At 53.0% G+C, this 140464-nt stretch overlaps 3 protein-coding genes and 1 long non-coding RNA gene across 11 annotated transcripts; 1 reads left to right on the forward strand and 3 right to left on the reverse strand.

Moving 5' to 3' along the window:
• Positions 1–4025: 4025 nt before the first annotated feature.
• Positions 4026–27534, reverse strand: LIMK1 (LIM domain kinase 1). 4 transcript variants are annotated; one of them, XM_041750867.1, is made up of 16 exons: positions 27400–27534; positions 25694–25790; positions 18632–18770; positions 18254–18363; positions 16823–17029; positions 14668–14773; positions 14389–14555; positions 13192–13375; positions 12263–12349; positions 11810–11941; positions 10430–10489; positions 10102–10167; positions 8525–8681; positions 7003–7058; positions 6584–6741; positions 4026–6488 (listed from the first exon to the last, which is right to left on the reverse strand). In XM_041750867.1, the coding sequence occupies exons 1-16, from the start codon at positions 27452–27454 to the stop codon at positions 6326–6328; spliced, it is 1944 nt and encodes a 647-aa protein (XP_041606801.1). In that variant the 5' UTR covers positions 27455–27534; the 3' UTR covers positions 4026–6325. The 4 variants fall into 4 exon arrangements, with proteins under 4 accessions (XP_041606801.1, XP_041606803.1, XP_041606802.1 ...); XM_041750869.1 differs by lacking the exon at positions 27400–27534 and adding an exon at positions 22214–22463; XM_041750868.1 differs by lacking the exons at positions 25694–25790; positions 27400–27534 and adding exons at positions 21572–21863; positions 22214–22284.
• A 3947-nt stretch (positions 27535–31481) lies between these two features.
• LOC121488376 (60S ribosomal protein L39) lies at positions 31482–31713 on the reverse strand. The gene has a single exon (XM_041750900.1). The coding sequence runs from the start codon at positions 31676–31678 to the stop codon at positions 31523–31525; it is 156 nt and encodes a 51-aa protein (XP_041606834.1). The 5' UTR covers positions 31679–31713; the 3' UTR covers positions 31482–31522.
• Positions 31714–40801: 9088 nt separating this feature from the next.
• Positions 40802–72781, reverse strand: ELN (elastin). 5 transcript variants are annotated; one of them, XM_041749918.1, is made up of 37 exons: positions 72404–72781; positions 66471–66521; positions 65286–65315; positions 64725–64757; positions 62754–62783; positions 61440–61475; positions 60846–60938; positions 60519–60578; positions 60361–60435; positions 59574–59621; positions 58581–58652; positions 58236–58265; positions 57669–57740; positions 57002–57043; positions 56553–56612; positions 56210–56257; positions 54664–54756; positions 54527–54580; positions 53835–53945; positions 52560–52613; positions 51910–52032; positions 51627–51686; positions 51145–51231; positions 50198–50254; positions 48782–48901; positions 48639–48698; positions 48107–48238; positions 47429–47467; positions 45970–46023; positions 45824–45883; positions 45521–45598; positions 44922–44960; positions 44655–44708; positions 44222–44266; positions 43799–43828; positions 43201–43251; positions 40802–42027 (listed from the first exon to the last, which is right to left on the reverse strand). In XM_041749918.1, exons 1-37 carry the CDS (start codon positions 72483–72485, stop codon positions 41984–41986), a joined length of 2307 nt encoding a protein of 768 aa, XP_041605852.1. In that variant the 5' UTR covers positions 72486–72781; the 3' UTR covers positions 40802–41983. The 5 variants fall into 5 exon arrangements, with proteins under 5 accessions (XP_041605852.1, XP_041605853.1, XP_041605854.1 ...); XM_041749919.1 differs by having other exon boundaries at positions 54664–54753; positions 72404–72780; XM_041749920.1 differs by lacking the exon at positions 62754–62783.
• A 189-nt stretch (positions 72782–72970) lies between these two features.
• On the forward strand, positions 72971–76424 carry LOC121488139. The gene is made up of 4 exons (XR_005986987.1): positions 72971–73152; positions 73975–74097; positions 74430–74499; positions 75685–76424. It is a non-coding gene; the product is annotated as an uncharacterized LOC121488139 (long non-coding RNA).
• The last annotated feature ends 64040 nt before the right edge of the window (positions 76425–140464 follow it).

A 140464-nucleotide genomic window follows, 5' to 3' on the forward strand; every position in this document is an offset into this window, starting at 1 on the left:
ATATGATCTGATATTATGATGGGTTACATCAGCTGATTTTAAAAACTGTGATATAATTCACACACTTTAACATTTACCATTTTAAGTGTATCCCTCAATGGTTTTTAGTATGTTTGCAGGGTTGTGCAACCACCACTATCTAATTCTGGAACATTTTCTCTGTCCCCAAAATAAACAACATACCTATTAGCAATCACTCCCCATCCTCTCTTCCCCCATGAACCTACTTCCTATCTTCATGGATTTGCCTGTTCTGGACACTTCTTGTATACAGAATCATCAACATGTGACCTCTGTTGGGCTTCTTTTTCTTTGCATAGTGATTTTTAAAAAATATTTTATTAATGAGAGACAGAGAGAGAGAGAGAGGCAGAGACACAGGCAGAGGGAGAAGCAGGCTCCTTGCAGTGAGCCCGACGTGGGACTTGATCCCGGGTCCCCGGAATCATGCCCTGGACTGAAGGCGGTGCTAAACCACTGAGCCACCCGGGCTGCCCTGCATAGTGATTTCATCCTTGTAGTGTGCATTAGTACTTCATTCCTTAAGGCAGAGTAATATTCCATTGTATGGACATTCCAGATTTGTTTAAGCATTCATCCACTGATGGATAGTTGGGTTACTTCCACTTTTTGACTCCTATGAACATCCATGTGTGAGTTTCCATGTGTATGTATGTTTTCATTTCTCCTGTTCATATACCTGAGAGAAGAATTGCAGAATCAAATGGTAACTCTGTGTTTAACACTTTGAGGAACTGCCAATCTGTTTTGCATGGTAGCTGCATTATTTTATATTCCTATCAGCATGGTTTCCAATTTCTCCACATCCTCTCCAACACTCATTTTTCTTTCTTTTAAAGGATTATGGTCATCCTGGTGGGTGTGAAGTGGTGTCTGGCATTGGTTTTTCCATGGATTAATTAAAATACTGGACTATGATATTCCTGGCATAAAGTCTATGTGGTCATAGTATATTGTTTTTAGACATTCTTACATTCTTTTTTTTTTTAATTTTTATTTATTTATTTATGATAGTCACAGAGAGAGAGAGAGAGAGAGAGAGGCAGAGACACAGGCAGAGGGAGAAGCAGGCTCCATGCACCGGGAGCCCGACGTGGGATTCGATCCTGAGTCTCCAGGATCGCGCCCTGGGCCAAAGGCAGGCGCTAACCGCTGCGCTACCCAGGGATCCCCATTCTTACATTCTATTTGCTAATACTTTACCAAAGATTTTTGCTTTTATATTCTTGAATGACATTGGTGTGAAACTGTTCTCTTCTTATACTCTCTCTGATTTTGGTGTCAGGGTAATTTTGAGCTCATAAGATTAATTAAGGAGTGTTCTCTTCTATTTTCTGGGAAGAACTTGTGTAGAATTGGTGCCTTTCCTCCTTTAAATTTCCCAGTTTTTTCGTCTGGGTTTGAAATTTTTTTTCTGAGGGTTTTAATAAAATTTTTTTTTTAATTTTTTTTATTTATTTATGATAGTCACAGAGAGATAGAGAGAGGCAGAGACACAGGCAGAGGGAGAAGCAGGCTCCATGCACCGGGAGCCCAACGTGGGATTCGATCCCGGGTCTCCAGGATCGCGTCCTGGGCCAAAGGCAGGCGCCAAACCGCTGCGCCACCCAGGGATCCCTTCTGAGGGTTTTAAATTATAAATTTAGTTCATTTGGCAAACGATCAGTCACATTTTCTATTTCTTCTTTGGTGAGTTTTAGCTGTTTGTGTCTTTTAAGCCATCCATCCATTTCATCAACATTTAAAACTTCCATACATCATAGGACACTATCAAGACAGTGAGAAGACAACCACAGAATGGGAGAAAATATTTGCAAATCATGTGTCTGATAAGGGATTTGTGCCCAAAATATTTAAAGAACACTTACAACTCAATAATAAAAAGAGAGATAATCCAATTAAAAATAGGCAAAGGAGGGTTGCCTGGGTGGTTCGGTTAAGCATCTACCTTTGGCTCAGCTCATGAACCTGGGGTCCTGGGATTGAGCCCTGCGTTGAGCTCCCTGCTCTGTGGGGAGCCTGCTTCTCCCTCTCCCTCTGCCTGCTGCTCCCCCTGCTTGTGCTCTTTGTCAAATAAATAAAATCTTAAAAAAATAAAAATGGGCAAAGGACTTGAACAGACATTCCTCTAGAGAAGATACACTAACGGCCAGTAAGCACATGAAAAGGTGATCAACATCATTGGTCATTAAGGGAATGCGGTTCAGAACCACAAGGTACCACCTCACACTTCCAAGGATGGCTGTAATAAAAATGACAGACAATAATAAGTGTTAGCAAGGACAGAAGAAGTTGAAACCCTCACACATTGCTGGTAGGAATGTAAAATGGCACAGCTGATGTCGAGAACAACTTGGAAGTTCCCTCAAAATTCTGGAACATATAGCCAAGTAAAATGGAAACATATTTGCACAAAAACTCATGCACCAAGTTTCTTAGTGGCATTGTTCATAAGAACCAATAAATGGAAACAGATCACATGCCCAACTGATGAACAGATAAGTAGTGGTATATCTATACAATGGAACATTATTCTGTACAAGAAGGGATTAAGCACTGATACATGCTAGGACATGATGAACCCTGAAAATATACTGAAAGATCAGGCACAGAAGACCAGATATTGAATGACCAAAGCATATCTATCTTCAGAGACAGAACGCAGATTAGGGGTTGCCTAGGGCTGGGGGAGGGATGAACTATGTGTGTGGGGGTATTAGAGAATGACTTAATAGGCATAGGCTCTCCTTTTGGGCAATGAAAATGTTCTAAAATTAAACTGGTGATGGTCACACAGCTCTGAAGACATAGAAACTACTTTAGAAGTAGGTGACTTGCATGTGAATTGTGTCGCATTTTAAGTGTTAAAAAACCAATTAGGACATCAGAACCAAGTACGGGCTGCAGCAACTCTGGATATTTTCTTCTTTGCTTGTGTGTCCATCAGCTACCTACCCTCCCTTCCCTTATTTGATGTAAACGTTTTGATGATATTGGTGGTGAACTTCACTATTTTAGTTACGGAACAAGCAAGTGGAATCTGAGTGATGGGTATGATGACTCTAGCATGCTGCTGTCCCTCCCTTTTAGGAAGAGAAGGGTGTGTCTAGGCACAAAGGATCCTTGCTCCTAGTTGGGGGTAGCCTGAAGTTGTTAAGAGTACCATAATTATTATGGTAGAAAGATGTGTATGGGTGACAGGTAGCTAATGGGGTGGACTGTGCTAGTTACCCTGTCTCAGCCCTAAACCCACTCCCATTTTCTGTGATGCTGTTGTTGGACTGCTGAAAACTACATTTCCCAGGCTTTCCTGGCAGCCGGTTTCCCCGTTAAGGTTGGCCTGCTAATAGGGGCCACCTGGGGGAGACCTGGAAGTGCAAAAAGGGAAGGGACTTTCTTGTGCCCTCCTGCACAGTCAGCAGGGGCAGATTTTTGGCTCCAGCACTACCATTTCTGCACCCACCTTCTTAGAAATTCCAGCATCAACTGCTTAGGATCCAACCTCCTGCCAACACACATCAAAGATCCAAGCACTGCAGGGGCACCTGGGTGGCTCAGTCTGTTAAGCGTTAGGCTTGATTTTGGCTTAGGTCATGATCGCAGGATCGTGAAATCGAGCCCCGAGTCATGCTCTGCACTGGGTGTGAACATGCTTAAGATTCTCTCTCCTTCTGCCCCTCCTCTGCTTGTGTGCTCTCCAATCCCCCCCCCCCGAAAAAACACCTTTATTTCTTAAAAGTTCATTTATTTTTAAATATTTATATTTATTTTTGAGAGAGAAAGAGAGAGAGAACAAGCAGGGGAGTGGCAGAGAGAGAAGCAGACTCCCCACTGAGCAGGGAGCCCAACATGGGACTCGATCCCAGGAATTATGACCTGAGCTGAAGGCAGATGCCCAACCGACTGAGCCACTCACTCACCCTAAAACTTTATTTTTTAAAAAGATTATTTATTTGAGAGAGAGCACGAGTGGGGTGGGCGAGAGGGGGAAGCAGACTCTGCTAAGTAGGGAGCTTGACACATGGGCTCGATCCCAGACTCTGGGATCGTGACCTGAGCCAAAGGCAGATGCTTAACTGACTGAGCCACCCAGGAACCCCTCAAAAACAAACAACCCCACTTTAAAAATCCAAGCTTTGGTCTCATAGGGCTCCTCCCTCCAAGGTCCTAGCCAGCTTCCAAGATGACCTCGTGATCCCTTCTGGTACAGATATGCTTGGCCTTGGGTAGCCTGCTCTTACACTGAATCTAGGTTGGCCTGTGTGACCACTGGAATATGGTGGAAGTAATGCTGTGACTTCTGAGACCAGGTCATAAAAGGCTCGGGAGCTTCTGCTTGGCTCTTTTGGGATGCTCACTCTAGAGGATGCAGCAGGGATGCTCAAAGAGCCTGGTGGAGAGGCCCTGACAGGGACTGAGGCCTCTGGTCAGCAGCCAGCCATGTGAGGGAGACACATACAAAAGTCCTTGGAAATGGACTCTCCAGCTGGTCATATCCTCAAAGGATTGCAGCCCAGACAGTATGTGACCAAAACCTCAGGAGGGACCCTGGACCAAAGTCACCCACCCTACCTCAGGAGAGACACTGGACCAAAGTCACCCACCATACCTCAGGAGAGACCTGGACCAAAACCACTCACCCAAGCTGCTCCCAAATTGACAGACTTAAGCCATAAGCAACCACTATTTTTTCAAGCCACCAAATTTAAGGGGTGATTTGATATGCCAACACCAGATAGCTAAAGTCACCCTCACTTTCCCTAAATGCCCCTGCTGGGGGGCAGTAACTCCTTCCTGAAATTCCCCATCTCTGGGTTGTCCCAGTGTCACTTTTTACCCCTCTGCTGTCTTTCAGCTACTATGTCAACAACTCCCTTGCATTTAATGCCCTCTATTTGAAATAACCAGTGCGATTTGTTTTCCTGACTGGACCTTACGTTTTAGAAAGGAGAGGACATTATTATCACATGAGAGCAGTGCCTACCCTAGCACCTCCTCCTCCCCGCTCCCAAAGCTGCTCCCACCCGTATGGTCCCAACCTGCCCTCCACTCTCGTCTTCCCACCAGGCTTCTAGTCACAAAGGGCCACTCTCGTTCCGGGCTCCTTGCGCCCCAGACATATATGGCAACCAGGAACCTGGTTGGGGAGTATGAAATTTATTTTATTGTTCTGTGTCTAGGTTTTCTTCCTTAGACATCATGATTCCTGGATGGAGGCGGACATGTCCCACGCTCCCTGACCCGCAGTCCCACGGGCCTGTTTGGATTGTTTTCCAGGCTCAAAGTGCACTGAGGAGGCTTCACAGTTTTAATACTTCCTAGATGCTCAACTGAGGCAAAGTGACAAAATGGCCCCCCCACCCCCGCCCGCCAGAAAAATAAAGCCCCAAGCCCTCTGACAGCAGCTGCTGCAGCCGTATGAAAAAATAATACAAATTCTTCTCAAAAAATAGATTACACAGAAAGAACCCAGAGGACAGAGGGCCACGGGGAGGGGCGTCCTGGGGAGAAGCCCGGGAGGGGCACTGAGATGGACTTTGGGGATTGGGATGCTGGTGGACACCTGCCTCGTCCGCTCTGCCCAGCGTCCCTCTGTGGCTCCTCCCGGCTGATCCAGGGATCCGGCTCCCCTCTCCCCCAGCAGACCCTCCCTTCACCCTGAGGCCTGGTACCTGCTTCTCACTAAAGTGGCTTCGAGAAAGAAATGAAGAGACCCAAAGCAAGAGAGGCCTGCGGCTTAGCTACTGGGAACTCCCACCCTCCAGAGGCAGACCTCTCTGTTTGGGGGTTTGGGTAACTATCAATACCTGCTATTACAGAGATACCACCCCCCGGGGGGGGGTGACACACCCCAGAATGCAGCCTCTCCCTCATTTGGTGCCCTCCTACGAACCCAGCCCTGACCGGTCCAGTCTGAGGCTGTCTACTGGCCTGGCCTCAGAGAAGCCACAGACGGGGAGTGTGCGCAGGATGGCTGGGGGCAGCGGGGTGGAGGATGGGGCAGGACTCACACGGGCCCTCCAGCTCATGCAAGGAGAAGCGAGAGGGGGTGGCCCCACCAAGACAGGTAAGGCAGGGTGAGGTGACGGCGTGTGTGCAGCCAGGCCAGCTCTGGGGCCAGGGGCAGAGATGGGGCAGGGGCCACGGCCCACAGGCTAAGAAAAGGCAAGTCAGGGCCCGGTGCTGGGGAGGAGTCTGGGTGCCTGCCGCTCAGCTGGGGGCTCCACGCCCGGGCCACGACCTGTAGAGGAGTGTGGTACAGGGTGGGTCCTCCAGAGGTGGGCACGGGGGCAGCCGGGTGGGCTCAGTCGGGGACCTCAGGGTGAGCGGGCAGTCCGCTCTCGCCTCGCCGGTAGGTTTCCCAGAAGCTCCTGTCCAGTTCTTCCAGCTGCAGGCCCAGTGGCAGGTGGCTGGCCAAGTGCATGCGGAGGGTCTCCAGCCACTGCTCCAGCTTCATGAAGGAGGGCCTGGGGTGACAGGCGGATGGGATGGTGGGTTCTGCTCCGCTGGAGACTGGCCCCACCCCTAGGGCTGCTGCAGGCGGAGCGCCGACTGCACTTACCTCTTCTCGGGGTCCAGATCACAGCAGCGCACAGTTATGGGGAAAAAGCTCGGCGGGCAGTTTGGAGGGCAGTAACGGTCCAGGAAGCCCCGCACATTGAGGCCAAAGTCCATGGTGCGGGGCAGGTAGTCGGGGTCCGCATTCACCCGCCCAATGATCTGTCCAGCACAAGGCCCAGAAGTGACCCAGGGTGGCGGGGGCTGGGGGTGGGTCTCAGGGGCTGGGCGCTACCCAGGCAGGTTTAAGAGCAGGTCACACTTGGTCTGGTATCGCCTGAGCACCACACCCCCTCCTGGGGGTACAGGTTGCTGTGGGCAGTCCCATTCCAAGGAGCTCCCCTCTCCACCCCTCGGGGCTGGGGCCCCTGCAGACTTCCAGCCTGCAGCCTGATGCCAACTGCCACCCATCCCTGGACCTACCTCGCACAGGACGATTCCAAAGGAAAACACATCCACCTTCTCATCGTAGCTGCGGCCTGGATGAAGAGATCAGCTGTCAGCAGGTGAGGCTGGATCAGGAGGCAGAGGCCACCGACCTCCATGGGACCGAGGCTTAGGCTCTGCCCACCACCCCCACCAGGTCTGAGCAAACCTTTGAGAGGCAAGGATGAGAGCGCTGGTGGTTCCAGGCCCAGCTTGGCCACTGACCAGCTGTTTGACTCTAGGCAAGTCATGGACCACATGGTGGCCCTGGAAAGCATCCGTGTCAAACCCCTGGGATGTGTGACAATTACTTTATTGGAAAAAAGGTTTTTGCAGATATCATTAAGGATCTCGAGATGAGATAATCCTGGATTATCTAGACGGGCTCTAAGCACCACTGCAAGTGTCCTAAGAGAGAGTGAGGAGGAAGAGACACAGGACTGGCGGTGGCCCCATGCCTGGGAATGCCAGGACAGCCACTAGGAGCTAGAAGCAGCAAGGAGTGGGTTCTCCCCTACAATTCCTGGAAGAAGCATGGCTCTCCTGGACTTCAGACTTCTGGATTCCAGAACTATGAGAGAATACGTTTCTATGGTTTTAAAGCACCCGGTTTGTGGCAATCTGTTGACAGCAGCCCCATGGACTGACACAGACTCCCTGAGCCTCAGGCTCTTCAGCTGTGAAATGGGGAGACTACAGGACGTTAAACACGACCAGGACAGCAACTCTCACGTAGCAGATTCCAACTGTTTTACACGCTGTAGCTGATCCTCACAGCCTCCCTGAGAGGTAGGGAGTTAGCGCCATTTTGCAGGTTAAGTCATTGGGGTGAGAGGCGGGTGGCTATGTTAAAACTCGGGTTGGGGCTGGCGCCGAGATGCCCCTGGCTCCACCTGCCCTGACCCTGTGCGTGCTCAGCCCCTATCCAGGCAGGGGCCCTACAGTCCACGGTGTGGGCATCTGGGGGTCACCGTGTGATGGGCCTGATGAAAAAGAAATGGAGTGGGAGAGAGGATCCTGGGTGGGCCAGGCTGTCCACCACCTGCTCCCTGGGCCCCGTGAAGGCACTGCCTGGCATGAGACGTGACGGTGTGATTATGTTCAGGATCTGAACATGGGCAGAGGATGATACAACCACAGAGGTCCTAATGAGAGGGGGGCAGGCATGGAAGGAGACCTGATGATAGACACAGATGTCAGAGAGGGTGCCAGGGTCCTCGCCTTTGTTGGAGGAAGGGGCCTTGGGCCAAGGACTGTAGGCTACAAACGAAATGGGTTCTCCCTTTGAGCTTCCAGAAGGAACTTGGCCCAGCCAACACCTGACTTCAGGCCGGTGAGACAGACGCTGTACTCCCCACTCCTACTAGAACTAGATGGTAATTTGTTTTTTTAAGCCAAGTGGGTGGTGATATGTTACAGCCGATGGGAGACGGACGAGTCACAGGACCCAAGGAGGGTGCGGAGGGGAGGAGGTGGAAGCCAGGGATGGGGGCCCCTGCAGCCCTGCCGGCCCACTCACCATTGATCATCTCAGGCGCCATCCAGTATGGGTTGCCCACTACCGTGTATCGCTTCTTGCGATCTGACTTCTTGATGCTTCGAAGGCCTCCGGGCTGTGTCTTCTCTTCTACCATGAGCCGTGCCAGCCCAAAGTCAGCCACCACCACGTTCTTGTTCTGTGGAGACAAAAAAGCAGGGGCCACATTGAGACAGGCTCCTGGTGCCACCTGCCCACTCCACTCCTCATCAGATGCTCAACGGATGCCCTCTGTTGTGGGGTGGAAACCGGGATAGGCCACCCTCTCCTCACCCCCGGCACACCACCCTGGCTCAGCCCTGCAGTGACACCCATCGCCAGCAGGAGCAGCCTGACAGGCTCCTCGGAGGAGGGAGGCAGGGGATCCAGCCTCGCCCACCTCTCTGTGCTCACAGCTCACTGCTTTCTGAAGCCTACGTGCCCCCACAGCCTCCTGGAAGTTCCTATCAACCCTGCCAACTCTACAGTGACCAACTCATTGCTTCCTGAATGTCATACTGCCTGGCCTTTGCACGTGCTTTTCCTATCACCTCAAACACTTCTTGTACTGAATTCATTTGGCAAACGCCTGCCTGGAGAACTTCTTCATCCAGGACTGGATCTCAACCTGCCTGTAGTGTGATGAATAGTCTCCTCCTCCAAATTCACGTCCGAGAATCTCGAAGTGACTGTATTTGGAGACAGGATTTTGCAGATGCTACCAGTTAAGATGAAGTTATACGAGATCAGGGTGGGTCCTAAATCCAGTGCCTGATGTCTTTATAAGAGGATGCACAGACACACGGAGTGAAGACTCAGGCAGAGGCTGGAATCATGTGGCTGCTGGCCAAGGAACGCCAAGGAGCGCTGGCGCCTCCAGAAGCTGAGAGAGAAGCACGGGACAGATTCTCCCTCTGAGCCTCTAAGAGCCAACCTTATCAACACCTTGGTTTGGGACTTTCTGTTTCCTAAACCCTCCGAATACACTTCAGTTGTTCCAAGCCATCCAGCCCATGGTTCTTTGTGATGGCAGCCCCCAAGAAACTAGTGCACCCCCTCTCCAGCTGGGCACCGTCAGCCACCCCCTCCCTTCGCTGCCTCCTGCAGACAGCCTATGGTCCCCTCCATCCCCACCCTTCAAACCCTGGGCTCCCTGCCCACCCCCCCTTAGTTCTCCACTTCAGTGTACCCCCCTCCAGGGCCTTTCAGAAGCCGGCCTTGACCATGCCAGCCCATGTGCTCAGGCCCTCCTCCAGGCCCGCGGTTGTTGTTGCCTGTTGCCGTGTGGTGTAGGCCTGGCCACTCTGCCCTGGGCAGGTCTGGCAACACAGGGCACATGAGCCTAAGCCATTACGGATGACCCATCACTTTCTCCTTCATCCGTTCATCAGAGCCTCCTAACAACCTGGGGTGCTGACGGCTCAGAGGGCTGGAGCCACGATCAAAGCCTGCCTCCCGGCGCTGCTTCTGCTCGGGTCAGAGGAGGCCCGGAAGCGGCCAGCAAGATCCCTGTCCCAGAAAGGCCAGGGGTGCAGGGCGGGGCTCCCACGCTCTCTCCCTCTTGGTCCCAGGCTGCTCACCTCTCGGACCAGGCAGTTGTGTGAGTTCAGGTCCCGGTGGATAATGTTCATGGAGTGGAGGTAAGCCTGGGGGCAGGGAGCATGAGGTCAGGGGGCAGCTGTGCTGAGGCACCTCCCCACCCCACCCCAGGGCTTCCACCTCCCCTCCTGCCCCAAGCTGGTGAGTGAGGCGTACTCTTCCCACCCCCACCTGATCCCCTCTGCTCTTTACCAGAGCTTCCCCATGGCTTCTGTTTCTAACTTCTTTGTAAAGTTTTAGGTTAGTGGGACAGAATCTTTTTATAAGTGGGGTCAGATCGCCCAGCCCATGGTCCCGAAGTCCACTCACCATCCCTGAAGCGATATCCTTGGCAAAGCTCACCCTCTGAGTCCACGGGTACTGGCTGTCCTGGGGGAGTGGGGAGAGAAGGGCCAACGGAGGCCGCGATGGCAGAATGGTTGGGGGGAGAGAGACGCCAAGGGAGCAAGTGTCCCAGAGAATCCAATGACCCCCCCCCCCATTCTCTTTTGTACCTCCACCTGTCCGCAACTAAGGGGTGGGGGTGAAGAGCTCAAAGATATCATTTTCCGGGATGCCTGGGTGGCTCAGTCGTTGAGCGTCTGCCTTTGGCTCAGAGTCCCGGATCGGGCTCCCCGCAGGGAGCCTGCTTCTCCCTCTGCCTGTGTCTCTGCCTCTCTCTCTCTCTCTCTCTCATGAATAAATAAATAAAATCTTTTTAAAAAGGTATCATTTTCCACTATGTGATTTCAGACACAAAGTGGGGGATGCTGCTGTGCAACTCCCAATCCAGCTCTTTGGAGGAAAAAAACCTCTATCTTCAACACAATCCCAATCTTTCAGATTTTTAGAAAATCTGAACCTACTTTTGTGTATCTCTGTAGGCAGAGATAGACGGGCCCAATGAGATCACCTGTAGGGAGGGCACCAGCGAGTAGGGCTCTGGCCTCAACTCATCTGGGGAGACACCTGGTTCTCTCACCCCACCCACACAGAGACCTCCACTGGGCAGGTGGGGACAGCAGAGTGCTGCTACAGATCCAGAGCATGGTGAGGAAGCCCAGGTGGGTGTAGCCCGCCATTCCCAAACTGCACTCAACCATAGAATCCTTTCTGAGAAATTGCACCTGTTAGGAGCCTGCTGGGGCTGCAGCCTGGGGGTGGTGGTGAGGAATCTGGGGTGCACAAGGGGAACGCTGAGATGCGGCACCATCCGAGAGCACCAGAGTGCTACAAGCTCCTCCTCAAATACTTCCTCGGTTTGGATTTGCAATTTTTATCTGAACCCTTAAAGAGAGTTCAGAATTGTACAGAACATAGTAAATAGTAAGAAGGCCCACTTACTAATAAAAAGAGGTAATAAAGGTGCCTTTCCTGAGCTCTTGCGCCCTGTGGCAGGCAAGTCTGAGTCTGGCAGCTCTGGGCCAGGGCAGGGCCAGGCAGTAGGTCCCCAGGACGGCCACCCTGAAATAGTCTGTGTGTGTCTCCAACCTCTGGGAAGCGGGGACCCTCTCTGGACCTGAGCTTTAGCTGGGAGTTGATGGCTCCCTGTCGGGCTCAGAATCAGGGTTTGGAGAGCCTTGGAGACCAGAGGCAAACCCCACTGAGGGGCTGAGGAAGCCTGGAGGGCAGCTGCCTGTCCTGGGCCCCTGGTGCTAGAGGCGGGCATGGGAGGGGAGGGGAGAGGTGGGGGACTGGGTTGGCACTCACCATGCTCTTGATGATGTCCCGGAGAGTACCCCCCTTGATGTACTCTGTGATGAAGTTGAGCCTCTTGTCCTTGTAGAGCACTCCGATGAACTTGAGCACGTTAGGGTGCTCCAGGCATCTCATGACCTTTACCTGGTGGGGGTGCACACAAGCCAGGCCTGGGGCTGTGCCCAAGCCTCCTCGTCCCTGTGCCGCCCTGTGCCCTCCTCCTGGGGCACCAGGGGCCCAGCCACCTCACAGGTGGGAGTCCCTGCCCGTCAGACCACGGTGCCTGTCTGCTTGGGTTGTGCCCCCCACTCCAGCTCCCCCTCCCCCAGCCGGGGGACACCCTCCAGCGAGATACTTTCTCTCCCTCCAGCATGTGGCTGGAGCGACCCATCCTCCCAGAAGCCTGGCTACCCCCTCAGCAGAGAGGTCTGGTGAGGAGGCGGCGTGGCAGTTCTGCTCACTGACCTCCTTGAGGAACGTCCTCTGGGTCTCTTCATCAAACCGGATCAGTTCCTTCATCACCATCACTTCGCCTGTCTCCCGGTGTGTCACCTGTGTGGGGACACCGAGGCACGGAGACTCGGTACTGACAGAGTTGCTCTTTGCCCGCCTGGTAGGCGGCCCCAGCCCCACCCCAGAACTGCCGGGGGACAAGGAGGCACATGGCTTGTAGGTCTCCACAGGCCTTTCAGGTGATGTCCCCTGCCCCCATGGGGCAGGACTTATCAGCTCCCTCATACGTGAGGAGATGGGACCTCGGGAGGCTTCCTGACAGCACCCAAGGTCACCCAGCAGGAGGAGGGATGGCTGGGGCTCAGGTGACCACCTGACCCAGAGACCAGCCCTTTCCTCTGCTCTGCTGAGTGGTCTCCTGGAAACCCAAAGGCGGTTCCACCAGGGACTCCCCTGCCCTGGGAAGGGGACCAGGAACAGGGCCTGATGGGTGCCTTCTGTATAATACTGAGCCTTCCAGCCTGGACACAGCCAGGTAACATTAGAGCCAAGGAAGGGCTCAATGTTAGTGTAGGGAGTCTGTGAAGGGGGTACGCAGTGTAAGGGCCATGGAGGGTTGGCTTCAGGCTCAGGGCACGGCCCGGGGAAGGAGCCTTCTGGGCCATCCCGGGCTGCCTTCCCACCCACCTTCCAACCACATCCTCCACATAAAGTTCTGGGTCTCTCTCTAGTAGGTTCCCTCCCCCTAACCAGCTTAGGGAAGCCCAGGTGGAGGAGAGTAGGGGCCAGGGAGTCTGGAAGCCCAGTGCTCCTTCCACTGTGGGTTTGGGTTCCTGGAAGCAGGCAGGACTGATGGGTCTCCCCTAGACTGTCCCCTCCCCCGCACCCCCACCCCGCTCCCCCCCCCCCCCCCCCCCCCCCTGCCCAGGCCCATCCTGTACCTTGATGGCTTGGCCGAAGCAGCCTTTGCCCAACACCTCCCCATGGATGAGATCCGATGGCCGGAAGATGCGGTGCGGCCGGCAGACCACACGGAGGGATTCAGAGCGACCCAGGTCCTTGCGCTGGGAGGCTGGGGAGCTTAGTGAGCCAGCACCCGGAGACCTGTCAATGCTGTAGCTCCTCCTGGGGAGACACACACAGTGCTCAGTGTCACAGGTGGCAGGTGGGCACCAGGCTTCAGCTCGGACCCCTTCCTCCTGCCTGCCACGCTCCCATCCACAGTTCATGTACAAGCAGCACCCCTACCCCAGTCCAGGAGAGGGTGGCACAGGGCAGCTCTCCTGGGAAGCCATAAGCCCCATCCTGATGCCAATGACCGTAGCCCTGTCCTAGGCCTGTTATCCTGCGGGTGCCCTCTGTAGGACTGTCTATCCTTGGTCTTCTCTGCCTGGTGACCCTAGGTCAGAAGCTTTATCTCCCAGGACTTGGGTGCCAGGCCCCAGGGTGTGGTCCTGTCCAGGACGCCTGTAACCCTGCTATGTAGGTGGCTCCACAGGACAGCTCGAGCTCCAGACAAATACACAGGAGGGGGAAATATAGGCCTTTGGCACCACTGTTTTTTAGACTAAAAGTGGTTTCTCCAGAGGGTATCCCTGCAAAATTCTTCACCAGGAGTCCTGAGCAGGCCTGTGGTTAAGTGGAGTGAGGACCAGGCTGGCTCTGGGTCTCTTCCATGTGCTCCCCCCACTTCAGAGGGTCTGGGGCCCCTGGTACCTCCTTCTGGACCCCTGCCATGGCCTGCGAGCCATCTCTGGCCTTGAGCACCCTTGTGCACAGGGGACCAGAGTGCTCTCTGAAGCACATCTCTTTGCCACAACAGCCTTTAGGGGACCCGCCACTCCCCAAAGACATTCCATGCTCCCATGTCCTGAGCTACCTGCTGGCTGCTCCTTGGAGCCAGGGCGCTGGTCCATTCTAGAAGTGCCATATAAACCCCAGCGAGGGGAGCTCAGTCCCCTACTTTCTCCCGTCTCGTGACCCTTCCCCTTTCTTAGCCCTCTGCAACCTTCACTGGCCTGCTTCTTTGCAGGGCTGACTCCCCCACCAGACTGAGACCTCCTTGAGGGCAGCGAGCAGGTCCCAAAGCCCTGAAACCCAATGCCAGTGAAAGTAAATACGACAAGGGGCTGACTTACAGGACAGGCTTCTGCCGGGAAGAGGTGCCCACCTCCCCACTGGGAGTGGGGGTTGGGGAGCCCAGGGGGCTGAGCTCAGGCCCTGGCCCGTGACCCGGGGTGTCATGGGGGTCATGCTCAAGAGTTAGCTGGAGCAGGCGGCTGGTTTCCTGGATCAGCAGATCAATCTGGGGAGAGCAGGAGTGTGGACAGGTGAGTCCAAGGTGGTGGAGAGGGAGGGGGGGGGAGGAGGGGAAAAGCACCACCTCTAATCCCCGCTTGCCAGGCTGGGACCCATACCTCATCCAGGGGCACGTTCCGGATGGGTGTGCCATTGATTTCGAGGATCCGGTCTCCCACGTGGATGGAATTCTTCACATCTGGGCTCATGCAGCCTGGGTCCACTCTGTGGGGACAGAGTAGTGGTCAAACCCCTGCCTGCCTGTCCACTGGAGCCCTGACAGGAACCAAGGCCACGGGAATCAGATCAGGGTGAGGCAGCAAATAAATTCTATTTTGCATGATTGACAGACAACTGTATAGAGTCTGGAGTTCTGGATTGGTGAGGAGGAATTCTGTAATCGATTACTGATGTCTGCTGTGGGTGGCAAACCACAGGGAAAGAAGTACTTGCTACTCTACACAGGATGCTCAGGGGCTCCCCTTCAACAGAGTGCTGTGTCTGCCATGAAGATAGACAGCTTTCCAACTGTCTATGTTCCAGGCAGACAAACATCACAAGATGGGTCCTAAGAGGGTCTGGATCCACTGAATTCCTGGTTCCCAAACTTGCCCTGATAAGGCGAAGGCTTCCACTCCTCCAGAGTGAGCAGGATGGGGCTTGCTGCCCACTCCCAGCCACATGACGACACCCACAATCTAACTCATGGAGTGGCCAATTTGTCAAATTCACTTGCTTCTTTTAACATTTTGGTTACTGTGTTTTCATTTTGTCTTCATGAAAGCTTTTTAAGGAATGTTTACTTTGTCTTTGCCCTGAGATGGGGAAGGGGTGAGAGGTGGAAGAGAAAAGAGACTGGGGACTTTAAAAAAAAGGTTCATGAGGGGCTGCCTGGGGAGGCTCAGGTCATGATCCCAGGTCCTGAGGTCTGAGTCCTACATTGGGCTCCCTGCTCAGCGGGAAACCTGCTTTTCCCTCTCCCTCTGCCCCCATCCCTGGCTTGTGCTCTCTTGTGTCAAATAAATAAATATTAAAACAACAACAACAACAACAACAAACAAACCAGTAAATCTGGTCAGCAGTCTTTGGGCAGGCTGAGCTGCTTCTCCAAGGGGCACGGTCTATGCCGAAATTGCTGGGAAAGTAGATGCTGGCTGGTGAGAACCCTCATCCGGTGAGGGACGCAGGGAGAGGAGGTGCCGTTGGTTATTCTGTTTCTAAAAGTCGGCCTGGTTTTGAGACCAGCTGGTCTGGGAGTTCCCCATCTCTCTCACCAGTCTGTGTGCCTGCTGTGTATATGAGGCACCTGCTCCCTGGCTGATGCTCAAGTTGGGGGAGCAGAGGCAGGGTCAAGGCCAGACGCATCCTTCCCCAGCATCACTCCCCTCCTGACCAGAGGGCCCCACCACAGTGCTGGGACCTGACAGCCATGTGAGAAGTGTTCACTGGATCCACTGGAAGCTGGCACTTGACTCCCAGGCCCGCTCAGGAGGACATTTAAAACTACTTTACTCAAGGAGTGGATCAAGGCCTAAGAGAATTCTTAGAAGGCTCCAAGGTGCCCAACTCCCTCAGTGTATAGACAAAGACCCTAAAGCCCAGAAAGGACAAGGGGCTGCTCAGCATCACATAGCATGCTGGCGACAGGAGGTGGCTCCTTAATCTGCATTTCTTCTCACATTTAAAACCTTTTCTACATCCTTTAGAATCTTCATTAGCCATGACCTACTCATACTAAATGTTGGTTTTGTATGCCCTAACATGTTTTTATTTCTCTCCGTTTCTTGAAGGGTATTTTCATCAAGGATAGAATCCTAGGTTGATGGTGTTTTGCTCAGTGCATCAAATATATTATTCTGCTGCTTTCTAGCTTCCATGGTTTCTGTTGAGAAACCAGCTGCATGCCCCCCTGAAAGTAACTGATCTCTTTTCTATGGCCATTTTTTTTTTTTTTTGAGAGAGAGAGGAAAAAAGAGAGAGCGAGAGAGCGCCTAAGCATGCTCCAGGCAGACAAGTGGGAAAGTGGAAAGTGGCAGAGGGAGAGGGAGAAGCAGGCTCCCCGCTGAGCAGGCAGCCTGCCGTGGGGCTCCATCCCAGGACCCCGGGATCATGACCTGAGCTGAAGGCAGATGCTCAACCAGCTGGGTCACCCAGGTGTCCCAGAGCTGGGTTCTCTATCTGCGCCCAAAGGCTCACCCAGCCCTAGTGTCAGCCGCCCACCCAGAGCACCCATGGCCACAGCCACACAGGCTGCCACCTTGGCCAGCCACTCACCCCTGGACGCGGACGGTGTGGGAGTGCTCTGTGCTGCAGCCTGGCGGGCAGTGGGCGGGGTCAATGGAGACCGACAGGCCACGTTTGCCATGAGGTGAGGCGGGGATGGATACTAGGGTAACTGTGTGGGGCAGGCGGGAGCCGGGGGAGTCGGGCAGGACCTGCTCGATGGCGGGGGTCACCACAGTCTGGTAGTAGCAGTGCCCGCTGCAAGGGCCGCGGGTGGCAGGGACCCAAAGAGGGGGAAGAAAAGAGTGTCAGGGTAGTTGCCAGCATCACTACTCCCCCCATCTCCCGGCCCCAGGCTCCTCTCTCCCCGCCACTTCCCCTTACAGCACTCCCATCCCCCCAACTCCCACCCCCCCCCCCAGCACTCCCACCCCCCCAACTCCCCCCCCCTGCAAAACCCACCCCTTCCATGGCAGGAGGATCCCAGCTGCCTGATGGTCCTGGAGCAGCAACTGAGTGTGCCTGGCCCAGGCCTTGCCCCTCGCCAAAGCTCAGTCATTCTGGGCTTGTCCACTCCCATCATGCTATAAACTGGCCAGGACAAGGCCAGTGACTAAATCCAGTTCAGGAGGAAGTCATTAAAAGCCCATTTGGGACTGTGCCATGCCGCCTGGGAATCCAGCTTTATCAGCACTGTATAATAAAGAATTTGCCTGGTCTTTGTTCTGGGAAAGTAGCTCTAAATCCTTGGAATCCGAGTGTCCCTCAGACCATACCTGAGCTTGTGTGAACCGAGGACTCAGGATGGGGGCTGGCTGCGGGCAAGGCCAACTATGTGACTGGGGGGGGGTGCCTGTGACCCAGTCTGACCTTGGAGGCAGTGGGGGTGGGGCCAAGAGTGGCTAGAAAATAAGTTCAATCGTGCACCCAATGAATCAATCAATGATGCCTATATGATGAAACCCCAATAAAAACTCTGGTGATGCCAGGATGGCTGGGGGTGTCACATGCCCCGATTGTGTGGGGGAAAATGTGTGGAAGCTCTGCACCTGGGATCCTCCCAGACTTGACCACTCTCAGTGTCACTACAGTTGGCTGGCCCTCGTACGAAGGGATATGTAGGCTTTATAAAACCCCCATAATCCTAAGTATAGGGCTTTCCTGAGTTCTTGGAGTCGTTTAGTGAATTATCAAACTTGAGGTGTTGTGGGAACCCCCGAACTTGGGGTGGCTGTCCGACGTGAGGGCAGTCCTGTTGGGGACTTGGCCTAAGTTTGCAGGGTCTGTGCCAGAACCGCACCTCAGTGACATGGAAGAGCAGGCATCTGACGCATTCTCACTGTGACTCCTGGGTCATTTCTCAGTGACCACGTCACTGTCCTTCTATTAACAACTGCCCCACCCAGGAAGGGGAAGGACCCTGGTGTGGAAGGTCTGGAATGAGGTGGGACCCCAGGCTTGGAGGGGACCAGGGGTGCTCACCAGTACAGCTTGGAGTGCTCCACCAGCGTGTAGGTGTCTCCGTCACCGATGAAAGTTCCGCACGTGAGGCAGATGAAGCACTCGGGGTGGTATTTCAGCTCCCCAGCCACCTGGCAGGAGGGTGGCAGGGATGATCCTTCAGCCCCCACAGCTCCTCCCCATGGCCTTCTCTTAGAAAGGCAGCCCCAAACCAACTCTGGGGGCCTGGCTGGCCAGCTCTAGAAGGCTGGTTCTACGCATAGACAGACCAACAGGCTCAGAAGGCAGGGGGAGTCAGAGCCAGAAAAAAGGAACAGAAGAGAACCAGAGGAGGGAAACCCATGAGGACGCATGAGTGCCAGCAGCGGCTGTGGGGTGTGAGTGGGGTGGGGCGCTCACCATGACCAGCCCCTTGGTGATGTGCTCCGAGCACCCGTGGCAGGCCTCTCCATAGCGGGCCCAGTAGTCCCTCTTGCAGAAGAGCTGTCCATCCTTCTCGTAGTATTGGTGTGAGAGGGAGGCACTGCATTCACAACACCTGGGTGGGAAAGGCCCAGGGACTCAATCTGGCCCGGCCCCCTTCCCCACAGCTGGGGCGGGGGGGCTCTGGAAGAATCAGAAAAAGGTTTGCTCCCCCCACCCCACCCCTTGGGCAGAAGAAGCCTTTACTGGGGCCTAGGATTTAGCTGCAGTCTACAGGGGCCTCTGGAAGAATCAGAAAATGTTTGCCCCCCCCACCCCACCCCTTGGGCAGAAGGAGCCTTTGCTGGGGCCCAGGGTTTAGCAGGTGGAGTCAGGGCTGGCTTCCACCTCCCTCAGCCCCTCAGCTGGAAGCCTTTGTGCAGTGCACAGCCTGTACAACCACCCACCACAGTTCTGCACCCCGAGCACCAGATCATCTGGCCAATTCCATCAGTCCCAGGGTGAGAGATGCTCTTCATATCTTGTCATACAAGGAAGATGGGCAGAGAAGGGAAATGACCTATTCTTGCTCACAAGTCTGGTGTAGGGTGGAGATGGGAACCTGGGCACCCAGGACTCAGGTGGGGCTGGTGCCGATGGCAGTGATCCTGCAGAGCTATGAAGAGACCTACCAAATGCTGGTCCCTACTTAACCCACACAGGCCGCCCTGAGGCAGATGAACTCCGGAGGCTCCGATGTGCCCAAGGTCATGTGATGGGCATCACAGAGTACAGCAAAACTACTCCCTGTTCCACTATGATATACGGCAGGAATCTGGCTCAGCAGACATCAACCAGGATCAGTGAAGATGGATCTCCTTGTTTCCTAGACCTCATCCAGCCCTTGGGGGCCACAGCCCCAACAAGGGGGCTTGGTCAGCCTTGCTAACTCCAGCTCAATCAGGGCCCCAGTGCCTGCACGTTCCCTCAGAAGAGCCGTCACACCATACACAGAACACTCAGATGTGCAGTGATCAAGGCCAGGACCCCCTGCCCCATCAGGAGGGGCTACAATAGAGGCCTGGCTGGGGGGAAATGATGGACCCGCTCCCACAGGCCAGGAGCTAGACCTACATGCTTGGCTTCCTTCCACCCACGAGTGAGTTGGATGGGGACCAGGAGCTCAGCTAAGTCAGATGAGCAAATGCAGAAATGCATAATGGCCAGAGAGCTGGCAGGGCTTTGAAGAGCCTGACTGAGGGTCCTGGGTGCATAGGTTCATCTGAGCTACGGTTGTGAGCAGAGGATGTGCTCAGCTCTGCTGTTATTTGAGCACAAGGTCATGTGGGGACAGACCAGGGTACCAGGCTCAGAGCTCACGCCCAGTAGGGAAATGATCCAACAGAGAGGAGAGTAGGAAAGACTGAGGCCTGAGTAAGACTGCCTGGGACCCAGGCAGCCAGGGAACCCTCAACCTCTGCAGCCAGCACATGGTCTCACACTAACTGTACTCACTGATGCTCTTTAGGAACTGGGGATAGGGACACCTGGGTGGCTCAGCAGTTGAGCATCTGCCTTTGGCCCAGGGCATGATCCTGGAGTCCCAGGACGGAGTCCCACATCAGGCTCCCTGCATGCAGCCTGCTTCTCCCTTTGCCTGTGTCTCTGCCTTTGTGTCTCTCATGAATAAATAAAATCTTAAAAAAAAAAAAAAAAAAAGGAACTAGGGATGAAGGGGAAGGAAAGGATGGCAGCCAGGAGTGTTGGCGGGACACTGTCCCTTTAAGAGGATCCAGACAGTTCCCCATTGTCTGGGAGCCTGAGGGGAGGGGCCGCTGGGAGCTGGGGGGAGAAGGCACCGAATGCCAGGGTTCAGAAGCACGAGGTGGGGTGCATCGTGGAAGGGGGGGTCTGATAAGCTCCCCTGAGGAGAGGTGGGAGTGGGGGAGGGAGGGCCTCGGGGGACCGCGGTGGGACGCAGGAGCAGGCAGCGGAAGCAGCACTGGCCTGGAGCCATGACGTCATGCACAGCCCTTCCTCGCCCGCCCCCCACCCTACCCCGCCAGGGCGCCCTTAGGGGGCGTGCACCTCACCGCTCCTTGTGTGCGGCGGGCCAGGATGTGGGGGAGCCCTAAACGGACGCCCGGGAAGGTGCTCAGCAGAGGAGCCGGCTCCGCATAGAGGCGGCCGCGGTGCCGTGACCTTGCGGAGGCTCCTCCGCTGCCTGCGCGCCCCGGGCCACCAGTGAGTGATTCACTCTGCCCTTCCACCGAGTAGACAGACGCTCATCGGGTCACAGCGATGTCCCCGCAGAAGTCTCCCCCTGGCTCCTGGCTCCTGGGCTGCAGGAAGTGGCCCCGCCTGGCTCTGGGTGGGTGGGCTGGTGGGGGCTCCAGAGCAGCTGCCTTCCTCGGGGAGAGAATGCTCGGGGAGAGAATGCTCGACTCCAGCCTGCAAACTCCTATCCCTGACTCCAGCCTGCAAACTCCTATCCCTGCACTCCCGCACAAACATTCCTCACCGCAGCAGCCCTGGAGAACCCCGCGCTGACTCACCCCAGGGCTGGGTAAGCGTAGTCTGCTCCCTGGTCACCACTTCCTTGAAGCCTACTCAGTCACCTGGCGGGGGTGCTCCCACAGACCGTCTGCAACACGCCCGGCCCCGGCGCAGGCCCCGGCGCAGTCAGCACCGCCAGCCTTTTGTTGGCTGCACCAGTCTCTGCCACCAACCCTCAGGCTCTCTGAGGTCCCATGCCAGGCATCCGCAAATGCTAGACCCCAGGGAGAATGTAAGTGTTCCCGCTAAACCTGGAACAGGTCCCACCCCTAGCATCCCAGGATGGCCCCAGGGCACTCCCGCTGGGCCTGCCTCTCACACTGGGGATCTAGCCCAGGCCCACAGAGCAGCTTGGTTCTGGCACTCAGGGCTTCGGTGTACCTGTGTGTGTGGAAGGTACTCAGGAGCCCTGGCGCTGTCCATCCCTTCACCCCAAGCTCATATCCAGTCTCAGGCCAGGGGAGGAAGGTGAGGCAGGCAGGCCTGACTCTTAGCGGTGCCCCACGCATGCTGCTGCCCCCCAGCAGGAGCACCAGGCACTGAGGGTGCTGGGAGATGGCCCAGGGCCAGACCAAGGAACCGCTGGAGGACGGTCTTTGCCCCAATCTGGGCACCCGTCCTGTCCTGGAGAGCAGGCAACCACAGAGCCAGGCTCCGGCAGCAGAGGAGGATCCTGGGGAGGGCAGGGAGATGCTGCACTGGAGGGCAGTGACAAGCTCTGCCGGTCCGTGCTCCCAGGGATGCCCTGTGTGCTCCCAGGGATGCCCTCGCCCAGGGCCACATCCCTGGATACCAGGAGTGAAGAAAGAGCAACTGGAAGACCAGAGGGTCAAAAGTCTTAGCAGCAGTCAGCCTGCTGCTTCCCCCAATGGTGACCAAGGAGTTTCAGTTCTCCTGCCCAACAGTCCAGTCCCAGGTAGGTCTGCCTCCCATCCAGTATCCTCCAGCCCCCTGGGGAGCCCTCACACCAGGGGTCCTGCCTGAGATCTGGGACAGGTGGGGAGGGAAGGGCTCTGCACTCACTTGGCTCCTCTGAGGAAGCGGCTTCTCCTCAGGGCCAGCATCTTTTGCAGCATGGGGCAGCGCAGGAGTTCAATCAGCCAGACCAGCCAGTGGCTTCCCCATCCTGCTCCAGGCCCTCAGGATTGGAGGCTGCAGAGGGTGGGGCTAGCGTGGCCACAGAGCAGGGGAGAAGGCTGCAGCCATGGGTGAGGAGGACTTGGTGTAGGGCCACAACAGGAAGCAGTTGGGGGGCCTCCTCCCTGGGCGCACTCTGGGGCGGGCAGGAAAGCAGGAAGGTGGTGGCCTGCACTCTCCCCCAGCCCTCAGCCCTGCACACCTGAGAAAGCGCCCTCCAGGCCCCTGGGCCTCTGGGCCTCTGATTGGACAAAGGCACCAGAGGCTGGGGACTCTCTGGGGATAGAACAAGCTCCGAAGCAGCTGCTTCTTCGGGTGCCGCTCCCACAGGAACAGAGGTTGACTTCCAGGACAGTCTGTCGTCCTCGCCTGAGAGGTCCCCCAGAGGGGGCGGGTGGCTGCTTCCCAGGGCCCAGGCTCTGAGCCCTGTGCCAGCCCCACGCCCACCCCTCCTCGCCCGGGGCCAGCCCACCTGGCCTCTGGGGAGATGTCACCAGAGCTACAGTGGCCCTCGGGTTTGTGCGCTGTTGGCTTAAGGGAAGGAACCTCCCACACACAGCAGCTGGAACAGAGCAAAGCTTGGACCACTGGGCCTGGCTGGCCATGACCGGGGAGGATAGCTAGAACGGGGGAAGGATCCCTGCAGTGATGGTGACCCCCAGTGCTGGTGCCAGAGGCACGCCCTTGTGCTTTTACAAGGCTCTTACTGCAAGGACTTTGGGGCCCAGGGGCTGGTGCCAGCCCCGTGTCACATCACGGCACTTGAGAGGCTCCTAGGGACAAAGAAAGTAAAGAGTCCAGAGCCTGGTGGCCATGGGGGTTGGGCAGGCAGGGACTCCTCTGACTTGGGGGTAAGGGCACTGTTGGCCTTGCTCACATTTAGGGGCTCCTGGGAGAACCACACACCACTGGGTCAGGAGCACTTGTGGAAGCTAGAATGTGGATCCCTGGAAGCCCTCTCTCATTGAGGGAGCCTTCCCTGAACCCCCATCACACTCAGGATGGCGGCACATCCTCCTCCCTACTGCCCTGACCTGGGGCCCTCCTCCTCTCTGGGCTGTGGGCTGCGGGGCAGGGACCCCTCCAAAGCTAGGTTAGTACATCCTGCCTACCCCCTGCTTCCCTGCTGTGGCTTCTGTGGCTGCATTCCTGGCCCTCCCCCATGTCTCCCCAGATTTTACCTCCCTCTGCATCCTCAGCACAGGGGTCCCCAAAGTTCTTCCCAATTCCTCTCAGGGACCCATCCTGAATCCCGCCCACCATCTCAGCACACTGCCCCAGTGTCCCCAAGTGAGCTGCCTCTCCCACCTCCCCACGTCTGAGGGGTCTCAGACCACCTCACCAGCTCTGGGCCTGGGCACAGCCACCTGGGATGGCTCGCTGCACTGCAAGGCAACGTGGTTGGGCACAGCTCATCATCAACCCGATCCCCAACTCCAAGAGAGCCGAAGGACGACCATCCTCCCCAGCACCCAGGGCAAAAGCCCAGACGGCTGCAAGATGCTGCTCGGCTGCAGATGCTGCTCGAGCTATCCTGCACCCCTCACCTCTTCACCTCTGCGAGGACTTGGAGCAAGGCCAACACAGGCTCCAGCCCTAGCTCTAGCCTGTGCAAACGGCACAACTAGTGGTACCTCACAGGGTTATGGAGAGGACTTAATGAAATACAGTTGGCCCTTGAACAATGCAGGAGTTAGGGGCACCAACCTCCGCACAATCCCAAATCCACGTGTAACTTTCAGTTCCCCAAACTTAACTTCTCATGGCCTCCTGTTGACTGGAAACCTTCCCCGTAACGTGAACAGTCAACTAACACACAGTGTACATGATACTTCATACCCACTGTATTCTTATGGTAAACTAAGCTACAGAAAACGTTATTAAGAAAATCGTAAAGGAGAGAAAAGACGTTTACAGTATCGTGCTGTAGAAAACCTGCAGTAGACTGGTGCAGTTCAAACCTGTGTTATTCAGGGTCAAGGGTAATGTTCAGAGCGCCCAGTAAACAGTGGCTAATGCGACTACTAGCCAGTATTGTCCCCTCTTCTCCATTTGTAGTCACTGTCCTAGGTCAGGCCTTATGAGCTCAGATCCCTGACTACTGTGACAATCCCTTCCCTGCCAAGTCACCACCATCTGCCCACTGGGATGGTGTTTTTCAATAGCACTTCCACCCACGTTCCTCCCCTGCTTGCTGTGAACCCTCAGCTGACTCCCTGCTGCCCTTGGAAGGTCCTTATCTTGGCCTTAGCGCCTTTTCACAAATTAATCCCAACCTTGCCTCCTCTGTTTGCTCTTTTCCAACCAAATGAGCTACTCCCATTTCTGTCTCTGTGTGGATGGTTTTCTCTGCCTACCCAGAGCCCTCTTCCTCCCTGAAGGCCTTGGAAACTCCTGATTGGGAGCCCGGGGGACCCGGCGCCTGTCTCTCTTCTGTCCTCACCAACCAGGGTGGGCGCTGTGTGCTCACTTCACTTGCTGGCTATGTGACTCTGGTCAAGAGCATTAACCTCCTTGTCCCCATGAATGGCGACAACGCGATATCAAACCAGAGTCCTAGGAGGGTGCCTGGCCCTTACTAAATTGCAGAAAATGTTGGACATTGTTCCGAAAGACAAAAAAAAACCAACCTGTCAGAGATTCCCACTGCCTAAAGTAAACCCCTTTAGCTGTCAGTCAATGCCTTCCCACCTCAACTCTGCTGTTTGCTGACTGGCCCCGGCCTGGTCACCACCCCTTAGCACCTGCCAGGCCCACTGCCTGCAATTTCTTCCCACCACACTTTTCCATGTGGAAAAATCTCACGTCTCTGAGACCCCGGTTCTGGTTATTGCTAATTTGAAGGCTGTGCCCTGCACCTGCCTCTCAGGATGGTCCTGCTGGGTTGCTGGGCCACCTTTGGGTCCTATGTGCCTGACCACACCCCTGACCCCACTCTCTTATGCTTGGAGTTGGTTTCTGGAAGAAGGGGCTGGTCTGACTGGGCTGTGCATGTTCACAACCAGCCTGGGGCCTGGGCTGTATCCCCCTTCCTTCTCTGGAGCATGAGGACCCAGAAGGCAGAGGCACATGGCCTTCCAGTGCCTCCCCCTGCCTAGGAGCTGGTAAACTCAGTGATACTGGTGCAAATGCAGGTCTCTCCCTTCCTCTCCTTAGAGCTCTAGAATGACAAAACCAAAGGCCTTTGGGGACCTTCTTATCCAAATGCATCATTTTAGAGATGGGGAAACGGGGGCCAAGGACTTGCTGGAAGTCACAAGCAGAGATGGCAAAAGGAAGAGCCAGGTCTCCCAGACTGCTGACCCAGCCTCTTGTCTCTGGCAGGCCTTGCTTGGGGGCACCCCGACCCCGGCCAGCCTGCCCTACCTGAAGCAGTCTGCGTGCCAGTCAGCATTCAGGGCCTGGAGGTACTGGCCATCATAGATCCTCTGGCCGCAGCTCGCACACATGGGCAACTCACTTCCTGCAAGGAAGACAGGGAGTCAGGAATCATTCTTCGGAGGCGCCATCTGTTGCAGGCCCAGCCTGCCCTGCCTACCCCATGTAGACCTGTACATCCTCGTGCATATACAGGCAGCACCCAGGCACTGCGCCTAGCAAAAGAAGAAAGCACACAGGTCTGAGAGCCTTGCTGAGATCTTGCCTAAGGCACTAAGCCTCTGTGGGCCTTGGTTTCCCTGTCTGTAAACGGAAGAGGAGGATCAGAAGATGTCCACTCTCCAACAACAGCATTCTTCTGCTTCAACTCCTGTCTGGCAAGGTCAATAGGGAGAAAGAAAGTGGCAGAACTTAGAGATAAGGCAGCAGGTGACACTCTTGTCACAGCCCCTTTCTTCCCCTGCCTGTCCAGGAAGAGGAGCTTTGAAAGGGCAAGGACTGGACAGGGCTGGGCTGGTGTATCTAGGGCTGAAGACCCCAAAGGAGCAGAAAGGCAGGAAGCCCAGAGGTGCTGGCCTCATCTCAATCTTGGCTCTGCCTTGGCCTAGGAGGGCCTGGGGATGCAGAGCTGGGCACTTCCAGACACCTGCTCTGGGGATGCCTGGCACCTCCTCAAGCCAGCCACTAGGCATGCTTAGTCATTCTAGTATCTGGTATCCTCAGAGCTGGGTGGGCCCTGGAGGATCCCTCAAACCTGCTCCTTCCCATTGTATAGATGGGGAGACTGAGTCCTGGAGAGGGTAAGGCTTGCCTGGTCACACAGTTAGGCTCCCAGGTCACAGCCTGGCCCTTCACGAGGACGCAAGGACCTAAGGTAGGGGTGATAGTGAGATGGGCACTTGCCCCAAGCAGGCCTTCAGGGGCCTGGGGGAGGAGGGCTGGCAGGAGCCCTAGGAAAGAGCAGGCCTGGAGGGGCTGGCGGAAACCGGACCTGCACTGGACCAGGTGAGCCTCTGTGACGGCTGCCAGGGAACCTAGGGAAGGCCACCCCATGGAGGGAGTCCTGGGGGTCTTCATACCCTTAACTGTCCTGCAACCCAATCCTTAGGCTCCAGGAAGGGGAAAGGAGGGGAAGAGGAGACTAAGCTGAGAGTCGCCCTCCCAGCCAAGACTGATGGCAGGCACTAGGTTTGGTGCAGGGAGAGCGGGTAGGGGCCCCAGGATACTGCCGACGGTTCCCTGGAGGAGGCTTCTCTCTGCTCTGCCCATCAGGGCCTCCAACCATCAGTACCGAGGGGCAACCACCCAGCCCCCGATTGTAAAGTGGGTAAACTGAGGCCTGGCACGTAGCACCTGACTCAAGGTCACGGAGCTGGGCAGAGAGCTCGGAACCAGGGCTGCGGCTTCCCCAGCACCTCTTTCTTCCCGGCCGGCTTAGAGACAGGATAAGGGGGCCCCAGTGCGAGCCCCGGGTGGGCCGAGCACGCGGAGGGGGGCCGGGGCCGGCCGGGGCGGGCGGGGACGAAAGGGAGGAGGGGCCACGGCCCGGGAGGGGGAAACCGAGGGGGAGCGCGTCAGGGAGGGGCCTGCGGGCTCGGGAAGGGCGAGCTCATCCCCAAGGAGGCAGGGGCGCGGCCTCGCGGCAGACCCGGCCCCTCCCGTGCCCCCGCCCGCCCGGCCCGCGCCCCGCGCACCTTCTTCTCCCATACGTTCTTCCCTCCAGGTGCAACAAAGTAGCGTCAACCTCATGCACTCGGCGGGGGGCGGGGCCGGCGGGCTGGGGCTGGGGCTGGGGCTGGGGCTGGGGCTGGGGCTGGGGGCGGCCCGGGCCCCGCGAGCTCGCCCGCCGCCGCCGCCGCCGCCGCCGCCGCCGCCGCCGCTGGCCCGGGAGGCGGAGGGCGCGGGCCGGGCCGGGGTGCGCTCGGGGCTCGCGGCGCGGCCGCCGCCTCTCGGACACCTGGTCCGGCACCGGCTCCGAGCCGCGGCCGCCCAGGGAGCGAGCGGAGGGGCGGGCCGGGGCGGGGCCTGGAGCTGCGGCACGAGGGCGGGGCGGGGCGCGGGCGAGCGGCCCAGCTGCCCTGCGCGGCCCCGCCCCGCGCCCTCGGCGGCGCCCGCCCCGCCCTTTCATTCATCCTCGCGCGAGCGCCGGGTCCCTGCAGGGCGCCGCGACGCGGGGACCGTAAGCCGAGGGCGGCGGCCTCGCAGGGGAGGCGTGCTCCGAGGCGGCACCGAGGGAGATGCACAGGCCCGGAGAGGGGCGCCCCCGTGACCCAGCCCCGAGCTGGAGGAGGCGGTGCGGGCCCTAGGGGCCGAGGTGGGCGCCTGCCAGGCCCCCGCCCTCTCAGGCCTGCAGTGACGTCTCGTCTCGGGCCCTCACCGGCTAGGCAGGGAGCTGCAAGAGGAGGATCTGGAGAGGGGCGAATCTGCGCAGGGTCTGCCCTTTCGCGTGCCCGAGATCTGGAGCTGGCGCTGCCCTGAACAGGGTTTGGGCTGGGTGAGATGGCCGGAGCAAGCGGGCTGTCCCCAAAGCACAGGTCCCCAGCCTAGCACTGAAGAAGAGGACGACCCTGCCTAAAGGGGGAGAATCCCAGTATGCTGGACCTGGGGAGGGGGTGACCCTTCCTCCCTTTAGACACTCCCACTTGCTCCCAGGGCAGAAAGGTGGTGAGTGGAAAGCTTGAACCACGTGCCTAGGTACACCCGGTAAACAAGGGTGTCTGGGCACAGCTGCTGCCCAGACTTGGGCTCTACATAACATGTTTGTGTAGACTCCTCTAGCCAGGGCCCGCAGCCCATGGCCTGCAAGGCAAGGGCACTCACTCCTGGGTGCAAAAACAGTTACCTGGGGATGCGAGAAGATATTAGAATTTTAATTTTTGATAAGGAAGAAGCTGGGCTTTTAAAATGCGTAATATTTAGATCGGTGTTGGTGCCCTTCCTCTATCTGTTGGTCAGATGGCTTTGGGAGAGGGCCATAGTGCAGGGTGGAGGACAGCACCACAGAATGAACCTGGAAGGGCCGTGGTGATGTTGTCAAGTTTTAACAAAACAGAAGCTGGTACAATGGACTGAGGCTGCCAAAGATTCCTGAAAAGAAAGCAGAGGTTGAAGACAATGCTAATACAAGACTAACAAAAAAGATGGAGCTGGCACTTCTATCCTGATAGAACCAATGAGTGGCTCTTCAGATCCGATGCATTCAGTCGCATTGCTCATATAAGGTATTAAATTTTTTTAGCAAAAGAGGAATTTTTTACTTTTATTAATTTTTAATAAGATTTTATTTATTTATTTGACAGAGAGAGCACAAGTAAGGGGAGTGGCAGGCAGAGGCAGAGGGAGAGGGAGAAGCAGGCTCCCCTTATAGTAGGGAGCCTGAAGTGGGACTGGATCCCGGGACTTGTGACCTGAGCCGAAGGCAGACGCTTAACCACTGAGCCACCCAGGAATTTTGTACTTTTAAATAATATAACCTTTCAAATACTGTTTTTTTTTTCTTATCTTTTGAGGATTCTTAAACTCTGCTTTTGCATGGTTATGTGATGAACATATTTTATTTGTGTAGTCCCGTATGTCTATAATTTACAAGTGAATATGAGTACTTGTGTGTGGTGGGGAGCAAATTCAGAGCCTGACTTGGATGTGTTAAGTTTTGGGTGCCTGGGGGATCCCTGGGTGGCGCAGCGGTTTGGCGCCTGCCTTTGGCCCAGGGCGCGATCCTGGAGACCTGGGATCGAATCCCATATCAGGCTCCTGGTGCATGGAGCCTGCTTCTCCCTCCGCCTGTGTCTCTGCCTCTCTCTGTCTCTGTGACTATCATAAATAAGTAAAAATTAAAAAATTAAAAAAAAAATTTTTGGGTGCCTGTTTGCCATTCAAATGGCAAACGTATATATATATATAATATATATAATATATATGTATGTATATATATATACATATATGATGGTTGCTCAAAAATATTTTAATGATGGGGGTTCACGATAAAAATTTTCTAGATGAGGGGTCAAGAGCTCTGTTGCAAAGGCTCCTTTACCCCAGGTCAGTGATCGGGATTTATCCAAACTTGCTACACTGGTGCCTGGCTAAACACAAGCTGGTGACAAGCAAAAAGCTCCGTGGAGACACTGTCACAGTATGAGCCCAAGACTGTCATCCAGGGCAGGGGCTTGAGCCTGGGCTGTCCTAGCCTAGGGACAAAAAGAGCTGGTATCACGATCTCCCTGCGGTCAGGCACAGTCTGTCCCCTTCTTGCCCACTCTGGTTGACCATACCCAGACATGCGGGTCAGTGACTCCCCTGCCCTGTCTTTGACCCAGCTGTCACTGGCACCTCACACTCAGTGCATCTAGGCCGGAACTGTGTGCCTGGAGCTCTTCCTCCACAGGTGTTCATCTCTGTAACACCACCTTCATCTAGTAGTTCAGGCCAAAACTAGCAGGTGGCCTTGGCTTCTCTCAATCTCTCCCACTGCCCCTTGCAGATATCTGATCCATCGGCAAATCTATTGACTTTCTGTACAAAATATATCCGGAATTTTACCCCTCCTCCTCCCTGGTCTAGCTGGGTGCACAGTGTGATAGTCCCCAGCTCATGTCCAGCTCATGTCCACCTATTACCCCTTGGAGCCTCTGAACATATGGGTCAAAGTGTGGCCTTTTCTTGCCTTTTTTTTTTTTTTTAAAGATTTTTATTTATTAATGAGAGACGCAGAGAGAGACAGAGACACAGGCAGAGGGAGAAGCAGGTTCCATGTAGGGAACCTGACGTGGGACTTGATCCCAGGTCTCTAGGATCACACCCTGGGCTGAAGGCAGGCACCAAACTGCTGAGCCACCCGGGCTGCCCCTTTTCTTGCTTTTAAACCCAAAGCCCTTGGGGCACCTGGGTGGCTCAGTGGTCCTGGGATCCAGTCCCACATCAGGCTCCCCGCAGGGAGCCTACTTCTCCCTCTGCCTATGTCTCTGCCTCTCTCTGTGTGTCTCTCATGAATAAATAAATAAAATCTTTAAAAGAAAAATGAACCCAAAGCCCTTCCTTTCATCTTTACAGGACTTAGCCCCTGGCTACTTTGGTTTTATTCTCTCCTTGCTCACTTTTGGTAACCAGGTGTATCTCTTTGTTGTTCTGACTTCCCAAGCATATGCTCATCATCTCAGGGTCTTTAACTGGAGGTCAGATGTCCCTACCTATCCTGATAACTTAACATTCTTTCTCACTCTTTATCTTCTTTCCTGGCTTTCATTTCTTTTTAATTTTTAAAAATGTATTTTTAAAAGCTTATTTATTTATTTATTTTTAGTAATCTCCACACCCAACATGGAGTTTGAACTCATAACTCTTTTTTTTTTTTTTTAAGATTTTATTTGAGAGAAAGCACATGAGCAGGGGGAGGAGCAGAGAGAGGGAGACATGCTGACTCCCCATCAAGACCTGAGCCAAAGGCAGACGCTTAGCAGACAGAGCCACACAGGCGTCCCCTAGCCACACTTTAAATACTTCATTGTCAAGGGCCATTTCTATCACTGCAGAAAGTTCTATCAGACACTGCTATGTGAGATCTGACAGGAGGGGGAATTCAGTACTTAACAAATCAGGACACAACAGCAGCTCAGCTGAAAGGTCTCACATTTATTACTGAACCAACCTACTGGGATAGAGGCATAGTAACAGTGAAAATCATTCCCCTGATAAGACATGTCTATTGGCCGGGTAGGAAGGATGTTTCCATATTGATAGGATAGGAATATGTGATCTCCATGCGGCTTAAATATGTGTGCCAATTATGTTTGCTATTTCATGATGTGCGATGCTTCCTCATAGACCCAGCTTGGTTCTTCTCCAGTGTCTCCTCTTAGAGTTGTACCTGATTTTATTACCAGTTTTCATCCGAATCCACTGGGGAATAGGACGATTCTGCTTTTGTTTCTTGGCCAGGAATCGCTTGATTCTGAAAGTCTTGTGAGAAGACATGGCGATCACAGTCAGCCACACGCAACCAGGATGACGGCAGAAAGGAGAGAGCTGAACTCATAACTCTTCCAGCGAAACCAGCCAGGTGCCTCTTCCTGATACTCTGACATTAGAGAGAATCCTTTATTGACCGTTCCCTGGGGCTGCTGTAGCAAATTGCCAGAACCTCGGCTTAAGTGAACATGAGTATGTGTGTGGGGGAGCAGATTAAGAAACGACAGAGATTAATTTTCTCCTAGTTCAGACACCAGGAGTCTGAAATCAAATCAAAGGCTGCACTCCTTCAGGAGGCTCTGGAGGAGAATCTAGTGCCTTTCCTCTTCTACCTTCTTTTTTTTTTAAATTGCAGTAAATAGCACATAATATAAATTTACCATCTTAACCATTTTTTTTTTTCTTTTAAGGAAGCTCCACGATTAGCATGGAGCCCAATGCAGGGCCCAAACTCATGACCCTGAGATCAAGACCTGAGCTAGAATAAGAATAGGATGCTTAAGTGACTGAGCCACCCAGGTGCCCTCCCTTTGCCCATTGTTAAATCAGGTTATTTTGGTTTTTTTTTTGTTGGTGAGTTGTACAAGTTCTTTATATGTTTGGTATATTAGACCTTTATCTTATATAGAATTTGCATTCATTTTCTGTAGATTGCCTTTCACTCTGTTGATTGTGTACTTTGATGCATAAAAGTTTTAAGTTTGATGTAGTCCCATTTGTCTTTTTTTTTTAATTGCCTGTGCTTTTGGTATCATATGTAAGAAATTGCTGCCAAGTCCAACATCATGGAGGTTTTCCTTATATATCTTCTAGGGGAAACATAGAGGTTTCCTAGAAGAAACGCATAGTTTCTGGTCTTACATTTTAAGTTAATTATCATATATAGTGTAAGACACGATTTCTTTTTCACGTGGATATCCCAGTACCATTCTTTGAAGAGGTTGTCCTTTCTCCATTGAATGGTCTCCGCACCCTTGTCCATGATCATTTGACAAAATATGTAAAGGTTTATTTCAGGGCTATCTATTCTGTTCTACTGATCTATATGTTTATTTTTATGCCAGTACCACATTGTTTTGATTACTGTAGCTTTGTAACATATTTGAGATCAGGACATATTAGTCTTTCAACTTTGTTCTTTTTTTTTTTTTTTAAGAGTTTTATTTATGTATTCATGAGAGACACACACAGAAAGACAGAGACATAGGCAGAGGGAGAAGCAGGCTCCTCACAGGGAGCCCGATGTGGTACTTGATCCCAGGACTCCAGGATCACAACCTGAGCCAAAAGGTGGATGCTTAACCACTGAGCCACCTGGGCATGCCTTACTTTTAATTTTTAAAATTATTTTTTGTTTTTTCTGATTTTATTAGCAACTGATTGCTCTTTCTTTTTCATTCTCTCTTTTTTTTAAAGTAGGCTCCATGCCAACGCAGGGCTTAAACTCATGACCCTGAGATCAAGACCTGAGCTCAAGTAAGATACTTAATTGAGTGAGCCACCCAGGCTCCCCATGCAACTAATTTCTTTGTGTTAAGTTTGTATGCTACAACTTTGCTGAATTCATTTATCACTTTTTAAAAAAGATTTTAGTTATTTATTCATGAGAGATACAGAGAGAAACAGAGACATAGGCAGAGAGAGAAGCAGGCTCATTGCAGGGAGCTGGATGTGGGACTCGATCCCGAATCCCGAGATCACACCCTGAGCCAAAGGCAGATGCTCAACCATTGAGTCACCCAGGTGTTCCCATTTATTACTTCTAAAAAGTTGTGTGTGTGTATGTTTAATCTTTAGGGTTTTCTACATATAAGATCATGTAATCCGTGAACAGATAATTTTACCTTTTTTTTTTTTTTAGGATTTATCTATATTATATATATAGAGAGAGCACAAGCAGGAGGGGCAGAGGGGAGGGAGAGAAAATTTCAAGAAGACGCTGCTAGAGTGTGGAACCCAATTGGGGTTTGATCCCACAACCCTGAGATCATGACCTGAGCTGAAATCAAGAGTCAGACGCTTAACCAACTCTGCCACCATGAGCCCGTTTTACTTTTTATTTTTTTTAAAAAAGATTGTATTTATTCATGAGAGAGAGAGAGAGAGGGGCAGAGACATAGGCAGAGAGAGAAGCAGGCTCCATGCAGGGAGCCCGATGAGGGACTCCATCCCGGGACTCCAGGATCACGCCCTGGGCCAAAGGCAGGCACTCAGCCGCTGAACTGCCCAGGTCCCTGCTTTTTAAAATTTAGATGCCTTTTATTTCTTTTCCTTGCTTACTTGTTCTGGCTAGGACTTCCAATATTATGTTAAGTAAAAGTGGTGAGTGGACATTCATATTCCTGATTTTAGAGGGAAACCTTCCAGTCTTTCACCATTGAGTATGATGAGGGTTGTGGCCTTTGGTGTGTAGAATTAGCTTTCTTCTATTCCTAGTTTTTTTTTTTTTTTTTTTGAGTGGTTTTTTATCATGAAAGGGAATTGAATTTTCATGATGCTTTTCTTGCATCTATTGAAGTGATTATGTGACTTTTGTCCTTTATTTTGTTAATTTGGTATATTATATTGATTGATTTCATATGTCAAACCATCCTTGCATTCCAGGAATAAATTCTGCTTGGTCTTGGTGAATGATCCTTTTAATGTATTATTATATTCAGTTTGGTAGTATTTTGTTGAGGATTATTGTGTCATTATTCATTAGAGATATTAGTGTTTCCCCTGAAAAGTCAATCAGTAAATCAGTTAAAATTACCAGCTATTTTGAGACATAATTGACAAATAAAAATTGTATATATTTGAATCGTACAATGTGATGTTTTCATATACATATATAATGAAATGATCACTGCAGTCGAGCTAATTAGCATTTGCCTCACTGATAGGCTTACTTTGTGTGTATGTGTGTGGTAAGAACACTTTAAGGTCTACTCTCAGTGGGGTGCCTGGGTGGCTCAGTGGGTGAGTGTCTGCCTTTGGCTCAGGGCATGATCTTGGGATCCAGGGTTGAGTCCCACGTCGAGCTCCCTCCAGGGAGCCTGCTTCTCCCTCTGCCTGTATCTCTGCCTCTTTCTCTGTGTCTCTCATGAATAAATAGATAAAATCTTTAAAAAAAAGGTCTACTTTTAGCAAATTTTGAGTATACAATACAGGATTATTTATTATATGTACCGCGCTGTACATTACATCTTCAGAACTTGTTTATCTGGGTAACTGAAACTTTGTACCCTTTGGCCAACATTTCTTTGTTTTCCCCAAACCCCAGCCCCTGGCAACCACCACTCTACTCTTTGCTTCTATGAAGTTGACTTTTTAAAATTCCACATATAAATGATATCATGGAATATTTGTCTCTGTGTGTCTGGCTTATTTTATTTAGCATAATGTCCTCCAGATTCTCCCACATTGTAGCAAATGATAGGATTTCCTTGTTGGCACATAATTATTCATAGTAGTTAATTATGATCCTTTGCATTTCTATGGTAGTGGTAATGTCTCCTGTTTGATTTCTAATTTTATTTATCTGAGTCCTCTCTCTTGGTTTCTTAGCTAATCTAATTAAGGTTTGTCAATATTGTTTATCTTTTCAGAAAACCAACTTTTAGTTTTGTTGATCTTTCTTTTTTAAAAAAAATTATCTGAGAGAGAGAAAGTGGGGGGGAGTGGGGAACGAGCAGAGGAGAGGGACAAGCAGACTCCCTGTTGAGCTGGGAGCTCAACCCTAGTACCCCAAGATCATGACCTGGACTAAAAAAAGAGTCAGATGCTTAGCTGGCTGAGCCACCTAGGCAGTTTGTTGAACTAATTTTGTTCATGTATTATTTTCCTGATTTTGTTTAGTTGCTTATTGGTGTTCTCTTACAGCTCACTGAGCTTCTTTCTTTCTTTCTTTCTTTCTTTCTTTCTTTCTTTCTTTCTTTCTTTCTTCTTTTTTTTTTTTTCTGAGCTTCTTTAAGACAATTATTTTGCATTCTCTGTCAAGTAATTCATGGCTCTACATTTCTTTAGAGTTGGTTACAGGAGCTTTATTAGTTTCCTTTGGTGGTGTTGTGTTTACCTAATTCTTCATGATCTGTGTAGCCTTAACATGGGTGTCTCAGCACTGAAGGATCAGATGCCCCTTCCAGTCTTTACAGACTCATTTTAATAACAATAGACCTTTCCCTTCCAGTTCCCTGGATTTATGGGTCTGTCTCTGGGGTTGTGTTATAGTGGGGCAGCAGCTGGATCTCATTTGTTGGGCCCATGGTGGGGTCTGCAGTTGTCAGGGCATGGATGGGTGTGGCTTCTGTTGTGATATTGGGCTGGTCCTTGGGTGGGCAAGACTGCTTCCAGGCCATGGTACCGTGGAGCTGCAGCCAAGTCATGAAATTGTCCCTATAGTCAGGTCCAAGGCCAGCAGGCCTGTTACTGGGGGCTGGATGGGCATTACCCCTCCTGGATCCCTTGGTGGAGGGGCTCGTGCCAGGGTCATGGAGAAGCAGGGTGGTGCCAAGCTCATAGCTACTGCTCTGCAGCTGGGACCACAGCTGATAGGCCTGCCACTAGCTTGTGAATCTACCTTATAGAACTGGTCATTGTGTGGGGCACCTGGGTGGTTCAGTTGGTTGAGCATCCAACTCTTGGTTTTGGCTCAGGTCATGATCTCATGGGTCATGACATGGAGCCCTGCGTTGGGCTCTGCCCTCAGCGGGGAGTCTGCTTGAAGTTTCCCTCCCCCCCCCCACACCCTCTCTCTTTCTCTCTCTCTGTCTTAAGTACATAAGTCTTTTTAAAAAATGGGCATTCTGGGTCATGGGCTCCACTGAGGTTTCACCTCCTACCAGCTCCCACAAGGGCAGTTTGGTCTCTGAATGTGAATGGCTGCCAAATACACGTCTCTGTGGGGGTGTGGATGAGGCTGTGTTCTGCATCTTTGTGTGTGTGTGTGTGTGTGTATGTTCTGCATCTTGCTGATGTCCCTTCTTTGTAGTTTTCTCTTCTTGTGTTTTTGTCTGGTGTTTGTATCAGTGGCCTCTTAGAATAAACTTGGAAATATTCCCCCCTCCTCCATTTTTTTTTTTTGTGTGTGTGAGGGGTGTGTTGGGGGAGACTTTCTGGAGGATAGGTGTTAATTCTTTAAATGTTTGGTAGAATTGACCAGTGAAGCCATCTGGTCCTGGGAATTTTCTTTGTTGGGAGAATTTTTTTTTAAATTTTTTATATTTTTAAATTTTTATTTTCTTAAAGATTTTATTTATTTATTCATGAGAGACATACAGAGAGGCAGAGACACAGGCAGAGGGAGAGGCAGGCTCCCTGTAGGGAGCCCGATGTGGGACTCAATCCCAGGATCCCAGGATCATGCCCTGGGCCGAAGGCAGAGGCTCCACTACTGAGCCACCCCGCTGGCATCCCTGCTGGGAGAATTTTGATTATTGATTCAATCTCCTTGTTACTCATCTTCTCAGGTTTTCTCTTTCTTCGTGAGTGATTCAGTCTTGCTCAGTTGTGTGTTTCTAGGAATTTATCCATTTCTTCTGGGTTGTCCCAGTTTGTTAGCATAGTTTGTCCAGATTGTTATAAGGATACTTGTGATGGCATTTAGTGCCCACCAGGATAATCTCCCCATCTTCTGATCCTTAACTGAATCATATCTGCAAAGACTCTTTTCCCATATAAGAGCATTATATGGGAAGCATTAGGGGCTAAATTGTATCTCTGCAAAATTCATATGTGGAAGTCTTCAGTCTCCAATACCTCAGAATGTGACTGTGTTTGGAGATAGAGCCTTTAAAGAGGCAATTAAGTTAAAATGAGGTCATTAGAGTGGGTTCCGATCCAATCTAACTGGTGTCCTTATAAGAAGAGATTAGGAACAGATTGGCACTGAGTGAAGACAGCGTAAAGACAGAGGGGAAAGAAGAAGCCAAGGAACGGGGTCTCAGAAGTAACAAACCCTGCCAACACCTTGCTCTTGGACTTCTGGGCTCCAGAACTGTGAGAAAATAAATTCTGTTGTTTAAGCCCCCCTCTCTCCCCAGAATGTAGTACTTGGCTATGGCAGCCTGAGAAGCCTATAATGCAGCAATATTTACAAGTTTCTAGGGCTTGGGACCTGGATATCTTTGGGGCCATTATCAGCCTAACACATTCACTTACCATCTTTCTACCAGAGTGGCTAATGAATGAAAGCAGGGAGTTTATGTATTGTGTTCTTCAAGCAGTGTTTATCCTCAGGGAATGTATGTCCTGGTGTGGGGAGTCAGATAATGAGCAAAGAAGTGCAATATCCTATGTCACAGGGTGACGGGTGCTCTGGAGAAAGAGCAGGCAGGGACAGGTGAGGGAGGAGGGGACAGCTTGTAATTTTAGACAGGGACACTGAGAAGGTGACATTGGAGTCACTGAAGGAGACAAGGGAGCCAAGCCCGTTGATAGCAGAGGGAAGAATGCTCTGGGCAGGGAAGACAGCAAACCTTGAGGCCCGCGGTGGGGTGGCCTGCTCCCTGCAAGGAAAAGGCATTCAGTGCACGGCCTGGCAGAGGGCAGGTAGCAGGAGATGTGGTCAGAACAGCTGGTACGACTCAGGTAGGGGCTTCCAGGCCATCAAAAGGCCTCTCTGGGGCACCCGGATGGCTCAGTGGTTGAAAGTCTGCCTTTGGCTCAGGTCGTGATCCCAGGTTCTGGGATCAAGTCCCGCATCAGGCTCCTCGAAAGGAACCTGCTTCTCCCTCTGCCTGTGTCTCTGCCTCTCTCTGTGTGTCTCTCATGAATAAATAAATAAAATCTTTTAAAAAATTAAAAAGGGCCTCTCTGGCTTTGGCCCTGAGGTAGATGGGAGCCGTGGTGGGGTTTTGAGCAGGTGCATGACTTGACTTAGGTTTTATTTTTATTTATTTTTTAAAAAGATTGTATTTATTTATTTATGAGAGACAGATTGAGACAGAGATGTAGGCAGAGACAGAAGCAGGCTCCTCGCAGGGAGCCCAATGCAGGACTTGATCCCAGGCAGTCCTCCGAGATCACAAACTGAACCAAAGGCAGACACTCAACCACTGAGCCACTCAGGTGTCCCGCTTGACTTAGGTTTTATTTTTTATTTTTTTATTAAAGATTTTATTTATTTATTCATGAGAGACACAAAGGGAGAGGCAGAGACACAGGGAGAAGCAGGCTCCATGCAGGGAGCCTGACACGGGACTCGATCCCCGGACTCCAGGATCACACCCTGGGCTGAAGGTGGTGCTAAACCGCTGAGCCACCCAGGCTGCCCCTTGACTTAGGTTTTAAAAGGATTGTTTTGGCTACTGTGTGGTGAGGAGGCTAAAGGGGAGCCTGGGGGCTAATTGGGGAGCTCAGTGAAGAAGCTATGTTGGGTAATTGGGCAAGAGCTCCTCGCGGACCAAGGTACCCAGCCCTGGAGGTCGAGAGAAGCGGCTGGACTCTGGGTGTCTCCTGGAGGTAGTGCTGTGGGCTTTGCTGGGGAATCCTCACATGGTTCTGAAGCTACTGGCCTTACTCCCAGAGAGCCACCAGAGCTGCTGCCCACCGAGACAGGCAAGGCGGGAAGGGAGTGGGTTTTAGAAGGAGGGAGGACCATGCTACATGGGGATGTCCATGAGACTTCCAGGGGGAAGTGGTAAAGTTGGATGTGTTTGGGCTCAGTGGTTGAGCATCTGCCTTCGCTCAGGGTGTGATCCCAGGGTCCTGGGATTGAGTCCCACATCTGGCTCCCTGCAGGGAGTCTGCTTCTCCCTCTGCCTGTGTCTCTGCCTCTCTTTCCGTGTCTCTCATGAATAAATAAATAAAATCTTAAGAAAAAAAAGTTGAGTGTGTTGGTCCAGAGCTCCAGAGAGAGTTCTACCCTGAAGGTGTCCATTTGGGAGTCGCCGAGGCAGAGGTGGCATCTAAAGCCAAGAACTATGAGCAACCAGAACAGGGAGGCCCCAGGGCTGACTGCTGGCACTAGCAACTTTCAGAGGCAGGAGTGTGGAGAGGGGTCCAGTGAGGGATACTTTGGTTGAATGAATGAATGAGTCTCCTTTGTCACTACCCTTGGGCAAGCTGTGTCACCCCTCATGGACTGTCACAGGGGGGTCCCCTTGTGGGTCTCCATGAACCTGCCCCTCCCCCCTTTCTCCTTTTGATCCCCTACCTCTGGGTGCTCCATCTGTCCCGACCCTCCTCCCCGTTCTTCCTGGTACATTGCTTTTTGCCATCTATCTGGGATAGCCTCCCAGAGTGTCACCCCACCTGATTCTCTTTCCATCTCAGCTGCTCCTGGCACTGCGAGGGTTCTTGTGGGCAAACACACAGATACCCACACTCCTGGCAAACACCTCCCTCACCACCCTTCTGTCCTGGGGGGTATGCCCCCAGCCGTGGGGTCGGCTCTCAGGAGGACAGGTGCAGGCATGAGACCATGTGGGGCCCTGGAAGTGGAATTGGTGGTTTGGGGAGGGGATTCCAGAATCTGGCACCCAGGGCGGGGTCTAAAGGGGAGTTGTGGGCTCCAGGTGGGCGTGTGCCCAGGTCCCGTGGATTTCTGGCCCCACAGAGCAGGGAATGGTCCTGGGGATGGAGGTCTCTGGGGCTCCCAGTGCCACCTGTAGAATCTCATTTGTTATATTTTATCAAGAAGTGAAGCTGTGCTGTGTGGGTGAATGGTTCTTCCTCTGGGGGTGGGGGATGTTTCAGAGGGAAGCGCGCCTTCTGCTTTTCTTAGATGGGCCCATCTCTCCCCTCTCTGAATGGCTGTTCAACAAGGCCAAGGGTTTGGTCTGGACAGAGGGGTCATTTTGTTTCCTCCACCGCCTCAGCTCTACCCTCAGCATCTGGAGGCCACCCCCAGGCCTGGGAAAGGTGTGGCTGAGTGGGTGAGCCCCCTCCTCCAGGGAGATCCCCATGGGTGGTTGTGGGTAGGGGGCTGGTTAGCACCAGCTTCTTCCCCAATGAAAGCAGAAGGGCTTTCTTTGTTGAGGAGTGAACAAAACTTGAAGAAGGTTGATATACCCGGGAGCGAGCCGAACCAGGAGCGGCAGGTGATTTTGGTAAATAGCTGCCCCTAAATGTACCTTGAAGAGTACAAGTTCCTGTTTCTGCCCTGGGGCGGATGGGAGAGTACAAAGGAGGTCACGACACAGTTTCCTTCAAAAGGTTTTCATTTATTAGTCTTTTCTCAAGCCATTGATTCTCTGTTCATGTTCAAAAGAAAAAAAAAGTGTGTGTTTCATCCAGAGTTACACCAAAGTGATGAAGCTGAGTTTTCTACTGGGGAATATAGCTCCCCAGATCAGAAAAAAATTTTTTTCTTTTCAATTAATCACGAAAACAAAACCAAGAGAACATCCACAATCCAAAATAATCCCCAAATATCCAGGACAAAAAATAAAATATTTATTGATCTATCACAGCGAGACACAAAGAGATGGGCGGGGTAGGGGTGGGAGATGCTCTGAAGTTCAGTGGTTTGAGGGAGGGATGGGGGATACAGTACTGCATGGGGGGGACCCAGGTTGGGGAGGAGATTCCTGCCACCCCAGCTAGCATAGCTCCTCACACCCTGGGTGCTCAGGCCCCATCGTAGGGGTGTGTGGGGTGGGTTGGAGGCAGGGTACAGGCCGCCAGGACAGGGTAACCAGGTTAATGGTAGGGGGCACCCAGCCAGCTAGTGGTGCTGGGTGGTCAAATGGGGATAAGGAGGGATGGACGGATGGACAGATGGATGGATGAATTCCACAAGAGCAAGAGGGCTGTTCCCAATGGGGGTCTTCCAATCCGAAGGTGTCCCCAGAAGTGGGGAAGAGGGCTCAGAGATGGTATGACCGAATCCAGCTTGAGGCTTTTGGTGCTTAGGTACCAACTGGACCGCAGCCAGGGTTGGGGGGGTGGGTTCTGGTGGGCAGGGGGAGATGGGACTGCCCAGGGAGTGTCCGCACCATCTTCAGAGGAGCCCCAGGGAGGGGGTTCCTGAGGGGCTGCCCTTCCCTCCTCCCTCCCCCAGGAAGATGAGAGCACCAGCACGTAGCACCAAGTTCCCCTGGAGATGGAGAGTGTGTGGAGGGGGAGCTCCTGGGTGGGAAGGGGGTGGGGGCAGGTGGCTAAGCCCACCTACCCCCGGCCTCTGAAGTAGGGGGTTTCCTGGGGCCCACTTGGCCACCACTCTTGTTTCCTTGCTTTGTGGATTTCCAAGGCCACCCAGCCTGGCCTGTCCCTCCCGGGGTGGGGGCTGGGGGGGCGCATAGGGGTAGGGATCACAAGGGGTTTACATTCTCCACCAAGCAGTAGCACCAACGTTGATGAGGTCGTGAGTCAGGGGTCCTGGGAAGCTCACTTTCTCTTCCGGCCACAGGATTTCCCCAGGCAGGCCCCACCTGGCCAGGAGGAGGCACACATGACCGTCGGACCCCTCCGGGGTACTGCCCAAGCCCCTGTCCACATGGTCTCATACCCCCATCACCACAATGGAGAACAGAGGCTCCAAAGCCATGAGAGGCCTGGCCACAGCCTCCCACCAAACTCTGAGCCACTTGTCTTAACTCCTACTTGGCAGGTGGGAGGGAGCTAGGCCTGCAGGATGGTGGTCTAATCAACGCTCAGAGAGGGGAAGGGGCCTGACCTGGACAATGTCTGTATATTCTGAGCACACTGTGTTTGGGAAGCCTTCCACAAGCAGCTCTGAACACACTAACTGGCCTCGTTTTAAGCCATCGAGGCACCCCTGTCTGGAAGGAGGGCCTGGTGTAGTTTCTACCTCTGCTGGAGCTCAACGTGGCTCCATACCGCCACCTGGTGGCAGCGAGCAGCCGAGTGGGGCAGGAGGACAGGCTTTTCCTGTGAAACTCATCCAGGCCTGGATGTTTGGAAAGCAGTGGCATCTATCAGGCCCGGGGCATCAGGTGGTGCCTGATTGAGATCTGGGTACCCCGGACAGGGTCAGGCTGGTCTTGCCTCTGCCTCTCCCTGTCCTGGCCCCAGCTGCCTCCTCTGTGTGGTGGGAAGTAGGTGGGGACAGGCTGAGTAGACACAGGAACGGGCCTGTGTTCTTCGGGTCTCCTTTGGGCACTGTTGGGAGGGGCCTTGGGAAGCGGTGACCATTAGCTGCCCCCCACATTCCCAGAGGGACGTCTGCATCTTTGAGCAGGTGGTGCACCTTGGGTCCCCCATCCACCCCTCAGATTCCCTGACTCTAGGGTCTGTTGTCCTGTTTATCCTCTCTCTCCTCTGTTCCTCTGAGCTCCTCCCTTCTCTTTCCCTTGTGGGCTCCTCCTGGTGGGGCTGGGGGTGCGGGTGGGCAGCAGCGAGGGAGGAACTGCCCGGCCTGGCCTGGGGCGAGCCTGGAGGGTCCCAGGCCCATTCTTAGCTCTGAGTGTCTGGGTCTGAGTTAGATGCAGGGATGGGAGTGACGAGTCCAGCTCCCTGCAACCTCCCCACTCCCTCCCTGCCTTGTCTAGCCCAAACCCGGTGTCCCCCTCTCAGGCTGATGGACCCCAGTCCTCTGCCTCTCCCCCTCCCTACCCTCTCCCAGGGGTGGAATCTCTACTCACCTTGGTATCCCAGGGCTCCCAGGGCCCCTCCATAGGGCTTGGGAGGTTTACCTGTGGAGGGAAGGGTGAGAGTTGGGGATGCGGGCAGGCTTTGCCACCTTGCCCAGAACCCCTGCCATGAACCAGGCCTCTGGTCTCTCGCAGAAGATTCTGAAGACCTTCCTGCCCCTCCTGCCTGGGCTTCGGGTCTCCCCCCAGCCTGACCCCTGCTGTGCTCCCTACAGAGGGTCACCTGCCTGTGGAAGTCTGAGCAGCTAGGAGGGTGCCCCCTGGCCATGCAGACTGCCCCAACCTAACATGCCCTGGGCTTTGACCTCCCTGACCACTTGCCTGAACAGATTTTATTCTCCCCTTACATGTGGTCATCAGGCTCTCCAGTTACCCCAGACACCAGGGCTGGCCCAGATCTCCATCTCCTGGTGTCCCGTTCCATGCCAAGCTGGGAGCTCCAGGAAAGGGGTCCTTGCCCTCATCCCTACACCCCATGGCTGAATTTTCTTGGCATCGGAGGGCCAGCCCAGGGCTGTGGCCACAGTCACCACTGCCACGGTAGCACCCTACCCCCACTCCATGAAAGTAGCTCAGGGCCCCAACTCACCACCAATTCCCAGGCCCCCGGCTCCACCACCTGCAGGACAGGGAGAGGGGCCATGAGTGAGTCCACTTCTGGGGGAGCCCACCAAACCCCACCCCGGGCAGCCAAGTTCTGGGCCTGGGTGTTGGGAGCCCTGGACTCTGCCTCACTCATCGTGTGACCTTGGGAAAGTCCCTGGCACTGCCTGAACCTCAGTCTGCCTCATGTGGAACATGGTGCTTTGGACAAGCTGATGCTCCCTGGCCTTGCAAGGGAGGGAGAGGAGAATGAGAGAGGCCCAGCTTCGTGTAGGGAGATCATAGGTCTGCCCTGGGTCCTGGCTCTGCCCTTCCAAGCAGATTAAGCAGCAGAGATGGCAGGATGGGGCTAGAGGGCTAGGTGCGGGGGGGGGGGGGGGGGACCGAGGGACAGGGAGCCTGGGTGTACCTGGGTAAATAGGAGACAGTCCGAAGCCAGGTCTTGCTGCAACTCCTGTGGGAGAGGTTCAGGGTTGGCATGGGGCAAGCCCTGCCGCAGCCTCATCACCTACTGCCTCTCTGCCCGGGACCACCTCACCTCCTCCCTGCTGTGCACCCCTCGCTGGCAAGAGTAGCTTTCCTTACAAACCTCGTCTCCACCTGGCATCCCTGCAGGGGGCCTCATACCCCCAGCCCGTCGGCCTGGTCTGTTGCCCATGGTGTACCCCCTGGCCCTGAGGCCTGCCACTTTGCCTAGGATGTTCCCTTTCTTGGACTGTCCCTTGCACCCTCTCTCTCATGTCTGTGTGCTAGATGCAGCTCCAGGAATTCCCCTGGCTGGCCAGAGAGGCCTCGTCTAGACCCAGGCGGAGCTGGGCATCTCACAGAGACATGGCCCCTACCTCCAACTTGGAATGGCCTGGTGGCTCCCAGGACACCGCCAAGGCCAGCGGCACCTGAGAAGAGGGTGGGCAGGGGTTAGGACGAGGCACAGCAGAAGGGGCCCTGAGCAGCCCCTCTGGGTTCTAGGGCCAGGGGTACCCTGGGCAGGCCTTCAAAGGCAATGGGAGCCAGGTGGAGGTCTGAGCTGGGCCGGGGATGGGGCAGGGTGGTGGGGGCAGAAGCAGCTTGACATCTGGGCAGCAGGAGGGCAGGAAGGAGTGACTCACCATATTTGGCTGCTTTAGCAGCTGCAGCTGGGGACACACCTGGGGAGATGTAGGGCACAAGAGTCAGGCGTAGCACCCCACAGGCCTGTCCCCTCCTGGCCTGCCCACCCGCTCATTATGCCACCATCCTCCGGCCACCCTCCCTCATCCATCCAGCTTCCCAAAAGTCTTTAGGAAGCTTTTCCTGCCTGTCCAGTCTGGAGCATACAGGATGAGACTCAGGACGGTATAGGTAGGGGGACACAGGGATGACCCACGAAGGAGTGACATGTCAACACGAGCCCCCCCAACCTGCGCCCTCAGTGGCTGAGAATTTTGGGGGAAAAATTTCCCTCCCAACTTTCCTTTTCCTCTCTGGGCAATGGGCACAACCATCCTCATCCTGATGAATTCTCACTTAAGGTGGGCGGGGAGGCTGACAGAGGAGAGTGAGAGGAGGGGGCCCTAGCTTGCGTTTGCAGAAGGTCCTCCAAATGCTGCAGGCCAGCTTGGGGCTGGTGTGACAGGGTGGGAAGGAAAGTCAGTCTCTCTCTCTCTCTCTCTCTCTCTCTCATACACACATGCCCCCTTTACCCTCTGATTCCAGAGCAGACCCTCACCTCCGAAGCCCCCAACCCCTGGGATGGCTCCCCCGGCTCCGAGCCCCCCGGCTCCCAGGGCTCCGGCTCCCCCGAGGCCTGTGGAGAAGCTGTGTGTTAAACTCCTGCTGGTGGGAATGGCGGGTCTATCTGCAGATGGTGGGGTTCTCATCGCAGGACCCTGGTAGAGCCTGAGCTCCCAGAGCCTCGCAGGGTGTAGTGGTGCCAGGGTGTGGGCTGGGCTCCAGGGAGACTGCTCCTCAGGGCCCCGTGCATGGTCAGAGGCCTCCCCCCACCAAGCCCCAGGGGCCATCCAGTGCTCACCATATTGGGCAGCTTTGGCAGCAGCTTTGGCAGCAGCAGCTGAGGCCGCAGGTCCGGCTCCTGGGGACACAGAAGGAATCAGGGGGAGGGACTCTCCACTGGCCAGTCTTCCTCCCTGCCCAACCTGTCCTGGGCTTCCGACTCACCTGCCACACCGCCTGGGACACCTGCTCCGCCAAGAGCCCCGATCCCTCCTGCTCCTGTGGAGAGAAGGTACCCCCAATTTTTTCAGGGATGCTAGCTAAGCAGACATGTGGACAAAGCCATGTGACCCAGCAGAAGGAGCACTTGGCCAGGCACCTGGGTCTGAGACCTGGCTCTGTCCTGACCAATGGGGCAAGTCTTGAGTCTTGGCCTGCCCATTTCTTCTCCTTCCCAGGCAGCTAGCACTGAGAGCCACCAGTGCCTTCAGTGGTGGCTACGAGCTGCCGGGGGTAGAAGAGTACTGTCAGGTTCTGACAGCCCTGTGTTCAAATTCTGCTTTCTCCACTCATTATAGCTGTCGCCTCTTGGAGTCCCAGAGCTCCATCTCCCTAACAGGGGTGATTATCCGTACCCTGCTTCCACTATCAGTGTTTGGGAGGGTGAAGGGACACACTCCTGTGCACGAACTCTGAGTTCTGAACCACTACTCGGTGCGGAGCTGCTGGGTATGGCCACAGTTCACACGTCACCCTTCTCTGTGCTTCGAATGTTGTAACCTGCTTATTATTCATCACAGCAGGGAAGGGAGGGACCACTATCACCCCCATTTTGCAGATGAGAATATTGAAGCACAGCAGAGGTTAAGCGATGTCCTCAAGTTTCCACAGCAAGACCTGGCTCGGGAGCCAGCGCCCTCAACTGCTTTGTTTCCCGGGCAACATCTGTTAGACTCAGGCGGCCGGCAGCCGGCCAGACACAGAAGAGGGGCCTGTGGGTCACCAGGCCCGCGGGGGGTGGGGGGCCGATGAAGCTGGGATTTTCCGCGGTGGAAACTGGCCCCAAGTGGACGGGCCAGGGCTGGTTGGCAGTTCCCTGGCAGGGGCCCTGGTCCGGCTCCTAGGAGGCCAGGAATGTGGGGGCCACAGACAGTGTGGGGCTGCCAGGTGGGGCTGCCAGGGCACCACGCGGAGGGACAGACAGGCCTGCCACGTCCTCCGGGCTCGTGGCAGGCGCAGTCATGCTGACAGCAAGGCAGGCGGGAGGCTGGGGGCCTGGACGAGGTGTCCCAGCACTGCTGGCAAGGAGGAAGAAGCTGCCCTGCTGATGGCAGGCCTGACCCCTGGCCCCTGGCCCCTGGCCTTGGGTCCCATGCAACTGTCAGGGCCAGAAGGGCCTTAGGGACCACAGTCCTCATCAGGGAACTGCCACCAGTGGGGCTGGAAATGTGAGGGACGTTTTGAGTCATCCTGGAGCTGGAGGCATGATAGGCATTCAGCAGGCCGGAGCCAGGCCTGCTAAACCATCATTAATGTGCCCTAGAAACTGCCTTTTTCAATCCTGACCCTCCCAGCCCTGTGCTGCAGGCTCTCGGCACTGGGCCCCGGCGCATGGACGGGAGATGGGTGACCAGGTGTTATCAGGGCTTGGGACCGGAGGGGGCAGTGTGTGGGGTCCACTCACCATATTTGGCTGCTTTTGCTGCAGCCAGGGTTCCAGGTACTGGGGAAGAGAGAAAAAGGAGAAGGGGGCTGGTCAGCAGCTGAGCTCTGTGCCCGGGAGTTCTGCCTCCTCCAGGGAGCCCTCCCTGACTTCCTCAGCCTTCACTGGTCCTCTCAAAGCTCTGAAACCATGGCTTTCCAGCTGGCACTCACTGCACCTCTGTTTTGGGCACAGAGTTCCAAGATCTAACCATGCTGCTGCCAATTGGGTCTGGGGCTGCATGAAGGCTGAGCTGCGCCTCCTTCCAACTGCCCCCCCATCTCCTCGTGCACAGTGTGGTCCTGGGGGCCTGTGGGTCCTAGTGGCCCTTTTGTCATCGTGCACTGACAAGGGGAGTGCACTGGCCCACTCAGGCCTGCTGACCTCAGGGGCCTCCACCCTCCTTTCCTGGGAGTGGGCTACTTCTCAGTTTGGAACTCTGTTCCTCCTCTCCTGAGCAGGCAGGTACTCTGAAATCTAGCAGCCTGGGGCTCCCTTTGCCTGGCCTGCCCCCCATCTGTTACCCCAGTCATCTCTGACTGCTTGGGGGCTCACTGCAAGCTCCTGAGTAAGGCTGCTGGGGATGTGCCGGCAGGAAAAGAGGTCTCCCTCCTCTGAGCTAGGGGGCAGTTTCTGCCCAGGCCCTAGAGGTCGCCTTACCTGCACCTGCCCCAAAGCCAGGAACGCCAGCACCAACTCCAAAGCCAGGAACACCAGCACCAACTCCAAAGCCAGGAACACCAGCACCAACTCCAAATCCAGGGACGCCAGCGGGAAGCCCAGCTGCAGCCCCTGGGGGAGGTGGGCAGTGGTGGGGTGGCGGCGGGCAGGGAGCATGCACCCACAAGGGTGCCCTGCCCAGGGAGCTGAGTCAGGCCCAAGGGCGGGGGGCCCAAACCCACGCAGGGGCCTTCTCCCGTTACATCTGCCCTCTCTATACAGCCATCAAGAATGATCTTCCTAAGTCTCCCACCGACCGTCAAGTCCAGACCCTCCCAGGCTGGCACTCAGGGCTGCACAGGGACCATGGACACCACCCTCCTTCATGCCTAGTCTGTGCTGCCGACCCCCCTGGCAGCCGCTCTGGGATCTAATGAGGCTGCATAGCATGGTGGTGGGGGTGCAGCTTGGGGTCCCTCTGGGCCAGCTCTGGGCTCACGGGCCGAGGAGAAATGGGTGGCAGGGCACTCACGGTACTGCGCTTTGGCGGCCGCTTTAGCAGCGGCTTTGGCAGCAGCTGGGGTCCCCACTCCTGCAGGGAGAGGGAGGGGGTTCAGGGACGGCACCCAGGGAGGACTCAGAGGCCCCTGAGGCCCACTTACACGGGCAGCTCACCTGTAACACCACCGGGGCCAATGCCAATGCCGGGACCGACACCGGGACCGACGCCGGGACCAACACCAGGACCGACACCGGGACCCACGCCGGGACCCACGCCGACACCAGGACCTAACCCTGCAAGAGCGAGAAGGGCTCATTGTTAGCCCAGTCTTGACCAAGGACAGAAGCTGATGGGAAGAGCAGAGGGCTGGGAGTCAAGAGCCTTGGGATCATGTCCCAGCCTGGACACAGATTTGCTGTGTGATGTTGGACAAGTTACTTTCCCTCGATGAGGCTTAGCTTCCTCATCCCTACAATGAAGCATGTGTAGGATCAGGGGCCCTTTTTTAAAAATATTTTTAAGATTTTATTTATTTATTCATGAGAGACACAGACAGAGAGGCAGAGACACAGGCAGAGGGAGAAGCAGGCTCCCTGCGGGGAACCCAATGTGGAACTCGATCCCAGAACCCTGGGATCATGCCCTGAGCTGAAGGCAAATGCTCAACTGCTGAGCCACCCAGGTGCCCCAGGATCAGGAGCTCTTAACTTTTGGAAGACAAGGACCCCTTTGGGGCTTCTGAGGGTGACAGAGGCAGCTGTACTGTAAAGGGAGCTTGGCAAGACAAGGAGACCTGGGCTCAAAGCTCAGCTCAGTGACCGTTGAGCTCAGCAAATGTGGGCATGTTACTCAAGCTCTTAGAATCTCAGTTTCCACATCTGTAAAATGGGAATAATAATACCAACTCCATAAAGTTGGTGTAAGGATTACCCCCGTAAATAGTGGCTTGGCAAAAAGGGGTCATTTGCCATATGCGAGTTTGGGAGTCAGCAGACCTGAAGTCAAGATGTTCTCTGGCCTAGACAGTAAATTTTGTGATCTGAACCTTGATGTCTGCGAGTCCCTAAGGCCAAGGCAGAGGGGACCCCTCCTCCCACCACTGGCCCAGAGCCTGGTGTACAGTTGGAATCTAAATGGGGCTGCTGTGGTTTGCCATGTTCAGGAAGGTGTGAATGCCTGGGCCTGCCAGGGGGGACTTCAGATGTAGCAAGAGACAGACAGCTTCATCAGGGTGCAAGAAGTAGTACTGTAGCTCTCGGAGCAGAGGAGTCCGGTGAGCCCAGCTGTAGTCCAGAGCGGGGACAGGCCCCGGCTTGGGCTGGGCTGGATTTGGAGGCAACAAGGGCTTTGGGAAGGCTGAAGAGCCAGTTCTGGAGGGCTCGCCGTTCTCACTTTGCTGTCCTGATCAGAACTTTACCTACATCTCTAAATGTGGTTGGATAGGCCGAAGGTGGTGAGAAAGCCCAGAATGTGACAGCTCCAGGGGGCTTGCCTTCCAAGGGTCACTGAGGCCCCAGAGCAAGGAATGTGAGGGAACAGTTCTCCAGGATGGGGGCTGGGAGCAGGATGAGGGGCTGGGGGATGCTTACCAAACTGGGCAGCTTTGGCAGCGGCTTTGGCAGCTGCAGCAGCTGGGGTCCCTACTCCTGGAGAGGTAAAGGGTAGGGTCAGGGGGCAGTCCCCAACACCCCTCTCCACATCTCCTCCACCCCCCACTGTCCCCTATTCTGGGAAGACCACCTGACCCTCCCCATGCTGCCTCCTCAACCTGCAGACAGAGAAGGAGTACACAGGGCCAGCGTGGCTCCCAGGCCCGCTGGGAGGATGGCCCACTAGCCCAGCTGGGCACGTCCCTTCTTGAGAAGCTGCTCTGTGACTGTGAGGTTCTAGCTCTGCTACGGCAGAGGGGAGCCCAGAGCCGATGCGCAGAAGCACAGACCCTCTCCCAAGCCTCTAGAAGTCTCTTGTAGCTTTCTGCTGAAGGTGGTGTTAATTAAAAAAAAAAAAAAAAAAAAATCTAACAGTGCTTGTATCCCAAACTGGAGGAAACAGCTCATTTTTTGAGGAGGAAACACAAAAGGAAAAATTTTCTCCCATAAAGTAGGCATGCAGAGAAGGAATCTGGTGGGGAAGAACAGCCAAGGAAGTCTCTAACTTAATCTCCTTGTAATTTCATTTCTTCTCTTTGGCCTGTGACTGCTGGGGGAGGATGAACCCAGGAGAGCCATAGAGGGGCACAGGCCCTCCCCCCGATCAGGAATCAGAGAGGCCACTGGAGTAAAAGAGGCCCCTCAGCCCTGGCAGAGCAGAGCTCCGCTGCCTATCCCGGTGGTGGCTGACTTCCCGAGCCGCCCCAGCAAGCTAGGATCCCATGGGGGGGTCTTCCTTCCAAAGCAGGGAAATTTGCTCTCCCTCCTCCCCATCTCTGGGCTCCATAAAAGTCTTGCCAATCCGCAAAATGATGCCCTTGACCTGGTCAGCTCCAGGGCTCTGCGAGACAAACCAAACCCATCTCTGGGTTAGGGACACAGCTCACCTGGCACCCCTCCTGTGCCCGGCACACCTGCTACTCCATCTCCGACTCCTGGCACCAGTCCCCCTAAGGCTCCTACTCCTCCAGCACCTGGAGGAGTGAAGAGTGTCAGGCTCTGTCCCTCGAATCACCCAGTTCTTGGGAGAGCAAAGGGTCAGGGTGGTGTGGGGAGCAGAATGGCTGCGTGGGCACCTCCGACTTGCTGGTTTGGGGTCGAGGTAGTGAGCAGGGCCCCAATAACCGTAGTGGTAGGTAATTGAAGAGGGTGGAAGAGTTCAGAGTGGCTTTGGAAGATGGGGCTAGAGACTCCCCGCCCCCACCTTGACCTGGGCCATTGAGCCCCAGAGGCTTGAGCACGAGGTGGCTCTGCCCTTGTGCTGGAGAAGCGCTCTGAGCTTGGAGCCTGGGCACCACAGGACAGCAGGGGTCGGGAGGAGGGGAGGGTGCTAGCCTTGGCATGGGGACAGGCAGGGCTGGGCACTTACCATACTTGGCTGCCTTGGCTGCGGCTGCTGCCTGAGCGGCTGCTGCTGCCTGGGCTGCAGCTGTGGGGAGGGAGAGAGCCCCTCAGGAACCCCACTGGATCCGGAGGGAGGCGGCTGTGCCTACCGCACACTTACCCGAAAGTGCTGGAACCCCTCTCTGCACCCTACCCCTGAGCTCCCTGAGCACTCTGAAGCCCAGTCTATACTCTCCTGCATCTCCCCTCTCCAGAGCCCTACAATAGAGAATCCTTTCCTCGGTTCCCCACATGGAACTCAGGCTCACGGGAAAGGGGGGCTCCAGGAACACCTCCAGCTCCAGCTCCGATACCATAACCAGGAAAGCCCCCAGCACCAACTCCCACTCCGTAAGTGGGAATGCCTCCAACTCCCACTCCAGCTCTGGCCCCTGTAGAGGGAAGAGAATCAGGTGGAAAAGCGTCACAGTAAGAGAGGCTGGGAAGAGCTCGGGGTTGAGGGGATGCTGGTCAACTGGGAAAGAGGACACAAGCCTCCCCCAAGTCTGGTCCACGAAGGGCCAGAAACCATAAAATGGCCCCAGACCAGCCTCCTCCAGGGAGACTTTATGGACACCCCCCATCCCTCTGTGTTCTCCAATCCCTTTCTTCTCTGAGCACTTGGGGAAGGGCCTCGTTGTTGGCTATGGAGAGACTGTGGGCAGGACCATATCCCTAGCCAGGCTTGGGCTCCTCTGACAGGGCCCTGGCCAGGGTCAGGGACACTGTCTCCATTGGGAATGCCATACTGGGACTCTCCCATCACTCAGCCCCATGGTCTCATGGTAGGAGACGTTTTCCTGGGGCCCAACAATTCCAAGTCCCAGCTCTGCCAATGACTTGCTGTGTGACCCTGGGCAAATTACTCCCCTTCTCTGGCCAGAATCGGGTGGGGCAGAGCTATCAGCACAGCACTTACCGTATTTGGCTGCTTTGGCGGCTGCTTTAGCGGCTGCAGCTGGTGACACAGCTCCTGGAGATACCAAGGGGAACACAGATGACACAACGGTCTACCTATCTATTTACCCTTACATCTCCCCTTCTACTCACGTGTTCATCTGTCTTCTTAACCACCCATTTATCCACCCATTAATCTACCCATATGTCTGTCCATTTGTTTGTCTATCCTTGGGCTTCCATCCACCCCCTCAACCAACTTAATCAACTCTGTCCATCCATGCACCCACTTATCCACTCATCTGCCTACCTATCCATTCATCTAACTATCCAGTTATTCATTTTGCATTTGCCTTCTATGCACTCATCTCGTCATTTGCTCATACAACCATGCGCTTATCCATCTATTCATCTATCCACCTATCCATCCATCCATCCATCCATCCATCCTTTTTTCAATTTTATTTATTTAAAGATTTTATTTATTTATTCATGAGACACACACACACACACACACACACACACAGAGAGAGGCAGAGACACAGGCAGAGGGAGAAGCAGGCTCCATGCAGGGAGCCCGACGTGGGACTCGATCCTGGGTCTCCAGGATCCCGCCCTGGGTTGAAGGTGGTGCTAAACCGCTGAGCACCTGGGCTGCCCTCAATCCATCCTTCTTACCACTTATTCAGTGCCCTACCTGCTTTCCACCTGTCTTTCTATCTATGCATTCATCTCTCTGTCTCTATGCATCCTTGTATTTGTCCCTTCATCTACCCATTCCTTCGTTCATCAACTTGTCCACTCATCTACTTGGCCATTCACCTACTTGCCCATTTGTCTACCTGCCTATCCATCCATCCACCCACTGTTTACTGAGCACCTATTTAGCTAAGGGCTGGGGACACACTGACAGCCAGAAGACAAATTAGAGAAGTTGATGCTGGCTGTGACTAATTAGGAGGTTGTTACAGCCCAAGGAAGAGATGAAGCATGGCCAAGGATATGAAGAAAAGATGATAGATGAGTGAGGTATTGGGGGAGTGCAAAAGTCTTAGCAATGGTTTTAATATTGCTTTCTTGGGTTGCCTGGGTGGCTCAGCAGTTGAATGTCTGCTTTTGGCTCAGGGAGTGATCCCAGAGTCCCGGGATCGAGTCCCGCATCAGGCTTCCTGCATGGAGCCTGCCTATGTCTTTGCCTTTCTCTCTGTGTCTTTTATGAATAAATAAGTAAAATCTTAAAAAAATAATATTGCTTTCTTACATGTTCATGCACACGCACACACAAAGCTCAGCTCACCTGGTCCACCCACAATGCCAGGCCCCCCAACACCTGGGACTCCGACACCTGGGACTCCAACACCTGGAACTCCAAAGCCTGGCCCACCAGGCACCAAGCCTCCAGCAGCTCCTGTAAAAGGGAAGGATTGTTCTCCTGGCCTGGACCCCATTGGAACCTCAGAGGGCCTCCAAGGGCACAGCTCTGGGAGCTCTGGGAATGGCAAGTCCTGAGAGCAGGATCCCAGGTGGGCTGGCATTGCTCCTGCCTGGATCCTACTCAACTGAGAGATGGGAAGGGATGCCAGAACCTGCACAGAGCTCTGAGGGTTTGGATCTGTGGGTGGGAAGACTGCAATGTAGGTCTAAAGCAAAGTCAGGTGTCTCTGCTGGGCCCCCAGGCAGTGGGTGCAACAGCATTGGGGCAGCCCTGAGGGTAGGATGGGAGAAGCCAGATGCTCCATGGGACACCTCCCCACCTCGTGTTCCCAGCTGGGCCAATCAGTGGAGAACAGTGGCCTTCCAGAAAGAGTGGCCAGAATGGACAAGGGCAAGGAGGTAAGAACATTGCATGTTTGGGGAGGGGGAGACAGACTGCCATAGATGGATGAGGGCAAAGTCCACCAGCCTCATAGTACTAGGCTATCCAAGGCCCACATGGACAGGGGGCTGAGGGCTCTGGGGCCTGGGTTGGCCACCCCTTGGGGCACTCACCATACTTAGCTGCCTTTGCGGCGGCCTTTGCTGCAGCAGCTGGAGTCCCTGCCCCTGGAGAGATGGCCACAGGGGGTAAGGCCCTTTCCTGGTGGCCCTCCCAAGAACATCCCCAGCCCCTGCTGGATGGACACTACCTGCAATGCCTCCGATCCCAGGAATTGCACCAGCCCCGCCGGGAATGCCGGCGCCTCCAACACCAGGGAGAACCCCAGCTCCTCCGGCACCTGCTGAGATGGGGACAGTGAAGATGTGGCTCCCGGGGCCTCTCCTGAGGCTGGGTAGGAAGGCTGCTTGGATGCTGGAATTTTAACTAGCACAGTCTCCTCTGGGAATGCAGCCCAGGCATCTCCGGCTAGGCCTGCTGGAGGAGGCCCCCACATCACTGTTCCTTGACTCACCCCCAAAGTGTCCATTTCAACACGCTCATTAAGGGACTTCGATGTTTTCAGACAAATCCCATTCTAATCACTGCCACATACTGAGAAACCACAAACGGCCGCTCCCCGGGCCAGAGGGGCCCCTGTAGGAATGTTCAAGGCTTCCCCTCCCTGTGTTCCGAACACTCGGCCAAGTTTGTAATCCAAGAGCCTGGCTGCCCAGCTCTGGCAGCCCCTTGTCGCCCCACTCTCCTGCTCCCACATTCCAGCCATCCCCTCCAGCCTTGAGGGCCTAGAAGGAAGGCCAGTGGAGCCTCCATGGAGCAGGCCTCCAGCTTGGGGCTTCCCCTCCACTCTTGCCTCCTTGGGCTGGAGGGGAGATGTCCTCTGTCCCATTGGGGTCCAGGAGGGACTCCCCTGGGACTGGAGATGAAAGTTAGGACCTCAGCCCTGTAATGTGATTCTGAACTGGGGGATGAGCTGGGGCAGGGCACAGATGCTCACTCTGCCTTCCCTATGTGCATGGGGAAGGCCATGCCATGCCTGCTAGCCAAGGGATCATGGGGCAGGTTAAAGGTTTTATAGGACACATTAAATTGATACTGAACAACTGCATTGTTTAAATGCTCACGTAGGACCACTTAAAATTATCATTCTAACCACCATAGTACCCATCCTCTTTGCCCAGGCTTCTTCCTATTTTAACCACATGTCAAACTCCAGAATCAAACATCATTTTCTCTGAGAAGCCTTCCTGATTTACCCCAGGTAGGAATAATGTCTCCCTCTTCTTGATTCCCACCGTAGTGCCTGTATTTTCCAGCTGGTTTCTTATTTGACCCTGGTCTCTGAAATGGATGGATGGATGGATGGAAGGAAGGAGGGACTGATGGATGGATGAAGGGAGGGATAGATGAAGGATGGAGGGATGGGAAGAGGGAGGCATGGAGGGATTTAGAGGGAGGAATGGAGGGCGGATGAATAGATGGATGGATGAATGAAGGGATAGAGGGAAGAATGGATAGATAGAGGGATGGAAGGAAGGAGGGATTGATGGATGGATGGATGGAGGAGTGGAGAGGAAGTGGATGGATGGATGGGAGGGAAGATGGATGAGAGATAGGGATGGATGGAGAGACAGAAGAAACATTGAGTGGTTGGACACATTGAGGAATGGATGGTATTGAAAACATTGGATAAATGGGGTGTGGAGGGGCTGCCTTCGTTAGTTCTCTGTGAGGCAGACTCTCAGAGATAATAGGGATGGAGAGGCTGGGAGCTGGGCGCTGGCAGGTTCACTCACCATACTTTGCTGCTTTAGCTGCTGCTGCTGCAGCCTGGGTGCCAACTCCTGGGGGAGGAAGTAGAAAGACTCTGAAAACTGTACTCCTGCATGTCCAGAGCCCACCTATTCCAGCCCCATGAGAACCAACCCTTTCACAAAAGGGTGTGGATGAGGTGCCTCATAGCAAGCAGAGCTGAGGGAGCTGCCCCCACTCAAGATCCTTCTGCAGGCTCAGACTGGGGTCTGGATGCAGGGTGGGCTGGCCTGTATCCTGGAGAGATCCTGGCCAGCCTCAGGGCTCTGGAGCCCAGGCAATTGATTGGTGCCCCTTTGGCTGACAGTTGGGGGAGGTTTTCCTTACCTGTCCCCGTCGGGTACCCAGCCTTGCCTGCAGCACCTGCCACTCCTCCAGGCCCATAGCCTATGAAACAGAGAGGCTCAGTGGGCATCTGCGCAGATCTCGCTGTGGTGGCCCACCCCTGCCCTGAGCCTCAGGAGTCAGGCTGCCCAGAGTCTCCACCCTTTCACTCCCAGCCAGAGTTACAAAACAGATATAAATGGGTGTGGGACACTTATTCCCATTTACAGATGAAGAAACTGGTTTACAGAGAAGAAGCTGATTTGCCCAAAGGCCTGGGGCTAAGTGTGAGGGCCAGGATTGAGAAGCAGGCTGCCTCAGTCCAGGTTCTATGTTTCTTAGGGGATTCTCTTGCCAAGCCTCTACCCCATCCCCAGTTGGGTGCTCTCCTTGCCAGGACCCTGGAGCTGGAAAGAGCTAGAAGCACATCCATTTAGGAGGGTCTTACTCACCATAGGGCAGTTTCCCAGTGCTGTAGGGCAGTCCGTAGCCACCTGAAGAGAGGGCAGGGTGGGCTCAGAGGCTGCTCCATGGCAGCCCCTGTGCTGGGCTCCCACTGCCCATGGAGACAGATCTATACCCACTGATACTGGGGCCTGAGACCTCCCTACGCACCAAAGGTTCTGAGCTGCTCAGAGAGGCTCTTCGGTGGAGGAGGCCCTGGCTGGAGGAGGGAAAGGGCACCCCTGCCTGAGGGGCTTATGGAACACCCCTTCCCCTACAAAACTAGGACCTGCTGTGGCCCTGGAATCTTAATATCTTCCTTATCATCCTCCCAACAGGAAATATCTCATTGTCTCAGCTGATTGTGGGGACAGGGGTCGACATCAGAGGGGTCTTTCCATTGATGGCTGTTTCTTACCATCAACATATATTGTTTCCCATCGGGGCTGTGATTCTGTGTACCTGTGCATGCATGAACATGTGTGTACACAGTAAGTGAGGCCAGGGCCTACAGGATCCCTTTCACTTGATGGCGACCAGATGTGGGCTTCAATGCTCAGGTGTCCTAACCCCTCCCCACCAGACATCAGTGGCCAAAAAATGTCCCCCACAAGCTGGCTTCTCAGCAGTGAGGCCCTGTGAGTGGTGCCCCCTTGAGTCCTCCTCCTGATTTACCCGGCAGCTTGGGTGCCTTGATAGGGTACCCCAGCGGGACTCCAGGCTGCTGGCCCCCAAAGGGTCCAACTCCTGCGGGAACAAGGAGAGCAAACTCAGGTCCCAGCAACGTGGGCCAGCAGCCCTGCAGAGCCCTCGGCCTCACACTCCACTTTCTGCTCAGAATGAGTTCCAGAAACCATCCTGTCTTCCTGCCTCTTTGTCACTGGTCAGCCCGGCATTCCTCAGTGCCAGGTCACTTCCTCCAAGAAAGTGCAGGACTCTCTACCTCCTGGGGCTTGGGCCACAGTTGAGGCCTGTATCTCTCACGGCATTTGGCATAGACGGGTGGGTTTTCTGGGCTCATTTGGCTACTACAAGGAGGGCTTAGGATTGGGGAAGCGGCCTGTGATTGAGGCCACATTGTGCTGAAGCCTGTCCAAGGCCTGGGGCAGTAGGCATGAGGGAAGCTGGACAGGCCTCGATGGGATTTGGGGGTGCCTGGCCCCTCCCAGGGCAAGAGCCCCTGCCTGGCTGGCTACTCTGCTGGCCTGCCCACCCACCAAGGGACACCCAGCTTTGCCTCACCTGGGATTCCAGCAAAAGCTCCGCCTCCACCTGCAAGGACAAGGAGCCAACACTGCAGCCCTGCCACCCTGGGTGCCGGGCATCAAGGTGCCAGGCAACCTTGAGGGGTGAGCCGACCAGAGCATGGCCCATTCTGCCCAGACCTCCCAGCTCAGATTTGGGGATTTCTGAGAGGGGTGCTGCCCACCTTGACCAGCTGGAATGGGGCTGGAGCACAAGAGGTGCCCACCTGGAAGGCCCTGGGCCCAGGGTCCCCATCCCCACTCGCACCCCCACCCCAGGCCAAAGGGGCCTGAGGGTGGCTAGAAATTCCTGCCATGGGCTCCCAGTCCCCTGGCCGCATACCTGGGGCCTTGGCCTTGACTCCTGTTCCGGTGGGGACCCCAGGGAGCACCCCCACACCTGGGAAGCGAGCTCCTGAGGGGACAGAAAGGGAAGCTGGTAGTGAGGGCGGGAAGGCAGGCCTTGCAAGCACCCACACCTCCCCTGGCTCACAGAGCTGACCTTTGGCAGTATCAGTGACGGGCATGGCTCATGGGGTGGCAGTGACTCTCTTTCCCTGTCTGCCCCAAGGTCAGAAGACCTGAGCTTTAATCCCATTTCCTAGGCACTTGAGCCTTTGCCTCAGTTGGCCTTCTCTCCAAACTGGAGTTAATTCCCTAGCTATACTGCCCGGTGTCCCCAGAGAAGGGAGACGGTGAAAGCCTGCTTGAAGGGGGAGGCCCGTGTCCTTCTGGGCCCCTCCTGGAGGTGCACTCCCACCAAACATAAAGCAGTCATCTGCTGTGGCTGGGAACTCCATTTGCCAGCTTCTGGTGCTTCCACTGTTCCTGGGGCCACTGGAGCTGGGCCACCTCAGCCAGAGGGACAGTGAGGAGGGACACCCTGTCAGCAGATCCCTCAGAGCAGGCCTAATCTGGGCTTTTGGGGGAATTCAGGAGGTCACGTGTTGGGCGGGGTGGCCAGGCCCTGGCAGGGAAAGGAGGGCAAGAGGGCAGCTCAGAGGGGTCTCCTGTAGGGCGGATGTGCTGGGCGGGCCTCCTGGTGACTCAGAGCTTTTGGGAAACAGCTGGCCACAGTGGGATGTGGTGTGTCCCCGGGGGGCCCTCCTTGGGCTGTGATGATGATGATGGTCTGGGTTTGAGGCCCGGGTAAAGCTGACTGGCCTCTGTGGGGAGAGATGCCCAGGGGCCTTCTTTCTGTTGGCCTGAGCTTTGATGCTTAGGGAGATGGGGTTGGCTGGGTCACCCTGGCTCCTGGGGAGGTGACAGGTCACCTGGGAGGGTGCCAGAGGCTACTCTCTTTGCTATAGGGTTCCCTTCTTCCTTTGGTCCTCACCTGTGCCTGGGAGCACTCCGCCTGGGTATACACCTGGCAGCCCCACACCTGTGGCCAAGAGAAGAGGTTTGAGCCGTGAGCCGCAGCCCAGTCCCTAGGTACCACTCCTGGGCCCCTCTCTCTCTGGAGTGGCTCCGGGGCTCCCAGACCTGCCGCCCAGGGCCTGGAGATGTAGCCAGGGACATATGTGTGGTGGCCGCAGCTCTCCCACGAGTTTCGGAAGTCATCTGCAAACCCTTCTGTGTGTGGATTTATCTTGTCTCCTGGAGCCTGTTTACATGGCTGGCTCAGCCCACCTCTGGGCTAACAGCTTCCAGATGTTCCCTCCCTGCTGTGTGGACTCAGGCAGCCTTTTGTTCAACCTGAAGTCACTTCCTCAAGGGCTTTGTGCAGAGAACAAGCACCAGATGGGGAGTCAGGGCGCCCCGGGCTTAGCCCTGCTCTGCCGTGACTGCCTTGGGCCCTTCAGTGATGACTGTCCATCCTGAGCGGTCCCCCCCACCCCCTGCCCCGCGCCCCATCTGTCACTTGACTGCCTGCCATAGATGGTGTCTCTGAGGTCTCTTTCTACCCCAAGATGTGGAAGAAGGGCCTGGAAGGTAGGCCGGGGCACCTCTCCCGTGTTACTGTGTTATACCACGTGTGGGGCCTGGCTGGCTGCCCTGCCCGCTATGCCTGCCCCGCCACCCCCCCCCCCCCCCCCCCCCCCCCGCTTCCTGTGCGGGGGTGGGGGGGTGCTCTACCCTCCCCCCACTCCACCCTCCAGCCCCGGGGACTGCACACTGACCGGGCACTTTCCCGGGCTTCCCTCCTGCTCCGACTCCGACTCCGACTCCGGCTCCGGGCTGAGGCACCACCGCACCTGGCACGGGATGGGCCGCATCAGAGTGGGTGCCTCCCATGCCTGCGGCCCTCACCTGGGCAACTCAGGTCTAACCCTCATACCTGTAGACACTCCTAAGCCGCCAACACCACCAATGCCGCCAACACCACCAAGCCCAGCACCTACAGAGCCAGGAGCGGGAGAGGGAAGGGGTCACACCGGGAGTGCTGGGAGGCAGGAGGGCCCTGGGCTGCCAGTTGAAGTTCCTGCATTAGGTCTGGCCGGGCCACCACCTCACTTTGACACTTGGGCACAGCTGGTTGCCAGTCCCGGAGGATTGGAGAAAAGAATTCTGCGGTCTGTGCGCCTCCCCAGAAAGGTGCTTTTGCAAAGTTGGGAGCTCACAGAGGGCAGAGGGCTTACGGCATGTCCCCAGGGGTAACACTCACCAGCCTTGGCAGCTTTATAGGCTGCAGCAGCACCCGCCACTCCTCCGGGCACCAGACCCCCAGGGAAGGCTCCTCCAGGAAAGGCCCCAAGCCCTGCCGAGGGGAGGACTGGGTTAGGCTCTGAGCCCCAGCCCACCGGGCCCTCTCCCTCCTGGGAGGTGCATTTGAGGTGGCTTCTCTGCTCTCTGTAGGACTTCCATGTCAAACAATGACCCCTGCTCCCAGGACTAGGTTTAGTGCTAGAGTGCAAAATATGCCAGGCTGCTCTGCTCAGCCTCACAAAATTGCTGGGATCTTTTGGGATCCTACTCCCCTCCTCCAGAAAGCCTTTCCAAGGCCCTGCTGAGTTGAACCGCTCTGGGCTCCATTGGCCCCTGGGACTTCTCTCCAGCTCTCCCCAAGACCCAGCTATGACCTATGTGTACCCTGGGCAGCTGCTCAGGGCAGGTGGTCTCCACATCACCTCCCATGCTAGCATCCAGGACCAGCCTGGCCTGCCATCCCTGATACCCCAACTGCCCTCCACACTGAACAGATGCCCTGGGCTTGGCTCTGGCCCTCAGATGGGCACGTTGCCTGGGTATCAGCACTAACCTGCTCCAGGGCCACCGCCTGCCAGCCCAGCAGCACCTGTGGGAAGAAGGGGACAGAGCCAGGTGAGGAGAGGAGAGGCTGGCATGTGGGCATCATTCTGGGGCCCAGAGTGGGAGGGGTCTTGTGGAGGGTGACGAGGAACCAGGCAGTTCTGTGGTCATTGAGTGGCGCTCAGCCCTTAAGCTGGACTTAAGCAGTTGGTACTTAGGGATCGATCCTGATAAAATAGTGAGCAGCTACTATGTACCGTGCAGGTGTGATAGCCTTGACCCCCCTGCCCCCATAACACTCCTAGGCTAGACCTTGCTTCCCCTAGGCCTGTCGGGTAATGGGGGTCCCATCAGGGCTTTCTGTGCCGGAAAGCCCTGCTTCTCTGTTCTTACCCTTGGCACCCACCCCCCTGGACTGCTTCCTTACAGGGGTCCCCTGGCTCAGCCCACTCCTCTTCCCCTATATCTGGAACCCCTTCTGCCTCCCACCATTTGTCTATCTGTCCATCCAGCCTGCCCTGCAGTCCAGAAGCCTTCTTGCTTGCAGACGGATGCTAAAATGTTTATGAGAAGCCAAATGGGTCCCTTTGGCTCTCTCCTTCCCACATCTGGGCCCAATTGCTCTTTCTCCCCCTCCAGGAGACATTCCATGGCTTGGGCCAGGACTGATGGGCAATCAGGTTGGAGTTCACAACCGAGCCAGGTTTGTTTCCAATTCTGTGAGAATCTTTCCTGCAAGCTCCAGTCCTGGCTGCCAGTGTCCTAATCCTCGGGGCAGCCCTCTCTGGGGATAGATGCCAGACGTGGGGGGACTGCTGAACCCTAGGGGCAGAGAGGTCTCTCTGGCTTTCACTGGATGTGGTCCCCTGCCCCACGCTCATCGCCTAATTTGTCTGAGTTGACCATGTCTGAAACTCAGCCATCCTCTCTGTAAGGTGCGTCTCTAACTCCGGTCCCTCTCCCGTCCAGGCAGATGTGGTGCACGTCCAGGCAGATGTGGTGCACGTCAGGCCAGGCCTGGGATGTGCTGGGCTCACTTCCTGAGCACCGCAGGCCCTGCCCCTCCCCAGTTGTGTCAGGGCTTTCTCTCAAGCCAAGCCCATTTCCTGAGCTCCAAGAGGGCAGGGAACACGCTCAGGCTTTTCCTGACCACAGAAAGGCTGGGAAGAGAAGATGGGGACCCAGCAGGAAGTGAGAAGAAGCTAGGGCCGGTGGGGTGAGCAGCCAAACCTCTTCCCATGCTCCCCCTCCAGCTGTCTGATCCCAGGGTCACCTCCAGCAAGACTGACCCCACCCCTGCTTGCCCTCCTTCCTGGGGACTCACCTGGCCCAAACGCCCCCAGGAGTCCAGCCCCTGGAAAGGAGGAGAGGGGTGAGGAGATGACTGTAGCCGGGAGCCCAGCAGCCTGGCCAACCCAGCCCCCTGTCTTCCCAGAGTCAAAGAGCCCTGGATTCAAACCCTGCTGCCGCTACCTGCAATGCATGTGGGGGAGCAAGTTACTTCACCTCTCAGAGACTCAGTACCCCCATCTACAAAAGGGCCACGGTGTCCCCGCCCTTTTGAGACCAGCGGACTGGGGAACAGAAAGCACCTAGTGTGCACAACCTGCCAGGGCACCCAGTGGGTGTCTCTGCTCTTTCCTGTCCTCCCCAGCAGGCAGCTGGCCTCCAGCTGGTGCCGGGGGTGTGGGTGGCATTGGCTCCCAGCTGCCTGGGCTCCCACTGAGAGTCTAGGCAGGGCCGGCCCGCTGAGGCCCATGTGGAGCAGCTGCCAGGCCACCCACCCTCTACTTGTCAAGGGATTAATTGTTCCCAAGCACGACACGCGCCGCCTGCGCCCTGTTCCATCCTGCCTGGGCAGGCTCGGATGTCCCTGTGGCCTGGGTGCTGATGCTGAAAGGGGATGACCTCAGGGAAGTCATGGAACCCAGCCCCTTCCCATTAGAAGGAGATGTCCTGACTTCCCTTTTGGTCTACTCCTTTACCTTGAGCTGAAAGTTCTTCCAGATGTCTACACTAAGTCTTTCACTCATGATCGCCTCACTTTAGCACCCATCCCTTAGGGGACTCTGTGTGCAGCTGTCCCAATCTTCCCTCTAGTATTTTATCACAACAGGCAGGTTCCCTGCTGCCAGTGGGACCCACTCATTCCCCCTCTAGCTTTGCAGTCACAACCCCTAACTTGGGCTTTCCCAGCTGAGCAAAGTCCTACTTCCATGCCTTCACCTTCTCTCTACCATGTGAGATCGGCTGGCCCCTCCAGGGAGACAGGATGCAGGCTCTGGCAAGATAAGCAATGAAGTCCAAAGGCTCCTGGCCTCACAGACCCCTACAGACCCCAGGAAACCCCTTGCCCAGGACTCCTGTTCTCTTTTCTCTCTCTTGCCTGACCCAGCTCTGGAGTTTCACAACCCAGATGGGCTTGCAGGGAAGGGGGATCTGGGTCTTGTAGATTCATTTGCACTTGGATCATTGAACACTGGGATTTCGTAAGAGCCGTTGGACATGCAAACTGTCCTGGAGCCTCTGGCTTCAGAGCCAGGGAGACGTGGAGCAGGGGGTGGGGGTGGGGCGGGTGCCACATGTGGAGCATCTCATGTCGATGGGGCCATAAATCTGGATGGAGACACCATTTCCTCCACCTGTTCCTTATCCACCAGTGCTTCCTGGAGGGACCCACCCTCCCCCTTTCCTGGGGTATGTTTTTTTGGAATTGGTGATGGACTTCAGTGGCAGATCCAGGCCCCATGGGCAAGGCTCAGACAGATCTAGGCAGATCTTCTTACTGGAAACCTCCAAGGTCTAGACAGAGCTGGAAGGGGCCTGGTCAGGAGGGGAGCTCATCTGGGGCCAGGGTCAAGGTTAAATCCAGGCTTTGGTCTTGGGTCAGGGTTCAGCCTGAGGTCAATTGTCATTGAGGGCAGAGATATTTAGGGTCTTGGCCTAGAGGTTAGAGGAAGCTTGGTCTGGGATCAGGGGACCATCCAGGTGGAGTATGAGGCCCACCACCTGTGTCTGAGCACCAGAGTGACATTCACAGTCTTGGGGACTGGGACATGAGTCCCTACATTTGCCCCAGCACCAGGGCTTTTTTGCCAAGGGGACTCTCCAGGCAGCTGGGCACATGGGCATTTGCAGGGTAGACCCCAGGCACCCCTCACACAGAGAAGACATCAAGCTGACTCCTGTCTCCTGTTCCTGGAGGTCCTGGGGTCTGGCACCAGCCTGCTTATACCTGCTGCTCACCACCTCCCTCCCTCCTTCTGCCTGTTGGCTCCCTGGCCTCAGGTCTTACCTGGCTTGGGAGGTTTGCCTCCGGGCCCCAGAGCTGCAGAGGGAAGAGATGGTGGTGAATGGAGAGCTAGTCCAGGCCACTATTTATCTCCTATATATCTTGCTGGGACAGTGTGGGGGATCTCACCCCCCCAGGTCCTGGAAGGGCCGACAGGGATGGTCTTCCCCTTTTGACAGGGAGCTGCTGGGAGTGCAGTGTCTGGATATGTGGGTGGGAAGCCCAGCTCTGGCCCTAATTTATGACTTCTACTGCCTCAGACTCAGTTTCTCAGCCCCAGAAGGGAAAGACAATACCCATTCAGCAGGTCTTGCAGCAGGTCTTGCAGGTGTCATAGAGGATCAAAAGAAATGGAAAAGAAGGCAGGGGCCCCCAGAGGAAGTGGTCAGGGGAGGGGCTCGGAAGGCCAGTGGGCTCCAGCTCTCCCCAATGGATGTTCCCTATGTAAACTGAGGGAGTCCCTGATGCCAGGCTTTCTGGGGTTCTGAGGCTGGGGCACCTGGATGGACCAGAGTGACAGCTAGACCCCATCAGTGAGGACCCAAGTTTGGTTTCTTAGCTCACCTCCTCCTCCCAGACCTCCAATACCAGCACCTGTGTTGAGAGAGAGAGGGAGAGAGAGAGAGAGAGAGAGAGAGAGAGAGAACCATCAGTGTCTCTGCCAGAAAGCTGCTCACTGACCCATGATCAAATCCTTCACTGCCTAGCTGCATGACTTTGGGCAAGCCTTAACCTCTGTGAGCCTCAGTTTCCCCATTGGGCCAACAGCTCGATGCCTGTTTGCATCTGGGTGTGTGCCAGCAGCTCACCTCAATTTCACATCAGTGCTGAACACTCAAATGCTTCTTTCTTTCTTTCTTTCTTTCTTTCTTTCTTTCTTTCTTTCTTTCTTTCTTTCTTTCTTTCTTTCTTCTTTCTTTTTCTTTCTCTTTTACTAGATCACCAGTTTATTATAAAAGGATGTGACCCTGGAGCAGCCAGATGAAAGAGGCATAGGGGGCCAAGTTTGGGGAAAGGGTGCAGGGCTTCCACGCCCTGTCTGGGCATCTCTCTTCCTGCATGTACAGGGGTCCACCTCCCTGGCAGGGCCTCTCAAATACTTTTTAAGTATTGAAAGTATTACTTTTGATTTTTCAATCTGCTTTAAGGCATGGTGCTTCTTTCCAAATCAACACAAAAAGTGCCCCCCTCCCAGCCCCCCATACCAGAGCAGCAACATTCTGCTGGTGGTCTTTCGGGGGTGTTCCTAGTCTCCACCTGCACGTGGCTGCTGCTTTCATATCGTTAGCACCTGAAAAACGTCTCGCCCCACAGCTGGGCAGGTAACGCACTCATATTTTTTAGTAGATGTGTATTATGTCAGAGTTTACCTAATCACACCCTCTGTCAGGTGGGCTTCTTGTTTTACGTCTTTGCAAATAACCTTCCGATAAACCTTGCTCGGGATCTCTCTTTTCCTCTACTTTTCAATTATTTTCTTTGAATGAATTCCCAAGAGGGAGGTTAGTGAAAGGCAGGAGCGCGTGAAGGTGCCCACTTTCGTATGGCCTTGCGAACGTTGCCTTTCATCTTTCAGAAAATTTATGCTCTGAGTGCTTGTAAAAGTGTCTTTTAAGTCAGAAGGAGTGGCTCGTGGGTCTGCTGTGCTAGTCGTGCCAGTGCTCTTCAGGGCTGCGCTGGCACGTGGCGCCTCTCTACCAACTGATCACAATCTGCCTTACCTGAAGCGTGGAATTTTGCATACGTTACCTGGGTAATAGACGCCTCCAGGAACTCCACCAGGAACAGCCCCTGGGACCCCTGGAAGTAAGTATGTAGAATCCTCCATCAGCCAGAACTAATGAAGGCACAGTGACAATGACGAGGCAGATGGCAATGACGACATTGCACGTCTACAGAGTGATGCATGTTGGCCAAGAGACTGATGTTTATAAAGCATTTTCTCATTCATCCTTCTCAAAAATAGCCGCACGAGGTTGGAAGGGCAGAGATTACTCTCTTCATTTTAACAGATGTGAAGTCGGGCTCAGAGAGGTTAGGAGTGGCCAGGGAAACACAGCTGGATTTAAGCCCCGGCCGCGTCCCCCCTCCTCTGAACATGACGGCTTGCACGGCGTTACCTGCTTCTCTCGCCCTGGAGAGGGCTGGCATGGGGCTAGGAGCGGGTCCCGTGGGCCGGGCAGCCCCTTCTCTCCAGCCCCGAGCGGCGTGAGCAGGGGCCAGAACTGTGGGAGGGCAGGCCGGGCTGTGACGGCAGGCGGTAAGGAAATGCGGCTGCTGCCAGCACAAATGCAGCCATTCCCACACTGATAGGATGGCGTGAGGTCAGCGTCCTCAGCCACTGGGCAGCAGTGGTTGGGTGGGGTTCTGGCTGTCTGACACAGGGCTGTCTCAGGAGGTGCCGGGGCCTGGAGGGGGACACCATGAATGAGCACAGTGAATAGTTTCCTAAGGAAAAGCTAATTCACTGGCCAGGCCAGGGGCGGTCTGCCCGGCCAAGATCACGAGTTCGTTCCCCACGGACCTGCGAAGCTCTCGCTGGGGGACGCCGTGGTGCTGGGCCCCAAACCAGGCCCAAGTGTGGTCATGGCAACAGACAATCCTGGTGCAGACCAGGCCCTGACTCCACCACCACAGAGTGGCCCCGGCCTCAGTGAGCTGCCTTGCCTATGCTCCAGCCAGGGCCCCGGCACCACCCCACCGAAAGGTGCACAGAGTCGGGCAGCTCTGCAGTGTGTCCGGAGGCCTCACACCAGACGTCTGGCCTCTGTGGCCTGGCGATGCTGCACAGCTGGGTCTGATGGCCCCATGGCCTCGTTAGCCTCAGCAACAGCCCGGCAGGGTGGGGAATGCCAGGCTGTCATGGTCACCCCGTGCCAGAGCCCCGGTGCACACCTCCCAGGGCCTGCAGCTCCCCCAGGGCCTGTGATCCAGACCTGGGGTGTGCAAGCTATCTGGTCAGAGCCTCAGGGACACGGAGTGGTGGCCCCAGGAGGCTGGCCCTGCTGGGAATGAGCGTTTCTGCTCTGTCATCGGCTGCTAAGCACGCACATAGTCTGTCTTGGGCCTCGGATGCCTCCCTTGTCTCCAGCCTCTAGATCTGAGCACTGTCTCCTATATGTCTTTCCTCGTGGTAGTCCAGGCCTTTCTCTGCCTCCATTCTCACCCTGCTCCCCTTTCTCTTCCTCTTGACAGTGCCTTGTCCCCACCTCTCTGCTCTCTGGCTCCAGGGCAGGCTGCAGGAGCAGACCCATCTGTCTCTAATCCTGGCTGTGCCACTTCTTACCATCTGTGTGACCTTGTACAAGTCATGTAACCCTTTTGAGTCCCAGTTTCCTTGTAAGCAATGTGGGACTGATCACCTCTGCCTTTCAAGGCTGTTTGCAAATTGCCAAAGGGTTCAAATAAGAGACCGTCCTGCTCTGGACTTGGCATATAGTAATTGCTAAAAAAAAAAAAAAAAAAAAAGGTGACCTTTTGTGTCCACTTTGCTGCACAGTGCATGGTGTGGGGCCAGGTATACAACAGACATTCAATAAACCACGAGTGAATTAGGTTGAGAGGAGTCAAGGATGGGTCTGGGTCCAAACTCTTCCATCCCCAGCCAGCCTGGGGGGCTCCCCACCTTGGGCCTGGCTGAACCCTTCCTTCCTCTGCTGAGGTTCTGCTCCCCTGCACCCCATCTGCATTTCCTCCTCTGCCTGCCCTCTCCCCAGTGCCTGCCTGACTCTCTGTAGCCCTCCTGGCCTGCCCCAGCTCTCCCCACACCCCGGCCCCCCATGATTCAGATCCCAATACTAATTGCCAAACTCCATGCCTGAACCACGATGGCCTGGGGAGCGAGAGAGTTCGACCCCCATTTTGCACTGAGCTAATGGAGAAGGATGAGGGGGGTGCAAAGGATCCCTGCCCTGCCCTCTCTCACCACGTTCAGGAGAGGTGAGAACAGATTAATACAGTAGTCAGTCAAGGGCCTTCAAAAAGGCAGCTTTCGAGCTCTAGCCGGTTCTCCTTCTCCTCACCTCCTTGGCTGGAACAGTTCCTCCTGCCAAGAGTGCTCTCCGCTACCCAAGTCCTGCACTTCCTCCTAGACTGAGCTCAAATTCTTCCCCTCCTGCCTTCTCTGAGCCTGTGGTTCTCACCGCTCAGCTGGCCCAAAGCAGTTGGCTTGGAGCATGCTTGTCTTGTTTTATGTGGGTTTGGCTTGTTTCACGGGCTAGCCCAGGGTGGAACTTGTCTCTTGTCTCTTAGAATCCTGGTCTTAGACTCTCAGAGATCATAACAGTCTTCTGGCCTGGGCGGAAACTCCTGCAAACATCCCCTTGTACTCTTGGTTGCACGCCTCCGGTGACAGGAAGATCACCCCCTCCTGATGCTGTTGGCCCTACCTGCAGAAAGGCTTTCTTTCTGCTGAGATAGAATCTGCCCTCCATCTCTCCACTGCTGTCTCCCAGAGCCCCAGAGCCCCAGGCTCATCTCTCACCCACAGACAGCCTCTCAAGCATTGCCCTTTCTTTTAGGTCTGACTCCAATGTAACTTCTGCTATGAAGCCTTCCTGGATTTCCTGGGACTCTCCTGGGCCACCCAGTCTCCTGGTCCTATCTGCTTCCTCCATCACTCCTGCACACTCCACCCAGTAGACAAAACATGGCGTGAGCAGCAAGAGGGAAAGTTAAACCTTAAAAAATGTGCCCTAATTATAAGAGTCAATTGGTCCAAATAAACAAATTCTGAATAAGAAGATGTATTGTTTTAGAAATTCCCATTCCCACAGTCCCCTCACTTGATGTGATTTTTGCAGATGTTACACGGCTGGAGCCTCCCACTGGCCCAAGGAGATAAGTAGGGCAGGGATGTTTCTCCTCATTTTATGGCCAGGGAAACCAAGAGCCAGTGAGATGAGGCGCCTGGCCTGGGACCCACCGCTGACCCCAGTCACACACAGGGCTTTCTGCCTGGGCCCCTGGGCTTTAGGTTCAAAGATGTGGAGAAGGCAGTTGGGGAATGAGCATCGGGCCAGCAGGCCTTGGCAAGGGGCTTTGCCAAGCCCAAGTCCAGGGGGCTGGCAAGGGAGCAGATAAGACCTCACGAAGCTGTTTATTGTTTGCCTGGAGAAAAGCTGCCAAGGGCTTTTCAAAAACAATCTGTCCTCTAGTGGGTGACTCTGTCCCCTCCCACCCCTGGGCACGTCTGCCCTCCCGCCTTGGCTCCAGCAAATGCAGAGAGTGGGATTAACTCCTCACCCACAGACCCTCTGCCCTGGAGGCTCATCAGAGTTACCTGGGCAGCTTTTTATAAAACCTCCTCCACATCTAGTTCCTTCCTCTGGCCAAGTAAAGCAGGAATCCTTGGGTGGGACCCTGGTATCAGAGTTGTTTAAAGTTCCCCAGTTAACTCCAATATGCAACTAGGGATGTTCCAAATCATCCTTAGTCCCGGAATCAGGAAAAGAAAAGGCTGATATATTTCTGGGGCATGGGGATGGAATTCTACCAAATTTAACTGTTTTCTCTCTATATCTTTTTAAATGGCATGGGGGTTTGGAGCGACTGGTCTTCAGACCCACTTGGACCTTCCTAAAGGGGTCCAGACAACCCTTTCCATTACAGTTTTCCTGGGGGGTCCCCTCCACTTACGATGCAGTTCTTTGGAACTAGGAAGCTCATGGGGGTGATATCCTCTTGTTGAGGGGGGCAGATGCTGGGCTCCCCAGGAAAGCCAGGCGGGTAGCTCTGTGTATGTAGGGGCATGGCTCTCTCACTCCCCCTGACCTCTTTAGTAGGCTCTGGGCAAAAACTGCAACAGATATCATGGATTCACACATCCCTGACTGGGACCCAGTTGCTTTACCACCTGGGTCAGAGTTGAGATTTATATTTGTAAAAAAAGATGAAGAGTAGTTGAGCATTGGCAGTGTGACTGGAGCCACAAGGAGAGGGTGTATTCTGCTCTAGGGTGTGCCCACTCAGGAGGCTTCATCTCCTGAAGATGGACCCCCCCCCAGATGTAGCCCGATACCCGGCCCCTGCCCCCATCCTTTGGCAGAGAACCTGGCCAGTGCTAACCTCCTGGGGCTGCCTTAGCCTGTCTGAGCCTCCATTTCCGTATGGGTAAAAGAAGATCATACTCTCAACTCTTCGGGGGTTTTGAGGGGGTTAATTGCCACGCTCTATGGGGAAGCACTGTCTGGGGAGGCAGGTGCTCAGGGGCCACACCTGAGGGAGTGGGGAGGAGGTTTGAGAGGGCCCAGAGCTGCTGCTCTTGGGGGTGCTGGGGTGGCTGGTCGTCTGGGGTTTGTCTTGCCCCCCTAGTATGCCTCCCGCTGCACCCCCATCCAGGTCCAGGTCCAGGAGCTGACCTCTGCAAGAAGCCTCTGCTCTCAGCAGTCCTGCTCAGCTAGTCAGTGGCTCGGGGGAGAGGGTTGCTGCTGCCCCGCCCCTCATTCCAGCCCTCCGGCCTGGCCCTGCTCCATCCCGCGCCCCCGACACTGGCCCCCCACTGAAGATCTGGTTCTAATGGCAAAGGGGGACGCCCATGGGAAGCTGACCCCACCCAGGCTACCCCACCAAATGGCTCAAGTCTCTGCACTCCTTTCTTCCCATGGCCAAGAGCACCTTCTGGAGGGCTCCCCAGGGGGCCACTCCTAGGAGCCCTTGAGGTGTGTAGCTTCCCCGGGGGGGGGGCATTCTTGTGGCCTATGGCAGAGAGCATGTCAGATGGTCCAGAACTGCCCTGAGGTCCACTTTAGCCTCTGTCACTGGCTGCCCTCCCTCTGCCAGGAGATGAATATCTTCCCCAGCTTCTCTGATCCTTGTTTGTGTCCTATACCACACACACACACACATACACACACACAGTCACATGCTCGGTGACAGTCCACACCTGGATAGCATATTTCCCCTGTGTCCATTCCTGTCGGGTGACAGACTTTCGCACACGCTAACAGGCACTTTCACAAACCCTACGCCCTCTCCCATCACACACACCTGCTCAGGGCTGAACCTGTGAACACACATTCCTCCTCTATGGTTTGATGACACATTTGGACATATACACACATGCCCACCTGTGCCGTAGCACACAACACCCTTGTTCCTGTGTGCATGCCCTGCACATACATACACACGCTCCGATGGCCGGGCCCCCCTCACCAGGGACAGACCACAGCAGCAGCTTTCCAACCCACAGCCCCGGAATCAACGGAACTCTGACCTTCCTCTGAGGGGGGTCCTGACTTCCCAGGGGCGGGGGGAGGAACAAGGAACCTGTGGAGGTCACACAGCTCACCATCGTTGCTGAGCTGGCCTCCGGCCCCAGTCCCCTGTCCCTACTGGATCCACATGTGTGCAAACTGCCTGTGCCCTGGGACCCCAGGGGACCCCGTGGGCCCTCCCGCAGCATGCTTGCGCGCCCCCCCTCTCCGGAGACGGCACCGGGACAGAGGTGGGGGGCCTCAGCCTGCCGGGCGGCAGGACCTGGGCCGGGCGGGGACCACCCTGCATCTTGGGGTGTCTGGTGACAGGTTCCTCCTCGGCCGGGCTGGCTCCCGGGAGGGGCGGTTCCGGGGATCCAGCGGCTGGGAGGCTCCCGCCCAGGGTCCCCCCAGGACGGCAGGGTGGAGGGCGCCCTCTGGTCTGTCAGTTGGGGCCGCCGGCACCCCCGGGGGCAGGGAGAGGCCTACCTCCGGGCTGCGAGGGGCGGGCGATGGACAGCAGGAGCAGGAGGACTCCGGGCCGCAGGGCTGCAGCTCTCAGACCCGCCATCTCGGGGAGAAGTGCCCCGGCCCGCTCTCTGCGCCTCGTTTTATCCCCAAAGCGTAATTGCGGCCTCGTCGCCGAGAGGGAAGGAGGGAGGGCGGGCGGGCGGGCGGGGGAGGGGGGAGGCCTGGGGGAGGGGGCCGCGGGGAGGGGGCCAGTTACGAAAGGCCCCGCTCACAAGCCTCCCAGGCTGAGTCTGACTGGACTGGACTGTGGGCTTTTTTCCTTAAAACACACTCACACGCGCACACACACACGCACACACGCACACAGTTTCCCCCATCTCTCGCGCTTCCCTCTGTAGCTGTTCTCTCAGTGCTGGCCCCGTTCCCGCCAGAAAGTGCGAGGGGGGCCTCTGCCAGGACAGCCCTCGGGAGAGGAAGCGGGAGGGAGGGCCCGGCAGCCCGGCCAAAAATCCAGCCCCAGCCAAGGCCCGAGTGGCCAGGCCCCCGCCCCTCCGGCTGGGCCCGGGGCCCAGCGTGGGGACGCAGGCCAGCTGTCCTGTGCCTCTGCCCCCACCCCGGCCCTCCAGACTCCCCCGACACCCCCAGGTCTGGCCAGAGACTGTCCCTGCCCGAAGCTGGGGATGTGGGGTGTTGGGCAGGTCTGGGGTCCAAGGCCTGGGGCCAATGTCTGCAGAGGCTGAGGGGCTGTGAGCAGAACGCCCTGGAAGGTGAGATCATGCTGGCGCTGCCCTGTGGGGCATCAGGGGAAAAGAAGGGGGGGGGGTTGAACTCTGACACACTATAGGTCCATCCTTTATGGACTAAGGTCACTGTCTCCTGGCTGATGCTGGGGAGGGTTTACGGGCAGGTCTAGGATCTGTCTCTGCAAAGGCACAGAGGCTGCATTAGAACAGCCTGGGAATTAAGACCACACTGGCATAGTGCCCTGGGGCATCTGGGGGACATGTGGGAGACCCTGACACACCACAGGGATTCCATTCCTCGTGGATCAAGGTCACAGTCCCACACACAGGCCTGTGTAGACCACAGTGTCTGGGGATGTTCAGACAGGATCCCCAGGTACTCTATGGGGGACCGAGGGGTTGGGGACCTCACCCGGATTGAGTGTCCTGGCCCCTCTTTATCACCCAGCCCCCATCTATCTCAATGCCGAGTCTCACTAGCACCCAGACCAGACTCCAGAGTCCCCAGACGGCAAGTTCTCTCCCAGCCACAGGAGGACGCCTGGGGCGCTGACATTCCGCTGGTGGCCAGGAGGGGGCGGCCCTGTGCTGAAACAGCTGAGACCAGCATTTCCAGGACTCCCGTAGTCCCAGGCTGCCTGCACAGGATGAGGACCTTGGGGACTTTCCTGGGGTTGGGTAGAGTAGGAGAGGGTCACGCCTCCCCAGCCCCCCGAAAGTGGGGAAGAAATTCAAGAGCCAGAGGATACGGGAGGGGAACAGATACTTGCTATCATCAGAGCCTCTAGGGTGGGGGAGGGGGGAAAGTCAAGGTCACAATTTCTGTGAGCCTTTTCCTGCCCCCAGATGGAGAATGATGGGGGAGACACAACCACAGCTCTGAGCAAGGGAGCTAAAGGACCCCCGCCCCCTCCAGCCTGGAGCTGTGTGGCCTTCTGGAGGACTAACAAGGCCATGTGTTGAACTCAGGTGAACCTAGCATTAAATTCTAGCTCTAGGGCTTTCTACTGGGGTAAGCTCTTCACAGAGCTTCGGTTTCATCTCGTGTCAGATGGTGATAAATATCCCTGCCTAGGAGGGTTATTGCAAAGATAAATAAAATGTGATCATATATTTCTGTACCGTGCCTGCCAGATCCAAAATGCTCCATGCTCATTTGGTGCTAGTACTAGTACTAGGCTACTATTGCTACCACTCATCCTGCATGGACCATTCCTGTGTTTAGGGTTAACTATCAGGTTTGGCTCTCTGTGGGGCCACCTTAGGACCCCAGGCCATTCCATCCTCTCCCCTGGTCTTAGGCAGCGTCTGCTCCAGGAGTTTGGAAGAGGGTGGACACACAAGGAGAACAAACTCGAAGCTATTTGCACAGTAAGTGTACAGCTCCTGCTTCCAGTGTGTTCTATTTGGGGTACTGTGGGGTAGCTGATAGAGGTTATGAGCCCGAACTTGTCTTTGTTAGTGGGGGTAGGGGCTGCTTAGGGTTGGGGTCTGGAGGCTCAGTACCTAGGGTGAGCCTACATGTGGAGAGGGAGGCCAGGAGGTGCATCTGTGTGCCTGCCCCCTCCTGGGAAGGGGGAAGGGAGGGAGCGCTGGGAAGGAGCTGGGCCCCACTCCTCTCGGGGCAGTGACGTGGGCAGGAACCGGCTTTCAGACTTGCAAACCGCAGTCTGCTCAGAGTCTTTATTAATTCCAGGACCAGGAGAGACACTGGAGCCAGAAGGAGCGTTCTTGCTGCGGGGGGATCCAGGAGAGGTGTGGAGGGGCGCTTGCAGGGAGAGACTCGGGGCTGCTGGGCCAGACCTCTCCCCACAGAGTCAGGGCCCTGTGTTCCACCCTGATCTGGGACTCCCTTTTTCTTAGCACCCTGTGCTCGTTGGAACAGCTCCAATAACTTGCATCTGAGGCTTCACACACCAGAAAGGGCTTCAATTCAGAACCCATCAATTGAAGTGATTCTTCAGTACAATTTAGCCCAGGGCATTCAATACATACTGTAAGGACTGGAGGTCACAGTTATTAGCTGACATGCATTCATTCATTCGCTCATACATCCTAGAAACCCAACAGTCCTCAACTACTCTGTGTTCACCTCCCTGCATAGCTTCGTGGGTTAAATCAGGTCATTCAGGTAGAACCGCCCATGGAGGGCCGCATGGTGCATCAGGGGCTGGGTGAGCCTGGCTTCCCAGTTATCACTGACAAGCCTCACCTGCCCACTCGCTGCTGGACATCCAGGTGAGTCACTGACAGGACATCTCTGTCTTCCAAATCCTCCAGGTGCACCTGTTTAGAAAGGGTTGTGCCACACCTGCCCCGAGCATCTTATTGCTTGGCCCAGAAGCCTTCAATTGCCTTTCAGATAAAGTCCAGACTTCTGAGTACGACCTTCAAGGCTCTGTATGCCCCGGTGCAACTGCTCTGATGCTCTCCTTCCTCTAGGCCGGCCTCCCTTCCGGCTGGTGGAGCTGCTCTCTAGCTCCCAGGCTTGTCCGGATGTTGTCCGAAGGGCCGGATGTTGGCAAGGCTCCCTAGTCTCAGCTTCTGTCCCTGCAGGTCAGTGCCCTCGATATTCCTGCCCCCAGCCCCTCCGAGGGTCGTTGGTGGGAGTCTTCGTGGTTGGACTTGGAGCTTCATCTCATGCCCCTCGGGCCTGGCCATCACTGAAGATGGACCCATTTCTGTCTCCCGGGTCATCCAAGACTGGATGATAGCACAGCGCCCTCCGGGAGATGGGGGCAGAGATTGCTGATGAGAACGGACCCCAGAGTCTGGCTTTGGTTTCTGTTTTCTCCCTGTCTACACATGGTCCTTTTATCTGTTGATAACAGGATGCTCTGTCTGTGTGGGACCTGGAACCAGAAAGAGAGACATAAGCGTTTGCTCTAGGACTAGCCTAGAGCTTGGTGTCCATGGGACCCGGGACCCATGCTATGCTCCCTCTCAGCAAGGGGTCCTCTGCTGTCAGTCATCTCCTCCTCCATGTAACAGTCTTTTCAGCCACTCCCCTAGGCAATAAAGTCAAGGTTTTACTGTCAGGGAGAGCATGAATTTCTCATATCGACCCAAGTGAGATTTGAGAAGGAACAGAATGCTGGTTGGGAGCATGGGTCCGAGTGTTAGACACTTCTGGAGGGAATTAGCAGCAAGGCCAAATGAAGGACCCCTTCCCCCACCCCCAACCTGACCCATCTTTGCTCATCGGAGAGACCCAGCTGCAGACATTAAAGACAGCACCTGCCCCTTCTCTGATTTAAAATTTTTCCAATAGTTCCATAAAATCAAGAAAATGTAAGTAAAATTAATTTTAATAATATGCTGTATTTAACTCACTATATCTAAAATATCATTTGAATGTATAATTGACATAAAAATTATTGAGATGGTCTACATTCCTTTTTAAAAAATATTTTATTTATTTATTCATAGGAGACACACAGAGAGGCAGAGACATAGGCAGAGGGAGAGGCAGGTTTTCTGTGGGGAACTGACGCAGGACTTGATACCAAGACCCCGGGATCATGACATGAGCCAAAGGCAGACACTCAACCACTCCACCTAGGTGCCCCTGTACATTCCTTTTGTGTACTAAGTCTTAAAACTGGCATGTGCAACAAATACCATAGGGTCCAGCAATGCCACTTCTGGTATTGATCTGAAGGAAACAAAAATGCTATTTTGAAAAGATATCTGCACTCAGTGTTCATTGCAGCATTATTTACAATTGCTACAACAGGGAAGCAACCTAAGTGGCAGTTCTTGATGAACAGGCAAAGAAAAAAATATATGTATACACACACACACACACACACACACACACACACATATACACAATGGAATGTTACTCAGCCATAAAAAAGAAAGGAATTCCTGCTATTTGCAAAAACATGGATGGACCTTGAGGATGTTATGCTGAGTGAAAAAAGTCAAAGACAAATACCGTATGACCTCTACTTATATGTGAAATTTAAAAAATAAACCCAAGTTCACCGATAACAGAGGATGGATTGGTAGTTGCCAGAGGCGGGGTGAAATGGGGGAAGGGAGTCAAAAAGTACAAATTTCCAGTTATAAGATACATAAGCCCTGGTGATGTCACATACAGCTTGGTGACCACACTTAACAGTGCCATGTTATATATTTAGAAGTTGCTAAGAGAGCAGATCTTAAAAGTTCTTACCACAACAGGTTGTAACTATCTGGTGACGGATGTTAACCAGACTTATTGTGGTGATCGCAGTATATACAAATATCAAGTTATCATGTTGTGCCCCTGAAACGAATACAATGTTATATGTCAATTATGCTCAATTTAAAAAAAATGATGTGGAAGTTATAATTAGAGCACATATAAATTTAGGCTAGTTGCATTTCTTTATTTTTTCTTTTTTAAAGATTTTATTTATTCATTTGACACAGAGAGAGCGAGTGCAAATGCACAAGCAGAGGGAGTGGCAGAGGTAGAGGGAGAAGCAGACTCCCCAAGCAGGAAGCCCAATGTGGGGCTCAATCCCAGAACCCTGGGATCATGACCTGAGCTGAAGGCAGATGTTTAACTGACTGAGCCACCCAGACAACCCTAGACAAGTTGCATTTCAAGTGCTCAGTAGCTACATGTGGCCAATAGCCACCAGAGTGGACAGTGCAGGTGAAGGTCATGAGGGGACTGGTAAGGATAAGCCCGAAGGTGGCTCTCACTACACAAAGATTAGAGCTATACAGGGGCAGGGAAGAAGGGACGTCCTTGAGGACTGGAGGGCCCATCAGGACAGGCCGCCCCAGGGGAGAGGCCCTACTTCGTGCTGGGGACCCAACCAGAGCAGGTGGCTGCCCCCGGGTGGGGAGGAGGAGGGGTACCAGCCAGCACCCAGAGCCAACAGTTTGGCTGGAAAATGAGAAAGGCCTTCTGTGGCTCATCCCTGCCCAGAGGCAGCTGGGGACCTCTCTGACCATGGGCCAGGAAAGGAAAGGAACCTGCCAAGGGCAGAGATGTCAGGCTTTGCTGGAGGTAGAGAGTCTGCAGTTAAAAGTTGATTGATGGGAAGCTGTGGATCTGGGCCAATTCATCATGTGGGACTGGCCTGAAGGAGGAACGGGCAGTCATTCGAGGCAGTTTGGGAGTTGGGGAAGGGGCTGGGATTCCAGCATGGGGTGTTTCTGCATCTTCCAGGCTGAGGTGCGAGGAGGAGTTTGGGGATGCAGAGGGGGCCAGTAGTCATCATGAGCTTGGGCAGATCACCTAGTAATACCCAATAATGGTGACATCAAAGGTAATTAACCCCCAGAAAGTCCTATTTTCTCTTATGGAGACAAGGGTTTCCACAAGCCTTTAAGATGGAAAACTCATGTCTGTAAGCATCAGGTACACAGCCCGTGCTCAGATGCAGGATGGGGTCTGTGACACCATTTAGGTGACCAAAGCAGATGATGAGGCTGGAGGGAGAGGGGGGAGAGCCAGGGGAAGCCCCCTTCCCACAAGCACACCCCCACCCCCACCCCCACCCCCATGCCCCAGTTCTTGAGCTCCTCATTTCTGATCCAGCAACCTCTGCACAATGCCTCGCCTCTGCCCGGGCTTGGGTGTTTGTGTGTCTGAGTCATTTGTCAGTCTGGGGCCTTGGCCGGTGCGAGCCGGGGGGTGGGTGTCCAGGACAGGCCGTGCTGTTCTGCCCCGTGCTGTTCCCACATCGCCTCCTGAACTGTCTGCTGCTGTCTGGGGCGGGGGGTACATTGCTAGCTGGGCAGACTCTACACAACCACCCCCCACCCCCCTGGCCCCAGGGACCCAGGACGGATGAATCCAGAACACGCCTTTCATTTGTTTGACACTTGACAGTTTATAAAGCACATCTCCATTTGCAATTTGGGATATTATTATCCCAAATATAAACACAGGGGTTAGGAGCCCTGTCTACAAACTCGGATAGCCAGAGAGCACTCTTTGTATCTCCTCCAGATCTATGTAATTGTAACGCTGAGCCCCTGTCACATGGGCAGCAGTAAATCCCATCTTAGTAACTGGCTCTCTCTGTCCCCACCCTCCATCCCCAACCAAAATCTAGGTGTCACCTGGCCTCACTTACCTTACTGGGGCCTCTGTGCCTTCGTGTACCCCAGGGCTGTGATGAGGCTGGGGAGTCCAGGACCTCAGCGCTCTCTGGGGATGCCTGCCAGCGGTAATCTGCTCCTGGACCCACGGGGAACTCCCATCCCCAGTAGGAAAATCTTCCCTCCAGACCTCCTGCCCCTCTGATACACACTCAAAGAGAAGGCTTGCAGCCTGGTGAGTTGCAGGACAGGCAGGATACAGGATGGACTCACACAGGTATTCACGACTCCAAACTATCCTGCTACCCAGGTGAGCAAACTGAGTCTTTTTGAGGTGTGCGAGGTCACCCACCACATTATGGCCTGGAGCTGAGGCCTCTGGGGCATTTCACCCTGCCAGCCACACCACTCTTTGATGGGGTGACAAACCTAGCTGTGGGGTACACTCAACATTTGGAGAGCAAGACCCTCTCTTCACAGGGCCGGGCACCCCGGTTGTTTCAGTGCTGGCTCTGGGAGCTGGTAGGCAGAGCTATCCATGCTCCCCCTGCCCGGCCCATGCTCCCTCTGCCTGGCTCACGGCAGTGTTTCCTCCTGTACAACCTTATCAGCCTACCTCCTCCAGCCCATCGTGCCCAGGAGCTCTTCCAAGAGCCTGAGCTGAGAACACTGCTGGGCAAGGAGCTGTCTTCCTCCTGGGTTTTGCCCGTCTCCATCCCTACACCACGTTTGGCCACTCCCTGCCTTGGGCAGACCCCTCCACCCATGCCCGGAACCCTCAGCTGGCCTGATCCCTGTGGCGCCAGGCGGGTCCCATGGGGCGGGCAGGGCAGCTGCCAGGATGCAGGGTGGGAGGCAAGTGAGGCCGGGCCAGGGGCTCCCGCTGGGCCTGGGTTATCTACTCCCTCGTTCCTTCTGGTCTCCACATTCCTGAGTTGCCAGCTTTGGTTGGGCACTGGCCTTGGGAGGGAGGACGGGTAAGACACCAGCACCTACAGTCCTGGGAAAGGGGATGTAATCAAGAAGGCTTCCTGGAGGAGAATGCCAGAGTTGAACCTGTTCCCTTTTCTCAATGGGAGATGTGTTCCGGGTGGTGTATGCAAAAGCAGGAAGGCTGAAGGCCTTGGCCTTTGCCCTTCAGCCCACCCACAGGCTGCCTGCCTGCCTGCCGGAGAGCCCGTCAGTAACTGACCCTGGGAGGATGCTGGCCCTTCCTGCTCAGCCTTGCACGGTCTCCCAGCAGTTTTCAAATTACAGGCTGTGACCCATCGATGGGCATGAAATCAATTTAATAGGGCAGGAGCAGCATTTGAAAACTGAGTGACTAGTATAGAAAAGAATAGATGCAAGTGTCACATTTGCGACCTGATCGGTCTTGTGTCTTAAATCTTTTGTCTGAGTTACCTGTGTTTGCACATGCGTGCTGGATTGTGATTTCTCGTCCTGCATGTTGCTGTCAGAAAGTCTGCAAGACACTGTTGCAATCACCGTGTACAAGCTGTTCGTCCTGTGTTAGCATGGGGAGGCACCCACAGTGTGGCTGAGTGAATGTGCGAGTGAATGAATGGGGGGAAGGAGACCCCCCTTTGCCCCCTTTGGGGAACACCATGTGGACCCCCTTGGCTTGGCCACATGTCGAGCTCTTGCCAGATTGACAAGAAATTGGGTCTTTGTGCATGAGTTTGGGTCACTATTTGTTTTTGGGATGTGGGCTGGGCTTGCTCCTGGAACTAGAGCCATCCAGACCCCCCCTGATGGCCCCCTGGAAGGACATCATGAGGGAGAGCATGACTTTCAGGGCACATTTTTCAGAAACCCAAAGGCAGAGGTGAGGTGCTAGATGGGCATGGCTCCCAGCCCCATGTAGTTGGTATGAAGGCAGATGTGGTTTTATGTGGTTTATATATTGGGGCTCTGAGTAACATTGCATTTGAAAAAAGGGCTTCTGGGGATTGAAAATCATCACAATTGCCACTCTGGTGGGAAGGCAGGGTCCCAGGAGATGGAGCGATCCTTCCCTGACCTGTCCTGATCACTGGGTGACCCTGGGTGACATCTCCCCTCTCTGGGCCAGGAGTCCCGTCTGAACCAAGAGGCTGCAGCCTGGAGCAGCTGTTCTCAATTCTAGCTGTGCATTAGAACTTATGGGGGTTTCTGAATCAATCTGCCCAGATTATACCCCAGACCAGAATCTCTGGTGTTGGGCCCAAGGGTTGGGGTCTTCCCAGGAGCTTCTGATGTACAGCAGACCTTAAGAAACACTGACCCAGATGGCCCATCTCCACAAGTGACTCTCCCACGGGGGACTCTGGCTATCAGGCCAGGGGTTCTGGGTTTAACGAGCATGAAAAACATTGGTTCTCAAAGTGTGGTCCCTGGATCAGCAGCATGAGCACTGGAGGGGAACAGATGCACTAGCAATGCAGATTCCCAGGCCCTGCCCCAAGTCGGCTGACTCAGACTCTGGGGTGGGACCAGCCATTTGGGCTATAATGAGTCTGCCAGGTGATATGTAAGCGTCTTCAAGCGGGGGAACCACTGACCTCACCCCGACCATCAGGTCCCTCTGTGTGAGGGTCACCTGTGTCTTCTAACCACAGCTTCTGCTTCTGGAAAGTTTTCCAGGGGATGTACTAGTCAGCTGGGACAGCCACAGCATAGGACCACAGACCAGGGGGTGGGGGTGGGGCTCAGACCATAGGAATTTATTGTCTCCCTGTTCTGGAGGCTGGCAGTCTGAGGCGAATAGCTTCAGTGTCATACTTGCACGACCCCATCTTTGTGTCTTAAATGGTTGGTTTTTCCTGAGTCCCCTCTCCTTGGCCTGCAGGTGGGACAGCCCCTTTCTCCCTGCGTCCCCACATGCTCATCCCTCTGTGTATGTCTGGGTCCTAAACTCCACTTTTTTTTTTAAAGATTTTATTTATTTGTTCATGAGAAACAGAGAGAGAGAGAGAGAGAGAGACAGGCAGAGGGAGAAGCAGGCTCCATGCGGGGAGCCCAACGCGGGACTCGATCCGGGGTCTCCAGGATCACGCCCTGGGCTGAAGGTGGCGCTAAACCGCTGAGCCACCCAGGCTGCCCAACGACTTCATTTTGACTTAATTGCCTCTGTAAAGACTCTAGTCTCCTTCTTTCCAGGCCCCAAGTGCAGTGAGGGAACATTCTGGAACTAACCCCTCCAGACGCTCTGATTGCCAGCATGCTCATGCACCCTCTCCTGAAAGCAGACCCTCTGGTTCTGATTCTTGCCTGGGCTTAAGCGGTGGGTCTGAGGAGATGTGTGCCTTTCTTGAAACAATATTTAAGATGTCCTATAAGGACAGAACACCCCTCACCTGTTCTCACTCCCCGAGTCACGTGGTGCCACCAGATGGGCTGAGGATCCAGGAGGGGTATATGACTGTTTTCATTCATTTGTTTAAAAATCTTCTTTGGGGGCACCTGTGTGGCTCAGTTGGCTAAGTGTCTGCCTTCGGCTCGGGTCATGATCCCGGGGTTCTGGGATGGAGCCCCACATCGGGCTCCCTGCTCAGTGGGGAGTCTGCTTGACTCTCTATCTCTCCCTCTGCCCCCTCCCCACTTGTGCTGTCTCTCTCTCTCTCAAATATATAAAATGAAAAAAAAAATCTTTGATTCAGACTGGTTACCCACTCCTCTCCCATCAGCCCAGACTGGTGAGACCTCTGGCTCCCCAGAAATATGTCTGTGAGAGCTCACTGATGTGGAAAGAAGGCATCTGAGAGTGTTCAGAGGAGGCCTGGCTGGGGGCACTGGGTGGAGCCAATCCAGGAAGGCTTCCCAGAAGAGATGACATATGGCTTCAGATTCTAGCTGTACTGAGCTCCTGCCACCTGTCAGGCACCAGGCTGGGAGCTTCCATGACCCTAACTGGTTTATAGTCCAGACAGATGGGGAGGTGCTATTTTCCCTTGTATTAATCATATCTTTGTATTCCATATTTTGATGCCATGATATCTTGGGAGGCATCAAAATGTTGACTCTGGAGAGACACCCCCACCCCGGGCTAGCTAATTTTTACAAATAGCAAGCAACTTATCTGGGGGCACACTTTTCACGTATAAACCAGCCAATCCAGAGCCTGCACCTCAACCACCAGCTTTCTGGGGCTCTTCTGTTCCAGGCCACTACCCGCCTGCCCTAATCACCCCATGGCCAGGCATCAGACAATTAGGGACGCTCTTTATACCCAAAAGCCCACTTAAGTTATTCAAAGAGGTCAATGCTGAGCTTGCTTTTCCTGCCTCACCTATTCCAGCCCACGGCAACCGCAGTAGAAGCTCCTTCCCTGCTGCCTCCTGACTAGCCCTGGTGCTTCCCTGTGTGGCCCTGCATGGGGTGCCCCTTTCTCCTGGGATCCAGGAGTAAGCAACTATCTTTGGAATGGTGGTCCTCTCCTGATCTGTTGGCCTCACCATACCTGACCTGTATTGTGAAACATCCTCTTCCCATTTTCAAAAGAGCGAACTGAGGCCCAGAAAGATTGAGCGACCTGCACAAGGTCCCACAACTAGTCATGGCAGATGGGGTTTGAACCTCATTCCCCAGGCCCTTGGACAGGGCCTGGGGAGGGAGTGGGGTGGAAGAGTGGGGTTTGAGAGGGGGGCCAGCGCACATCTCCTGGAGCTGGTCCTTTGCACTGTGGGGCACCTCCTGCCCTGTCCGTGCTCTTGGCAGGCTGGACAATCTCATCTCTGGATTCTTGAGGCAGGTGGGGAGAGGGGGGGGATGAAACACCAGCTCCTTTGGGAAGAGGGGGCAGAACTGCCTTAAACCCTGGCCCCACTCCTTCTGGATGTCTAGAATTTATTTCACAACCATCGGCTCCTGAGGGGATGGTGCTATGTCTTGACCCCTCTGCGTCCCCAACACCCATCTTGACTTGATCCAGAATACATACCTGAGGGGGGCAAATAAATAGATGGAGTTTCCTTCTTTCTATCTCTCATTCTGTGTCTCTCTGTGTGCGTGTCTCTCTTTCTCCTGCTGGTCTCTCCATGTTCCTGCCTGTGCCTTTTTCTGCCTCTAGGGTAGTTCACTTCTGCAGGGCCTGGGACTCTCAAGTCCCAGAGGTTTGCATTAAGTAGTTTATCCCATGCAGATTCAGCTGCCTGCACTTTCTTGCAAGTGGAAGTATGCCCGGTGGGGAGGTCTCTGTCATCCCAGGCTCAGGTGCTGGCTTTCAGCTTTGGGGGAAACATATCTCCTACCTCGGCCTCATGCTCCATTCGAAATCACAGGGAAATTTGGCTGGCCCTCCTGCCAACCCCTTATAGCCCACGATACAGAAGGACATTGAGGCCTGGAGAGGTGTCAGTGAAGGTGAGTGGCCGTGAGGCATTGTGTATGCGTGTGTGCTCACATTAACTTGCACCACATTTGCTCACCCAATGATGAACTCAGTTCCACAAGAGCATAAAAAAATATTTTACTGATTTATTCATGAGAGACACACAGAGAGAGGCAAAGACACAGGCAGAGGGAGAAGCAGGCTCCTTGCAGGGAGCCCAGTGTGGGATTTGATCCCAGGACCCTGGGATCAGGCCCTGAGCCAAAGGCAGATGCTCAACCACTGAGCCACCCAGGCCCCCTGAAAGAGCATTTTAAAGTAAGAACAGTATACACCAAGTGCACAAAGCTTGGGTGGGCAGTTTGAGGATTTTTACATGTCCATACACCATATACACCATACACCACCCTCCACATCAATATCTAGAACATTCCCACCCCATCAGTGCCCCTCACAGGTGGTAACCTGCTAGAGATCACCACTCAGCTGATGTCTGTCACCGTGGATTCGTTTTGCTTGTTCTTGGACTTTGTAGTGGGTTGAGTTGTGTCCCCCAAAAGATGTGTTCATGTCCTAATCCCTGGTGCCTCTGAATGTGACCTTATTTGGAGATACAGTCTTTACAGATATAATCAAATTAAGATGAGGTCATAGTGGATTAGCGTGGGTCCTAAATACGGTGACTGGTTTTCATAAGAAGACCATCTGAAGACATAGGGACATAGAGACATAGGGAGAAGATGGCCATGTGAGGACACAGAAACAGACAGACACATGGAGGAAGACACAGATGTGAAATCAGGCAGAGATTAGAGTGAATCACTTATAAGCTAAGGAATGCCAAGGATGGCCATCGACCACCAGAAGCCAGAAAGAGGTGAGGAAGCACCCTGGAGCCTTCAGAAGGGTTGGAAGGCTCCTATCACCTTGATTTTGGAATTCTGGCTCCAGCACTGTGAGAGAATACATTTCTGTTGTTCTAAGACACCATATTTGTGGTGATTTGTTATGGCAGCCCCAGGAAACTCATACAAACTTCGACATTTGGGTTGCTTCCTTTTTTTTTTTTTTCTATTATGAATAATGTTGCCAGGAACATTGCTGTCTTTTTTTGGACATATGTCCCCATTTCTCATGGGTACACAGCTTAGGAGTATAATTGATGAGTTTTACAGTAATTATATGGATGATTTTTTGAGGAACTTCCAGATAGCTAAAAACTAGTTGTACGGGGGAGCTTGGTTGGCTCAGTTGGAGCAGCGTGGGACTGATTCTTGATCTCAAGTTTGTGAGTTTGAGCCTCACATCAGGTGTAGAGATTACTTAAAAATATAATCTAAAAAAAAAAAAAAAAAAAAGGAAGGGAATGTGCTTCTACCCCTTTTATTTTCCCACCACCAGTATATAAGAGTTCCAGTTGTGCTTAATCCTGTCAACACTTAGAATTGTCAAGTCTTTAAATTTTAGCCATTCTGTTGGGTGTATAGGGGTATCGCGTTATGATTTTAACTTTCATTTCCCTGATGAGTAATGATGGTGAACACTTTCTCATTTGCCTCTTGGGCATGTGAACACCCAAGTCTTGTCCATTTTTGAAAATTGGGTTGTTTACCATTTTCCTATTGAGTTGTAGATGTTCTTTATATATGCTGATACAATTCTGTGTTTGTTTATATGCATTAGAAAGACTTTCTCCCACTCTGCAGCTTGACTTTCTTTTAATGTTGTCTTTTGATGAACAAAAGTTCTTGATTTTGACAAAGTCAAATTTTTCAATCTTTTCTCAAGTGGTTAGGGCTTTTTCTGTCCTGTTTAGGAAATCTTTGCCTACCCAAAGGTCATTAAGGTTTTCTTTTAGAAGCTTTATAGTTTTACCTTTAACTTTTAATGTTGGCCCACAAGGATTTTAAACCTCAGAGGGCCTGGCATCAGCCTGCCCACACACCCCCTCCCCAAGCTTGGTGGCCCTGGTGGATGTCTGGGAAAACTCTTTCCCTCCTGGGTCACCAGCTGCACTGTCTCTTTCTCTGGCCCCATTTCTTCCTCCAAGCCCTGGAATTAATAACAGCTCTGAGCTGCTTGTGGTTTTTGGAATGAGTGCTTGTTCCAACCTCTGTCAGGATTCAAGCAGCAAGTGGGGTCCCCCATGCCCTCTCCATATGCCCTGCTTTTCCCATCTGGCGCAGGACAAGCTCACCCATTCACGCAGCTCTGAGGGTCCCCAGACTGAATCTCCAGGGAGCCTTCTTACTTGATCTTTCCTACTCCTCCCTAAACATACCCCACCATCTGGACCTTCCTGGTCATTCCTCTCCACTTGTTCATAGATTCAAAGCTAGAGGGGCTTGTCCCCTCGCAGGATGGCAAATAGGTTCCATCACCAACCATGATGCCTGGCAGCAGTGGCCTAAAATGGTGTTAAGAAGGATCCCAGTTAAAAAAAAAAAAAAAAAAAAAGAAGAAGGATCCCGGTTTAGCTAGTGAGAACCGCACAGTTCCTTGGTTACGTCTACCTGGGAGCAAGCACTGTGGGTTGTGCCTTAAATGTCTCTGATCTAGTCTGAGTCCCCTTTAGGATTAATCCAAAGTAGAGTTTCAGTGAACACGTACTATATCCTACACCCTGTGCTGGCTTTGAGAGCATAATGGTGAGTAAGCCCTCATCTAGTGTGGACCTTGTTGCACGTGATTTCCTCGATGCCAGTACTCAATACGGAGGATGAACACATCAAGGGTTTCCGGGGACAGCTGTTTGCTCCCTCCTCACCCTCCAGCCCTGGTCCTTGGGGTGAGATCGCAGCATCACTTCTCAAGGATGGAGCTGGGTGGCTAACTGGGGAGCCTCCCACTGAAATATTTCTCTGCAGGTGACTTTTGGGAAAGAGACCCACAAGCAAGGCCTGTGAATAAAAAGGGTGTGAAAACCCTTTAAACAGACCAGGGGAACTCCGAGGTGTCTGAAATAGTCATTGGGGCACCTGGGTGGCTCAGAGGTAGAGCGTCTGCCTTTGGCTCAGGACATGATCTTGGGGTCCTGGGATCGAGTCCCACATCGGGCTCCCTGCGTGGAGTTTGCTTCTCCCTCTGCCTGTGTCTCTGCCTCTCTGTCTGTGTCTCTCATGAATAAATAAATAAAACCTAAAATAAAATAAAATTAAATAGTCCTTGGGGACTGCTTGGGCGCTGTTCTGCTGCAAGCCTGCTTGTCGTCCCCTGCTGTACTGCCTTTCCCACTCTGAGCCAGCCTCAGGGCTCTCCACCCTTCTCCAGCTGTGATGCACACATGTAGACACACACACATGCACGCACAGGGATGTGAACACAGACAGGTACAAACAGTCTGTCTCTCTCCCTCCCCATTCACATGGTTGTCAAAAGCCAAGGTTTGCTTATGTATTTCAGGTTCGAGTCCCCAGTGTCCCACTCTGAGCTGTTTGCCCCTGGGTGAGTCACCCACCAGAGCCTCACCTTCCCCACCGATTAGATGGGGCTGGAGTGAGGAGCCAAGGAGCACACTGCACACGTCGGCCGTGGACTAGCTGCTCTGCAGATGCTAGCTGCAGCCCTTCAGGCGGCCCGCTGGGGTCACTGGCTCAGGGCTAGTGCCAGAAACCGGGGCCCCTGGGGCTGCGTGGAAAATTAATCTCCGTACCCCCCTCCCCCACCCAGAAGCTCAGCACTGAGGGGGGTTCGGTAGAGACGCAGTCGCGGCCTGCCACAGCAGGGACAACCAGGATTTTTGCTCCATCTTTTGGTGGTTTTCCCTCTGGGAAAGCCTTAATTTGTTTCAGAGGTGTAAAGGAGCATAAATTCCAACTGTTCCTGGGCCAGCGAAGCTACGAAAAGGCCGCCATGGCCTCTGCTGGGCGAGAGGGGCCTCAGGAGGTGAGCGCCCACCTGCCTCCTTGGACCACAGCCCAGCTGGGTCTCCATTGCCCTCCCGGGCCCCAGGTTCTTCCGTCATGTCCACCGCCCTGGCTCGGCCCAGGCCAAGCTCTCACTCACTGGTGAGGGCCAAGCCAGGGCCGTGCCAGGCTCAGCGGAGGCCCCTGGCCAAGAACAGCAGAGCCGTCCTCAGGAAAGCTGGGGATTAAGCCGCAGGCCAGCAGGGACTAAGGTATCCGCCTCCTGCCCCAGCCTGGGGATGAGGGGCACAGTGACCTCCTGGCTGCCAAGGGCTGTGATGTGAGAGGACCTGCGCGAGCCACCCACCCGGGGACATGGGGACATGGCACTGCCGGGGCCGGCTCACTCAGGGACAGCCTTCAGGAAGGAGCTGAGGCCACATGCCTCCTGCCTCCTGGAGTCTCAAATAGCCCTCGGTCCCAGGGCCAGGAGCGCTCTCTCCCCCAGCCCAGGGCAAGACTGGACCCTGAGTGACAGCAGCCTAGCTCCTGTCCCTGATGCCAGACTTGGGATCTCAACTCCCCTGAGTCTCCTGGGGTGGGGGCCAATCTGAAGAGATGAAGAGGAGGATGTGGATGGCTCATGACAGATAGTCCCTTCTGCTGGGGCCCCTCTGTGCCCAGCCAGGGTAATGTGGGGTCGGCAGCCGGACCATGCTGCGGGTCGTGGTTTGAGGGGTGCACTCCAGTACCTGTTCTGGGTCCCTGTGCTCAGGCTCTCCTCCTTACCTGGGCTTCTGTACATTTTACTCCCATCTAGACTGTGTTTCTCCCATTCCTGTCCTGCCCAGATCCAGCCCACCATTCAGGACTTGCTTGCCTCTGGGAGCCTCCTCTGACCCTGGGCTGGGTTGAGGTCTCCCTCCTGCTCCCCAGGGCCCTCCTGGTCTGACATCGACCACCTGGACTGCTGCAATCTGCAGACACCTCTGTCTCCCTTAGATGGGAGCCCCTTAGAAGCCACCCCTCCTGCCCCTACTCCCCACCATCCCTCTCTTGACCCTAATGCTCTCATTGCCCTCTGGGCTGTGCCTGCCTGGCTGGGCCCCACCAGAGCAGGTGGCTGCCCGACCTGGCCTGGTCCTCTGTCTGGGACTCCTCTAGGCCCCTCCCTGTGGGCTCAGGCGGGTGGGGGTGTCTGCAGGGACGCTGACTCAGATGTTATTTTGGGCTCCCCTTGGGCCCGGCAAGCTCTGAGGCCTCAGGCCTGTTTAGACGGCTGGGCCGGATGTGACCAACTCCAGGCACTCGGTTCTCCACAGGGCTGCGGGAGAGGCAGGCCAAGGCAAACGCCTGCTGGGCAGGGGGCAGGCAGGCAGGATTGGCCTGGCAGGTCAAGGGATCCGAAGGGTGACTGAGGCCCTGCTCACCTCAGGCCTTGTTCTTAGCTCTAGGGGTCCCAGCTAAGGCCCTGAGCTGGGGGACAGGTGCTCCAGGCTTTGAGAGGTCATTGTCTGATAGATTCATGGTCTCCGAATCACCCAAACTAGGATGTCAGTCAGAAGGGCCAGGCCTCAGAGGGCATGGCCTTGTCCCTCACACAGACACACACTTGTGCCCCCATGGCAGGGGACAAAGACCTATCCCAGCCTTGGTCTCTGACTGTCCCCTCCACCCTGTCCCACTTTAGAGCTGTCATCTCAGAAGCTGCTCAGACAAAAACCAAAAGGCAAGAGCCCCGTGGGCCCTGGGGTAAGCACTTTCCCCACAGCAGGCTGTAGCTTCTTTGCTGGTAGAAAGAAGTATTTGGTTTCACCACCCTTTGGATCCTGGCACCCAGTTCACCAATGAGCCCAGACAACCTCAGCTCTGCTGTTCTGATGTAGCCTTCCAGACAGGGGCATGTAGTGCCTGACTCTTTCCCTAAAGTCATCCATCGTCAGTCTCTGCCCTGGGCCCTAGCCCAGAAATGTCTAAGGAAACATGAAAATCCTTGAGCTTTGTCCACTGTGTCCAAATTGAAAGCAAGAGAGGCTGGAGCTCTGCTGTTAACTCCCACAGAGCAGGTGACCAGCCTAGGGCTGTGGCGGGTGCCCAGATGCACCTCGAGGCTGCCCCCTATGCAGGCTCCATTGCCGGCACATTCAGGACAGGTCAGCAGGTGGGTGCTCAATGTAGCCACCCTCACACCTGGGCCCAGGGATATAGGAACCTGCTGCCTCGTTGGGAGGCCTTTCTAAGGGAGGGCCTGGGGAGGGGGATGGAAGGGCCGGTTGCTGCAGAACTGTTGGGTCGCTGACTCTCTCCAGCCCCCCTGGGAGACCAGGGAAGCATAGCCATCCCTGAGATGTTCCAGAGCCACCTGAGGGCTGGGCCCAGATTCCCCAGATCTGCCTGGAGAAAGGCAGAATGTGGACAGCACTCCCTGCCACTCCACCTTAATTGGTGATCTGCAGGACAAGGCCAGGGAGCCAGGGACCAAGGTGAGATGAGAGAGAGCCAAAGGGGAAGGAGAAGCTTGTGAGTCATCAGAGGGCGCATCCCAGGGAAGACCCCGTAGCTGGCTTCTGTGTCCAAAGCAGGAGGCAGGAGTAAGCTCTTACAGGCAGGTGGCAGCAGGAACCCAGGCTGATGTGTCCCTGTCATGATGTGTCCCTGTCATGACGTGGGCGTGGGGATACTGGTGGGCCCCTTTCTATCCTGTTAGTATGAGCTGTCTAGGCCAAGACCCAAAGTTTCTAACCCTAGACCCTTTGGAGTTGGAAGGCCCCTGAGGGAGCCCGTTGTATGGAGGGTAAAACTGAGGCTTGGAGAGGTGTGTGGCTTGCCCAAAGTCAATGTGCGTGACCTGTCATCTGGGTCTCTATCTTCCAGACTCAAAGCAGAGCCTGGGTGCGGGTAGGGCTGTTGACTTCTGTTCTCAGTGAACTGCACCCTACTTCCAACCTAATCCCAACCCCAGAGATATTCCCACCAGGTCTTCAGGCAGGTGGTGGAGAAGAGTGGTCTTCCAGGGCCCCCAGCCCCTTTGAACTGAGGACACGGCTGGCCCAGGCAGCCGCCCAAGTATGTGGATGGCAGTGTGGACAGCGTTCCCGCCACATTCCCAGAGCACGCACCAAGGAAAACATGGAATGTTTCTTGGATGATACAGTCTCCTTCCGAAGTCATGCATTCCTGTGGGAGGGCAGTGAGGAGGGGTCGTGGCTGTCTGCAGGGGCGGGAGCCCTGCCTCAGCACACATAGTCCTGTCTACAGACGTGGGGCCCCGGCTTGTGCCCATGGCCAAGGGAGTCTGTGTTGGATGCACCAGCAGGTGGCTGTCTGTCAGACAATAGCTTGGTGGGCCCTGGTTCTCTTTCCTGCCCGAGGCGCTCCGCTGGTACATCTCCCTGCCCCATGTGGACAGCTACTGTGCTCCTGCCCATGTGTATCTTCAGCTCTGAGCAGGTGGCAGGTACAGACCTTAACCTTTTGCCCACACTGACTTTCCCTTGTTCCTGTGTCCTGCCTGGGCACCAGCTGGTAGGTCCTGTGCTGGGGTACTGAGACTGGGCATGTCCTCAACCTCTTCTGGACACCGGGCCATTTAAGGGAGTCAATCAGCTTGGGCTCTGCCACTGTTGGAGTTTGGCTTGGATAGTATGTACCCCATCCCCAACCGCCACCCCCAATGCTCGCCTCAGGTTCCCTCTGTCTCAGCAGTCCCAGGCATTCCCTTCACATGACCACGGTGATCAGGATGAAAGGCAATGGGCCAGGACTGGGTTGGTGGGGTGGGAGAATGATGGAGAGTGGGTAGGGAGTTGGGGTGGAGGACCCATCCTTTCTGTGTCCCAGGACAGGGCCTCTTCACAAAAGGAGGGAGCATTTGGCCTTGAACTAGGAGATTCTGAGTCTTGGACAGCCCAACATGGAAGTTGGGGACCCAGAGAGAGCACATACCTACCCTAGAGAAGCCCTGTCAAAAGAGGTACAGTTTGGTTAGAGGGCTGGTCACTACTCTCACCAAGAGGGCTGGGATGACGTTGGGAGGCTGTGGGAGCCGAGAGGCACCCTTCCTCTACCTTTGAGAGGCAGTGATGACCAGAGTAGACCTTTTGAGATGGGTTTTGAAGGTTGAGTAGGAGTTTGAGTGATTGGTGTGGAGAAGGATTTTAGAGCTAAGTCATCACGTGTGTGTGAAAGCCCCAAGGTGTCAAGAAGTGTGGGCACACCCAGAGAAGTGTGGGAGGTTGGGAAGGCTGAGCTTGAGCAGGGCCATGATGAGCCACAAGGGAGGGGAGACTGACCTGGCCCGGGGGCAGTGAAGAAGAAAGGCCTGAAGTCAAGGAAAATTCTGGAGCAGGTTTGCCTTGAGAGAGGACACAGAGTTGGGCAGGGCCCAACGATGAAGCAGAATCTAAGTGGGAGGGATGGGGATGGTCTCAGCAGTGGTGTGGAAGTGGCAGTGTGGGGAAGAATGAGGGGTTCAGGCTGGCTGATGGGGAAAGTGAGGCTCGGCTCAGGAAGGTCCTGATGCTTCCTTCCATCAAGATGGCTGCCTCGTCCTACCCGGGTCTAGGTGTCTCTGGCTGGTACGAGGAAACGGGGTGCTCCCCGGCTGTGGTTTACATCGCTCACATACTTCTGGGCTCTTATCTCCAAGGGTCTGTCGTACTTGCCCACCTTGCCAAGTGGCCCCATCGCTGCTTGCCTCATAAATCAGGCCCAACACCTCCCTGTTCCTGCCACACCCTCCTGGTGCTGCGGGCCCCACCCTGAGTCCCACCCAGCTGGGGAGGTAGAGAGAGAGGTCCAGAAGCAAACGTAGGCTCTGCCCGGGAGCTCCAGCTTTGCAGGGAGGATGTCCTGGGTGACCTGGTTTTCAGGAAACATTCCCAAAGATCTCCAAAGACTGCTCCCATGGGCACCCTGCTTCCCAGCTCCTGGGAACGGGGGGTGAGGTGGACAAGACTGTCGCTTCCTAAGGGCCTGACGTGGGGTGGGGTCAGGAGCAGGGAGATCTTAGTTGCCTTTCTCAGGAGACTGAAAACCAGCCCTCTTAGAAACTCATAGGATTGTGTTTATGCTTCACATGAATTAGAGCCTCTGCCACTGCTCTTCTAGGCCTCATGTCCCTTATCTGTAAAATGGGTACATTCACCCGTTAATTCAACAAACACTTATTGTGTGCCAGGCCCCAGGTATGGAGATGAACCAAGCAAAGTCAGGCCTAGCCCAGCAAGGAGACTATTGCAACAGAAGAATGGGGTGTTCTAAGGTGAGCATGGGGCTGTGGGAGCCCAGAGGAGGCACCGACCCTGCCTTGGCAGTCCAAGAAGGCTCCCTGGGGGAGCGGACTTTTTCTTCAAGGACAAAGAGAAGTTTGCTAGTTTAAAGGGAGAGAGGAGACATTGCAATTGGGGTAACCACAATTCCAAAAGCACAGAGCAAGAAATAGCAGGCGAGCTTTGGGGTGGGGAGCTTGAGACCAGTGGGGCTGGGTCCTGCCAGGCATGGGATGCCAGATGGAGGAGTTTGACTATTTCTATGGAAGTCAATGGGAGCCATGGGAGGGTTGTGGCAGGGGGGCGGTGTGATCGGATTTGCAACCCAGCACGACCCTCAGACCATTGCCTCCTACGTGCAGACCATCATCCCAGCGGTACTGAGAAGGGGGCTTGGGAGTCCAGGAGGGGCCCAGACAGAGGGTGCTGGTACTTTCACAAAGGAGATGTCACCCAGTCTGGGCTTCAAAGGAGAAGGACATCTGCACAGTGGTGTCTGGTCCATGTCTGTGTCACCACAGCTAGCATAGGCTCAGGGACTGAGAAGGAAGCAAGCAGAGGAGGAGGTGTCCCTCCTTGGAAAGAAGCAGTGGACGTTTTGGGTCTCCTGCTGAGTCTAGGCCGTGTTGCATCCACATGGGCCCAGCTCTGCTCACCCAGGGCCTGCAGGGTCCCTCCAACAAGGCCAGGGCTCAGGAGGCTCCTCTTCCTGGCCCGGAGGTAACTGTTTGCCCCCAGCACCCGCACCTACCTTGCTTTCTCATCAGGGGCTTCTAGAAAGGGCCAGGCAAGGCTTAGGGCCCATCCCTCTGCTCTCTCATTCCTAGCTGCCCAGTGTCAAAAGCATCCGTCCATCTAGGAGCTCAGCAGATGCCCCTGAGGCCACCCTGGACTCTGGGAGGACCACGGTTTCAGTGGGTCCGAGGCATCCATTCTTTGGAAAAGTCTCCTTCTAGGCTCTTCTTCCAGCAGTGGGCTCTGGAGAACTCAGGTGAGGTGGGGGCAGAATGGGGGTGGCGTAGGCGGTCGCCTGCATCAAACAAGCACACAAAAAAACTGTATGTTGTCAATAACACGCAACAGCATCTCAGACATAAAAGCGTGCATTGCATGCCAGAGGATTCTACGTCCTTCAAGTTCAGAAACTGCAAAAGTAGTCTCTGGGAGGAGAAGTCAGAGAGGGTTTATCTCGGGTGGGAGAGCAGTGACTGGAAGCAGTGACTGCTCTCTTGGGTGGGAGAGCAGTGACTGGAAGTATCAGGCAGCTTTTGGGGGGGTCTGACTGAGTTCTGTAGGTTGACACAGGGTGCTCTCAACTCAACTGTGAATTTTCACAAACTGAACGCATCTGTCCAAAAATGAGTTGCAGTGTTTTACAACACATGTACGTGTATGGATGTGGACGTGTGTATACAAGTCTTCCTATCGGTAGCAGCGGTGTGTTCGGAACAGTCTGACTAACGCTTTCCCTCCCATGCAGCTGGGTTTGATGCTGGGGGTCGAAGTCGGTGGAGGCCTGGCTCACCCTGGACAGAAACCCATAGAATGGCTCCCTGGCAGCGGGTGGTGCCTGTATTGGGTGGCCCTTTGTTGGATGACGAAAGGGGTGAAGCACAGATACCCAGAGTACCCCAGGGAGACACCCGGTTGGGGTATACACACACATGCCCTGGGGGAGGGCAGACACATCCTGGCCGGTTCTCTCAATGGCTTCTCAGGCTGGCTGTGTCTTGGCTGGGAGGTCTGCTCCAAAGAACCATTGGAAAAACCAGAGAAGATTCTGGGAGGAGCAGCAGGGAAGGTGGGTATGGACAGAGGCTCACATTGGAGATCTCAAGTTAGGGCCCTCTGTTCCACTAGGATGCCACACATGTCCCTGGCCCCTTGTCCCTGCCACCTCCCAGTGACATGAGCCTTTCACCTCCCTCAGCCCTGGCGACTGGCCGGGGTCCTTTGAAGACCAGCTCTGCCCGGGGGGCGGCAGCTTTGCAGGCGACCCCTGAGCTGTCCCTGACCCCTTTGCGACCCCTCCACTGTCTCCTGCCTCCCACCCTCTTTGCATCCCAGGCCTGACTTCACGTCTGCAGGGCTGTGGGCGGGGGCGAGATAAGGAGGGTATTACACGCTGCTCCCTCCTGGGGACCGACGGGAAGGGCGGGCCGGGCTGCCAGCCTCAAGAGCACCCATGACTCACCAGGTGGGCAGGGCCAGGCTGGCATCCGGGAGGAAATGCCACTTCCTCTGGATAAGGCTGCAGGCCCTCTGGGTTTTGTCTTATGGTGTGTGCATTTGGGGTTTTGTTTCACAAAGTCCTTTGACTCCTCTATGTTACAAAGATACTCTCCAACAGTTTATTCTAGCAAATTTAGAGTCTTGCTTTTTCATATTTAGGTCTGGCTTTAATCCCTTTGGAGACATCTTTTTAGGAGATACGAGGTAGGAATCCAGTGGCAATTTTCTCTAGAGAGTGAGCCTGTTTCCTCAACCCTACTAAGCACTCCATCTTTTCTTCAGGGACCTGTGCTGTGTTCGACTTTCTTTAAATTTGCAGATCTGCTCTATTGCCCGTCTGGCTGATCTTGCACTCAGACCCTATTTGCTTTCCTACTCACGCTTCGTGGGATGTGCTCAGAGCAGACTAGGCAAGGCCTCCCCTCCCTTCTTGGTTCTATTTTTCAAAGTCGGCTAGCTACTTTAAAAAAAAAAAGATTTTATGTATTTATTCATGAGAGACACAGGGAGAGGCAGAGACACAGGCAGAGGGAGAAGCAGGCTCCCTGTGGGGAGCCCGATGCAGGAGTCGATCCCAGGACCCCGGGATCATGCCCTGAGCCAAAGGCAGGTGCTAAACCACCAAGCCAGGCAGGTGCCCCTCAGCTAGCCATTTACAAATCTTTATTCTTCCATATATTTTAGAGTAAATTTATCAAGTTCCTCAAAAGTATCCAAGTGGAATTCAGAATCTTAATTCAGTGAGGGACTCCAACGTGACAGACATGAGGAGGAGGATATTTGTGCCTTTTAAGCAACAAGGGGCTGTGGTTCTAGAATATACATGGAATGCCCGCAGAGCAAGGAGAGAAAGACTGCATCCCCTACAGAAAAATGGACTAAGGGTATGAACTGGCCATTTGCAGAAGAGGAAATGTAAACAACCAGAGTACAGAAAGAGAGATTCAGACTCACTTAAAATTAAAGAAATGCAAGTTAACACAATAGTAAGATACTGCTCATCACCCTTCAGGCCACCAGGCAGTACAGAGGCAGGCGGGATGGCCAGCGCTGGCAGGATGTGGGCAGGGGTGCCATCCACTCAAGGGCTTGTACACTGTAAGCCAGCTCTGTCCCTGCCCTCTCCTCAAGACACTCCCCCCAGGGCCTACAGGGTTGTTCATGGTGACAGGGAGAGGGCCTCCCCAGGTGCCCATCACTGGGGTGTGGGTGCAAACCGAGGTCATGGCTACCCCAGGGCACATGTGAAGCCACAAGCCCAGTAAAGGGCAAGACTAGGTGGTCAGATCTTAAAAACAGAGTGCAGTGGGACACCTGGGTGGCTCAGGGGTTGAGCGTCTGCCTTCAGTTCAGCGTGTGATCCCGGGGTCCTGGGATCAAGTCCCACATCGGACTCCCCGCAGGGAGCCTGCCTCTCCCTCTGCCTGTGTATCTGCCTCTCTCTCTGTGTCTCTCATGAATAAATAGATAAAATCTTAAAACAAAACAAAACAGAACGTGGCTGAAAAAAAATAAGAAAGAAATATATAGCCCATAGCCCAGTTCCACTCATGTAAATAACGTCCCATCCCAAACAGTGATACACATTTTAAAAAATGAGGTGAAATTCGCACAGCGTGACATTGACCCCATTGGACGGCGTCCAGTCCAGCCGCATTTGATCTGGTCACGATGTGGGGCAGGCACCAGATCAGCCTCGTTCCAAGACATGCCATTCCCCTGGAGGAAACCCCGTGCCAGTTTAGCCTTCAAGAATACACACGAATAGAAAAACATGCATGAGAAAGTTGCCGGCATGGACACGAACAGGACTGAAAGGAACAAAGTCCTGGCACAGGCGTATGGCTGTTAGGACCGTAACAGCTTTGCACGCTGGACGGGCTGCGGTGACCGTGCCGTCCGGAGTGCACATGTGTATCGTTGCACACCTGAGCTAATGCGAGGGGGTATGTCAATTACTCTTCAATCAAAAAAAAATTATATTGATCCATCAATCCTGTACTTTGAGGGCCAAAAAGAGATTTAAAAGTAACATAGAAACTGGAGGTTCTGATTCCTTCTACTCTAGGCGCCCAGGATCAGAGACTCTGGGAAGGCCCTGGGGCCCTGGAGGAGCATCTCCCATCCCCTCTCGACTCCTGGCACATGGCAGGAGACCAGGGTGAAGGTGGTAATGGGGCCTGGGAAGGGGCTGGTGAGGAGGAAGCTGGCAGTGTCAGGCGGGGGCTGAGAGGCAGACCCCTTGGGGTGCACAGGGTGGTGCTGGGGGTAGGGTGGGAGGGGTGGGAACCAGAGGGCTGTGTCAGCTAACACTCTCTGCTGGTTCCTGGACTCCAGGGCAGAGCAGGGCTGCATTATCTGAGCAAGAAACCCAGACATGAGGTTTGCCAGAGGCCTTTTTGTTTTTCTGGATTTGAGAATTTATTTATATGAAAAGTCTTACCAAGGTATAAACATTCTGGGCCTTTGCACATGCTGTGGACTTAGCTGGAATGTTCCCTCCAAGCCCCCCTCCCACTGGGTGTCCGCCTGGTGAACTCCAGCCACTCCTGGGGGCACCTTCTTAGGGAAGCTTTCTCTGACCAATGTCCTTCCCTGAACCCCAGGATGCTCACTCCCTCTTAGGGAGCCCTTCACGTGATGGTCACCATCTGTATCTATGTCAGTGCTCCCTCTACCCCCCACTCAGAGGTGTTTCTTCAGGGCAGGAACCTGCCTTGTTTTACTTTCCCAGGTGCCTGGCACCCCATGGGGCTCAGAAACACCAGCTGCACAGATAACCGGTAGATGTTTGGTTGCATCTGCCTGGGCTCCTGGCTAGGGCAGTGGCGATCTTCCTGCACCAAGTCACTGGAGTTTGAGTCAAGGTGGTCTCCAGGCCAGAGACTCAGTGTTCCGGGCTTGTGATGGGGAGCCCTGGCCCCTGGGGTGCTAGGCATTCACTCCGTGTGGATAGTCAAGACCCCAGACTCCAGAAGGCAGAGGGGAGACTGGGCAAATCGGGCTCCCACATTGGGGAGCTTTGCGAAGAGCCCAGGGCTCCTCTTTCCATCTCATCTGCTCTTAGTTGGCTAGAAGGATGGGACTCCATGTCTGTTCACCACCCTCCCAAGGCCACTGGGGGCTGCTGTTGCTGGGTTCTGGCAAAGGGACCCCTTTCAGGCCCTCCATGGACCCCTGGAACACCCCCAACCCCCTGCCACTGGCAGCTTCATAGGCTTGTCTCCAAGTAGGTTCACTCTTCCCAGACAAGGGGCCTTGTGTGGGCCAGTCTGGGGGACTTTTGTTTAAGCCCCTAGTTTGGGAATGTGAGGGAGAGACGGGATTTTTTTTTTTAAATGCATGTACTTTGGTTTTCTGTGCAATGAGCTCCCAAAGTCACTGTTCCCCTCCTCGCTTGGCAGGGCTGCCCGCCTCGTGCTGTTGACCTTGGCTGTGGGTTTGCGGGGGCTGGAGCTCTCACACCATAAATTCCTGTCTTCTAGGAATCCAGCCTGGGAAAGAAAGGAAACACGGAGGAGAATATTTGATTAACATTTTTCCAACGTGACCACATCACAGAGACGTGTGGCCAGAATTCTCACCCTGGACTGGGCAGGGCACGACTCGGCTCGTGCCCAGCTGTGGGGAGGGTGGGCTGGGCTGGGGGCCCTCCTGGCCCGAAGGAACAGTGGGGTCTGAGCTGGCATTTGTCCTTTGAGGTAGAGGGCTCTTGGATGGGAGCCAGGCTGGGTCAGACACCTGAATCTGAGCACCTGGGAGAGCTCACCCTTGACCTCGGTGGTTCTCAGGCTACATTCTGAGCTCAGAATGGGCCCCAGGGATGCAAGACTCTGATCTTGTTTGGTTACATTGGCTCCCCACTTCAACAGAGCCCTCTCTGACACCAAATTGAATCTTGACCCTAGGGTCAGACTCAGACCTGGCCCAATGACCTCTGACCCCAGCCAGCCCTAGGCTTTTCCTCTGTCACTGAGCTCTCCTGCAGAAAGCCTTTGTGCCTCCCTGTCTGTCCCCAAACTCTGGGCCTTCATCCCCAGAATTAGCCTGGGACTAGTTCTATGGGGCTGTCATCAACCTCACATGTCCAGGCCTCTGGCTAGCTGTGCCCTCTCTTCCTCCATCCCTCAGTCCCTCTGTCCCTACAGGAGAGGTCCCTTCTACCAAGGTGTACCCACCTGCGCCTGACTCCCTCCCTCCATCTGCTTGACCACCTGCTATCATTTAAACATCCCAGCATACTGTCAAAAGAAGGGACCCCTCCCAGAGCCCCACTCCCACCTCTGACTGCCCCATCTCGCACCTCCCTGTCCCTGCCACTCTCCAGAAAGCTGTCTGCACAGTTGTCTCTACTCCTCAACTCTCTCATTCCCTGGCACACTTCATCTCGGCCTCCCGCCCCCACCAGGTGCCTAAGCGACCCCCACCCAGGTCAGTGGGGACCCCACAGAGCCCAAATTCACCAGCAACGCCCTCTCCTTCCGGGCTCTTAGGACCCCACTCTGCCCTTCTCAGGCCAGATGGGCGGTGTCATCTCTCCCTGGAAGTCCATCTTTGGCACCTCCGTCTCAGCAGTCTAAACCCAGACACCTCCTCTTCCCCGCAAACTGCTCCCCCTGCAGTGCTCTGGCTCAGGCAATACCTGTTGCTCAAACTTAAGTCATTTCCACAATTCCCTCTTCCTCACCGTCCCAGGTCAGGCCCACCAGCATGCCAAGAAATCACGCCCATGTCTAGATTTCTACTCCATTGGCACCCTAGCTACCCCCACCCACATCCACACCTCACTCACCACTCCCCACCCTCAACGCCCCTCCACCATCCTACCCTTCCCCCGTTACCTCTGCACTCGCCTCTTCCCCCTTCAAGCTGCCAATAGCTTTCTGACTCTACTTTCATCTACCCCCACCCCTTCTAATCCAGCTTGACCTGTTAAAAATGCCAATCTTATCATGTCACTTGTCTAAACTCCACCACTAACTTCTGCTACCTATAGGATAACATAAGAAATCCTTGTTGTGCCCACAAGGTCCAGTGTTATCTGGCTCCGGATCTCTGCAGCAATCTCCTTGGTCTCTCTCGTTCCAACTCAGCACCGGGAATCTCAGACACATATAGGTGTACCAATGTCCCTCTCCTTGGAGTCCTTTCTGTCTTGTCTTCTTCCAGCTGGCAGTGTGATTGGCTGTCTTCTCACCCATCAGCTTAGCACAGACATTACCTCCATCAGGAAGCTTCCTTCTCCTTCCCAGGGCTGGTGTAGAGCTCCCTGCTAGGCTGCCATGGGGGACCAGAGGAGTATGGATCGCATGAGTTATGATCTCCTGGCTCTCTGACCTCAAGTTTGGAAGCTCCCCAGGAGCAGAGACCTTGTCTGGGTGTCCATCGCTGTTTTTCCTGTTCCAGGCAACATGGTAGTTCCTCCAAATCATTTTTAGAATGAATGAGATAAAGACAGGGCCTGAAGAGCTCCAGGTGGGGGTGAATTTCCCCTCTGTGTTCTCAGGGACCAGGAGAGGGCAGGTACAGAGGAGGGGATGTGAAGGGCTACTGAATTAGTGCATTTGTGAAAAGCCAAGGTGGCAGTGGGGCCAAAGAGAAGGAGGGATGCTCTCCTAGAAGTGAGGGCTAATAGACCCAGAGTGGTGGGCCGGGGGGACAGAGTCCAGGTACCTGAGCATTTCCCTCTGTCAGAGACCAGGAGGACATGAAAGCTCAAGTGGGGTAACAGGAAAGGGAAGCAGGCCTGGGTGTCTGGGGAGAGAAAGAATAGGTTGGAGGGCCAGGGGACACCACTCAGTCAGGGGAGAGGTTTACAGCACCATGGCATGGAGAGGGCCTTCATTTGCTAAAGGGGCTCTGAGGCCCAGGGAGTGTTGGTAGCTTGCCACAGTGGCCAGTGGCAGAGGACCAGGACCCTGACCTTGGGATGTGTTCTTAGCTCCCATAAGATTACAACTCTCTTGGCTATGGCCTTCACTTCCTGTGCTCACCCCTGGTAACCTACCTGGCTCTCCCCACCTGAGAGCCCACCTGGCTCTTCAGAGCCTCCTCTATCATCTGGACCTGCTTCCACAGTGGCCTCACAGTCCCCAAACCCACTAACCTCTCCAATCACTCATCCTTCCTCCCCCTGCTGTCCATCTTAGTCCTGTACCTGAACCAATTCCCATTACCCAGGATCATTTATACACTGACGTAGCACATATTGGAATGGTTGGGGTGGGCCAGGTGTTAAGGAGAAGCATTTTTTCTCAGAACACTACCAAAAGGCTCCTATTTTCATCTAGAAAAATAGATGGGGACATTTAAAAAAAAAAGAAATTCAGAACAAGTGGAGGAATGAAACAGAATAGGATCTTATGCATATTGGTAATAAGAACAGCATTTACTCTGCACCTGTGTGAGGTTGTCCCTGGGGGAGTGTCCATCACCATCTGCACCTCATATTCCCATGTGAAGGGACTTTAGCTGGAGGACTTTCCTGACCTTCCTCTTTTCCCTTGTTTCTCCTCCCATAGGACTTGTATTTTCTACTGTACTCTGTAGTAATTTTATGGGGGAAGGTTCTTCCTGGGAGGGTGGAAGGAAGACATGGGGGGGATCCAGCACTATCTATGACTGGGGTCCAAATGTATCTAAGTCATGATGAACAGTGAGGGTGCCCGCCACTGAAGCTTTGCTTTTTGGCTTGAGTATTCTTCCCTTTTTTTTCTTTTAATTAGGCTCCACACCCAGTGCAGAGCCCAACACAGGGCTTGAAATCATGACCCCAAGATCAAGACCTGAGCTGAGATCAAGAGTCAGACATTCAACCAACTGAGCCACCCAGGCGCTGCTGGCTTGATTTTCTAATCATTATACTTTTTATATATTTTTCTTGCCTTATTGCATTAGCTAGGCCCTCTAGTGTAGAGTTGAATCAAGTAGTGGCAGTGGATAGCAGTCCTCAGTAATAAGGTTAATGTTAAATCTCTGTCTGATTCCTGCAGCTATCTCTTGGTTTGTTCTGAACATGTGAGGGAGATGTTATTTATAGAACTTCTAATACTCCATTTCACAGATGAGGAACTGTGAGGTAGCTTGCCCAAGGTCACACATTTATTAAGTGGCAAAGTTCCCGTATATAAATCCCAGTGAGTTTAACTTCAAAGACTGTAGTCTTAGCTACTATGCTATAAAGCCTTCCATAAAACACGTTCTAAAAGAACAATAATTTAACAGTGTGGTACTGGAGTAAGATCAGAAATATGCACCATTGGACCAGAATACAAGGCAGCAATTTTATATAAGAGCTGATTATATATAAAAATGCAAAGCTTGGTAAAGCATTTATAAATTGAATTGTAAAGTGAATCAGAAGGACAGCAATTTAGGGGGGTTGTGAGGAAATTAGCTAACATTTTATATTCAACACTAAAATTATCTCCAGGCAGATGACAGAGTTAAAACTTACATAAGTAAGTAATAAAATTCTACAGTAGCTAGTAGGAAATATTGCAGTCTTTCTTACCTTCTGGAAAAGCATTTATGCATTTTTCTTAACTTCCTTAACTTTTCTTAAACTTCCCAAGTGGTTTGTAAGTTTCCAAGCAATAGAAGAAATCACAAGGAAATAGATGAATCTTTTTGGCTCTGGGATGAGTAGTGTGTGAGGAAAAGGTGCAGTCCCCCAGGAGTGATCATCACTGGGACAGAGCCTCAGTGACCAGCAGTGTAAATTATTTTTGAAGACAGAGAAATAGACACCAACATGCTGCTGCCAAGTTGTGGGCATCTGGAATCCCCAGGCAGCCCTTGAATGCCCATACAGGTCACACTGTCAAGGCATACTCACACCTTGGTTGTCTACTAGAACCCTGGTTTGCAATCTCACACCCTTGGACTTCCATAGATGTATCTTCTCTTGGCTTTACCACCCCATTGATCTCCCAAAAAAGTGTACCTTTGGAGCCCCATGCCAGGGGCTCCATCTGTCTGGGTCTCTCTGGGTGGTCTCCTCAGTTCACAGTGGGGCAGATGCGGACCCTGCCAGACCTCACCAGACCATAAGGTCTGAGGCCAATCCATTGGCCCACCCCACTGCTCTGCTCCAGCTCCTGCTGTCCTGCACACCGCCCCCAAGCCCTCACCCTGGACTCCCTTCCAGCCCAGGCAGTGCAGTGCTTCTGTAGCTGTTCTGGGCCCTGTCTACAGGCCCTGCAGGATGAGTGGCATGTTCCAAGCAAGGGCCCAGGGTCCTATCATCCTCTTCACTGGCAAGTTCAGCTCTGTTCTCCAAGCCTACCTGCTCAGGACGAGAGGAGGCACCACCATCTTCCTGGGGGTCTCTGAGGGAGCAGTGTTGACTTCCACTCTGTGCTTCCAGGGTCTGCTCCTGCCCACTGAGCCCCGCACTGCTCCTTACTCCCCTCTAGTGGGTCCAGCCCCAACTCCCAACCTCTGCCTGTGCTTGCCTTCCAGCCCCAGAACATCCCCCTAGAACTTGAGTTCTACCCCAGCTGGAGCTTTGCTGAGCCAGGGTCCAGTCTCCATAACCCTGTGAGCCCCTTCTCCAGCAGGCCAGACAGATGCTCTGCCCTGCCTGTGTCTGGGGATTGCAGCCAGAACAGAGCACAGCTCCCCATACATAGTAGGTCCTCAACATATGTTTCCCAAATGAGTCGATTCCCCCACAATCCCCTCGTATAGTGCAGTGAGCTCCTTGACTCATCGTCTTAGCCTGGACTCTCCAGGTGGGTTGCTTTGGGACAGGAGAATGGGCTTGACTCAGCTCTGTCCGGGGTCCCCCCCATATGTATGCAGCTTGCCTCTCCCTTCCTAATTCAGTACACCTTTTCCTGGGCACACAGAGCAGGGCCCCGGCGCCACAAACCACCCTGAAAGGTGCCCTTCCTGTTGTGTGTGCATTTCAGCCCCAGGGCTTGCCAGAGGGTTCCTGGGCTGCTCCGAGGGCAGTGTGTGACTTCCTCCCCTTCTCAGCCAGCCCAAGCTTCTCCCTGCCTGTGGTACTGAAACCCTGTGCTTCAGAATGAAAAAGCTGATGAGGCGGAGGGTCAGTGTTGCTCTGTTGCTCGAGATTTACAAAGGGTGTTAGGGGAGGTGGGACCTGTGTCTGCACGTGCAGCTCTGAGGGTCTCCCAGCCTTACTCTCCAATGAACCCAACAGACAGCCAGTCCTCCTGTCTCCAAATTTGAAGACAGATGTGCCCTCAGCCCCAGCACACCACACACCGTCCATCGTGCCCGCAACAGAACAGAGAACTCTGGGAGCAGCCTGGTGTTGGGAAGATGCCTCTGATTGCCAGTGGCACACCCAACACAGCACCCGTCTGGGCCATGTGTCCTCCCACCCCCCCCACACCCCCACTGACTGGATGGTCAGCACATTCCCTCACCCAAGCACATCTCTGGCCAGGGACAAAGCTGCAAGTCAGGTTCAGATTTTTCTGGGCTTCAAGTGCACTGACCTTTCCAGGAAGTTGCCCCAAAACTTGGATTTCATGAGCCCTCACTCTGGCCCCCTCCTGGACAAGTAGCCAGCGCTTGGGCATCCAGCCTGATTGCTACCCAACATGAAGTCTTCGGGGAGGGAAGAGCATGTTTTTAAAACACAAAAAGCCCATCCTGTCTGAATTGAACATTTTCTCCTGCTTGTTCAACACCACCATTTACATTCTTGAGCTGGTCAGCAGCCAAGATATTTATAGCACGGCCCTGGCACTCCATCTTGCCTAATTGGCGTGGCCGACAAGGCCCCCATCTGTCATGGTAAGTAGGCCTTTCACCAGTCTCTGGCGGGCTCTCAGCCGGCCCGGACATTCCCAGGGTGGGGAGGCTGCCTCCTGCCCCGCCTGCTACCCATGCCCCTCACCAGTGGGCCCAACTATGCCAAGGGAGCCCCCAGAGCAAGCATGAGACTCAAGCCGTTGATACCGTCCAGCCTGAGAGGGACTTGACAGCACATCCCCAGACTTTCCCAGGCCTTTCTGTTGCCTTCAAGCTTCCTATCACCACTCACTCCATCCTTCTGATGCACAAAGGTGGCTTTGTCACTCTGCTGTCTGATGACTTCACGGGCTCTCTGTCCTGAAGGATGACGCCTCAGCTCCATCAGCCAGGGGAGGACCATCACCATCCATCTGCCCCGTGACATCTCCAGCCTGCTTGCTCACTCTGCTCCAGCCACACAAGCTACACACCATTTCCCACAAGGGAAGGTGTCCTCCAGATTGTGTGGGCTCTTCCCTGTGCCTGGCACGCTTCCCACCCTCTCTCAGCCAGCTTAATCTCTGCTTCTCTTCTGGAATCTGCCTTAAACGCCCCCTCCTCCATGAAGCCTCACCAACTCTCCTGCAGGGTTGGGATCTCCACCCCACCTTTCCCGTACTCCCTCACCACACCATCCAGCACATTCATCATCGGATTGTCCTTGCTTGACCTTGAAGTCTCTGGTGGGCCCGAAGTCAGGTGGGGTTCCTTCGTTCTCCCAGGGGGCTACAGAAAATCCACAGCACTGCTGAGAAATCCATCTGTTACTTCATCCCTTGGGTCCTAAGGATTGAATGGATTTTGTTCCTTAAAATACTCTATTTTCAGATCAATCCCCTCAAAGCCCTTTTGCCGTAGTTTCACATGTTTGAAATTTGGGATGGCCGGTCATGTTTAATGGTCAAAGTGTTTACCTATCTTAATGGACCATAAGCCAATGGTGCATCTTTCAACAGATGACTTCTCAGACTTGATGGACTATAGGAACTGCCTTGATTACAGTACGTAACAAAGACAGCATAGTGGTTACCTTCTGAGCCCCGGTTTCCACGTCTGAAAATGGAGAAGGTTGATACTGCTTCCTTCGGGGGGATGGCGGTGGGCAAGGCTCTGATCTCATGGGTCTTAGCTGGTTGGAAAGGCAAAGGGTAACCATGCAATTATAAGTCGAGGAAGATTCCTACAAAGGGGCTGTGAGGGAACAGACTTGGGGAGACCTAGTGTGAGGTGGTAAAGAAAATGAGGTACCAGCCAAGACAGGAGGGATGGAGGTGAGGTCCCCTAGTCATGCCTGGTCGTGAGGGACCTCATAGTCATCAGGGGGTGTCAGTTTGGCTCCAAATCTGATAGAAAGCAGGGATGCAATTTAAGCAAGAGATCGGTGGGGTCTGATTTCCATTTTAAGCTGCTTCTTCTAGTTCCAAGGGGATAGTGGGCTGGAGGGGGCAGAGAGGAGGTTGGCAGTGTTGTCCAGGGAGAACGGGTGGTGCCTTGGGCAAAGTGGTGGCAGCGGGAAGAGAGGGAAGTGGATTTGGGATTTGTTTTGGAGGTAGAGTTGACAGGTCTTGGCAATGGAGCAATGTGGGTGGTGAGAAGCGGGAGGATCCAAGGATGCCTCCCAGTTTTCTGGCCTGAGAAACAGGGCGGACGATGGAGCCATTTCCTGAGACACAGAAGACTCAAGGAGGAGCAGGTTGGGGAGGAAACTGAGAGTTTACTTTCGGACACGTTAAGGTTGAGCTGCTATTTGTCTTTGCCTGGCTCATTGCTGACAGATCTCCATAGGCCTCAGAGCTGCAGGGAGGCCAGGAAAAGGGGTATCTCCCGCCCAGAAGCAGCCCTGCCCATGTGTAGTCCTGTTAGGGTTCTCAAAGCACTGAAATTGCTTGAGCATCTCTCATCCCACCTTGGCAGTGCCAGAGGCCATAGGGCCTTCCAGGTCCTTAGCAGCAAAGAACTCTCCAGAAGGATGGAGGCCTGGTCTACAGGCTCAGTAGGGAGGTGCCCATGTGTCTGTTGGGACTCCCCATCTACTGTGAGCTCCAAGATCTGGGACCTGCCCGCTCTCTATCCCCTGGTCTAGCCCCCACCTAAGCATCCCAGAGCCTCTCTGCAGAATGCTCAAGAACCATGCAGACTCCAATACAAATCCACCTTTTCCATCCACATCTACCAGTTATGGCTGGGTGGCTGAGGGCGAGTGCTCCACATCTGTGCAATGGGGGTGATGACATCAATGCCCCTCTCAGGGGTGTTGTGAGCATTCATTGAGCTAATGCTTGTAAGAGCTTCAAACCAAGGCCACTGATAAGCAAGCACACGCGTTGCTGTTTTTATTACTGAAAATTGCGGGACACGTCACCCAAGCTGCTTGTAAAGGCCCACGTGTGACATCCCAGGCTGGGACCCCAGAGCTGTCTCTCCCTCCCCTGACTTCCCTTCTGTGCCACCCTGACAAAGCTATGATGGTGGGATTCCAGGCAATACCAATTAATGGGAAGGGAGGGGGCACTGAGTCACCCCCTGTTGGCACATGGTGGCCTCTGGGCTCTGGGGCCTGCAGGCTGGGCTGGCCTTGTCTGGTGACTGGGCGGGACCTGGCAGGGGACCGGGAGAGGGGGGACAATGGGCCCTTGTCTTTGCAGAACTTTCTCCTTCCAAGACACTCCAACCCCAGACAAATATGACCTCATCCCTCCATCAGGCTCCAGGATAGAGGGCAGACACTGGCCCAGAATTGGACTCACCCATCCCATTTTACAGACTGGAACACCAAGTCACCGGGGAGAAGATGATGATAGGGCACTGAGGTTCCGACCCTGGTATGCAGCCTGAATTCATGCCCTCTCAGGGTGCTGAGCCCAGGTGGGGACCCCGGAAGAGGCAGCCATAGTCCAGATAGACAGTGGGCAAACTTCTGGATCAGACAAGCTGGGATCGGATCTGGCTCTGCCACTCACAGCTGTGTACGCTGAGCAACTCAATCAGCCTGTTCCTACATCTCAACTGGGCAGCCTCTTCCTGGGAGGGTCGGGGTATCCTCAAACATCACTGACTAAGCACAAGGACCCAGACTGCCTGCTTAAAGCCATAGCGTGTGCCCCCTACCCAAAGGGGTCATCTTCCAGGGCAGACAGGTTTGCTTGGTGATGGGGATTAGGGCCTACTTAACCCAAGCCCCCAGGAGATACCAACGCCCCACCCTCCACCCTAAGCCAGGGGCCCTGCAATAGGAAAGCGTGGTAGGGGCCTGGCATTTCCCACTGACCAGTTGTTATTTTTATTTATTAATTTTTAAAGATTTTATTTATTTGAGAGAGAGAGAGAGAGAGAAGAGCGCGCACCAGTAAGGGGAGGAGGGGCAGGAGAAGTAGGCTCTCCATCAAGCAGGGAGCCCAATGCAGGACTTGACTCCATCAGATGCTCAACTGACTGAGCCACCCAGGTGCCCCCCACTGACCAGTTTTGTTTTTTTTTTTTTTTAAGATTTTATTTATTTATTCACGAGAGACATAGAGAAAGGCAGAGACACAGGCAGAGGGAAAAGCAGGCTCCCTGCGGGGAACCCGATGTGGGACTTGCTCCCAGGAGGGGGATGTTCATCTGCCTAAAGGCAGATGTTCAACCACAGAGCCACCCAGGAATCCCTCCCCCTGACCAGTTTTTAAAGGACATTTTCAGACACTGGCCCTGCTAGGCACACACACACACACACCTACTCATGGCAGTCCTGACTTCTGATACTGCTACCCTTAAACCCTGCCCAGAGGGTCTTCTCCTTGCCTGGCCTCCACCCCCATTTCTACCTGGGAAGTGCCACTGTACCCCACCTCCTCTCTGAAGTGGGCTCATGGTGATCCATGAAGACATGTGAGCCTCAGGTGAGAGCAGGGACAGGCTGGGGCACCAGGCTGGTGCTTATGAAATGGCAGGTTTATAGTTCATGACAGTAAGCATTCTCAAAGGTCATTTAGAATAACATCTAAGATGAAGAAAGCAAGGCCCAGAGACCGTCCGTTCTCGGCAGGGTCACACAGCCCATCGGTGGCAGGCCCGGTCCAGAACGGGCCCCTGGGCCCCACGTTAGCTTCTCACAAACGGCCCCTTCCTGCATGGTTTAGCCCAGGGACCCAGGTGAGGGAGGCAGGCAAGTGAGGCTGGGGCTCTCCTGGAGGCGGCCCAGGCTCTGGCCTTTCCCTTGGCCCCAATTTCCACCGCGGCTGCATTCCCAGCGAGATAAACAAGGGATCAGTGGGAGCAAAATGAATGAAGTAACAGGGAAGATATGAGCGGCCGCGCCCAGCCCCCGGCCCGCCCTGCCTGCTGCCCGACAAGGAGGGCTTTGGAAGAGGCCAGGCACCCCCAGCCTCGGCGGTGCCAGGCACCAAGGGAGCTCAGCCCAGGCCAAGCCTCGGCTGATCCCCAGGCTCAGGACACAGCCCCTCTCAGAGCTCCTGGACCCCCCGTGGGCCCTGTCCCGGGGCCCCACCCACCTCCCTGGCCTCCTCAGCCCCCAGCCCTCACTGAGCTGGGATTATTTCAAATCGGGAGGCTTGGCCATCTGGAGAACGCCACACTCCTGTGTGCAAACTGCCCGAGCCCCCGAGCCATCTGGAGCAGCATGGGGCTTGCCACCCTGGCTCAGCTGAGTCTACGGTTTGGCCCAAAGCAGCCCATCCACGTCTCTGGGTACCCGCTGGGCCTCTGTCCCCGAGGGGTGGAAAAGCTGTTTATTCCTCAGGCTTCCCCAGGCCCCATGCCAGGTCCTCATGCCCGCGGCCATCCTGCCCTCTCCCTCTGGAACTCTAGGGTGGGGGGGCATCTCCAGGACCAGACAGGAGGCTGGCACTGCTGATTCGGCCTGGTCTCCAACCAAGCTGGACACCAACTCGGGCACTTTCCCCTACTGAGTGGTAGACAAAGAGCCAGTGTCAGCTGGACAGGGCTCCCACCCACTGCTCTGGATCCCTGCCTGTGGTCCTGACCAGCGACCCTCAAGGCTCGCCCCTGCCTCTCCTGGCCTCAGAGAGGGGACGTGGAGGTAAATGGGCCCTTTGCCTGCCAGGAAACACGCAGAGTGCCCACTTGCACTCTGAGCCGGGAGCCTAACACAGATGGGGCCCCCGGGGAATGGGCTCCCCCGACAGAGCCCACCCACCTGGCTCCCCCTGGGCCTCAGATGCCCTCTGCAAATGGCCCCCAAGCTGCCCCAGGCCCTGGCCAGGCTGAGAAGCCGCTGTGCTCCTCTTCCCTCAGATTTTTCTGCCAACAACCCCGCGGGAGTTGCAGAGCTCCAGGCCTGGACTCAACATTTAGATAACTCCTCAGGTGATCTGAGGCAGGTGGTCCCCGACCACGTATGGAGAGACCCTGTTCCGGTCCCTTCTGTGTGGAGCCACCCCCTCCTGGCTTCCAGAATGTCTGTGCTGCCTGCTGAGCTTCACCCAGCCCCTGACTCCCTGGTCCTCAGGCCTCCACTTTTCCAGCTGACTTCCCGCCACCCCGTGTACATCCTGCTCTGACCATCAAGAGCCACGACGTGTTTTCATAACATACCCCCCTCCTACGCGGATGGGTCCCATCATCCGGAATCCTTGTTCATTGGCTTCCTTCTACGTGTGACAGCCCTATTGGCCATTGCTGCCAGCTCCAATGTCACTCCAAGGAGACTTTCCTGATCCCCACCTTTGTCTGTATTTGCACTTCATTCGGTCGTGCCTTCTGGGAGCGTCTGTCACCACGTACTAAACTTATGAGCTCTCCTGACGGGTTGCGTCAGAAGCCCCAGGACGGGGCCAGCCAAAGAAGCTGGGAGAGAAGAGCAGACCAGCCTCAGGATGACACACACATCGTAGGGGATCCTGAAGTAGGTACTAGCATGAATTCAGCTCCTCTCACCATTTTTCAAAGACTGAGCCCCAGGCAGGGTAGTGACTTGCCCAGAATCGCTTGGCTTAGCTGGTGGCACTGGCCCTGGAACCCTACTGGTCTGACCCCTGTGATCATTCCCTGTACTAGGAGCCTCAGTGACTGAGACCAGAGTCTTGGGTGGTGATTCCTATACAGGCTCGCCTAGTCCCCGATCCCAGAGGGCCTCAGTGGGACACAATGCAAGGAGAAGCAGAAACATTCTGAGATCTAGGACTTGCCCAGAGCGGGGTTGCAGAGCCAGGGCCTGGACACAGCAGCCAGCAAGAGTTTGGAGCACAGGTGCCCAGGACACGGAGCAGCCCTACACGTGTGAGTCACCAGGAACGAAGGTAGTGAGGCCCACCAGCTCACTTGAACCAGGGCCCAGAGCCCCCCACCTTCTGCAGCAAGCAGTGTGTCTGCCCCAAGAGGCCTCAGGACTCTCCCAAGAGTCACCAAGCAGAGATCACATGTCAGATTTGATGCTAAACACACCCGATCTCGGCAGACGGACATGGGAGGCACTCGAAGAGGCCAGTGCTGTCTGAGCGGGGCGGCGGGAGGTGACCCCTGACTCTCAGCCAGGAAGCCACTTAGCAGCAGCTGTGGGTGCACCGGAGACACCCAATCTGTCAGCACAGGCAATGTGACGGGCCAGTGTCCAGCCATGGCCATGAGGGGGGCCACCAGAGGGGGGCCAGACGTGGCTGAGGGCTCCAGCTCAGAGGAAGGAGGGCGCTAAAGTCACCATCTTAAGGCAGCCACCTTCTCCGTGGTGAGCTCCAGGTTCTCGAAGGCAGCTTCCACCGCAATCCATCTGCCACCCCAGGCTGCCTTCTCTGTCTGTCCTCTGTTAGAGGAGCGCCATGAGGGCTTGCCCTGAAAACTAAGGTCAAGGTCCCAGGCCTGTGCCACTTACTAACTATGCAGAGGCTGTGGGAGGGTCCCCTCACTGCTGAACTTCATTTTCCTCCTCCTTAAAATGGAGGAAAAAATCACCATCTTCAGGGATGATGATGGAGCGATGCATATGAGGTGCTCAGGGAAGGGGGTGGGAGGAAAGAGAAGTTGGGGAGCTCGTCCCCAGACTCTCTTCATGCCTGGCCATAGTTCAGCTAGTGGCTGTGCCTCCTTGCCCTTGGCTCCTGGGGGTGGGGGACCCTACTGCATGGTCCCAGCTCTCTCTGCACCCTGGCCACACCTCCCCTTGTGAGCCCCTCCAGGCCTGGGGTGGGCAGATCACGCCTCCTCACATCTGCTATGCTGGGCCTCAGCACCCCTTCTTGGGTTCTTGGTTCCTTGTCCCCACCCCACCCCTTTCTGTGCACACTCCCTTCCTTAAAGTTGCTCAGTCAATCCCTTTGGGTGTATCCCTACCCCCTGCCAAGCCCTCCTGATACACAGCCCAAAACAGGACTTGGTGCCCAGCAGCTGCTTAACAAATGATGTTCACCCTCAGCACTTCCCTCAACCCACCCTCACAGCTGGGAACTCAGCCCTTTAGCACTAAGATATCCCTCTCCCACACCAAGTCAGCTGACGTTTCCCAGTAGCCCAGGCTTTGCCATTTCCTTCACCCGCTGCACAGCCTGGTCCACAGGTCCAAGCTTCTGACTCAGTTTCCCTACCAGGACAAAAGTCCATGCTGAAGTCCCACTTTCCCGGCTCAGGACTACTCATGCCGGCATCTCCTCCCACAGGGAAGATAGATGTGTCTACCAATGGCTGGCCTGGCCTGTCCCCTTCCTTCCCCTGACCACTGGCCATGTGCATCACTGTGTGGGCCAGATGGGGCATCCCCTGAAGCCACCTCCCCTCCCTACTGTGTCCAAGCCTTGCCTGATCTGTCTTAGCCCGGACAGTGCTGTGGGCCTTCTCTAGCCTTGCCCCAGCACACCCAAAAGGTCCCTTATGTTCACATCTGGTCTACCAGGCTGAAAAACAGAGTGGGCCATGGAGGCCTTGAATGCTAAGCCTAACAGCTCAAGTTTTAGCCTGAAGGCAGTGGGCTACGAAAGGATGCCCGCAGTGGCTGACAAGACTGCAAGTGAATAGTAGAGGGATAGAGGTGGGACAGGAGGCAGTGGTACCAACCAACAGAGAGATGCACTAGTGGAGACGAGGCCCAGGCTGCAGGAGAGAAAGCCAGCCATGCTGTCAGAGGGAGCTGAGCCTCTGCTGCCTGCCCTGTGAGCCAGGACTTACACTGGCTGTGTTGCTGGCTTTGCTAAGGATGGCCCAGGGCAGTGCGCTGTGACCTCAGGCGCCAGGGGCCCATGGGGCAGGAATGAAAAGAAAGGAGGGTGGAGAGGAGGGATGTGAGCAAAGTGGGGACTGTGTGGCTTTGGGCAGCCATTCCCCAGCTGTGCCTTATGGGAAACAGAGGACAGCCTAGGAAAGCAGCAGTGACGTACTCACAGCAATTTTTTCTCAACCTTGGGCCCCTGTCCCTCCGTGCTGTAGGAAGGCTTCCTCTTGTAGTGTCTGAAGGTTTAAAATCACTCCACATCTTGTCAACACTTGGAACTGTCAGTCTTTTATATTTTAGCCATCCTGTATGTGTAGGGGTGGGTGTCTTATTGTGGTTTTCATTTGTGTTTCCCTGCTAAGTAATGATGCTGAGCACCTTTCCATGTGTTTATAAATCATTCACATATCTTTGTGACATGCCTGTTCAAGTTTTTTGTCCAATTTAGAAATAGAGTCCTTTTCTTCTTTTTGATTTGTGAGAATTCTTTATGTATTTTGGATATAAGTTCTTTATCAAATATAATATTGTAAATATCTCCTCTTGGTCTATGGGTTGCCTTTTCACTTTCCTTCTTTTCTATCTTTTATATTAAGATATAATTTGAAGATAATTAAATGTACAGATCTGAAGAATACAGTTTAATCTTTGTTTTGAAAAATGCATGCATCACAAACTTGCAAAAAGTAGACAAGTCCTAGAAGTTTAATGTACTATATAGTGAATATAGACAACAGTATTGCATTATAATCATCAAACTTTTTTTTAAAGATTTTATTTATTTATTTATGAGAGATACACAAAGAGAGAGGCAGGGACATAGGCAGAGGGAGAAGCGGGATCTCCTCCAGGAGCCCCATATGAGGCTCAATCCCAGGACCCTGGGATCATGATCTGAGTCAAAGGCAGATGCTCAACCACTGAGCCACCCAGGCGTTCCCTATAATCATCAAACTTGCTAACAGTCTAGATTTAATTATTCCAACCAGAAAAGAAATGATAATTATGTAGTATGATAGAGGTGTCAGTTATCAATACAATGCCAATTGTATTACAATATAGAAATGTATTTAATAAGCATGTTGTATATCTTAAATTTACAGTTATATGTCAAATATATTTCAATAAAAAAGAAAAAAACCTAAAAAAAAAAAAAAGAAGGAAAGGAAAGATGTAACTCCCTAACATAACCTCCACCCCATCAGGATACAGAATATTTCCATCATTCCAGAAAGTTCCCTCATGCCCTTTCCCAGGAAGTAAGCAACCTCTGATCTATCTTATATCATCATAGATTGATTTTGCCTTAGACGTGATTTTTGATAAATAGAAGCTTAAAAATTTTAAGAAGTCCAATATAGAATCTTTTTTATGGTCAATAATTTTTATGTCATGCTTATTAATAAATTTTTACCTGCCCCAGAATCATAAAGATAGTCTCCTACAATTTATTTATGATTTTTGCTTTCATATTCTGGTCTATGGTCCATCTTGAACTAATTTGTATGTGTGGTGTGAGGTAGGGATCAGGTTCTCTCCCCACCCCATACATATATCTGGGTGTTGCAGCAACGTTTATTGAAGAGATCTTCCTTTGATCATTGAATTGTATTTGTGCTTTCGTCATAAATCTAGGGACCATATAGGCAAGGTCAGTTTCTAGACTCTATTCTATTTGATTCCTTTTTACTGGCAATTACATATGCTCAAGTCTCCCCTCTGGCTAATCTCCTCTGACCCTCCCTTAACTCCATACTCTCCTTCCAGCTCTCTACCTCAAAGCGAAGCAATTTTATGAATTCACTATTTGCACCCCTTACCTCCCTCTTCCTTCGACAATCGCCTTCTTCAGTTTGGCTTTGTCACACCCATTCCACCAACATAGCTCCCTCCTGGTTCACCAATGACCTTTCTGTTGATAAACCCAATGGACTCTTTTCATCCTGCCTTTTGCTCCTTGTGGCCTCCCAGTCCATGAATCCTTTTTCCTTATCCTGTGACCTGCACTCTTGATTTTCCTCCTCTCCAGCTGTACCTTCTCCAGCTCCTCCCATCTCTTGCTATTCTCCTTTTTCTATCCCTTGCAGTCAGGACCCCTTAAGGCTCAGCCCTTGGTCCTCTTCTGTCTCACTCCCAGATCCTTATCTGGGGAGCTCAGATCCTCCCATGACTTTAATCACCATCCATAGTGAGAATTGTCTACTCTGGCTGCACATTAGAATCCCCTCAGAGCTTTAGGAAAATCCCAGTGCTGGGCAGAATGCTCAGAGATTTTATTGGTTTAGAGGTGGGGCCTAGGATTCAGTATCTTTCAAAACTTTCCAGTTTTGATTCTAAACCATTAAGAAACATCGAGATCCACTGGTCATGCCCAAATCCTTCACTCCAGCGTCTGTCTCCAAACAATGTGGCAGCACAAACAGCATTCACAAGTCTGAGGTCACCTTCCTGTCCTCTCCAAACTCACACACCAGCAGCATTTACTTGAGCTGGAAAAACAGAGATTATTTTTGGTTCCTCAATTTCCCTCACCTCTGACATCCTTAGGGCTGGCCAAGTACTTTCTAAATTCTTCCTGAGACAATCTACCTTTTTTCCACCCCAGTGCCTGCAACAAGTTGAGCATTGGGGACACGGGGGGTGAGCAGGGCAGCCTTCATTTCTACCTTTATAGGACTTACAATTTAGTAAAAGATGAGTGGGAATGGGAGTGAGTGAGTGAATCAACAGTCATGTATTTAATCTCCCCGATATTGTCCCAAATGTTGCCCATGCCTCCCTGGTCAGCTACTGTAATTTGTATGTTTATTTTGTACAGCTTTATTGAGGTTCAATTGACAGACATTAACAGCATATACATTAACATGCATAATTTGATATGTTTCGACTTAAATATAAATATACTCCCATGGAATCAGCATCATACTTAAGTAATGAACATACCTATCACCCCCCAAAGTTTCCTCCTGTCCCTCAGTAATCTCCTCCTCTAACCTCCCACCATCTCCCAAAAAATTCACTATAGATTCACTTGCATTTTCTAGAATTTTATATACTCTTTTTTTTGTCTGGCCTTGTTTCATTCAGAATGATCATTTTGAGATGTATCCATATTGTAGCACATATCAATAATTCATCCCCTTTATTGCTGGGTCATATGCCACTATATGAGTATATCTTTATTCGTTTATCCATTCACCCATTGATGAACAGTTGAGCCATTTTCAGTTTGGGACTCTTATGATGAAAGCTTCCATGAATATTCATGTATCATTTGTGTGTGTGTGGATAGATGCTTTCATTTATCTTGGGAAAATACCTAGGAGTGGAATGGCTGGGTCATGTGCTGGGTGTATGTTTAGCATTTTAAGGAACCAACACGATGTTTCCCAAAGTTGTTTCATTTTATACTCCCACCAGCCATGAAGGGGAGTTCCAGTTTTTGCTCATTTTTAAACTGGGTTGTTTGTCTTCTTTTTTTTTTTTTTTTTTTTGTTTGTTTGTTTGTCTTCTTAATACTAAACTGTAAAATTTCTTCATGTATTCTAGATAACAAGTCCTTTGTTGGATATGTTTTACAAGGATTCCAGCATTTGCCTTGCCTTTATCATTTTTTTTTGTTTGTTTAAGATTTTATTTATTTATTCATGAGAGACACACAGAGAGAGGTAGAGACATAGGTAGAGGGAGAAGCAGGCTCCTTGTAGGGAGCCTGATCTGGGACTTGATCCTGGGTCCCCAGGGTCACGCCTTGAGCCAAAGGCAGATGCTCAATCACTGAGCCACGCAGGAGCCCCTCATTTTCTTAATAGTGTCTTCAAAGAGTTAAGTTTTGCATTTTGCAAAGTTTACTTAGTTATTGATTTTTCTCTTATTATTTGTGCCTTTTATATTGTATTTAGGAAATATTTGCCAAACCCAAAGTAATTAGGATTTCCCTCCCTATGTTTTCTTCCAGAAGTTACATGGTTTTAGCAATTACAGGTAGGTCTGTGATCCATCTTGAGTTCATTTTTGTGCATGGTGTGCAGTCTCCTCATTGTAGGATGGCTTGGCCAACATTCAAATCTTACCATGTCACTCTCCTTCTTAATCTATTTCCCACATTGCAAACCAGCTTTTCTACCCCAGGTTTGTAGGTGTCTTGGCTCACAGCTGGCCCTTATAGACATCTCTAGCCTTTATCTCCTTGTTCCATGAATACCAAAAGCCATTTCTCAAACATCAAGTGTTTCTCTCTTGCTCCTGGGTTTTGCACATGCTGTTCCTTCTGCCTGGAGGTACATCATTCCCACCCCTTCTATCACCATAAACTTCTGGTGTTTCTTGTGGGTCCTTCAGGGATTAATTTAGACATTGCTCCCTGCCCCAAGAGCCTTGGGCAGGGCAAAGGATGCATGATTGCTGACTGCTCGCTACTGGAATCATAATTATCCAGTTACCTGTCCATTTCCCCCTCACTGAGCGATTTGAGGGAAAAGACAGGTGTCCTTCATTCAAGACATCAGTCAAGGGATGCCTGGGTAGCTCAACGGTTGACCATCTGTCTCTTCAGCTCAGGGTGTGAGCCAGGGTCTGGGGATTGAGTCCCACATCAGGCTTCCTGCCTGCTTCTCCCTCTGCCTATGTCTCTACCTCTCTCTGTGTGTCTCTCATGAATGAATAAATAAAATCTTAAAAAAAAAAAAAAAAAGACATCAGTCAAAAAATGTAATAGCCTGTACCACCTCTCCAGGACATACCAGCTGAAAATCAGCCTGGCCTTTATCTGTGTCCTCAGTGGCACCGAGGAGGCCTGGTCCAGCTGTGGAGTGTGCATTATGCTTGCACACCTTCCCCTCTACCCGCACATTTTGCTTCTAGGCACATTGACCTCATGTGTATTCCCTTGTGGATGGGGAGGAGGCCCTTGGGAAAAGGAGGAGCTGGGGTTGGAGAGAGGGAGAAGAGGGAGGCAGAGGCAAGGCAGGTTCCTGAGGTTGAGGAAAAATGGGTCCAGGATCTCAGTTTGGGGTGGGGGTTGGGACCTGAGTGAGGACACAGAGGGAAAGCCCTGGAGGGTCTGTGTTCCCCCAGGAGCTCCGGGCCCTAGGCAACTGCAGGGCTTTTTGCACGGTCCTCCTTGCTCCGGCCAGGCGAGGGGGTGAACCTGAGGTCACCCCAAGCCTCTCACTGCTCTCTCAAATAGCAGCCTACCACAAGGGACCCAGGAGGCCAAGTCAATAACGTGAAACCATAAAATGTCGAAGGCGTTGAAAGTTTGGACAGAGGAGCAGACGCAGCAAATGGGGCCTTTTCCCAGGCAGCTTGTGTGGAACAAGAAAACAGATTTATGAGTGTCTGGTTGAAACTGAGTTGTGGGGGTTGGGATGGGTGCTGGTCTGAGACACGGAAGTTTCTAGTGCACAGGAAAGATGATAAATGAGAATTAATCGTACGGTTCCCATGACCATGATTTAATATGCGTGAAACTGCCTTTTCCTTCAGTGTGCTTTCTTATAGTGTCATTTGGAGGAACATAAATGCTTTTATCGGCACTTTTGTGGATTCTCCCAAGGTCTCCAGATCCCCACCCAGCCCTCTGTTCTCCGAAAGGCAGACAATCAGAGAGGAAATATTGGCCTGTGTGTGTGTGTATGGGGTGGGTGGGCTGCAAGCCCGTCCTTGGCTGGGACTGTGGGCTCCCAAATGTAGCTGCATGACCTGCCTTGAGGTCACGGAGCAAGTCTAATTCCCGCTATAGACTCTGGACAGCCCGCGAGGCTTCAAGTGTGCATGCGTACACACATGTGCACTCTTGAGCTCTTCCTGAGTGCCAGACTTTGCCATAGGGAGGAACGAGGAGCGTGGCTGTCTGGAGCCAACCCTCCCATCCCTCCAGCCTGTCTCTTGGGGATCAGCTACTTTGTGGAGGGTATGGTTTCCTGACACTCTCGGAAGCCTCTTATCCTCCCTGTACCTTCCGGCATCTTCCGGAAAAGATGCTGCATCACTTCCTCAGATGCCCTTGGCTGGTATGCAACAGGTGGAAGCTTCTCAGGATCCAAGGCAGCCTGGAGACATGGGAGGAACAGAGATTGTCTGGGCCTGTCACCTCGGCCTCTGAGCATCCTGGAGGGAGCCCCTGCCCACCCAGGGTAGTGGAGATAGGTTAGCTGGGGTCAGAAGGCCCAGGATAAGGCTGCTTCCTTGGGACCTCCATGTCTTTGGGATGACTCTTCTCCCTACCCCCGGATCATCCCTCAGCCACCTCTGTCTGAGAAGGCCCCTGCTGGTCCCCCGGGTCCTGGGTCTGGTGCCAGGGAAGCTCCAGGGACCACAGGGGCTCACTCAGAGGCCACAGCTCCAGGGACAGGAATCCTAGGCAGGTGGCCAGGGAACGGATGTCTCAAAGGACCTTACAAACCTTCCAGGACTGCCGTTTAGAGTTTCAGGCGGTGGTCATCTGATCGCCACTGTTGGCCTCTGGAGCTCCAGCCCCGACAGATGGGAATGTGTTTGGGAAGTGTTATATAGCACTGCCATGGCTGTCAGCACACCATAAAGAATGAGCAAAATCAATGAAGTCCCCACCATCTTGCATACTACCCGGCCCCACTACCGGGCCACATCCTCCCCCACACTTCCTCTCCCTGGCCTGGGAGTCCACAGTCCCCTCCAGCTGTGGTCTTCCCTCGCCACCTCAGCCTCGTGGGGGCCTGGTGGGGGACCTCAGCTCAGGGCCATTCAGCTACATGACACTCCAGATCCCTAATTTCTAGAGATGGGGCACTGACTTTGGTCATCAAACAATCTAGCATCAAGATGTGATCTCAATTTACCTGCCATACCAGGGTGCCTGAGAATGGCCCCAATACTTTGTTTCTGGGTGAACAAGGAAGAGGTGGGCCTGAGTGGCAGCTTTTGGTCCCTTAATTGTCTCTGGGGACTGATGGTGACAGCCACCACCATTATATTTGCTATAGAAAACTCTAGGCCTCTGAGAATTTTTCTGTCCAGCCCTGCAGAGAGGTTTTTGTTTTGTTTTAAGATTTTATTTATTTATTCATGAGAGACACAGAGAGAGAGGCAGGACACAGGCAGAGGGAGAAGCAGGCTCCCCTCCAGGAGTCCCATATGAGACTCCATCCCAGGACTCCGGGGTCGCGACCTGAGCCAAAGGCAGACGCTCAACCCCTGAGTCACCCAGGTGGCCCCCCACAGAGAAGGTTTTTAGTTTAATGGAGGGACTTCAGGGGACTTGCCAAATCTTACCTGTATGTCCATAGGTGCGTTTTTCTGGGAAGAGCAGAGATTAACAACTGTGGCTAAAGGAGGGAGGGATAGGGGTGGGAGGAAGACAGACAGGCCCTAAGTCTGCAGTAAGAGCTGACCACAGCCCTTCTAGATGCCCAAAGGCATGCTGTGAGGCTGGTAGCAAGCAATATAGCCCCCCTTTCTACTCCCAAGGAAAGTGAGAGGCTAATGAGGCCATGGTTGCACACTGCGAAGGAGATAGCTGGCCTGGAAGGAGGTCTGCGGGCATCCACGGCCTCAGGTCTCTAGGCTGTGTCTATAGCAGAGACAGCAACAGTTGACAGGCTCCAAGTGGGGTGTGTGTGTATGTGTGTGTGTGTACACACACACGCTCATGTGCAAGCCTCCCCAAACCCCCAGTGCACACGCAGGCGCGCACACACGCGCACGCGCATGCATACCCACACCCATAGTAACCATCTATCAAGCCCCACCACGCACACAAGGCACACCCCCGCCCCCCACAGTGTGCCACAGGAGGAGCCCAGGTTCCCACCCAGCTCACCAGCCGTGCCCCCGCTCACACCCCTGGGGGTGCACAGCCCTCCCGCCACTGTTGCAGGCGGGCGAGGCTCAATGAAATGATGGATGAGGAGACCAGGGGCCCAGGGCCCGGGCGATGAGCGAGGCCTCAGCAGGATGGCATGCAGGCCCCGTCCAGACTGGGGCGTCACCCAGAATAAAATCATGAGGCAAACATGAGCGAGGCTGTAAACATGGGCCGACAATGGGGGAGACAGGCCCTGGGGCTCCATAAAGAGTGTCCGGCCCGCCAGAGCTCGGGGCCTGCTTGGCTCGGGGGCGGCTGAGGGGACGGTGGGCGGGGGGCTGCTCCGGCTTGGCTGGGACTGCCGTCTCGGGCCGCGGCTGGCCAGTCCAGCTCCGATTTGGCTGGGAGGCCTGGCCTCCGCACAATAAACAACAGAGAAAGATAAATCGCAAATGTGTCTGGAACTGGTGGAGAGCAGGGAGAGGTGCACAGGGGTCACCAGAGGGCCTCTCTCCTTCCTTGGCGGCCGCCCCCCGGGAGGAGGGCCCAGAGCTCCAGGGGGACTCAGGGCCGCAGCCCACAGAACTGCTGGGGGTCAGGGGTGCGGGGACCAGACACAGGACGGATTGAGGACGGGGAGCCAGAGAGGGCCTTTGAGGTGAATTTCCACCTGGGAAATTCCAAAGGAGGGCGAGAGCTCTGGGTCGAGTTGAAGGGCTGGGGAGCCCACAGAGCCTGCAGAGCATCAGCTGCTTTGGGCAGCCCCAGCCAGGGACGAGGGCCCAGCAGCATGGGCCTGCCCTGCCCCTTTTCTAGAACAGGAAATGAAGGGCATTCTCTTCCGGAGCTCTTCCCAGGGCCTCCCCTCTGCCCCGGCTCCTCGGACTCTGCCTCTGCTATGAATCCTCTCCCAGGGCTGCATTCTGGACACTTCCATTTGCATGGACCCTGGGCTCCTTGCACAGGCCCCAGAGGGCCCACATCATTGCTCCCCTGCTGAGACCCCACCCCAGCTGCCCCAGCCAGAAGCCAGGGTGCTGGGCCTGACTTCCTCAACCTTCCCCTCCACCGGGCTTGTCAATGCCTCACCCCAGATGGCCCTATCTGCTCCCTCCCGGCTACCCCACTGCTGGCAGCCCAGGCTTCCGTTCCCTGTGGCTGACGTGGTGGCCAGAAGGATCCGTGAGAACAACTTTGCCCCCTCACTGGCTCCCCATAATCCTCAGGACAAAAGCCCATTCTTAGGTGCCAGAGGGCCCACCTGGCCTGTTACTCTTCATCCAGTACCTTCTCTCCTCTACCATATGATACCCACCCATGCGACCTCTGGGAGGACCTTGAATTTCACCATGTTCCACCCACTACCATATGCTCCTGGAATGTTCTGGCAACCTACCCCCTTTCCTAGTCTGAGCAGAAGTCATGGCTCAGGAAGCTGGTATGAAGGAGACATGGAAGACATAATAAGAACTAAGTTAGTCTAAAGGGGGAGACACAGCCACACTCTGCAGAGGGTCTGAGGGGGAAGACACAGCCTTGGCTCACAAAGTCTAGTCTGAAGGGGGCACAGGGTTTTGCTCTGAGAAAGCCTAGTCAGAGGGAGGAGGCATCACCCCATCCTGGGAGCTGTGACATGAGGCCAGATGTGGCCCTTCTCTGACAAGTCTGCTTTCAGCTTGGGAAGGTCACTGGGTGTGGGCCTGGCCCCAAGGCACCTTCAGCTCTGGGGAGGGCCTGTCAGCACAGGGTACAAGCCCACATCCGCCTGCAGGAAGCCGGTGCCCAGAGGACGCCAGAGAGATGCCAGATGTGGGGCCAAGCCCGATGACAGGGTTGGCCCTACCAGTGGCTGCAGGGCCAATGCTGGGCACATCCAATATTGGCCTTGGTGGTCTGCCAAGGAGCACAGAGGTCAGGGGCACTGGGTGGCTTGTGAGTAGGAAGGGCCAACCTGTGCCCCTGACCCAGGCAGCCCCTTCTCCCAGGGCAGAGACCTCTAGGACCACTCTACTGCCTTCACTTGCCCAGGGTGACTTCTGCCAGCTGAGGGGTTCCAACACCCTACTTCTTGGAGGACAGGTCCCAAGTGACCCACATTGAGGCAGATGCTCCCCAAAGAAGGTAGGGGAGGAGAGTAACCATCTATCAAGCATCCTCCATGTGCTTTACCACTGCCTCCCTGCTTACAGAGGGGCATGTGCCCTTGTAGGCTCAGAGAGGGTAAGCGACCTACCCCAAATACACAGCTAGGTAGTGGCAGAGCTTAAATTCAAATCCAGGTCTCCTGGGAGGCAAGGGCCGGGTCTCCCTCTTCAGACACCAATAACCTATGCCTACCCTGGGTCCCATCCGCTGGCCCCAACCCTGTGGTTTTGAGCATGGCTGTATATGGCTGTCCTGCTTGAATACATGGCCCGTTCTTCAAAGAACACCCCAGTAGTGTTGGATGGGTGGATGAATAAATGCGTTCCCTGTGTCCCCTCTCTTGCCCAGACCCCATGTGGGTCCCCGGGATTGCAGAGAGAAGCAAACAATGTTGATTTCTGATTTTAGCAGAGAAGACAGGCTAAGATCCAAATCAGTGCCCTTGAGCATAACAGACAATATGCCACATGGGGTCACAGCAGCAATCAGGGCAGCCAGGAGGGAGCAGTCCATCCTCTAGGCCAGAGAAGGGGAATCAGCAGCACACTTCATGGGGTGGGGGCAGTTGGTCAAATCTTTTGGGAAGGATTTTCCAAGCCCAGGGCTGAGGAGGTACTGCTGAACAGCCCGGACTTCCCAGGGGCCACGCATGTCTCACACGGGGAGACTGGGACCCATGGAGCATGGAAGCCAGGGGCCTTGGCAGCTGGCTGAGGAGCTAGAACTTTCTCTGGGGTCAATAGGGAGCCAGGGAAGATGTAAGGCTTGGGACGACTTACAACTTGCCACTTTTGCAAGCCCACAGTGATGGCTCATGAGGCTGGACAGGCAGGGCAGGCCTGGGGGCAGAGGGCTGGAGGGGCTCTGGCAGAGGCAGGTGAACGGTTCCAGTCAGGGACGGAGAGGTTCGTGCTGGCAGAATGACCATGTGGCCATCATTACAGGGCTCTCAGGACACTGGTGGAGAGTGAGGGGTTGGCCGCTTCACCCACTGAGAGAAGACACCCTGAGGAGGAGAGAGCATGCCTAGACAGAGGCACTGGAGGCCTTCCAGTGGGAGGTGTTGGGTTCATGGGCCTCAACTTCCCCCTTGTACCTGGAAATTCCCTCCCAAACAGCATCACTACCTGAGCCCCAGCTCCCCTCTCCCACCTCAGATAGCTTGCCTCCACGTGGGTGGTGGGCAGCATTGGCACTCCTTCCCCGGGACAGCCAAGAGCTGAGCTGAGCTGACAGGCCTGAGCCCAGCCTTGGCCAGAGGCAGGCGCAGAGGCCTCATGCCTCCTGTTCAATGCATCTGTGTGTCCACAGGCAGAACCCAGCCCATCTACTCAGACCCTGTGGCTGCCATAGTAGGCTGCGGGGCCTGGGCCTGCTTTGCATGGGCCCTTGGGCCTACGGGTGTGGGGAGCTGTGCCAGGGCCGTGGAGAAAGAGGGTGGTGGCCCCAGGAGCTTGGGCGTTCCAGCCGCCCACGGAGCAGCAGGCAGCAGGCCCTGGCAGGGACCGGCTGGACTGTGGGTGGCAGGGACCCCTGGCCCACAGGCAGCTGGCTGTCTACTCCTCCCCCGACCACCATCCAGCTCATCACCTTCCCCCATGGGCCCAGTCGAGTGGATGGAGATGGGGGGCTTTAGTGTGCATCCCATGTACCACCATCCCAGATGGGCCTGGCATCTAGCCCCAGCCCTGCCCTGGCTCGGTAACTTGGGCGGCTTACTTAACTCCTCTGAACCTGTTCCTGCACTCTGAAATGAAGATATGAACTTGGCACAGTGCCTGGCCTCTGGTGGGCAGCTGCAGATGAAGATCAAGCGGGCAGAGACGTCCAGCATGACTGTGGCACAGGACAAAGGGTCGGAGATCTGTTGCTGGAGATCCTAACGTTGTTGTGTCACTGTTCTGATTACCGCCTCTGGACAAGGGCCCTGGGCTTCTGGCACCATCACAAAGAGGACAGGAGGGGAAGAAAGTCCAAACTCTGGCCACCCCTTGACCACCAGTCCTCATGACACCGGATGGTTTTGCTGATGGTCAGAAAGACATCAGCAGCCCAAAGTGGCATGAAGGAGGGGAGCCCAGAACAGCTCTGGTTCCACCCTCTCCCACCCTTTCTCTGGCTTTAGTTGTTCTTTGGACCCAGTGGATGAATTGCTGGCCTTCAAGGACCCTTTCAGAGCTTGGCTTTCAGGATCCAGGATCCTCTGTACACAGTGGCTAGGCACCCAGATTCTTTGACCCCACACACCAGCCACGCCCCTTCCGTCTCCAACACTGCTTGCTCAGATTCTCTTAACTGGGATGCCACCTTGCTCTTCTCTAGTGTGCCAAGCCCTCCCGGGGCCCCAACACTCGCTCAGTCCTGGGATCCTTGCCCCAGAGCAGCCCGAGTACTTTCTGCTGAGTACCCCAGCCAGGCTTAAGATAGTACACTCCCTCTGAGCCCAACTCTGCAGCCAGGAGCCCCATCTTCTTCCCTCCCTGGCCCAGGCCATGGATTCCAGGGCAGGAAGTGGGGCTCAGTGTCCCCATGTGCCCCTCGCAGCTTGGGCGCATGCCCCCAAGTCAACGCAGACTCAGAAAAGGGCAGAAAAGGGGGCTCCTGATCCCTGCTCTGTTGCTTCTGCCTGGATGACCCCAGGTAGTTCTCCCCACTGATTCCACCCCCACCATCTCTGTGTCCCCCTCTGTGATGTGGGGCGACACTGCCCCCTTCGCCCCCTGTACCTGGTGCACAGGTTAAGAATTTGAACTAAGTGCTGCCAGGGGGTGATCTCAGTAGTTAATCCTCATTGTAGTAGTAAGAGATAGTCTATTTCCTGTTTATGGACAAGGAAACAGAGGCTTAGCAGAAACAGTGAGTGCCTTCCTCAAGTTCTAGGAGCTGGAAAGGGGGGTGGTGGTAGAAATGCACACAGGCAAGCAGACAGGGTGCCCCGCTGTGCCCCACTCCCTTAGAGGAGCAGAGGCTATGGACACACTCTGTACCCTGTAAAGCTCCCTGAAGGGAAAGGGAGGGTTGCTCATTGCATGTGGGACAGAGAAGCAGGGGCACAGCCAGAGCACTGACTCCTACTTTAGACTCTTCCCCCACCCCAGGATTTCCTAGTCACATCTGAGGACAAGGCTTCTTGGCCCCAGAACATGTGAACCAGGTGGCTCTGACCATGAGCTGCCCACAGATTCTTGGGTATTGGCTCCATGGATGCAAGCTCATCAGCCCAGACCTTCAGGCCACCATTGCCATGCAAGGCAAGAGCCTCAACTTACAAACACACGGGCCAAGAGGCAGCCAGGACATGGAGTTCTAGCCACCCTCATCCAGGATTGCCTCTCCAGCCAGACACATGTCTGGTTGTTAAATGTCTAATGATGTCTGGGGCCCAATCTGGGAGCTGTGTGGGTGATGGTAGTAATGGCTATGGTAAAGATGGTAAAGTTGGTGGAGGTGATGATGGAGTAAGATTGGAGGTGAAGGGGAGGTGAGGATGGAGATGAGGATGGAGATGAAGGTGGAGATGAAGATAAGGTTGAGGATGGAGGTGAGGATGGTGAAGGTGGAGGTGAAGGTGGAGTTGAGGTTGGACATGAAGGTGGAAGTGAAAGTGGAGATGAAGATAGGGTTGAGGATGGAGGTGAAGGTGGAAGTGAGGCTTGGGATGACGATGAAAGTGAGGGTAAAGGTGAGGACAGAAGTGAGGGTGGAAGAAATGACAGGATGGAAGAGATATCAATGGTGATAGTGATACTGCTGTGGCAAGTGAGACTGGAGGTAACAATAACAGAATCACAGCCCAAGGAGAATTGCTGAGAGTGGCTTCTGACCCAAAGCTCCTTCGCTGAACATGGCTGCTCATCCAGCCACACATTTCATTTCAGCCCCAGAAGCTTCTCTGACCAGTGTCACCAATGAGCATTTGGCTCCAGGTTAGCTAATGGGCTATAAGGGAACCCAGTCGCCTCCCAGGCATTCGTGAATGTGAGCAGAGCAGAGCATTAGGCAGGACTCGGTCAGCTGACAAGGTGGGGGTTTCCAATTCAGCAGGACGTCCAGTGCCAGGGGTGTCAGACAGTTGGGAGGCAGCCTGGGAACGGGCCCTCCTGCTCCGGGAAGGAAGCAAGCCCCAGGCCACCATCCTGCAGGATAGCAAAGGCTCTACTGGGTGGATGTGGAGCAGCCCTGGGCCCCAAGGCCACCAAAGCAGGGTGGCCAAGCTCGGCAGAGTGTCTGCTGATGCTGGAAAGGTTGGAGAGACACCTGGAGTGCTGGTGCCCGGCTAAGCGCTTGGCCCGGAGAGAGCCGCCAGGAGTGGGAATGATAAAGTTGATGGGGGCATCCGAGGCAGAAGGGCTTGGGGGTCTTGCTGGCAGCGAGAGTGGGACAATCGTGATGAGAAGGTTCCAGGTGTTGTGCAAGCATGCGTTCCGGGGCGGCCACCGGGCATCCCAGCATCTTAGGCCAAAGCTCACAAATCCTGCTCTGTGGTTATCATCAACACACGAACACTGCAGGCCCGCCATGACCCATGCTCAAGCTTTTCCATTACCCACAGGCGTCCTGCCGCTCCCCCCAGCACTGCGGTCCCCCGGCGCACCCACTTCTGGCCTCTGCCAGGACCCCCGGCAAGGGCCTGGCCTGGAGGAGGCTCGCCGGGGTGAGGGCCAGCCTCCGCGGTGCGCTGCCCAGGCAGTGGGCCTTGCCAGGTGTCAGACTCAATTTCCCGACCCTTCTCGTCCAGAGAACCAAACGTCTCGTCCCTCCACCCAAGGCAGGTCCTCCCAGGCCGCTTCCTTGGCAGCATGAAGACCCCTGGGGGGGCCAGTCAGACTCACCAGCAGGGCAGGGTGGGGGCAGAACACAGAAAGGTCACTCACCCAATTTGTCACCCACCTCTCAGCAGGCTGCCAGCCCAGAGGGAGGCAACGTTGCTGGATGGAGGGGCCGGGGAGGGGGCGGCTGCAGGCAAAGTGGATGGAGGTAGTTGGGGGAACGTGGGTCCAGGGAGTCCAGAGACAGGGGTTCAAGTCCCTGACTCACCCTGTCCCGTGGGCAAGACCGGCCCGGCGTTCCACTGGTAAATAAGGTTAGTGAGTAACAGGACTTTTGAGGTCCAGCCCACCTCCCATTAGTCAGCAGAGTTCCCTCCCACAGCCAATCCCATATCCCTTGCACAACTTTGCACTCATTTTTTTTTTAATAACAACTTCATTGTGATGTAATTCACGTACCATACAATTCACTTATTTAATGTGTACAAAATTCAATGGTTTTTAGTATATATTTAGTATATTGTACAACCATCTCCACAGTTAATTTTAGAACATTTCATCACCCCTTCAGCTATCACCAACACCCAATGCCTAGTCCTTCCAGACCTTTCTCCCATCCCCACAAGTCCTAAGCAGCTACTGACCTACTTTCTGTCTCTAGACTTGCCTCTTCTGGACATTTCATGGAATCATTGCTCCTTTAGAGAGGGAGGTCACTGGGCAAAGAGCTGCCCTCAAACCAGCCCCTCTCTGAGGTCCCATCTGCCCTGGGCCCTGAGCTCTGCACTGCCAGGGCTTCAAGCTGCAGACTCTCCCTCCCTACTCCATCCAGCCCGAGTCCCATCTCTCTCCTTCGCGGTGACTCTTTTTCTTTTCCTTCCCCAACACCCACCAGTCAACCCCCTCTCCCAGGTACCACTGTGACACTGACCACTTCTTACCTCCTTCCCATGGTGGGACTGTCCTAAAATAAAAGCCCCACTGAGTCACCCTGACCCAGCACAAAACCTTTCCACGATTCTCCATTGCCCTCAAAGTATAGCCCAAATTTCTGCCCCCCAGCCCTCTCCTTAATGTGTTCTAGTCTGGATCACCCTGAATGCAGTGCCTGAGCAAGGGTGTGCATTTAGAAGATGATTCCAAGAGAAGGGAGGGTGGAGAGGGAAAGCATGAAGGCCCTAAGTGTGTTCTCAAGATCCACTGTAGGCAGCAGGGGCTCAATTCTGCTAGGAGCTCCAGAGACTGCATAGAATGTTACCCAGATTGATCTGTTCCAGTGGCAGGAGATGAGCATTTTTCTGATGACTCCCATCCCTCACTAGCCAAGGACTGCTGCCAGGGGAGCTAATCCCCATCCCCACATTTCAGGCTGCACTTGTTGTTAGGCTAAGAGGGCCCTCAGCTCAGAAGACTCAGACAGAGAAAGATACTATGGTCAATGCTGGTAGAGAATGCCACCCAGATCCCCTTTGCCAGGCTTGACACCCATATAACCGTATGCAACGGACATTGGTTCTTCTCCAGAAAACAGCCCTCAGCCCGGAGCCATTAGCCTGGAAGGTGAGTAGCCTCCAGTCTATGATCAACTGAAATGGGGACTTCTTGCCTCAGGTGGGAGGGGGTCCACACAGGGGTACAATTTATGTTCCAGATCTTTCCTGTGGATTAGGCCAAGAACAAACTTTCCCTGAGGCCACATTCTGCTTCCCTCTCTCAGGAAATCATAGCACCTAATCCTCAACTCAGGCTCTGCTTCTGGGGAACCCAACTGAGCCAGGCACATGTGTGTGAGGCGGGACCACTGGCATCAGTCAGAGCTGTCTGCCAAAGCAGAAGTGGAAATCCTGGGATGGAAGGCTGTTTGCTATGCCAGATTTGGAACTTTTAACTACAGAGGCCCAACACTTCTCTGTGTCTCATCTCCTTGCTCAGTCCTCCCAAACTCCAGCCAAATACAGTATCTGTGAAAGAAATGCATCCTTGGAGAAACATTCTGTCCACCCCACGCCATAACTGTCTTTAATCTGAGCTGCAAACCCTGCAGGGAAGGCCATAAAGACAAGAACTTGGCTGCATATGGGCCTAGGAATAGAGTTAGAAGGTCTGATTTGGAGGCCAGCAGCTCTGGGCAGAGTCTGGCTGAGGGTGGCCAAGTGACTGATGCTGAAGGTCAGACTTGAAAAAGAGAGCAGAGGGTCCCTAAAGCAGGTATCAGCCTTGAGGGTGGCCAAGGGAGAGTAGAGTGTGCTCATATGACAAAGTCCTTTGTGGATGTGTGGGTAGCCCAGGGAGCTTAGGGCCAAATACAGAGGCCAAGGTGGTGTGACTGGCTGGGTGGGCAGCTGAGACAGGAACTCAGGTCTGTCACATAAGGCCCATGTCCTACGATAAGGGAATGGGGAGAGGCCCGCCCTGTGAGAATGAGGCCATCACTCAAAGAGAAAACATGCAATTAGATCCAGAGCCAGACTAACTTGAGGTAAAGCCCCTGGATGGATTATCTAGAACTGCTTAAATTCCTCTGCTCCAAGCAGACCCAGCTGGTCCTGAAGCCTGAGGTGGAGCCAAACCCACAGATGGGAGACCAAGAGGCTAGAGGTACAAGGAAAGAGAGCTTCAGGGCAGGAGGCAGGTGGTTCAACTCTATACACTAAGCAGATTTGAATAAATGCCTACTGACTGGCTCTCTCCTGCAGTCATTCAACAGCTCTGAGCACCAGTCATGAGTAACACCCATGCTGGGTGATTTAGGGTCCTGGCCAGATGCTTAGTATCTCTTCTGGGACTGTTTGGATGCTGGCTTCCTGCAAATATTTGGGATTCTGGCATAGCCCAGCACCCCTAGAGCTAAAAATACCTTGGGATACAGGCTCATGACCACTGACCCTCTCAGGGAGGCCTGCTGAGAGGAGGCTCCTCAGAGTGGGACCATATTTCCCCTCACATCATAGCTGAATGAATAAGTGAAAGTATAAAACTCACTGGAAAAGGTACATACATAGCCAAATTCAAAATACTCTAGTAATTTAATGGTGGTATATAAATTACTTCCAACTTTAGTATAATGGTTAAAATACAAGACTTTAGAATAACTATACCTACAATACTGTGTTCATAGAAACAATTCCATTTACAATAGCATCAAAAAGAATAAAATACTTAGTAATAAATGTGGTCAAGGAGGTGAAAGATCAATGCGGTGAAAACCATAGAACACCGATGAAAGAAACTGAAGAAGACACAAATAATGGAAAGATATCCCATGTTCATGGAATAGAAAACTTAACATTGTTGAAATGTCCATCCTATCCAAAGTGATCAACAGATTCAAAGTAATATCCCTCAAAATTCTAGTGGCATTTTTCATAGAAATAGAAAACTCAATACCGAAATTCACGTGGGACCACAGAAGACACTAAATAGCTAGTATAATCTTGGGCAAAAAGCTGGAGGTATCACATTTTCTGATTTCAAATTCTATTACAAAGTTATAGTAATCAAAATAGTATGATACCGGCAAAAAAACCCAGACATATCAGCCAATAAAACAGAACAGAGAGTCCAGAAAAATGCCCAGGCATTTTTAGTCTACTAATCTTAGACAAAGGTGCCAAGAATACACAAAGGGAGAAGGATAGTCCCTTCAATAAACGGTGTTGGGAAAATTGGTTATCTACATGCAAAAGAATGAAGTTGGACTCTTACACCTCACATAGAAACTAAACTTAAGACCTGAAACTGAAATGCCAGGAAGAAAACATGGGGAAAATCTTCTTGACACTGGTCTTGGCACTAAAAGCACAGGCAACAAAAGCAAAAATAAATAAGTGAAACTACATCAAAATAAAATCTCTGCACTGCAAAGGAAACAACCAACAAAATGAAAAAGCAACAACCAACAAAATGAAAAGGCAACATATGGAATGGGAGTAAATATCTGAAAACCATATGTCCAATAAGGGGTTAATATCCAAAATATATAAGAAACTCATACAGCTGAATGGGAAAAAAAAAATGAAAAACAAGTATCCTAACTTTAAAATGGGGAAAATACCTAAATAGATATTTCTCCAAAGAAAACATACATATTGTCAACAGGTTAAAACCAAAACAAAACAAAATACAAAGGCCAACAGGTATATGAAAAGATGTGCAACATCACCAATCATCAGGGAAATGCATATCAAAAGCACAATATGATATCACCTTATACCTGTTAGAATGGCTATTAAATTTTTAAAATAACAATTGTTGGAGAACATATAAAGGAAAGGGAACCTTTTTTAAAAAATTATTTATTTATTTATTTATTTATTTATTTATTTATTTATTTAACAGAGAGAAAGAGAGAGAGCACAAGCAGGGGGAGGGGCAGAGGGAAAGGGAGAAGCAGACTCCCTGCTGAGCAGGCAGCCCAGTGTGGGGCTCAGTCCCAGGACCTTGAGATCATGACCTGAGCCGAAGGCAGATACTTAACCGACTGAGCGACCCAGGTGCCCAGAAAGCAAACCCTTATACAGTTAGTAAGAATGTAAATTGATAGAGCCATTATGGAACACAATATGGAGTTTCCTCAAAAATTAAAAATTGAATTACCATATGATCCAGCAATCCCAGTTTGGATATATACCAAAAGAAAATAAAATCATTACCTCAAAGAGATACTGCACTCCAGTGTTTATTGTAGCAATTTTTAAAGCCAAGAGATAGAGACAATCTAAGTGTCCATTGATGAATGGATGAATGGATAAAGAAAATATGGCAGATGTATAATGGAATATTATCCAGCCTTAAAAAAATATTATCCAGCCTCAGTGGTTGAGCATCTATCTGCCTTTGGCTTAGGTCGTGATCCTGGGATCCTGAGATGGAGTCCCACATCAGGTTCCCGACAGGGAGCCTGCTTCTTTCTCTGCCTATGTCTCTACCCCTCTCTCTCTCTCTGTCTTTCATGAATAAATAAAATAAAATCTTTTTTTAAAAAAGGAAGGAAATTCTCCCATTTGTGACAATGTGAATAAACTTGGGAGACATTAACTAAGTGAAATAAGCCAAATATACAAAGAAAAATACTGTATAATTATTTATATGTGGAATCTAAAAAAGTCAAACTGATAATAACAATAGAATGGTGGTTACCAGAGTCTGAGAGTTTGCTGAAGAGATGTTAGTCAAAGGGTACAAATTTTCAGTTATAAAATGGATGAGTTCTGAAGATGTAATTTATAGCATGGTAGCTATAGTTTATAATAATGCATCGTATGGGGTGCCTGGTTGGCTCAGTTGGTTGAGTGCCTGCCTTCTGCCTGGGTCATGATCTTAGGGTCCTGGGATCAAGACTGCTTTGGGCTTTATGCTCAGCAGGGAGTCTGCTTCACCATCTCTGAGTGTCCTCTCCCTTTCTCAAACAAATAAATATACTTGAAATTTGCTAAGAGAGTAGGTGTCAAGTATTCTCACTTTTTAAAAAATGTAACTATGCAAAATGATGGATATGTGAATTAGCTTGATTATGATAAAGATTTCACAATCTATACATATATCAAAACAACATGTTGTATACTACATATATATAGAGTTTTTGTCAATCATATCTCAGTAAAGCTAAGGGGAAAAAAGAAAAATTAACATCAATTCTTCAAGAACTCTTCCAAAAATAGGAGGCAACATTTCCCAACTCATTCTCTAAGGCCCTGATAACCAAAACCAGACAAAGACAATACAAGGAAAGAAAACTACAGACTAATAATCCTTACAAATACACACACAAAAATTCTCAACAAAGTACTAGAAAATGAATCCACTAACATACAAAAAGAATTATACAGTGTGACCAAGTGGGATTTACCTCAGGAATGCAAGGTCAATCCAACATACAAAAATCAACCAAGCTGATACATCACATTAACAGAATAAAGGGCAAAACCACATAATCATCTAAATAGATTCAGGAAAAAGTGTTTGACAAAATCCAACACTCTTTTTATTAAAAAAAGCACACTCAACAAACTCGGAAGAGAAAAAACTTTCTCAATTTGATAAAGAGCATCTATGAGAAATTCACTGTTAACATCACACATAATGATGAAAGTCTGAAAACTTTCCTCCTCAGATCAGGAATATGACAAAGATGTCTCTTCTCACCACTTCTATTCAACATTGTATTGAACACACGGGTTAGGGCAATTCAACAAGAGGAAGAAATAAAGGCATTTAAATAAAAAGGATGAAATAGAATTATCTCTATGTGCAGATGACAGCACCTTGTACATAGAAAATACACACACACACAACAATTAGAACTAATACATTAGCCAAGCTTGTAGAATACAAGAGAACTATTAACAAATCAATTGAATCTATCTACACTAGAGATGAATACTTGAAAAATGAAATTAAGAAAACAATTCCTCTTACCATGTACAAAAATTGGCTCAAAGTATCATAGATCTAAATGTAAGCACTAGAGCTATAAAACTCTTAGAAGAAAATATAGGTGCAAATCTTTATGACTTTGGAGTAGCAACAGTTTGTTAGACATGATGTGAAAAGCACAAGCAACAATAGAAAAAAAATAAATTGGATTTCATCAAAATTTAAAACTTTTGTATTTCAGAACACCGTCAAGAAAGTGAAAAAGACAACCCACAGATTGGGAGAAAATATTTGCAAACCATTTATCTGATAGAAGACTAGTTTCCAGAATATATAAACAAATCTTACAACACAACAATAAGAGATAAATAACTCATTCTTTTAATGTGAAAAGGATTTTAATAGACATTTCTCCAGAGAAGATATACTTACAAATGGCCAATAAGGACATGAAAAGAAGTTCAAACATCATTAGTCACTAAGAAAATGAAAATCAAAACCACACTATGATGTATCAAAACCACTGTGATGGCTATAATAAAAAAGAAAGACAATAAAAAGTGTTGACAAGAATATGGAGAAATTGGAACCGTCATACATTGCTGGCAGAAATATAAAATGGTGCAGCCACTTTGAAAAATAGTTTGGCAGGATCTTGAAAAGTTAAACATAGAGTTACCAAAGGAGCAATTCTACTCCTATGTATATACCCCAAGAGAATTGAAAACATATGTTCACACAAATACTGGAACACAAATGTTCACAGCAACATTATTCACACTACCTGAGCCTTATGCCCATCTACTGGTGATTGGATAAATAGCATAGGATAGCTATACAATGGTATCATATTCAGCTGTGAAAATGAATGGAATGCTGATACATACTATAATATGGAAGTACTTTGAAAACATGATGCTGAGTGAAAGAAGTCAGCCACAAAAGGTCTCAAAATGTATGATTCTGTTTATATGAAATATCCAGAATAAGCAAATCCGCAGAGGACAGAAAGTGGTTGCCAGGGATCGGGAGGAGGGGAGAATGAGGAGTGTCTACTAATTAGTATTAGGAGTTTCTAGGGGGAAATGAAAATGTGAAGGAATTAGGTAATGGTGATGATTGCACAACACTGTGAATATATTAAAAACTATTGAATGGTACACTTCCAAAAGGTGAATTTTGTGGCATGTGATTTATATTTCAATAAAAAAAAGAAAAATAAGACATCCAACTGAGTCTGTATCTACTAAAATTTATATTTTATAGCTAAAATTTTCCAACAAGGACCAAAGGGCTGGAACTGGTAAATTCCAAAGGATCCACTGGTAAATACTAGTAAACAATTGGGGATGAGGTAATAGTAAGAAACTTTTAGAAAACATAGGAATACTTCCCGACTAATTTAATGAGGTCAGTTACTCTGATATGAAACCAGACAAAGATATTAAAAGGGAGGAAAACTCTCACAAATATAGTTGAGGGATTAGCAAACCTTGGCCTTTGAGCCAAAGCCAGCCTGCAATCTGTTCATGTAAATGATGTTTTATTAAAACATAGCCACACCCATTAATTTACATATCATTCATTGCTGCTTTCATGCTATAGGGTGGCAGAGCTGTGTAGTTGTGGCACAGATTATATGGTCTGCAAAGCCTCAAATATTTACTACCTGACTCTCTACAGAAAAAGCTGATCCCTGCTATAGGCCAATAGCTGTCATGAAGAAAGATACAAAAATCCTTTAGAAAGATTAGCAGATCAACCAAGAAATATATAAAACAGATAAAGCATTAAAATCATGTGGAATTTATCCCAGAAATACAATGTTGGTTTTAAAAAAAGATCAGTCAATGTAATACAACATATTAATGGAATAAAGGTTAAAAATGACACATTCATCTCAATAGTTGCAGAAAATGGCATTTGATAAAATCCAACATCCATTTATGATTAAAATACTTTTCAGCAAACTAAAAATAGAAGGGAGATTTTCCCATCCAGCATATAAGAAGTTTGGAAGTCACCACTCTCTGTCCTAACAACAAATAGAAGGCTGAGTAAACTGAAAAATCAACAACTCTTTTTTAGATAAATCAGAGAAGTGAGGTCACAGGGAAGACTGCTGTCCCCCAAATGGCAGAGACAGATGAATAACAGAATTTACAACTTACTGGAGAGAAACCGACAAGCAGAAAACAGTGGGAACCAGTGCTGGGGTAGAAACCTGAACTACAATTGACAATTGCTGGAGGCTCTGGTGTAGATACCTCTGAGATAAAGTCTGCAGGATCCAGTCCTAGGACGATCACTCCCACACACACTTTTGTGACTTTTACCTCCTGGAGCTCTACCAGCTTCTTGCAGTGAATATCAGAAAAATTCCCTCTTGCTTCTGGCAGAGGGAGGGGAAAACAAGCCATTATGAAATATGCCAGAGCATTCTGTTCTTCTTAGCAAAGCCTGCCCTCAGGAGAAACTGTCTAACCAGAGTCTCACTTGCTGGGATTTTATCAGAGCCTAACTGACATGAGGGAAAGGAAATACCCAACTGCAGCCCCCTCTAGCCATGCTGTCCCACCTAAGTAGAATTAGGTAATAGTATATTCACAAAGTTGTGAATATACTAAAAGCTATCGAATGATACACTTTAGAAAGGTGAATTTTGTGGTATGTGAATTACGCCTCAATTTTTAAAAGTAGAAAATCTGAAAAGTCTCTATCTGATAAAATGTCAAAACTTATTTCAGAACATTTTCACTTACAAGAATATCAAGAACATCAATCATACAGGGTCTGCTCTCAGACCATGATGGAATTAAAGTAGAAACCAAAAACAGAAAGATGGCTGGAAGATCCCCAAATACCTGGAGATTTAAAAACCCACTTCTCAAAAACACATGGGTCAAAGAAGAAACCTCAAGAGAAATTTTAAAATGTGCTGAAAGAAATGAAATGAAAACACCACTTATCAAAATGTGTGGGATGCAGTGAAAGCAGTGCTTCGAGGGAAATTTATAGCACTGAATGTATTTTTAAAAAAGAAAGATTGAAAATCAATCTACTCCGCCTCCACCTTAGGAAACTAGGAAAAAGTAGAGCAAATTAAATCCACAGTAAGCAAAAGAAAAGAAATAGTAAAAATGGGAGCAGAAATCAATAAAATTGAAAATGGGAAATCAAGAGGAAACTAATAAAACCAAAATCTGGTTCTAGAACTGATAAGACTCTGAACCAACCTAACTAAGAAAAAGAGAAAAAGGACTCAAATTACTAATATCAGAAATGAAATAGGAGATAGTTACATAGATCCCATGGATGTTAAGGGGATAATAAAGGAATATTATGATCAACTCTATGGCCACAAATTTGGTAATCTAGTGAAATGGATCAATTCCTTGAAAGACACAATATGCCATAACTCACACAGTGACAATCTGAAGAAATTGAATTTGAAGAAATTAAATCAATAATTAATAACCTTCCACACAGAAAGCACACAGACTCAGATGGGTTCCTTGGTAAATTCTAACCATGAGTTCCATTTCTTCAGGAGATATGGAACCATTCCGGTTATCTGTTTAATCATTTTGGTAGATGTAGTTATTGAGGAACTAGTCCTGTGGGCTCCATTGGGATGTCTCCCTCCCACCACTACCACAGAACTTCTTGAGGCCGTGGCACAAGAGATTGAAGAAAAGAAAAGGAAAAAAAAAAAAAAAAAAAAAAAGGATCTCTCTCCTCTCTCTGAGCTTAGGAAGTCTTCCCTGCTCCGGCCAGAACTAGAAGGTTTTGCCTGGGCTTCTCGCTGTTTATGCCGATGACACTTCTTGGTTTCAGGCTGTACTGTGCTCAGGCTGCAGGATACCGTAGGGGGGATAAATCAATAGACTCACCAGTGGTTCAGTGGTACTCCAAATTTTTGTCTTCTTTCCCAATGTTCTTGCTAATATTGACTTTTCATAGTCCTCGGATAGCTGTTCCATGTATTCTGTCCAGGTTTTACAGCTGTATTCAGTAGGAGAGACAGGGTGGAGTGCACTTGCTCCATTTTACCCAGAACCGAAACCTAAAGATTTCTTTAGACATACGAAAGCTGAAAGAATTAATCACCAGCAGATCTTCTCTTCAAAAAATATTAAAGGAAGTCCTTCAGACAGAAGAAAAATGATACCAGATGGAAATATGGATGCACATAAAGGAATGGAGAGCATCAGAAATGGTAAGTATGTGGGGAACCATACAAAGACTTCTTTCTTATTTTAAAAAATCTTTTCAAAAGATAATTGACTAGGTAAAGCAAAAATAATGACAATGTATTGTGGAGTTCATAACATGTACAAGCACAATATAGGACAACAAAAGTGCAAAGGCTTAGAAGGGGAAAAATGGAAGTATAATACTGCAAGGTTTTTATGCTATATTTTAAGTGGTATTATGTTACTTGATGGTAAGCTAATAAGTTAAAGATGTGTACTATAAGCCATAAAGCAATCACTAAATAATAAAAAGCTAAGAGTTATCCCAAATAAACTAATGAATGAGATAAAATAGAATCATAAAAAATATTCAATTAATTCAAAAGAAGGCCAAAGAGAAGAAAAAGGCAACAAAGAACAGATGGGTCAAACAGAAAAATACCAGGATGGCAGATTTAAATCCCACCATGTCAATAATAACATAAAATGTAAATGGTTTATAGGAGGGGAGACAAACTATGTCTGCAGGCCAAATATTGCCTGCAGCATGTTTTTACATGGCCTCCAGGCTAAGATTTGTACAACTACAAAGCATTGTCAAAAAAAGAAGAGAAGAAGGGTATGTAGCAAAGACCATATGTAGCCCACAAAGCCTAAAATACTTATTACCTGGTCCTTTACAGAGAACATTCTTCAACTGCTGGTCTAAATGCACCCAATTAAAAGTTAAAATACAGGCACTGTCGATTGGATAAAAAAGCAAGACCCAACTATGCTGCCTAAATAAGCAAAGAAATTAAAAAATGAAAAAATATATATATGGTAATAGAAAAAAGTGTACATATGTGAGTATAATATAAAATATAATACAATCAATCTCTGTACCCAGTTCCTGGCATAGAGTTTCTAAAACCCTTGTAATTTCCTATGTGATAAGAGCACAAGCGGCATCTTTTGTTTTAATATTTGGTCTTTGACCTCATTCCTGACATAGAGTTCCTATATCCCTTGGGTGACAGCATTGTGAAATGGTTCTTGGTAAGCTTCTGGATGGGAGCTGATCATCAGAAAGACCAAACCATGATTAGAAGTTTGGAACTTTAAGCCTCATCCCCCATTCTTTAGAGAGGAGATGAGACTGGAAATGGGGTTAACAATGATCATGCCTATGTGAGGAAGCCTCCATAAAAATCCCAATAGTGTGGGGTTCAAAAAGCTTCTGAGATGGCAAACACATGAAAGTGTTCAGAGAGTGTATGCCTGAGGAGGGCACGGAAGCTCCATGTTCCTTCCCATATGCCTTGTGCTATGCAGCTCTTCATATAGATGTTTACCTGTATCGTTTTTTCATATCCTTCTATAATAAACTGGTAAATGGTTCAGTGAGCCGCTCTAGCAAATTAATCAAAACTGAGGAAGGGGTTGTGGGA

The sequence above is a fragment of the Vulpes lagopus genome, chromosome 3, assembly GCF_018345385.1.
Source record: "Vulpes lagopus strain Blue_001 chromosome 3, ASM1834538v1, whole genome shotgun sequence".
NCBI classification, from domain to species: domain Eukaryota; kingdom Metazoa; phylum Chordata; class Mammalia; order Carnivora; family Canidae; genus Vulpes; species Vulpes lagopus.

What these genes read in the sequence shown, in the direction of transcription:
- LIMK1 (XM_041750867.1), bottom strand. Translation starts at nt 27,454, where the DNA reads ATGAGGTTGACGCTACTTTGTTGCACCTGGAGGGAAGAACGTATGGGA. An exon ending in GGGACATCATCAAGAGCATG is followed by an intron (nt 10,490 to 11,809) that starts GTGAGTGCCAAC and finishes CCACTCCCCCAG; the next exon opens with GACAGCCAGTACCCGTGGAC. An exon ending in TTGGAATCGTCCTGTGCGAG is followed by an intron (nt 6,742 to 7,002) that starts GTAGGTCCAGGG and finishes TGTGCTGGACAG; the next exon opens with ATCATTGGGCGGGTGAATGC.
- LOC121488376 (XM_041750900.1), bottom strand. Translation starts at nt 31,678, where the DNA reads ATGTCTTCTCACAAGACTTTCAGAATCAAGCGATTCCTGGCCAAGAAA.
- ELN (XM_041749918.1), bottom strand. Translation starts at nt 72,485, where the DNA reads ATGGCGGGTCTGAGAGCTGCAGCCCTGCGGCCCGGAGTCCTCCTGCTC. An exon ending in TGGAGGCGTCTATTACCCAG is followed by an intron (nt 65,316 to 66,470) that starts GTAACGTATGCA and finishes CTCTCAACACAG; the next exon opens with GTGCTGGTATTGGAGGTCTG. An exon ending in GAAGCCCGGGAAAGTGCCCG is followed by an intron (nt 59,622 to 60,360) that starts GTCAGTGTGCAG and finishes TCTTGGCCACAG; the next exon opens with GTGTGGGGCTGCCAGGTGTA.